The sequence below is a fragment of the Emys orbicularis genome, chromosome 20, assembly GCF_028017835.1.
Source record: "Emys orbicularis isolate rEmyOrb1 chromosome 20, rEmyOrb1.hap1, whole genome shotgun sequence".
Taxonomy (NCBI): Eukaryota; Metazoa; Chordata; order Testudines; family Emydidae; genus Emys; species Emys orbicularis.
Genome location: NC_088702.1, coordinates 9548705 through 9652236, shown reverse-complemented (window position 1 = coordinate 9652236; position 103532 = coordinate 9548705). Strand labels below are relative to the sequence as shown.

The window sequence follows — 103532 nt, the reverse complement described above, 5'->3', positions numbered from 1 at the left end:
CGTACCTGCCTGAGGAGATCCTGTGGGGCTATGAGTTCAGCCCGGTCATCTCCCTCTCGGCCAGCGGCAAGTACGTGGCCGACTTCAGCCTGTTTGACCAGGTGGTCAAGGTGTCGCCCCTGTGCTGCGTCCACGAGACGGTGCGGTTCGGGGACCCTGAGAAGCTGAAGCTGGAGGAGACCTTGCGAGAGAAATCAGAGCGGGAGGGCAGCCCCCTGAGCGTCCGCATCAGCAACGTCTGATCCTGCCTACCCAACACTGAGCTCCAAGGAGAATCACTTCAGCCTTTCTTTTTAGCTGGTTGTTTCCTCTGGTCTCTCTTTCTTTCTTTCTTTCTTCGCCTCTCCTTCCTTCTTTCATTCATTTCCCCCCCCCCCTTTCCTTTCCTTCCATGTCTCACGGGGCAACTCCAGTGCTCCACTCTTTTTAGGAATGCACCGGAGGATGGCAGCTTTAGTTCCCCCAAAAGTGCCACTCCTGCCCTCGCTAGGTCCGGGAGCCCCTGGGCCCAAGGGAGCAGCTGGGATGCAACTCTTCCTTCCCCCGTGCCAAAGCGTTTTCCAATCCCTCCTTTTCAGTAGCGTGGTGATGGCAACATGACTGTCTGGGAGCACCAGGGCCTCCTGGGGGACAGCTGGTCACCAGCCAGGAGGACTGCATCCTCCCACCACAGAACACAGATTCTGTCGGGTGTGGGGGGGTAACTCTGCCTTCGAACTGACCCCATCCTCGCCACGCAGACTCAAGCCTAATGCCCAGCTAACCTACCAGAAAAAGACAGAGACAGTGCCAGGTGGCCCCAAAAGAAGCTGGCACCTCCCTCCCCTGCCCAGGACCTAGGAACATAGCAATGGCCACACTGGATCCAACCAAGGACCCATCTAGCCCAGGAGCCTGTCTCCGACAGTGGCCAGCACCAGCGTCCTCAGAGGCTGAAACTCTGTAACAATGGAATAAGCTGTCTGTGGGGAAGTTTCCTCCTGACCTCCACTGGCCCTGAAGTAGATGGGTGGATAGCCCCTTCCAAAGCTCTTGGTTGTTTTCTTAGCTCCGTACTCTTCCAACTCTGGATCTTCTTGTTACACAGGAAAAGGCCCAGTCCTTTTGCAAAAACTGCTAAGCTCCTGGCCTCTATGACCCTTGTGGCAGTGAGTTCCACCGGCTCCCTGTGGGGGAAAAATGTTTCTGTTTAAATTTGCTGTGGGGAGATTGGGGGTAGGATTTCTCAGCACCAGGGATAGCTGGACCCAGGGCTGGCAGAGCCACACACAGACCTCAGAGCCAGCAATTAGAGAGACTGCACACTAGGTCTGTGTCCCTGCTGTCAGGCAGCGCCAGCATCCAGTGCTCATCAGCCCGGGTTCCTCGCTCAGACCTCTCTGGGGATTTTCATCGCACCTGAGGGAAGCTGCACTTCAACCGGAACCAGGCGCAGTTTTTGCATCATCAGCTTGTCCACTCAATGGTTATAACACTGTCAGAAATCTGGCTTGGATTTCACTGCTGTTATCACCATGCTGCAGGCTTGGGAACGCCCGGCGGTAGTCGCTCCCGGCCACTGCTGCCTGCGCTCAAGGAGAATCCTCCTCAACTCTTAGCAATACAGGGCCTATGATGGGTGCTCAAGCAGTTCTGATTCCATCCAGAAGAGAGCAGCGGTGACAGACACACCAGCCAGTATGAATCCCCTGCATTGAAGCCGGAAACCAGCAATACCGCAGTGAAGTTAAAATGAAGGTGGACACTTACCTCTTCTTTGTACCCGAGCCCCAGGTACAGGCATGCAGCTTAGACCCAGCCTTACCTCCACTGTCCCAAACAGACCTGCTGTGTTCTCGTTCTTTATTACTGTAAATTACTGACATCGGAAATGCTGAATCCAGAAGCTGAGGCTATGGGAAACCTGATCGGTGTTAATGAAATGTTTGATCCCACTTCATCCCAGGCTCTCTGATCTGCCAGCTATCGCATCCGATCTTTGTCACACATTTCAAGGATCAGTGGTTCACAGCCGGGTCTTGGAAGTCTGGGAACTGAGCGGGGACATTATACACTGATCTGCAGTACTGTGTCTGTGTTTAGGGTGCCATTTGAAATTGATTTTGTTCCTGCCACATGGTCCCCGTAACAGTTTGCTCATGGGTCAGTTTCTTTCATGTAAGGGTTTTGGAGGGGTTTTTTATGATAGTTTTAAAAAGAAAAAAACTTCATCAAATATACACTGACAAACATACACAGTGGAGAAGCTCTAGATTGAACAGAATAGATCTTCTAACGTTTTAAAAGGCAGAGGACTATTCAGGGAACTACGTGTTGGCTGATTTGTTCTCTGCTATGTGAAAACGAAGTGAAACAATGTTTAATTCTCTGTCTCCCTAGAGTCATGGTATGGTGTAAAAATGCCGACAGACTAGTTTAGTTTATTAACTGGAGGGATGGTAATAGCTTCCACAGAGAGTTCTTTTGAATGAGTTAAGAGTTTGGTTTTTAAAAAAAAACAGAAAAACAAAGCTTAATATTTACACAGCAGCCAGTAACAGTTCAGCGCTATTTTGACATTGCTTTTAACATGGCACACATTGTGCATTACAAAATCCCTAGTGAATAACTGCTACAGAGGCACTTTCCAAAGCTGAATATCAGAGTTCTGCTATTTCCCTTTGCAAAATACCAGCAAAGATCTGATCACATGATGGAAATGTCCCACAGAAGACACCACAGTCTGATAGATTATCCCTGCTATGATCTCTGGGTTGGTTCAAAAAACCCACAGGCAGGCTCAGATTATTTTAGGGTGACCAGATGTCCCGATTTTATAGGGACAGTCCCAATTTTTAGGTCTTTTTCTTATATAGGCTCCTATTACCCCCCACCTCCTGTCCCGATTTTTCACATTTGCTGTCTGGTCACCCTAGATTATCTATTAAATTCTAAAGAACCCTATAATTTCTATCTCCCCCTGTTCTGTTTCTAGAGCTCAGTGTTGGTTTCATCCCTACAAAACCATACAGAATTTTTCCCATCAGGGATATTAAAGTACAATTATTATGCCCTGAATTAGCTGCCAGTCAGTTTCAGCGCTGATATTTCCTGAATGCAGAAAAAAATTGTTTGTTTGTTTATAACCATGTAACTTACGAATGTCAGTTTCACATCCATTCCTATCCCTTTAGACAATGAGGATAATTACAACACGCCTGAGATATTGCCAGGCTAGGAGACCAGAGAGAGCATCTCCTGATGGAGAAGGGAGGGGGCTGGACTGTGATTAAGGCTACGACTTTGCCGTGCAAATTTTTAGTTAATTCCATGGTGGAGATGTGGGGGGGGAAATCCATAGTCACGGAAGAGTCACGGCTTGGTTGCGGGGGCGTTGAGAACGAGTCTGGCCCGCATTCACTCCGGAACAGCAGCTCCTGTCCCTGGGGGCGGGGGCTGACTCCCCGTTCCGGGCGGTCGCAGCGCTACTCAGGTTTGGTGCATCCACCTCTCCACAGAGGCGGACACACCATACTTGAGTGGCGGAACGACCGTGTGGTCCACATCGCAATACCCAGAGCGGGGAGGCAGGCCTGCAGAAGCTGCCTCTGCAGGGGTCACGGACCTTATTCAAATTCACACCCACCAGGAACACCGTGATGAGTATAAAGGGAGATTCTTTTTGGAGGATGCAGGACACAGACAGACCCAGTGGTTCTCTCTGGCTCTTCAGCTCTCAGCCTATGTCAGGGTCTCTCTGAATTCTGGCCTGGGCTCTTCAGTCCTGGAAGGGAATGCTGGCTAGATACAGGCGTGCGCACCACGTGCATCCTCCTGCTGCAATACTAGCTCGCCCTGTAGCATCACAGCAGAGCTGTGATTACAGATGCTGCTAAATGATATGTCCAGCCTCAGTCCGGCACAAAGAGCTTTTATTATTAGCATTACGTTAGCATCTATAGGCCCCATCTGCTACGTGCTGTACGTACCCATAGTGAGAGACAGTCCCTGCCCCAAAAGCCAGCAATTTACATAGACAAAGAGAGGAAAAGTGACAGGGTCAAGGTCATACGTCACGCCAGTAGCAGAGCCAGGGATAGACGTCAGGTCTCCTGCAGCCTAGGCTGGTGCCTTTCCCACTTTAAATATCACTGGACACACTCCCCGTCCGCGGTGCTGCCTTCCAGCAGGCCTGTGCCTGCCCCTGCTTCGGGAGGCGGGAGCTTTGCCCTATGCCGCAGTGGGCAGCCCAGAGTTCAGGCACATTCCACACACAATGAACTGCTCTGAAGACAGCTCCATGGGCTCCTATGTAGTGGAGCCGGCGCCCCACCTGGGAGCAAAGGTTTCTATTGTAATCAGCAATACCGCCTTCATTGTGATTGGCAATCAGCTTCCTTTTCCAGCTTCATCCCACTACGCAGGGGGCCCCTCCAGGCTCGATTCCGCCTTCACCTGGGTTCTTTCCCAGCACTGTAGCCTTGATGTAAACCCAGCTGCTTCCCTTCATTTTCCCATCAGGACTGATGACAAAGGTCATTAATGGCCTGTCTCTCCCCTGCAATAGGGGACAGGGCACTGCCATCAGGCCAGCTGGCATCTGAGCGCTTTCTTTCATCCAACGGCCCAAAGAGCTCCGTCAGTTTTACAGAACAATTACAAACCGAGATCATTTTACTCACAGTGAAATGCAGCCACCTCTGGGCCAGCACTCGGCAGCTGTTTAACAGCTGCATGACCACGCTGCCCAGCAGTTTAAGGCAGGAAGTGAAGAAGGATTTTTTATCCAGTTATGGCGGGGGAATTTAGGTTGGCCAAATGTCATTACCCAAGGTGGGATCTGGCCAAAATTCTGAGGCTGATGCACCTATTAGTGCAACACGTGCCATGGGATTTTAAATTATTATTGTGTACTGTGGTAGTCATGGACCAGGACCCCATCGAGCTAAGCACTGTTCAAACACAGAACAAAGAGATGATCTCTGCCCCAAGGAGCTGACAGTCTAAGCAAATGACTACATGTGATTGGGACCTCGCTGTTATCTCTCGTCTGCCAAATCAACCACTGGGTCAGGCTCTCAGGTGGTGTAAAGCAGGTGTAGTGCCATCCAGGTAGAGCCAAGCCAGTCTGCACCAGCTGCGTGTCTGGCCCACTGTCTGTCGGGGGATGAAAATAGAATTGTTTGGAAAAGAAACAGAGAGCATCACAAATTCATCATTGTGTCTGAAGTTCGGCTGTGATTAAGCTCCAACCTCCTCTCCCCGCCTCCAACTTTTTCCTGAGTCAGAATCTGAAGTCTCTTTACTTTGTGGTGCTGAAACTTTGGTTGCTGGCTGGGAGGAGAATCTCTGGATCACTTCATTTAGAATGTTAGAGCTTCCTGGATTCTAGAATCTGGAGCCTTGTAGCACTTCCTGGGTTCTACAATTCCAAGTCTTGCAGAATTTTAAGGGTTACGTTCCATTTAGGAGAAAGAAAAAGAGAATTTTTGTAAAAGCTCTTTCATGCTTAAAGAATTTCCATGGGATTTTTTAACAGGTTGACAGTTACATTTAACAACTATAAAAAATTCCTGTGGAGAAATAGTCCCCTGGGTAAGAAAGAAGATGTCACGGGGTGGGGGAGAGAACAGGCAGAGACAGTGCAAAAGTAGAAGAGGGAAGAGGTGTTTGAGAAAGAACATTATAAAACCTTGATGATTTTTAGAAAAGTTCTAGACTTTTCCCATTGCCCCAAACGTGTCTGTATTCTCTCTCCTATCTCTGAGTCCTGGCTGCTGTGTATGTGTGCTCCTGCCCTCTACTTGAGAGAGTCAGAACAGGCCTTCTCTACTTCACAAACCAGGTCACATCGAGCGGCATAACATCGAGGCCTTGACTTAAAACAATGGCTTACCCTTCTCTAGCAGCTTTCTTCCAAGGATCTCAAACATTCTATAACGAAGTCTGACAACTGTCCTGCGAGGCAGGCAAGGGAAAATGTCACCAACCACTGAAATGCAGCCACCTCTGGAGTGGAACGCGGCAGCTAGTCAACAATGCACAACAGCACCGTATAACAGCTTCGCATATAAAGTAAAGAAGACTACTGTAACTTATGGACATGATACGGGGGTATGACCAGAGTTCAGGTTTGATCAGGATACCAGAGGTACTCTTAGGAAGAGCACCATGAGATTTCTCATGACAAGATGAGGTCAGGAGAACATCAGTTTCACCTGTACACTCCAACACCTCCAGCCACACAGTATCTCTAGCCCCACGCTGGGGCCTTCATTTCATTCCTATCCAAAGGGAAAAGCACATGCCACGTAACTGCAAATGCCATTCCAGTGAGCGATGTGCAGATCTCCCTCCTGAGTAGGATGTAGGATCGACCTGGCATCTTCAACACCAAAGGCACAGCCGCACCCTAGTCAGTTAAAGGCGTCACTGCCTTAAGTGCTAGTATGAGCAGGCTCAGTTTATATTTATATGGACCAGTCATGTGAGGGGAACATGACACACTTAGCCAGAGGGCTAGATCCAGGCCAAACCAGCTGTAGTCCTGGGCCTGATTTTCAGTCATGTTAAGTCCTCTTTACACTAAGGGGGGGAAGGGGGGCTGAAAGTGGGTGCAGCCGTAATCTGCAGCCCCTCTGGGCTGCCAGAGCTGTGCAAAGGTGCCAGATAGCATAACTGAGCGAATCCGGCCCAGATAAATTACACGAGGCTATAACAAACAGACAGGACCTGACTCCCCATTGCCCAGCCTCTCACACAGTCACTTACCCCTGGGCAAAGTGGGTGTGGCACCACCCAATCAGAAATAAGAGCATTTTATGCCCACTTTGGCACATTGGAGAATCTAGCCCATAGGTGCCATATGAAGATACATTTATGCCCCCTTCCCCCGGCCCATAACTCCCCAAAGTGCCTTTCTGGTATAAACGTTTGAGGAGTCCGATTACAAAAACTCCAGACTGGCCTTGTCAGAGGAACCTGGGTCTCACATGGTCAGATCCCACCGAATTTCTTATCTCCCATAACCCCCCTTTGAGAGACCCAATGGCCCTGCCCCTGGCATGGCCTTGGCATTCTAGGGCTTGTGCCAACAAGTGACGCCGACAGCTCCTTTAAAGGTGGAGCCATTGGGTTTAGGCTTCACATCTGGACGTTTGCAGCATTGATATTTTAAAGATGTATTAGAGGCTGAGATGAAGGACCCACTGTGGAGAGGTAGATAAGACAGCAAGAGTTCCCAACTCTGCCAGTGTTGCCAACGTGTGTGATTTTATGGTGATTCTCATGATAGCTGGTGCTTTTCTTAATGCCCCAGCTCCCGGAGTCCTGGGATAATATAGGCATCTCAGCTTTTGTTTTGTTTTGTTTTAGAGGAAATTTTCTAGCCCTTGTGGGTGGAGGGGATAGCAGGTCAAAGTAGCCCGAATGCATCCCTAGAGGCTCAGTGGCCAGAAGGACACAACTTTTATTGATTTCTTTAAAGTCAATGTCATGAGTTGTAAGCCAGCTTCATGATTTTAGGGACCTGCCCTCATGATTCCTGAATGCTCAGGGCTGGCAATGCTGTATCCCTCCTGGTTCTGAATGGGCAACACTGGCTCAGATGCACCCTTAGGGGCTGAGTCTCACTTACTCTGATGCCCCTTTGCACCCACTCTGGCTGCCGAAAAGAGTCTGAAAGTGGCTGTAACTGCAAGTTGCACTTTCCCCTGCCAGGGCAGGGTGAGGGAGAATCCAGGCCCCTGTGTCTGTGATGCTCATAGGCAGAGCCTTGCTGCATCCTGAGCTGAGCTCCTGTCTGGCTTTGTCACAGATGTTGAGTTGCTCCGACGGCTTCTTTTCTTCTTTTCAAACTCTCCTCACATGGAACAAAAGGGAAGGAAACAATCAAGCCCATGTTCTGCTCAAACCGAGGGTTTCTCTCTGTCTGGAATCGCAGCGTGAAGAGAGGCAGTTTGCTAAGCCTCGAATGGGACTGACCTTCCTGTTTCTTAGAACTGTTTGCAAAAAGCCACCCCACTCTGCATGCTTTGCTTCAGCGCTGTTTGCTTCTAAAAGAAAACCAAGGTTACCCGCCCAGCAGTGAAGAGCAACCCTACAATAAATAAATAAATGGAAATATACTTATCTCATAGAGCTGGAAGGGACCTTGAAAGGTCATCAAGTCCAGCCCCCTGCCTTCACTAGCAGGACCAAGTACCATCCCTGACAGATTTTTGCCCAGACCCCCTCAAGGATTGAACTCACAATCCTGGGCTTAGCAGGCAAATGTTTAAACCACTGAGCTATCCCTCCCAGCCCATTGTATGCACCCCGGCACTCACAAGCAAACCACAGCGAGCAGCCCCACATTCCCAAGCAACCCTATGAAAATAAGCCACCATGTGCAGCCCAACGCTCATCAGCATCCCTACAATAACAACAAGCCACTGCCTGCAACCCAGCACCAGCAAGAATCCAGAGGATGTTCCACCCCATAGGATGAGAACTGGCATGGGACAGTCCCTGGATTTTCAGAGGTGGATAGTGTCCTTTAACCTGCTCTGGTGTGCTTGGGTCCGCAGCTCCCATCCATCGATCAGGCACTCCTGTGGTTATGTCCTTTGGAAAGAGGGATGCAGGAGTATCCGATAGTCTCCTGATCCATGTCTCTCCTGGGGACACTACTCTCATTTCCACAGACTAAGGAAATGTCTCGGAGCCCCCCATGTCCTCAGGACCCCATGCTGGCCTGGATCTGCTGAAGGAGGGGGATGGAGCAGAACGGTGTCTCCATCACTTGGAATCGGAGCAGACTGAGGCCACTGCTGTTCTGCCAGGCAAGGGTCCAGCCCACGGGACAGGGGGCTGGGATAGCGTTCTGCTGCGTCTGCAATCATGGATGTCTCGCCACAAGTACTGTGTGTCTGCCATCGTCCTGCTAATCCTAACAGCCTCGCCACAGTGCAGGGAGAAAATCCGTGTGTAGGGACGTAACGTATGGGAACAAGCCTGGCACTCTGACCGACAGCACGCCATCTCCCAGTGTACTCACGTGTGCATGCACACGCCCACATGCAGTCACGGATGTTCAGATGCTTCCAAAAACAGGGGGCTTCTTAGCTTTGTTTAAACTGCTATCAAATAAACAAAAGGGAATTAAATAATCCCATCTGCTCCTACGCAAGATGGAGAGCATCGGCACATGCATCCACACTCACACACACCGACACATATACACGCATGCACACACCCATATACATGCATTCACATACATATATGCATGCAAATGCAAATGCATGCATATCCACACACAGAGAAACTACGCTGGTTTCTTACAGGAACAGGGATTGAGGAGACAATGTAAGGAGTGAAAAAGAGAGAGGTAATAAGATGCTTTACAATGACACAGAAACACCACACACACACACACGCACACACACTATATATATAGTGTTTCTGTGTTATGGTAAATCACCATCAAATGCAGGAATGGTGCTGTATCCATTATGATTAACAGCACGTATTAATCTAGCATACAATACTTCTATAGAGATATAGCACCTCTCTTTGTATATATACTAAGGTGTATCTAGGCAGATTTTATAACGTTACATATCTCTGTATAAATATTGTGTTCTTTATTAATATATACATTATATATAAGAGAGGGAGAGAGACTGTATATAGCTAGATCCATAGATAATGCTTCTGCCTCACTAGTGCATATTAGAGCTGTGTAAAAGTATTGCAATGAGGCTTTGGGTTTTGTTCAGACATCCCAGGACTCAGCCCTGGTTCACAAACCAGGGCCAAATTTCAAGCTAGCCTGGGGTTTGTGGTGGAAGCCACTTTGGTGTCGAGTTTGGGGGTTTCCAAGCACACGACGCCAGAGGAAGCATGTGGAGAAGATGTTCTTGAGAAGGCCAATGGTTTCTACCTTTCTGATGCCTTAGAAGCCAATTCCACTTGGAGATAGATGGGTGCAAGCTTGATGGAGCCCATGTGCTAAGTGGCCAATGATGCTGGTGACTGCTAAGGCAGACCGGGGGTCAGGAAGTAGTTTTCAGCTCCCTCTCGGAGCCACATTGTTGTAGAACTGGGCTGGTTTCTTGCAGAAACAGTGTCCAAAGTGATGTAATGTAAAGATAGAAAGATGGAGAACGTCTCTGCTCTCCATATAAAATATCTATTGAAATATATAAATCTCTATAAATGAAATATATATATATCTTTATTTTATTAGGGAGATCTAACAGAATTACTGAGCACTTTGTTGTCGGAGGGTTGAGAAGTGGGCACAAGACTCCATCAAGGTCAAGGGACAAATTCGGGCGAGCCAGGGCGAAAATTTTGAATTTTGAAATTTCAATGAGAAATGTTATCCAAATTTGAAACAGGCACAAAAAACCTGTTGAAATGTTGGCAAAAACATTCACTGAAATGCTGACAACATTTTGTTGAACTATGAACGCTTGATGAAAAACATTGTTGCAATGTAGATGGAAATGTTCATTGATAGCTGAAATGTTGACAAAAAATTCATTAAAATTTCAAAATGTTGATAAAAATGCTGACATTTCAATGGAGATTTTAATTGAAATCTGGAATTTTGACAGAAATAACTTGAAATTTTGATTAAAAAGTCATTGAAATTTTGATGGAGATTTTCATTGAAATATTGACAAAAATTGTCATCAGAAGTTGAAATGTTGACAAAAGTCTTTGTTGCAATTTGAAATGTTGACCAAAGAAAACAGGAAAAAATGCAACCCTTTCACAGCATTTTTCACTTGTTCTCAGACCAACTCGAGAGCTGGGAGGCAGCTCATAACAAAATGTGAGAGGGAAAAACTACTACTGTTACAAAGAGAGAACAGTAACCCCAGATCTGAGCAAAATGAGAGAGTGTAAGAAAGCTGCACCTAGTTGAGAATTTTACAATGAGAATGTATAATGGACATGCAATCCGGGGCCTGAGATACAGATCTGAGCATGGATTTATCTCACTTTACAAACATTTCCCCCACTTTTGAGCTGGCTTGAATTCTGGGTGAAGTGTCACTTGTCCCTTGATAAACCCATCTGCACAGCCGCTGATGGAAGCTGCGTTATGAATGGCACAGAGCACGTTCCTTTGAGGAGGTGAAAGAAAGAGGGGGACTTTGCCATTTAAGTTCTATATGATAATCAAACATAAAACCTTGAGACACTGCTAATCTTTTTCTATCACTATTCTCAGCTGTCGGTAGCCCCTCGGAGTCAGGGTGAGCTGTGATGTTTTAACAAGGAGTTTAATCCAAGATTACCAGCAGCAGCAACAAAGCTGACTTAGTGGCATGACAAACTGATATCTGTACTTTGTATATGGACCTGCCGACAAACAGGGATATACGTACACCCGCTTAATGTTAAAGCAAACCCACTACTGCTCATTTAGTTCATCTGGATATTAACATATTTGGTTTAAAAAGAAAAAAAATCGATGTTCGTTTTTGCCTGTTAATTGCGTACTGTACTGAAAAAAATTGATATAATATATATATAATTAGGGAAGATGTGTTCTTATCCATTGGAAAGATGTCACATGAAAAGTCTGATTTTATTGCGGGGGGGAGAATGTTCTTCTATTTTTTTCTCTGTTTGGAAAAAAAAAAGTTACTAAATAAAAATATTCAGATTTTAAAATCGCTTTTGACCGGGTCTTTCGTTTGCCCAGGAGCCAGATTCTCATTGACACTCAGGCCACTGGACCTCTCTAGCAGTTCATTGTTTGTAGTACGGCAGTGCTAGCGCTCCTGACTGAGAACACAGACGCACAGTCAGCTAGAGACAGTCCTGGCCTCAAAGAGCTCACGACCTAAATAGACAAGACAGAGGAAGGATGGGAGGGCACAAAGGGTAACATTTCCACAAGCGCCTGAGTGACTTATCCACCTATATGGGTTTAGCTAGGCTGGCAGAACAGCCTAGTGCAGACACAGCATGTGCAGACAGGCAATGTGCCACTACGGTAACACCTCCCCACCCCAAATGGCTATCATAGAATCACAGAATATCAGGGTTGGAAGAGACCTCAAGAGGTCATCTAGTCCAACCCCCTGCTCAAAGCAGGACCAACATCTGACAGACCAACACCTATCCTGACAGCCGTCCTTTTCTACATCTACACTGGGGGTTTTGCCAGCAAAGCGCAACAGTCAGGGGCTGCGGGTTTTTCACACCCCTGACAGACATAGCTATTCCAACACCACGTTGTAGAGCAGACCAGGCCCCAGAGATAGAAGTTGGTCAAATAAAAGATATTATCTCCCCCACCCTGTCTCTCTAATATCCTGGGAGCAACATGGCTACAACTAAATTGTAATTCATTAGATAGATAGATAGATAGATAGATAGATAGATAGATAGATAGATAGATAGATAGATAGATAGATAGATCATCATACTAGGTGATGATATCGATAGATTTCCCAAATAATTTTCGAACTATGAGGTGTTGGCAAAGTGTTTGTTTCAACTTTACGCTCGTTGCAGTTTGTGGTGTGTGGTTGGTGTCGTGTGTAAGAACATAAACACAAAGAGCCCTGCATTAAGCAGCAACTAGAGAACTCCCGAAGTTCCTACATTTATTAAGCTCCCCACTGCAAAAATCTTCTCTTGGATTGTTTCTGCTACTCTGGGTGACCTGCATGTTATTGCAAAACATCCCATTTTGCGGCATCTCCTGCATTCTGGCTCTTTAGCACAGTTGCTAGCTGTGGCTTGGTGTCTTGCCACAATTGGTCCCTGGAGTTACATAACATTGCTTCTGCTCCATGACACTTTTTAAAGGGAAAATAGTAAATACGCTTTCATGATAAATTTTCAGATAAAGAATCATCAATGCTAAAACTCATAGAACTTCCAGGATTCCTGGATATGCTTGTGAGCATCCAGCAGTGGTCCAGATAACTCTCCCAGCAAACAGAACTCAGCACTTTCATTTAAAAGGATCGTCACAACTCGTATTTCACCCCACCACCTGACCGACTCTGCTCAGGGCCGGTGCAAGGATGTTTCGCGCCCTAGGCGAAACTTCCACCTTGCGCCCTCCCCCTCCCTGAGCCCTGCGGCAGATCCCCGCCCCCCCCCCCCCGACCCTGAGGCGCCCCCCCCCCCGGGACAGCTCCCCACCTCCCCCTCCGCCCTGAGGTGCCCCCCCCGCAGCAGCTCCCCACCCCAGCTCACCTCTGCTCCGCCCCCTCCCCGAGCCCTGCGGCAGCTCCCGCCCTGAGGCACCCCCCCCCGTGGCAGCTCCCCACCCCCACCCCCCCCTGAGGCGCCCCCCGTGGCAGCTCCCCCCCACCCGGGGAGCTGTGCTGCAGCTCCCCGCCCCAGCTCACCTCTGCTCCACCCCCTCCCGGAGCATGCCATCGCTGCTCCACTTCTCCCGCCTCCCAGGCTTGCGGCGCCAATCAGCTGTTTGGCGCCGCAAGCCTGGGAGGGAGAGAAGCAAAGCAGGGCAGCGTGCTCCGGGGAGGAGGCGGAGCAGAGGTGAGCTGGGGGGGGAGCATCCCTGCGTGCCGCCCCCCCCCCCCTTACTTGCTGCAGGCAGCCCTCCCCGCACTCCCCTGCCCCAGCTCCCTCCGCCTAAATGCCGATGATGACCGGGGCGGCCGAAGATCCGGCCGCCGCGGTCGCCGCCGAAGAAAATGCCGCCCCCCAAATGCTAGTGCCCTAGGCGACCGCCTAGGTCGCCTAATAGGTTGCACCAGCCCTGACTCTGCTAGCTGTGTTACACACAGGCAACTTTTCATTGCAGCAATAAATCCCAATGAGAAAAATATTCTCCCAGAAGACACATTTCTTAGCCCCCCCCCCCTTTTTTTTTCATAATTAAATGTTAGATGTAAAAAATAACTGGGGTCAAATAAATTACTCTACTTGTCTATACATTTTTATTGGGGTTGGCCTTTGGGGCTGCTCCAGAAATGTCTTTATTCCCCAGGGTGCTGAAGCTCTGGGCAGTGGTGATGCCGTGCGTGTATAACCTGGAGCACCCCACGTGTTTTAAAGTGATATCACATTTTTAAGACTTTCATTTTTATTAGCACGGGCCAAAAATTTTCCATCTAGTTTTTTTTATTATTATTATTATTGACAAAAAATGGCCTCTTTTCTAAATGATTTTTTTTCATTAAAGTTTCTGGGTTTTTATACGAAAAAATGGGCAACAAAAAAATTTCACTTTGGAAAAATGAAATTTGCTACCAACCCCCAAAAAATTTTAGGAGGGGGGGCCTGCCTTTATACCCAATAGCCCCATGGTTAAGGCACTCCCCTAAAAGGTATGAAACCTAGGTTCAAATCCCCACAAGGGATCTTTTTCGCCAAAAAATTTTGCCCAGCTCTACTCATTGGACAACTGTGACCAATGGAGTTAGTGGACCCCCGCCTTCTGACCCATATAACCCTAAACTAGATCAGGTGAATGGGGATGGAGAATAAAATTTATACACTTTTCAGCACTCTTGTGTGTCACACCCTTATTAGATGGTGCCAAAAGTGGGATTCAAGCCTGAACCTCTCTCCAGGGACCACATATTGAAATGACCCCGAGGTGTCTGACTGATGGTTGATGAATCCCAAGAGTGTCACTAATTTTAGCAGGAACATTTTATCATCTGAATGTTCACCCTAGAGAGTGTGTTAGCCACACTTTGTTAATCTCTGGTCTTAACGTTTTCTGTCAACCAATAATGGGGAGGAAAATATACCATGTGACTTAGATGACTAATCACCATGAATAGGAGACAGAGAATAGCTGCATTGAATAGACATTTAAATCCACTCTCCCACAAGGCTGAAAATGATTTGTTCAAACTAGTCTGCAAATACTTAGAAAGAAGAAAGGCTTTAGAAGAAAATTGCGTGGAGCAGCTGCTGTTGTTACCTAAGGATGGTGGACATGGCTGAGGAGCTCATGGGCTCACCGTCCATACAGCCACGCTCAGTGACTGTTCTGCCGAGCAAGCATGGGCAGCAGCTGTTCCAGTATGTACCCAGGGTCCTGGGTGGGCAAGATTAGCCCATACCGTTGCCTGCGGTGCAATGGGTTTACTGCTGTTGTTACTTCAGCTACCTTTGCTCTAGCTCGATCAAAGCGAGCTTGGCCTGCAGCTCCAGGAGTGGGGGACATGGACAGGGGTAAGGGGGCTGAGGCTGGGGCCACAGCTGGGGCACCGGGCACGGAGCCCTGGGTGCAGTCTCAGATGATGACCCAGCACATTTGCGTTTTAAGAACACTTTCACAGCAGATTTGGAAAAACACAAAGAAGGTACCAATGTGAGATTTCTAAGGATAGATACAGCACTCGACCCAAGGTTTAAGAATCTGAAGTGCCTTCCAAAATCTGAGAGGGACGAGGTGTGGAGAATGCTTTCAGATGTCTTAAAAGAGCAACACTCCGATGCGGAAACTACAGAACTCGAACCATCAAAAAAGAAAATCAACCTTCTGCTGATGGCGTCTGACTCAGATGATGAAAATGAACATGCGTTGATCCGCTCCGCTTTGGATCGTTATCGAGCAGAACACATGTCCTCTGGAATGGTGGTTGAAGCATGAAGGGACACATGAATCTTTAGCACATTTGGCACATAAATATCTTGCAGTGTCGGCTACAACAGTGCCATGCGAATGCCTGTTCTCACTTTCAGGTGACATTGTAAACAAGACGTGGGCAGCATTATCTCTTGCAAATGGTAACCAGACTTGTTTGTCTGAGCGACTGGCTGAAGTAGGACTGAGTGGACTTGTAGGTTCTAAAGTTTTACATTGTTTTATTTTTGAATGCAGTTATTTTTGGACCAGCCACAAAGAAGCACAAACTCAGACATACACAAACACACAAATCCTCCTCCCTACACACAATCGCACAAAGACACACAAACACACATCCAGGGCCGCCCAGAGGGGGGGAAAGTGGGGCAATTTGCCCCAGGCACCGCGAGCCCTGGCACTACGGCGGTCTGGGTCTTCGGCGGCGGGGGGCCCTTCAGTGCTGCCGAAGACGCGGAGCGACTGAAGGGCCCCCCGCCGCCGAAATGCCGCCGAAGACCCGGACCGCCGCCGGGGGAGTACAAGCGCCGCAGCTCCCCCGCTTTGCCCCAGGCCCCCTGAATCCTCTGGGAGGCCCTGCACACATCTGTCTATATTTAAAGTAGAATTGATGCTTTTAATAGGAGGTAAGTCTAAGAACTATTTCGCATCCCTGAATCAGTAGCGGAAGATCTTTATAAGTTTGAGAATCGCAAATAGGAGCTAGGTTGTAGAAGTGACTGGAGTGGGAGCTGCGGGAGGTTCAGGGCTTTTGAAAGTCAGGTTTCTTATTGAAGAGTCTTTTGGGGTCAAGATTTTCACACTGATTTTGGGTGCTCAACTCAAGACATCTGAGGCCCCTTTAAGGTGTCTCAAGATTGGCACCCAAACTCACTCGTCACTTTTGAAACTCTTGGGCTTCAAGTCAAACTTTTTATATTTAGATCAGAAGTTCCTTGGGGCAAGGACCATCTTTCTCTTCTGAGTTTGTACAGCGCCTAGAATTATGGGGTCCCTGGTCCAGTCCTGTCCTGGGTCTCCTAGGCACAACCGTAATACACCTAATAGATAATGGACAGCGCCTACCCCCATGGGGTCCTGGTCCAGAACTGGGGCACTTAGGCACTACCGTAATACACCTAATAGATAATGGACAGTGCCTACCCCCATGGGGTCCTGGTCCAGAACTGGGGCACCTAGGCACTACCGTAATACACCTAATAGATAGTGGACAGAGCCTAGCACCATGGGGTCCTGGTCCAGGACTAGGGCACCTAGGTGCTATCACAATAATTAATAATACCCCTAGGCCCCCATCTTTGAAAACCTTGGCCCTGGAACATGGACAGAAGAAAATCGTTGCAGCTAATTCAGGGTGCGTTCTGATTGGCAGGAGGCTGCCTTAGGGTTTGGGAGAATTATTTCCGGGAAGAGGAGGATAAAAAGCCACTTACCGCAAGGGCGGCCCCGGTCACTTGGATGAGGAGCAGCAGGAGAGCGAGTTGTTTCATTGTTGACTTTGCAGCAGGGAAAACAGTAGATCAGCTGGTTAATAGCCAGGCTCCAGCGTGGGAGGCTCCTCCCCAAATCTTCCTGCTCCCAGGGCTGTGCTGACTCTCTGCATAACCTGCCCTTGGCACTAACAACCCAGAGGAAAGTTCGAGACCCTGCAGCCCTTGAGTTCAGTGGGGGTTTGCCGGAGTGGGGATGGCCTCGCAGTGACATCCTTAGAGCAGTTTTCATCTCCAGAGCACACTGAGGGCTCAGTGATGGGCTTATGCAGCAGGAAGCTCACGGGAACCAGGCTGGGAGGGGAGCGCCAGGGACTAGGAGGAAACCAAGTAGCATCATGTGCACAAAGCAAGCCCTCCCCCTGCACTCCCTCTGCTAACTGACCCTCGCATCACCCCTGTAGGGTCGACAGGTCTCATTATACCCATTTTGCAGGTGGGGAAACTGAGGCAGAGGGGGCCTGACCTAAAGCCCATTGAAGTCAGTGGAATGCCTCACACTGGCGCAGTCAGCGCTGGGATCAGGTCCAGGGAAGGGAAGTGAGGGGATCGGTACCCAAGTCCCATCTCAGATCTCTTTCTAGGAGTCTCTCTCCTTGCTTTGCAGCAGAACTGACACCAGCACATTTCACTCATGCCGTGAAACCTGCCTGCACACGGCACGGCCACAGCTTCACGAGCCCAGCCAAAGGGCCCTGCAGCACAACTACCCAGTGCTAGAGGCAGGCAGAGGGGGCTTGTTAAGGCTCAGATTCAGGAGAGCTGGGTTCAATTCCCCCTCTGACACTCACTCCTCGGGCAGGTGATGGGCTCTCTCTGGGCTCAGCTCCCCAGCTGTAATACAGGGGTGAGAACCGTCCCTACTTCACCAGGTGCTCTGAGGATAAGTGCACTGAGGCTTGTGTGTGCTGTGGTGCTGGGGAGCCAGACGGACCCAGGCTGATGCTGTGTAATAATAATGTCTAGTGCTGTTCATGAGTAGATCTCAAAGCACTTTACAGAGCAGCTCAGTAGCATTATCCTCATTTTACAGATGTAGAGAAACCAACAATGTCGTGGGCTTTTTAAAGTGTCTCTTTGCCAAGTTAACATATTACAACTTCCACGTTAAGTCACAATGTAACACACCGAAGAGAGGGTCAGGACCCACTTGGGCCATAGTTCCAATGTCTGAGGTTTCCAACTGCAGATTTGAGCATCAGAAACTTATTTCACATGGAGAGACAGAGCTATTCCTCTGATGTACCAACCCCCTCTGCCTTAAAGGCACCAATAGCGAAAGTGACCTTTTAAAAGCAAACACAACCAACAAACACCAGCATTATCCATACACATGGGGGCTGGGGAGAAGGTGTCAAGTGAACACCTAGACCAGGTCAAATCTAGTTCATCTTTCATCTTCATGCCCCAATGCTATGTCTGCCACTCCAGCCAGAGAACTCCATGCTTACACACGAGCACATGGCAGGCCTGGCCTTATCAACTTATCACTGATTACTTGCATGCTGCCGCTGAATGTTGGTTCGGGCAGTGGAGATGAATTGTCCCAATGAAGCCACAAAGGATGTCGGAGCTCTGTGGATCTTTCACTGCTAAGAAGCAGATTAAAGCAGGAACTTTGTTATTTAGGTTTCATTGAAACAGCACCTCTTGCCCTTGGGATTCAGAAATGACTCCGACCACTAAAAACAATCAAGGGATCAGAACAATTCATTTAATTTCTTTCTGTCTTTCAAGTACGGTTCGCTCTTGCACAGCATCTTTTATCCACGGATCTCTGTGCGCTTTCCAAAAGGGATCAACTTTGTTATCTCAATTTACAGAGAAAACCTGACACACTGAGAAGGGAAGAAACTTTCCTGAGGTCTCCAGGAATAACCCAGCTCTCCTGGTTCCTACTCCCCATTGGATCGCACAGCCTCCGCTTTGCAGCACAATACCCTTTCTGCTCTAGTCCTCCAGCTACTCACCAACACCCTTAGTCCCGCGATTCTCAATGTGTGGGGTGCGTCAGTGCCCCACTGTGACAGAATATGCCCTTGTGATCACACCCTACACGCTGTCGTAACCATTTTGTACATGGCATGTCTTGAACAATTTGAAAACTCATGATTTGCTAGTCAGCATCGTCCTGGTAAAATATGTGTGGCAACATTGTATATGAAATTATAAGATTCCCCTGTTGTGAGGTCTGTACCTTGGGGGAACACCCAGCACCCCCATGTTCATCCTTGTAAAATGATTGTGTGGTATCCAATGCAAAGTTTGTCATGTCGGGTGTCTTCAGAAGGCTCATGATGCACTGAGCATTGTTGTTACAGTAATGTTATAGGTTATAATTTCATGTATGTAGTTGTGAGGCTGAAAATGTATCCTCGTGGCTTAAAATAAGCCCAGGCAAAAACTCTCCAAGAGCAGAGGGGCAGTTCACACCTCATCAGGGCATGTATGAGACAAACCCAGCCCAGCCTCACAGGAACAAAAGACACTGGCCTAGGCAGCAACAAAAGAATCTGTTAGACTCTCGAGGGAGTCACCCCGCTTCCTTTGGTCAGTTTGGGACTGCGATGAGGTAATGCTCACCTGACTCTGAAGGGGGGGGGGGGACAAAACCGAAAGTGAAGAAAGAACACGATAAAAGGGAGAGACGTTTGCCATGCTCTCTCTCTCTTCCACCTACATCTACAGACACCACACCTCGCGACTGAAGCACTGATCAAAAGGGAGAGCCTGGCTGAAGAGCAACCAGCCAACCTGTGGTGAGAAGCATCTAAGTTTGTAAGGTTTCAGAGTAGCAGCCGTGTTAGTCTTTATCCGCAAAAAGAACAGGAGTACTTGTGGCACCTTAGAGACTAACAAATTTATTAGAGCATAAGCTTTCGTGGGATACAGCCCACTTCTTCGGATGCATAGAGTCTATGCATCCGAAGAAGTGGGCTGTAGCCCACGAAAGCTTATGCTCTAATAAATTTGTTAGTCTCTAAGGTGCCACAAGTACTCCTGTTCTTTTTAAAGTTTGTAAGGACACTGAAAGTGTTAAGAACAGCTTAGAATGTGTTTTGCTTTTATTTCATTTGACCAAATCTGACTTGTTATGTTTTGACTTATAAACACTTAATTTATCTTTGTAGTTAATAAATCTGTTTGTTTATTCTACCTAAAGCAGTGCATTTGGTTTGAAGCGTGTCAGAGGCTCCCCTTGGGATAAGAAGCCTGGTATATATCAATGTATTTGTTAAATTGGCGAACTCATATAAGTGGCATAACTGGACACTGCAAGACAGAGGTTCCTAGGGTTGTGTCTGGGACCAGAGATATTGGCTAGTGTCATTCGGTTGCACAATCTAAGGAGCAGCTGACATGCCAGAGGCTGAGCGTGAACAGCCCAGGAGTGGGGCTTCTCACAGCAGAGCAGGGTAAGGCTGGCTCCCAGAATCAACCATTGGAGTGACCTAGCAGATCACCGGTCCAGATAACACCCGAGGGGAACGTCACACCTGTATGATATTACTAACCCATTTTCAAAACCTCACAGCCCTGCTCAAGCAGAAGTTGGCAAAACAAAGGACTGTGTGTTCTGCTTAATTTGCATTTAAGCAGTAAACAGAGTCATCAAACAGGAAGGGAAAACAAAGGAAGATCAAACAAGTGAAGAAGGCAGCCAGGAACATCCTTCCGCTTAGACTCTGTCTCCTAGTTCTCAGCTGGGAAGGTTTTTCAAGACAGGGACTGAAACTATAGCAAGGATGGACAAACACCCCCAAGGGAAACCGCCCCCCCCCCCCCTCGGCTAATACATTCGCTGCACCTGAAGAGAAAAAGGAAGCAAATGTTGAACTCTAGGGGAGGATTCCTGACCTGAGAGTTTGGTCAGTAACACTGCTGAAAGCATTTGGTGAGACACTTTGCTCAAATCTGAAATAATTTGTTAAGTTAGGCCTTAGTCAGCAGTTTATCTTTATTTTTCGTGTAACCATTTCTGACTTTTATGCTTCATTACTAGTCACCTCACCTTTGTCCGGCTTGTCCTCGTCCGTCCCTCCACGAACGCAAGTCGACGCCTCACCATTCCATTTTGTTGCGAGCACATTCTTCCCATTTCTGGCCAATGAGTTTTGTCATGGGATCGCTCCCACATGTTTTCAGTCTTCCCAGCGGTCGCGTGTGGTCTCTGGGGATCCAGTCACTGATGTGGGTTGTCCACCTATTGTCTTGCCTGCAGACTACATGACCCACCCATCTCCACTTTGCGTCGTACATCGCCTGTACTACATCGGTCACCTCTGTACACCTTCTGAGCGCCTCATTCGGTATGTGATCATGGAGCAATATCTTACACATTTGCTGTGACGGGTTCGGGCCCTTTGGGGTGTCACCTGATGTGCCACTGAGTCAGCCTATTCTGCCAGCCTGGGTCCCCCTTGTTGGGTTAGGCTCACAAGCCTCTTCCTGCCAAGTACACAGGCAGGGCCACACCCAGCTGCACAGAGAGACAGATCCGCTCTGGAAAGATTCAGCCTTAGGGGCTTGCCCCAACACCCTGGTGCCCACTCCCTTTATGGGGTACAAACCCAAAGGTTTTATGAAATTTGCCCCCTCCCTCAATGTGGAGGGAGATATGCACAACTTCTTCCGCTCCCCTCCCCCATTTGAAATTACATAAACTGGGTTATATTATAAACAAGCAATAAGTTTATTAACTCCAAAAGATGAATTTTAAGTGAATATAAGAGATAACAGACAGAACAAAGCAGATTACTGACCAAATAAAGCATAATATGCAAGCTAAGCTCAATATACTTAAGAAACAGGTTATAAAATGTAAATTCTCATCCTAAATGTTATTTTAGGCAGGTTGCAAAGTTTCTGTGGTTCAGAGTTCCAGTTATATTCCTTTTCAGACTGGAACTTTGTCTCAGTCTGGACTCCCCCCATGTCTTCCCTTCAGGTGGCTTTTGCAGTCTTTGTTCTTGGGCAGACAGGCCATGGAGAGGAGGAGTCCTATTTGCCTTCCTCCCCACCCTTAAATAGGATTTACATAAGGTGGGAATCCTTTGTTTCCCAGACTTGACACACACACCCTTCCCTTTCAGTGGAAAGTTACAAGTCCCAGGTAATGTTTAGTATCAGGTGACAAGACCACCTGACTCTGTAGTATCACAGCATCCATGAGTCAGTGGCAGTATGGAGCATCCGCAGGAAGGCCAAGCCTTTTCACAGTCCATTGTCCTCAGTGATGGGCCATCCACCCTGTCTGGCTTTTCCATTGTTGTACCTGAAGTGTTAGCAGTGGGCATCACCCAAAGTAGCATAGTTGAAATACAGATACATAGTCAATATTCCTAACTTCAGATACAGAAATGACACAGGCATAAAATTGGATAATCACATTCAATAAATCATAACCATTTCTTCGTCTTCTGCTTTTTGCGTGGGAGCATACACCTGAATAATTTTAAACATTCTCCTTTGTTTTATCTGAAGCATGAGAACTGCTATCCGGGGTGATATGCTGTCACAGGTGACTATCTTTGTAACTGGTTTCAGAGTGGTAGCCGTGGTAGCAAAAACAACGAGGAGTCTCTAAGGTGCCACAAGGACTCCTCGTTGTTTATCCTTGTAACTGTTTCTTTCCTGACAATGAATCTAACACCTCCGGTCCTTGCTCTATTGTTGAATGATATTCCTAGGAATACTTGCTCTCTGCTTTTCCATTGTGCAATGAGATCTTTTGTTCTTAGAATCATAGAATGTTGGAAGAGACCTCAGGAGGTCATCTAGTCCAATTCCCTGATATGTTTCGCATATCCTGATGATGTTAGCTTTTATTGATTTTGTGACTTCAAAGTAAGTATTAATAATAATTAATAAAAACAGATCAGATGATAGTGTTCTTGTGTTGTGACTTGCAACACATAGTTGGACTATTCTTTTAGTCATTTTCCATTTTTCGTCCTGTGCTACCCCAGGTTGTGAGCGTTGGTCAGACCGACGCATGAGTCTGTGCTCAGTTTCCCAGTTTACTCTGCTTTGTGTGGCTTATTTGGCAGGAGAGTTTTGCAGCAGTGCATTCGGGGTGCCAGCCCTTGTGCCCTATAGCTGCGGTACCCCCTCCACTTTGGCCGGGTTGCCCTAGAGTAATAGAGGTACGGTCGGACTCCCTACTACTCTGGCCGCTAGCTCATTACTTCTACTCACTTAAAATCCACCTCTTTGTAGTTAATAAACTTGTTTGACTGTTTTATCTGATCGAATTGTGTTTACATTGACATGTCTGAATACCGATTTCAAAAGCTAAGCCGGCATATTATTCCCTTTAAGGAATAATGGACTTTATTTTGCACTGGTAGGAGAGGGCTGGGCAGTACAGGACGTACATTTCTGGGGAGAAATCTGGGCGTGTGTTGGGGTCGCTCTGCAGTATAACTAAGGAGAGCCAGAGCGTAACCCTTCTTGATGTGTCGGTTTTTCTCTGTAAATTGGGATGGCGACGCTGATCCCTTTTGGGAAGTGCGGGGAGATCTGCAGATAAGACGTGGTGTGCAAGAGCGAACCGGTTCTGACTGAAAGACAGAAAAAGTTGACACTCAGGGCATGGCTTGCAGGCTGGAAGGCTGTTTGTGAGCAGCCCAGGTAGGAGCTACTTCAGCCAGGCATTGGAAGGCACTGAAAGTTTCAGGGCAGGGGTGACCCAGCTGCTCATTAGTCTAGATTGTACCCTGGTATGTCACACCCACCTAGGGGTCTTAGAGACCGGGGACTGGGGGGGTGAAGAGAAGCCTCATAATTGTTCTGCAGAGTCTCAGTGTGTATTTGAAGAAACAGCCTCCTGCTGTTCCAGCTGTGCAGAAAACCTAGACAATGTGACCCAAGTTTACCCAGTGCAGGGACATCTGCCTGGGTCTGCAGAGAGCCTGAAACAGTAACTGAGGGGTGAACTGCCCGTGTATTTCAGTGGGTGCTAACTCAGAGCATACCAACCAATGTGCATTACTTGTAAAGTAATGCACATTGGAAAAAATAACCCCAACTATACATACAACATGATGGGGGCTAATTTAGCTACAACGAGTCAGGAAAAAGATCTTGGCGTCATCGTGGATAGTTCTCTAAAGATGTCCACGCAGTGTGCAGAGGCGGTCAAAAAAGCAAACAGGATGTTAGGAATCATTAAAAAGGGGATAGAGAATAAGACTGAGAATATATTATTGCCCTTATATAAATCCATGGTTCGCCCACATCTCGAATACTGTGTACTGATGTGGTCTCCTCACCTCAAAAAAGATATTCTAGCACTAGAAAAGGTTCAGAAAAGAGCAACTAAAATGATTAAGGGTTTAGAGAGGGTCCCATATGAGGAAAGATTAAAGAGGCTAGGACTCTTCAGTTTGGAAAAGAGAAGACTAAGGGGGGACATGATAGAGGTATATAAAATCATGAGTGATGTTGAGAAAGTGGATAAGGAAAAGTTATTTACTTATTCCCATAATACAAGAACTAGGGGTCACCAAAAGAAATTAATAGGCAGCAGGTTTAAAACAAATAAAAGGAAGTTCTTCTTCACGCAGCGCACAGTCAACTTGTGGAACTCCTTACCTGAGGAGGTTGTGAAGGCTAGGACTATAACAATGTTTAAAAGGGGACTGGATAAATTCATGGTGGCTAAGTCCATAAATGGCTATTAGCCAGGATGGGTAAGAATGGTGTCCCTAGCCTCTGTTCGTCAGAGGGTGGAGATGGATGGCAGGAGAGAGATCACTTGATCATTGCCTGTTAGGTTCACTCCCTCTGGGGCACCTGGCATTGGCCACTGTCGGTAGACAGATACTGGGCTAGATGGACCTTTGGTCTGACCCAGTACGGCCTTTCTTATGTTCTTATGTTCTTAACCTTTGTGACTCTTTCATCAAAGTGTGTGAGGAAGGGGGTGGCGGGGTCAGTGTATGAAGAATTACAGGATCATTTCCTAAAGTGAGGGGCATGTCCAAAGGGCTGGGGCGGAGGGGGTGAGGTTAATGTATGAATTCACAGCATATGGTGCAGGGGAGGGGAGAGGGGCATGAGTGTTCTCATTTTCCTGAATGGGAGCTCAGCTGTCAAACGTTTGCAGCTTCACCAACCCCAGTCACTAAAGACTCTCGCATCAGACCCTTAAAAAAATCACGAGATTGGCTTAAAAATCATGAGATTTTTTTAAATGAATGACATGGGATCTCTGCGTAGGCCTGCTGGTTTCTGAGCCTTTAGGGCGCACACACGTTAGAAGATTTTCTCTACAACCACGAAGGCTAGAGAGTGGAGCTGGTGGGGATTTTCCACTGGGGTGACATTCAGACAAAACAGTCTCTTCTGCAAAACCAACTTCTTCCATGAGAAATTTTCATCAGAAAATTGTTCCCAGCTTCGGACTCCCTGCTTCTCAGCAGCCTGCCTGGCTCCCCACTTCTGGGGCAGCCCACCTGGCCAGCTGCCCCATTGCCGGAGACCCCAGGCCTTCCGCACTCCCAGATCCTCAGTAGCGAGGAAGCCCTAGAAATTCCAGCTGCCAGGCTCCTGCCTTGCAGGCTGCTGGAGCACGCGGTGGCTGTGACCAGGCCCAGTGGTTAGAGCAGGAGACAGGCATTAGAAACTGGAGCCCAGGGTCAGAGGCAGAGGCCAAGCACCAGAGCAAGGGTCAGGACCAGGTTACCTGGAGCAAAGGAAGGCAGGATCAAGGCTAGGAACAAGCAGGGACAGGAGCTATCACAGCTGTGGGTGAGTGCATTGAGCAGCTGCTGAACAGCTGCTGCTGGGTTTACGAGCCAGGCTGCTGACTCTTCCCAGCACTCAGGCAGGGGAGTCAATCAGGCAGCCTACTACAGGCCAGCTGCACTCGTTAGGTTGCCCGGAGGCAGGCTCAGCCGCAGACCCTCATTCTTGATGCCAGGCTAGGGTGACCAGATCACAGGGATGAAATATCGGGACGTGGGGGGGCATTAGCAGGCCCCGGCCGCGCCGCCAGATCACACACAGCGCCCCGGCCGCACGCGCTGCCCTCCCCGCGGAGCCTCCCGCCCCCCGGCCCGCCCTGGGCACATGTGGAGCGTCCCGCCACCGGCGGGGAGCCCCGCGCCTCTCCCGCTCAGCTGCACTCCAGCGGCTCCTTCCTGGCGGGGCGAGCCGCTGGAGTACAGCCGAGCAGGAGAGGCGCGGGGCTCCCCGGCAGCGGCGGGGAAGTTTATCGGTTCGGGGGACCCTGGCCGGCTCCTCGCCCCTGTCCGCCGGCCGCCCCGCCTGGGACAAGTCTCGCCCCCACATCTCCTCTCCGCTGCGTGTCTCCAGCGGCCCACACCCCCAGGCTGCGCCGCCCACCTGGGCCGGAGCCAGCCCCAACTGCTGCCTGCGCGCAGCCCGGGCCATGCCCAGCTAGCCCCCAGCAGCCACGGCAACTTTCCCTTCCCCTCCCACGCTCTTGGAAGATGCCCAACCCTCCTCCCTCCACTCCATCCCCCCTCCATATCTCCTCCCTCCATCCCCCTTTCCTCCTCCCTCCATCCCCCTCACATCCCACGCACGCTGGTGTTTGGTGGCCTCCCTCCAGCGCTTGCGCTGCCGCCATACAGCTGATCAGCGGCGCGCAAGCCTGGGAGGGAGGAGGAATGCGGGCGGCTTGCTTGGGGAAGAGGCGGGGCCAGGGCAGGGATTTGGGGAGGGATCCAATGGGAGAAGGAGGGGCGGAGTCGGGGCGGGGGGGGCGCAAGCGCTGGAGAGGAGGGCAAAATTGCTTTTTTGTCCAGCGTCCCGACCGAACATCAGTCGGGACGCTGGACAAACAAGCAAATATCGGGACAGTCCCGATAAAATCGGGACGTCTGGTCACCCTATGCCTGGCAGTCTGGGGAGCTTCGGAAACTATACGAACAAATCAGAACAAAATGTCATTTTGACTTTTTCTGAACAAAATTTTGGAATTCCCGTTCCGCAGGAAATTTCACAGTTTCAATTGTTTTGGTTACATTTTGGAATTAATTTTTGTGGTGAGAATTTTCAGGATTTCCTACAGAATAGGGATTCCAGTTTCCAGCCAGCTCTATAAGAATATACTTAACGAGAGCTGAGAGTCACCCCTTCTTGTTAACTGTTTGAAATGAGCCACCCTGATTACCACTACAAAAGTGATTTTTCATCCTGTTGATAATAGCCCACTTTAACTGATTTGTCTCAACCCCGCACTGCTATATATATCTTCCTACTGTATTTTCCACTCCATGCAGCTGATGAAGTGGGTTTTAGCCCATGAAAGCTTATGCTCAAATAAAATTGTTAGTCTATAAGGTGCCACAAGGACTCCTTGTTATTTGCACCTAATGAGCTGACTCAGGGAGCTGGGGCTTTAAGAAAAATGACGAAAATGTCACGAGGCTCATAGAATGTCAGGGTTGGAAGGGACCTCAGTAGGTCATCTAGTCCAACCCTCTGCTCAAAGCAGCATCAATCCCCAGACAGATTTTTGCCCCAGATCCCTAAATGGCCTCCTCAAGGATTGAACTCACAACCCTGCATTTAGCAGGCCAATACTCAAACCACTGAGCTATCCCCCCCAGTATATGGCAACCTCGTGAGAACTGGCAACCCTGAATTTGGGAAACATTGGCTTAGCCTTTAGGATCTGCAGCAATAATCTGTCATGCATGGCGTCTGGGCTGTCTACAGGCCTAGTGCTCACCTGGGTTAAAGCAGCCTAGAGATGAAAATCCAGTGTTATTTCTGTAGGAATTCAAATAAGCCAATTTCGTCTGAAATTTGTCACCGGAATTTTCTATTTTTGATGGAAAAGACACTGAAACAAAAAATGTTGGTTTTGTTTTCTTTCTTTTTTCATACCTGCCACCCAAAAAAAAAAATTGGCATCAAAAATCAACTAAGGGACTTCTCTGTTCCTAATCTACTGCCCATGCAGGTGAATGGGGTCAAAATAAAATCCCTAAACTACAACTTCCACAATGTACCCTGGCACCATCGGCAACTGACGTTCAATATCGAACTGACGCCAGCTGAATCCCTGCGATTCAGTTCAACAAACAGAGATGAATCATTTTGTTCTGGGAACGTCACAACATTTATTTCTCCCAGAAAATGTCAATATTTTGATTTTTCAGGACAAACGGTTGAAAGATCGGAATTTCCCACGGGAGGTGAAATTGGGATTTTCACGAAGTTCTAGCTCTAACTGTGACAGATACGGCAATTTTCTGCACTATCTTTGGGAGATCTTACTTTGTGTATCATTGTAGGCCACAGACTGCATGTAATGCTGTGGGGGAGGGTGACCACAGCTCCCCCAGGAACTAAGGAAAGTAGCGGGGGGTGATGGGGTGCCTGCCCCACACTGAGCTCTAAGGGGTTAATAGAGCCCTAGAGAGGCTGTGCAGGAGGCAGCCAATAAGAGAAGGGCTGAAGGGACCAGCCAATCAGAGCTAAGCAGGCCCATATAAAAGGGGAGCTGCAGGGCAGAGGAAGGCTGTTTTCTGCTGGGAGCCCAGGGAGGAAGGACTGTGTCTCTGGAGGGCTGAAAGAACTGCCAGCACCCTGGACAGGGCAGTGCTGCTAGCAGGGACTGGGCGAGTGACAGACAGCTCCTGGCTGGCTGCTGGGGTTTGCAGGCTGAGGCCCTGAGGCAAGGGTAAAGAGGATACTGGGGCCACCAGGAAGTGGCCAGACAAGTTACTGCAGTCGCCACTAAGGGAAGCGGCTGAACAGCAGACTGCAGGTCCCCCAGAAGGGGGGAGCACAGTGTGGGGCACGGCTGGAGGGCTGTGTCGCTGAAGACGACACCGCGGTCCTTGGAGAGACATGGGTCCTAGAGCAGGAGTGAGGCAGCGAGGCACCACCTGAAGAGGGCACCCTAACATGCAGAGCTAATTCCCAAGACAACCATCAGGAGGCGCCAGAGTGGTGAGTGAACCCCCATTACAGGGGGTGATTAGGCAAATTCATTCAGATTGTAACACCTCCAGAGAGGTACCACCACCTGGAGAGGCTCCAGATACTAGTTCAAACTGGATTCTCCAGAGACCAACAGACAAAGAAAGGACTGGAGGATAAATAGTCTGAGTTTCAACTGGCTCAGGACCTTCTTTCTGATCCAGCAAACGGACGAGACCTTCTGTCCAAGAAGGGTTGGAAGGACTTTGGCCGACTGATGTCCCATAAGCCTGACAGGTGACTGGAAAGCTTTCTGCACGCTGTCCTAAGGTTTACAAACCCCGGGCAGGACACAGGCAGAAGAGAGGAGAGAGCCTTCCTTGCTCCCAGGCAACCAGGCTGAACCTCACCCCAGTACCGCTGCCAGAACTGCCACTCATGGAGACAAGAAACCCACAGCTGGGCCCCATAAGGAAAACAAGCCCAGCTATGAAAGAACAGAGAGGCCAAAAGGTCTGCAATGATGAAGAGGAAACAGCCCCAGGTCAAGCTGACTCCAGGGAACTGATAGGGGGATACAGGAAGGCTGCAGGCCCTGGAGCTTAAGGGCTGATTGGTTCATTTCATGTTAAAGTGATGGGCTGAGTCCATTCAAGTTGAATAGAAGAAAGTTGGGCCACAGAAAAGGGTTGTACACAGAACAGCTGACACATGCATATAGGAACTCGTGTTGGTTTGATGTGTCTCTCTCTATAATGCTTTCACCTTACCAATAAATGTACTTGCTTGTAAGGAGCTAGCTGGTAACGTGTGACTGCTGGCAATTACAGCTGTTCATAGCCCTCGGAGAGAAAACAAAGCACAGATGCTGGCCTGGTTAGATAGTCTGGCGTGCTGGGGATATCACAGTGTAGGCAGGGAACAGAGCAGCCTGGAAATACCCCGGTCAGGAGGGAGAGAGATGCGGATCTCTGCCCAAGAGAGGTGGTGGCTGAGGAACTGGGAGGCTAGAGCAGGTGCCCTTGAGGGACCATGGAGGGGGAATCTAGGTGCAGTTGCCCTGAAGTGTGACAATAACCTTCTCTGTAATTGTTGAGAAAGCAAATGAAGGGGAGTTGACAAACTGAGTCTGCAAAGAGTTTTCACAGGAGAAAATTCATGGCTAGCAGTTTTGTTGAGTACATGCTTTGGGAATGTGTGTAGACAGGACAACCCTGATTGACCTGGCCCAGCCTCTGGTAGGCTTACACAATGTAAGGCGTTTGCACTGCGTCCCATCACCATTATTAATGATTTGTATTATGCTAGTGCCTAGGAGCTTCAGTCATGGAGCAGGATCCCACTGTGCAAGGGGCTGTACAAACACAGAACAAAAACTAGTCCCTGCCCTGTAGCACCTTCCATGGCAAGCAGATGACTTATGAGGGAAGATTGAAAAAAATTGGGTTTGTTTAGTCTGGAGAAGAGAAGACTGAGGGGACATAACAGTTTTCAAGTACATAAAAGGCTGTTACGAGGAGGAGGGGGGAAAATTGTTTTTCTTACTTCTTGTCCTAGCCTCAGAGATTAACGGGCTTAAAATGCAGCAAGGGAGGTTTAGGTTGGACATTAGAAAAAATTTCCTGTCAGGGTGGCTAAGCACTGGAACGAATTGCCTAGGGAGAGTGTGGAATCTCTAGCATTGGAGATTTTTAAGAGCAGGTTAGACAAACACCTGTCAGGGATGGTGTAGATAATACTTAGTCCTGCCATGAGTGCAGGGGCTGGACTAGATGACCTCTCGAGGTCCCTTCCAGTTCTATGATTCTATGAGCCATAGTGAAGGATGTTTTTTTGGAAAATGCTGATTTGACGAAATCAAAACGTTTCACAGGGCCATAGTGATTTCATCCCCATTTTCTACAGGAAGTTATCAAAACGTTTCATTGTGATCAGGGCCAAACGTTTCATTTTGAATTTTGTTAGACTATACTATAGCTTCTAATTTAGTAATAAAAAGTTGACTTTTATAGTTATTATTATAGTCAGTGTGCCCTTGTTGCCAAGAAGGCTAACGGCATATTGGGCTGTATTAGTAGGAGCATTGCCAGCAGATCGAGGGAAGTGATTATTCCCCTCTATTCGGCACCGGTGAGGCCTCACCTGGAGTATTGTGTCCAGTTTTGGTCCCCCCACTACAGAAGAGATGTGGACAAATTGGAGAGAGTCCAGCGGAGGGCAACGGAAATTATTAGGGGGCTGGGGCACACGGCTTACGAGGAGAGGCTGAGGGAACTGGGGTTATTTAGTCTGCAGAAGAGAAGAGGGAGGGGGGATTTGATAGCAGCCTTCAACTACCTGAAGGGGGGTTCCAAAGAGGATGGAGCTCGGCTGTTCTCGGTGGTGGCAGATGACAGAACAAGGAGCAATGGTCTCAAGTTGCAGTGCGGGAGGTCTAGGTTGGATATTCGGAAACACTATTTCACTAGGAGGGTGGTGAAGCACTGGAATGGGTTCCCTAGGGAGGTGGTGGAATCTCCTTCCTTAGAGGTTTTTAAGGCCCGGCTTGACAAAGCCCTGGCTGGGATGATTTAGTTGGGGATTGGTCCTGCTTTGAGCAGGGGATTGAACTAGATGACCTCCTGAGGTCACTTCCAACCCTAATATTCTATGATTCTAACTTCTAACAAAAGTTGATATAATAAAATTTGTCAACCTCATACAAACAAAATGTTTCTACAAGGCTGAAACAAAACATTTTGGAATTTTCCTGTTCAAGAAAAAATCCCCAAGATTTTGGCTTTTCATTCTGCTTCAAGTTTCAAAATCTCAGAATTTCCCACAGGAGGGAAAGTCCATTTCTCGACCAACTCTGATCCCAAGTGAATGTCTGGGGTTAAACTCGTACAGATCCTCCGAGGGTGGCTAGCCCGAAGCCCTAGTCAGGAACTAACCAAGGGAACTTTCATCGCATGCTACATATTAACAAGACTGAAGGTCATTCCTCCGCTGATCTTAAAACACATTAGAGAGCTGGATAAATAAGAAAATTATCCCCATTTCTCCTAAAGGGTTAAACAGGGCACAAAGAGTTGGAGTGACTCTCCTACGTGAGGAAGTGGTAAAGTGGGGAAGGAAGCGAACCCAGGGGTCCTGAATCCCACTTTCCTGCACTAACCACCTACCCCCACTGCCTCTTAGGGCTGAGATTAGCACCCTAGAGTCCTGATTGTCAGTCTACCTACCCTAACCTCAGACCACACTCCTGCCTCTACACTGTAGCCTGGACTCGGCTTCCATACTGTTCATTACAGCGATATGAAAGCTAAGGACATATTTAAGTTTTGCTAAATTAATTGTGGGGTCACAGAACTTTACTTCATTTTCACCTCCCACCCACCCCCAATTAGAAATGACTGGCTTGATTCTGACATACTGTACTCTGGCTTTACTGCAATTTCAGAGAGGTTACTCCTGGTTTACAATGCCTGGCCAGATCCTCACTTCTTATTTTCTACACTAGTAATCACTAGCTCTTACATCAGTAGATCTCAAATTCTTTACAAAGGAGGTCAGCATCATTATTCCCATTCTACAGGTGGGGAAACTGAGGTACCTGGAGGGGAAGTGATTTGCCCATGGTCATGCAGCAGCAGAGCTGGGAATAAAACTCTAGTCTTCAGTCCACTAGGCCACACAGCCCAGTGACTTAAGTGGAGCTTTCCCCCAATTTCCCCCATTTAGTTATAATGGGGTTACCCCAGGTTATAACAATATATCTACGAGAGTTACTCCTGGTTCACACCAGCATTACTCCTGGTATAAAGTAGATTTACCCTTGGTTTACAACAGAGTATTGACACCTGTGTTACTCCTGGTTTACAGTGGTGTATTTACAACAGAGTTATGACCAGTTTACAATGAAGTATCTATTTATAATGGAATTACCCACAGTTTATGATGACATATTTAAGATGGACTTACTTTTGGTTTACAGTGAAATATTTACTGTAAACCGAAAGAGTTACTCCTGGTATACAACACACTCACCCTTGATTTGCACCAGCGTCAGTGACAACAGAACCAACTCTGATATTTGACATTTAAATAGCAAAGTAACAAATGCAGCAGAAACTTTAGAAATTCAATCATGGATTTTATATCCAGCTCCGGAATGAAATTCTGACATCAGGTAGGAAGCTCGAGGGATTTCCAGGGGATGCTGGAGTCCTGTCTGCACCTGGCACTGGATTTTGGTCCCTTGCCTCACAGAAGGTGTTTCAATCTTTCTCTCTCCTCCTTTCTGGCTCACTTCTTAGCATCCAAGTTGAAGGCTTTAATAAGCACCTTCTGGGCATCAGCAGCCACTGCATTCACAAAGCTCCTCAGCATCTTGTACGTGGTGGCAAAAGACAGTGCTCCAGATGCAAGCGAGCCCAGGAGCGGGACAGAGCTCAGCACCTCATTGGCTAGCTTAGGTGCCTCACTGCCTGCCTGTATCAACAGCTGCACCACCAGGATGTTGGAGATCTCCTTGGCCAACGGTGACTCGATCACGGCCTTCATCTGCTCCACTGGCTGTCCCATTTGTGCCGCCAGCTTCTCCAGAGAGTCGTCGTCCAGGCCGAAGCCCTTGCAGTAACCTTGCAGGGTCCTGGCCAGGACGTCCACATCACAGGAGATCAGGAGCCCTGGGATGGGCGCTGCGTGGACACCGCAGGCCACGATGGAGACCAACCACATGTGCTCCAACATTGCTGCCTTTTTCTTCTCCAGGATGTGCAGGGAGATGTTGGGCAGGGCCATCAGGAAGGCGTGCCGCTTGTGGTGGCTCAGCTCCCTCTCCAGCGTCTCCCCCAGGAGGTGGAAGTCGTACTTGCTGAGATCAAAGGCCGAGAGGAGGAAGACCTGGGGCGAGCGGATGCCTTGGGCCCGCAGACCCTCCAGGCAGTTCTGCCGGATCTCCTGCAGCACCCCCACCTCGCTGTAGCTGGATGGCCGGCGCCTGAGAGAGGAATCCAGGTCCACGTCCACCTTGGAGCGGACGAAGTAGAAGTTCTTGTCCATGGCCTGGATGTGGCGGGCCAGAGCGGCATGGTTGGCGGTGAAGCGCTGTGAGGCGATGATGAAGAAGATGTCGTAGCGCGAGAAGCCGACCTGCTCCAGGTAGGTGTCGGGGTGGAAATCGGGTGTGCCGATCCCCGGCAGGTCCCAGATGGTCACGTTGGGGTACCGGGGATGCTGGTATGGAGTCGGCTCCCTGGTGGTCTCCACCACACCAGTGCAGGCAGCACCTGCATCCTCATCGCCCAGGCCCCGGAGGGCATTGACGAAGGACGACTTCCCAGAGCCGGTCTCGCCCGTGATGCCGACATCCAGCTGGATGCTCTCCAGCGACTCCAGCATCTCCTGCAGCCTGGAGGCCACTCCGGCGAGGTTCCCCTCCTCAAAGGCAGCTTTCAGGGCCTCCAGCTCCTCCCTCGACAGCTTGATGATGTCCTCACTGCTCTGTGAGGCCATGTTGGCTCCGGCAAGCTGCTACAGCCCCTGCCTTACAGAGGGAAAGGCCAGTTCTTGTGTGAGTTCCTGGGAATGCTGAACCACTGAAACCCTCATCTAGGTGTTTGTCTCTGGGCAGCTCCTCCCGGAGACCCAGCCCCATCCCAGCCTTCATCTTCTCTGGCTTGGCCTATGGCAGCTCCCACCCCTCTGGCTTCCCAGAGCATCAGACACCAGTGTGGGCTGGCTGGGAGGGAGAACATGGGCTTGAACCAAGAGCAGAAGGGTGGGAGATAGTAGGAGTAGGGCCCTATCAAATTCATGGCCATGAAAAATGTGTCATTGACCATGACATCTGCTCTCCCTCCTTCTGAAATCTGGTCTTTTGTGTCCTTGTACCCTATACTATACAGATTTCACAGGGGAGACCAGTGTTTCTCCAACTGGAGGTTCCGACCCAAAAGGGCATGGTGGGGAGGGGGGTTGCAAGGCTATTGTAGAGGGGTCGCAGTATTGCCACCTTTACATCTACACTGCCTTCAGAGCTGGGTGGCTGGAGAGCAGTGACTGCTGACAAGGCACCCAACTCTGAAGACATTGCCCCACCAGCAGCAGCACAGAAGTAAGGGGGCAATACTGTACCAAGCCATCCTTCTGTGCTGCTGCTGGCAGCAGCACTGCCTTCAGAGATGGGTGCCCGGCCAGCAGCCACGGCTTTCCAGCTGCCCAGCTCTGAAGGCAGCGCTGCCATCAGCAGCAGAAGGGTGCAACCCACTCCTACAATAGCCTTGCAACCCCCCCACAACCTCCTTTTGGGGTCAGAACCCCCATGGTTACACCACCACGAAATTTCAGGTGTAAATATCTGAAACTGTGAAATTTGATTTTTAAAATCCCATGACTGTGAATTTGGCAGGGCCTCCTACGTGTGAGGTAATGAGCAACTAGGAACCTTTCACCAAGACCAGCTCCACAGAACCGGGCAGGGTCATCAAGGAAAAAGTTGGTGACTCCCAGGGGGGCTGAAATATGAAAGCCGAGAGTCGGACTGAGGGACGATTTCTTACTCTGACAGTTACAAGTGCTGAAGGCAAGAGTTCAGCCCCAGCATCCCAGAGCCCTGTGATCTAACCACTAGACCCCCCAGTCCCCTCCCAGAGCTGTATATAGAACCCAAGTGTCCTCACTCCCAGCCCCTCAGTTCCCTCACCCACCTGCCCTCCCCACGAAGCTCTGGGTGCAGAGACGGTTCTGGCTGGGGTTGTTTAATACACCAGGGAACCAGCTTCTGCCCACACCTCAGAGTGGGTTACTCCCATTCACGCCGGGCTGGCCTCTGTCCCCGGCTCTGCCCCAGGGTCTCCCAGCATCTTTTCCCCAGGTGTGTCTTCTGCACCATCCATGACTGCCATGGAAACGTGATCACATCTTGTAGCCACATGCTGATTGGCTGGCTGAGCATTCTTATGTGATGTCAGCGGCCATGTGGTGATCCACTGCGTTCATTGCTCATTTGCATCCAGGGGCTCAGTGACGGCTGTGGAAAAATGTCCCATGCAGGATGGGGCTAAACAGTTGCTCTGGGCTGGGGTGCCCATCCCCACTGGCTCTGCATGTCTGGGACTGTTCCTCAGAGCAGACCAGGAATGAGGCACCTTATTAGAGACTTTCCAAAGGGAAAATAAGAGTCTACAAGAGAAGATCCTGACTGCAATCCCCTCTAGGGGCCTGATGCTCTCCACCAGTCTGACCCTCGGTGCCCACTGGCAAAGGGCCCACGCTCCAGTAATTCACCCTAGGCCTGACAGTCACTATCCCCAATACACTGTTGTCCTAATAGGTATCTAAAAGGTGTCATGGAAAGTATCATCCATAAACAGGTGACAGGCTGGTCCTGAAAATCATGATGTGATGCATGCACAGTGTGGATATAAAGATTGACATATGAGTGCTGGCAATATGTTCTTACACTGTGGTTGGGAGGCAGTGCCTAGAGCAAGGCTGCCCCAGACCAAGGAATGGGGGTTCCCCTCTCTGAGCGGCTTGATGACAGGCAGAGCCCAATGAAAGGACATTTACATACAAGATAAACAAAGCCATCAAGCTGCAGAGAAAACTACTTAGTGAGCTCTCTACACATCCGAGTTTGTGCCCCCTCCCCCGAAGGCTTCCTGGCTCTTGAGACAAAGACAAGAGACTGGAAAATCTATAGGAGGCAGAAAGCCATCTTGGTTATCCATCACTCAGAGGACAGAGGGATGGCACTTCCGAGCCTGTGAACGGCAGATCCTTTTCCTCTTAGCCTGAAAGGCAGAAGCTAAGTGAGAAAACTGCTTAGGCAAAGATGAAAATTTGCTAAAATTAAGTTTTAAACAGTAGACAGCGCTTAAAGTTGTTTGTAACCAGCTGTCTCTTTCCCTCAAATCTCCGTTCTTCTGAGTTTTCCTATAACCATTTCTGAGCTGCTCTATTGAAGCATAAAGTGAGCTCTCAGCTGGCCTACCAGGCTCATGCCCCGTCTCTTTGGAGGCAGTGAACTTAGTTTCTGGGAGCATCCCGGGAGAGGGACCGGATGCAGAGACGTCTCTGGGGAACTGCAGGTCACTGAATGTCACCTGCAAGGCAAGGAAAAGGCTGGCAGAGTCTCGAGGCGTTTGCTGGTGAGCCGGACAGCCTGGCGGAGCAGGGAGCTGACACAGTCTAATCTCCAGCAAAGCTCACTCTTGCTAAGGCAGTAGGGTAACACCATGGCTTGCGGTTCTGGGCTGCCTGACCAGAATGGCACAATGGGGATGTGGGCCTTACCCTCTCAGCTCCTGCACAGGGATCCCCCAACCCCCCAGCTTCACTGCAGCCTCATTTGGATCGAAGTGGAGCCGACTTGCTCTGATTCAAGCGCCTACGGCAGTGGGAAGGCAACACAGCCCCAAGTCAAGCCAAGGTCTCCGGCACAGAGCTGTGTGTGAGGGTAGTGCCTAAGGGCCAGCAGAGAACAGGGCCCCATTGTGCACTCCAAACCCCTCATCCCCCCACATCCCAACCCTCTGCTCTAGCCCCGAGCCTCCTCCCACACCCCAAACTCCTCATCCCCGGCCCCACCCCAAAGCCCTCACCCCCAGACAGAGCCCACATCCCCTCCTGTGCTCCGAAGCCCTCACCCCCCCCAGAGCCCTTACCCCCCCACACTCTAATCCTCTGCCCCAGCCCTGAGCAGGGCCGCCCAGAGGATTCAGGGGGCCTGGGGCAAAGCAGGGGAGCTTGTACTCACCGGGCGGCGCGCCGAGTCTGCGGTGGCGGCGGCATTTCGGCGGCGGGGGGCCCTTCAGTCGCTCCGTGTCTTCGGCAGCACTGAAGGGCCCCCCACCGCCGAAATGCCACTGAAGACCCGGACCGCCACCGGGTGAGGAAAGGGATTCTTGACCAGCGCTTGCGGGGCCCGGGGCAAATTGCCTCACTTGCCTCCCCCACCTCTGGGCGGCCCTGGCCCTGAGCCCCCTCCCACACTCCAAACCCCTCGGCCCCACCCCCGCCACATATCCCCTCCATATTGGTGCACATACATTCATTCCGTACATGGATGTAAAAAATTTGAGGGAACATGCTGGAGCTCACCGGCTACTAAGGCCACGTCTACACTTACAAGCTCACAGCTGTAAGATCGCTCATGTAGCCCATTATGCTGACAGGAGAGAGCTCTCCTGTGGACATCATAAAACCAGCCCAACGAGCGGCGGTAGCTCTGTCAGCAGGAGAGCGCGACAGAGCGCTGGGCACACGAGTGCTTATGTCAGCAAAACTTCTGTCACTCGGGGGGGGGGTGTTTTTTCACATAAGTGCTAGTGTAGACATGGCCTGGAGTCTGCCAGAACAGTCCCAGCCAGAGACCTCAAATTCTCCTCAGCCAGGCTTCCATCGGCACCTGTGTGAACAGAGGGGTGGGGAGAGTGCTGCTAACCACAGTTCAGCAAATAATAGATGTTTTTATTTGGGGGCTGAACCAAATATTCTGGAGAAGAATCAGGTTGGAGTCAAACCAAATCCAATTCTTAAAAAAAAAAAAAAAAAATGTTGTCCAAGTGAAAAATTCTTGCTCTGGATTAACAAACATTTTGGTTGGCTCAAGTGAAATTTGAGTTTTCTTTTTCAACTCAGCCATGTTCTGGTGTTTTTTACATTTGTTTTCTAATTCAGCCATACACTCTTTCTAAATAAAAAACAAACATTGACGTAAAAAAAAAAAAACCCCCCAAAAAACCTTTTTCAGCCAAAACTATTTGTTGAATTCAACCTGAATCCGTCAAGAGTAACGGTGCCCCCCCCCACCCCCCAAAATTTGCTCCCAGTTTGGATGCCAACACAGCTGTTAGATCAGTGATACTCAGACTGAGGTTCACGAGTGGCTCTTTAATGTGTCTCCTGCGGCTCTTTGCAGCACATGAAATTAAAACGCCGTGTGATGAATTAACAACCAATCGGGATGCTTTTACTATGTTAACCACCATTTGTAGTTGATAAAAATAATAATACTTGGTCAGTCATTTTGCTGGGAGAATAATATATGAAAACTAAATATTTCCCCTGTCATACTGTTTAAATATGAAGAGTACTATTGTTGATTGCTAATTTGGCTCCTGAACCACTGAGGTCTGAGTATCACCACTCTATTAGATGCATAGAACTACTGTGCAGTCCCTCCAGTTCCACCACTGACCAGCAGGGGGCAGGAGAGCTGCAGTCCACTCCACATCCTAGCAAGCCAGCCCCACCTTCCTCCTTCCAAATGTTCGGGGAGACTGAACTCAAACCAAAGGGTTTATTTCCAGTTACAAATAGATAAAATTACAAAAGTATTTTAAAGCGATTTAAAAAGTGACTATTACATGTCTCAGGCTTTCAAGTTAAGGTCTGGTAAGGTTTCTCTTGCTGAACTGTAATAAAAAGCAGCCGCACAGTTAAATCTGTCCAGCTGTTGGAGAGGAGTCTGGCCTCCTGGAGAGCTCTTGCCATGGTGGTTACGCACTGTGACCCAACAAAGTGAAGGATTTGATTCCAGCCTCCATTATTCCTGGTAACCGATACAGTCTGCTTTGGAGCCCCGGGAGAGAACAATACAGATTCCACGGACGAGGCACCATCTACCGCAGCCTGGCAGCGGCCCCTTTCCTGCTCCCTCCAGACGGCAGCTCTGTGGCTGCAACAGGCTCGTTCCCTACACATATTTCTCAATGGATCCAGATGTGTGGCGGTTCGAAACTCCTGCCCTTCAGACTGAGGTTGGGGTGACGAGAGACTGGAAAAATTGGGACACTTTTTTCCCGGGGGAGGGAGGGGGGAGATTGACGGATGGCGGGGGATGTAGTTGTGTATATAAGACAAAGCCCCTAATACCGGGACAATCCCGATATTGTCAGGACGTCTGTTACCCTGACGTAGGATCTGTTGGTGTCTGCCTAGCTCAGTGCTCAGGAGGTACCTACAACAGGCATTTAAAGGCTGAGTGCTCAGGGATCTAGCCACTCACCTTCTTCCCATTCAGTCCTACAGGTCTGAGTCTCATTTGCACTAAGGCCCCTTCACACCACAGGGTCTTAAATGTAAGTGGGAATAACAAGGCACCTACACACCTTTAGCCGTCTCACCCAGTCACCAGTCGAACAGCTGTTTGCCCCATAGAGCATCTTCCATGCAAAGCGCTATCCAAGAACTAACAATGTGAAAGCTGATTGCCTCTTCCTTCCCAAGCACGAGCAGCCACTTGGCCACACCAGCCAGAGTTGGGTGCACCGGCGTCGCTGTGGGGAGTGCAGGGTGAAGCAGCACAAGGTGACTCAACGCCAAGCCTTTACGAGCGCCTGCCTTGAGGAAGGGCCCAGAACTTCTCCCTCGAGAAAGCCAAATCCACCCCGCAACTCTGAACAGCAAGAGCCTGCAGAGCATCGCTAGGTCTCACTGTGGCCCCCTGCACCTTTCGGATATGGCCCACGGCAGGGTGTGAACTCCATCTCCACACCGTGCCAGCCAACCTGGTTTCAATCAAGGTTTGGCCCAAAAACGCCAGACAGAACCAAGCTGTTCTGGAAGGCTCTCCTGGCCCTGCCAAACTGGGCTGAAACAGAGCTCAAGCAGGGCCGTAAATCAGTGGAAAGAAGTTCTTGATTTCTCCTGGACTGGATTTTCTCTCTGCTGCCTCACAACCAAATCACAGGCCAAGGGAGAGGTGAGCAAGTCCCCTTTGATCTCATTGCTATGCCCCTAATCCCTTCTCACCAATCACCTCCTGCTCCAGGGAGATGTAGTATTCAACCTGTTCAGACACCACAAAGATGACATCCTGACACACTCGTACAGCAGTGACGGTGGGGGCAGGGATGGGGACACCACGCAACAATCTTCTACAGTCACAAAAATATACTTGTGTTCCCTACATTCAGTGCTCTAGCATAACCAGGGCTCCCCAGCCTGCCACTTCTGGCAGCATCAAACCCTCCGATAGGCTTAAGTGGCACTACAGTGCTGCAAGGCCTCACGCTGGCCTGTCGCACGGGCTGAATTTCACCCTCCTTGGGGAAGCCCGGTGCTAGCGGACATCCCCAAAGCAGGGTGAGCAATCTGCAACGCCAGCAAGTGGCAGGGGGGCCCCTCCGCTGGGTGTTTTCAGCAGCTGGGTTTGTCGCCTGTCGCTCTTAGGAAAATAAGATTGGTTTATGCAAAGTCACCTGTAGCGCAGCGGGCAAGACTCCAGCCCCACGACTCTAGGGGACAAAGAGAGTCTAGAACAGGACTAAAAAGGCACTAGGTGAAACTTTAAAAAAAAAAATAGTTAAAATCGCAGTGAGTTACAGTAATTCACACGGAACATTTACAGCAGTTCATGGGGCAAGGGGCAGGACGTCGGCAGGAGAGGGGGAGCCAATCCAGGGCCAATGTCACACCAGGAAGGACGAGGTCTGTTTGAATTCTCCCTGGGGGAGTGAAAGAAAGACACAATGAATTCCCATGGACACGAATTACAGCGAATCCTTCAAAACAAACCTGCTCCCTTTGCACCCGTCCCCGAGCCCCTCGGAGAGAAAAGCTCATGGTGCTGCGCGGCCAAGGAGAAACAGCGAGTTCCAGCCATGAGGGCTGGGAATCGGGAGACCTCCCACCTTGAGCAAGTCACCTCTGCTTGTTTCCCCTCCCATCCTGTTTGTCTAGCCTGTCTACCTAGACTGAGCTCTTGGGGGCAAATCTAACGCCAAGTGACTCAGCAGGAGAGCACTGGGTTTTCTGGGTAGAAGCACAGACTAGGTTGCAGGTGATGTTATGTTTATGGGCTCAACCTCTCTCATCGCAAAGCCACCATGTGTCAGGGAAGAGCTGGCTGTTCACTTCGGAGAAACTTGGCCTGGCAACACCCTCTGTTATTCCAGCCCTGTGTGAGAATCAACTTCGTAACTCCTCCCCCAGCGTGTCCCTAGCACGCAGGGTTTGGGTCTTGTCAAGTACACGTCCCTCTGTGCCTTGTGTGGAGCCCATGGGAGATCTACCTGTGTTCTGGGGAAGCGGCCCGAGTGGCTTCACCACTTTACAGAGCAGAACGCACCAGTTGCACGTATGTAATACCTGAGCCAAGGATCCCAAGCTGTTAAACAAATGAATCATCACCACGACATATTATACCCATTTAACAAATTCGTAAGTGGAGGCACAGTAGGTGTAAGGGACCGAGTTGGGAACAGAACCCTTGAACTCCCAGATCCTGACTCTGGCTTTTACCATTAGCAATAACTCCTGTTTTCCCTACCCCAGACCAGCAAATGGTGCTGGACTCTCAGCAAAGACAGAATTTTCCTGACATTTTTGTGCAAAAGGTCCTGGCTAAGTGGCTCTGAAGTCCCATTTTCAAGAGTGGTGGAGGTGCATGGGGCCAGGTTTTTAATGGCGTTTAGGTGCCTGAACATGCGGATAGGCAACCGAGGGAGATTTCCAAAAGCACCCAGGCACACATCTGCATCTTTAGGCACCTACATCCTTTAGAAATCTGGCCTGTAGGCTCTTAAGTACCTACGTCACTTTTGAAAATAGAACTTTGGTGCTTTTGAAAGTGTTACCCTCCGTCTGAGGACAGAAAAGACTCCGCGTGCAGACACCACTTCCCGCGTCCCAGTCTCCATCTGACTCTCAGAATGGCCTCTGGCTGATTGTTTAATTACATTCCAGACACTAAAAATTAGTCTTTTATTTCTCACTGCACTGATTAGTCATTCAATTTACACTCTTGCATTGGAGTTTCACTTTGAGGGCCTTTGCCTATTTACCACATGAATAAGGTTAGTTGGGATCGTAGCATAGCATTACTGAAAGGTCCTTGATTTAATGGCTTGCATGGCCAAGCAATGTGCTGGAGCTCCCTTTCCCCACGTTGCGTCTGTGGGAATGGTTTTCGTTTTAAAAATCGGGAGCTGTAGCTCTGTCATTCCATGCAACATTGGTAAGCTGCACCACAGCTGCCAGACTGACCGGTTCTCTAACTGGGGGGAAGAAAACGAACCGCAGCCCTTCACCATTCCTCCTCAGCTAGCGGCATCAAGGAGGCCCCGGCATGATGCTTTCGCTGAGCCAGAAGTTATGGACTTGACGCAGGGTTCACTGGGTGAATTCCATGGCCTGCGTTATGCAGATGGTCAGAATGGTCTCTTCCGGCCTCAATCTCTGACTCTAGAATCACCTAACACAGCCGGGAACGATGCCCCGTTGGAGACCTTCGTGCACATTTGGCTCGGTATCTAAGGGTGACTCAAGGTTGCGGAAGGAGTGAAAGTTACATAGCCAGCACAGCGGGTTTTCACTGGGTGGGGCACTAAAAGGAGATGCGTTTACACATCTCTTGCCAGGGCTCATCATGACTGACTAGCACCTCAAAACGTAAACGCCGGGTGGGGATGGTGGCGCTGCAGTGTTAGACTGAGCCGGGCGACTCGTGGCACGAGAGAAATCTTCCCCGCTGGAGATAATGTGTCAGGACAGTCTCTGTATCGAGGGGCCAGCCGCACCGGCAGTGCTGGGGAGGCACTTGGAACTCCTTGCTGAGTGGCAGGTTCTACCCTTCTGAACTCTCAAACCATAAGATAAATTTCTCTAGTTTAGAGATGCCCCATTTTTAGCTCAAGCCTTAGAGGAAAGGCATTGGTGAGAATCAAATGAACACCGAACAGAAGGTCTTAAAGGCCTGACAGTGACTGATGGGCTCTGATACACAGGATCCTCCAGCAAATCAGGCTAATTCTGAAGAGTGGAACACCAACTCCCACCACACCCAGAAGGATTACTGTCTGGGACGCTGGGGAATCTACCTACCTAACTTATACGGTGGTTACAGTAATTATCTACGTAACTGATCTGGCGCAAGTCATCCCAGTATCTGAGCACCTCAGGGTTTTTCATGCATTTATCCTCACAGCCCCCAGGGGCAGGGCAGGGCAGGGCTATTATCCCCATTACACAGGGAATTGGGTACCTGAGGCACAGATCCACAGAAGTATTTAGGCTCCATTTCAGTGGAAGTTATGAGCCTCAATACCTTGATGGGTCTAGGCCGGAGAGACTAAGGCCAAGTCTACACCAAAACGTTAAGTCGACCCAGCCATGTTGCTCGGAGGTGTGGAAAATCCACACCCGGAGCCATGCAGTTCAGCTGACCTAACCCCCGGTGTAGACAGCGCTAGATCGAGGGAAGAACAGCAGCTAGCTGTTTAAGTGGAGACACAGCCTCAGGGTACGTCTACACTTACCGGAGGGTCCGGCGGCAGGCAATCGATGTTCTGGGATCGATTTATCGCGTCTGGTTTAGACGCGATAAATCGATCCCGGATCGATCCCGGAAGTGCTTGCCGTCGACGCCGGTACTCCAGCTCGGCGAGAGGAGTACGCGGCATCGACGGGGGAGCCTCCCTGCCGCGTCTGGACCCGCGGTAAGTTCGGACTAAGGTACTTCGAATTCAGCTACGTTATTAACGTAGCTGAATTTGCGTACCTTAGTCCGAAGTGGGGGGTTAGTGGGGACCAGGCCTCAGAGACGTTCCCGCGGTCGTACATCGGAGTGTGAGAGAGCGAGGAATTGAATCCAGGTCCGCCAAGTGCCTGGTTAGTGCTCGAACCACTGGGCCATCCTTCCTCTCAAGGTCAGAAAGTCTCGGTGCAAGTCATTAGCCAGGAACTGACACTGGGCTGGCAACACATGGACAAGCTTCGAACCATCAGCTATGTCCAGCAAATGAACTGAGCTTGTCAGGTGAAGTGTGTATCCACCAGTTTGTCCTTCCCTCCATGGACGTGGCTGGCTTTGGGTGAGGTGCATCTCGGACGCTCCATAAAACCCACAAGACGTGGGCAGATCACTGCTGTAAGCAGGCTCTGTGGCTGGGTTACACCCTGCCTCCCTCAGGGGTTGCCAAAGCACCAGTCCCAGCCTGCAGGTGATTTGATCGCAGCCCTGACACTCAAGAAGCCAGGAACAAAGTTATTTCTTTGGGGACAAAAGACTTTCCGGGCTGCCAGAGCAAAGCTGCCTGGCTGGCAGTTCTACTTACGTCACTCCGGTTGGACGGCTGGCTGTAGATAACTTGCTTATTGGTGCTGCTAAAATGAGAAAGAATTAAACTAAGACACTTCACAAGGGCTGATCGCTCCTCGGACCACACCCCAAGCACCAGCTGTGCCACTGTACCCCACCAGTGTCGGCCAGACAGCCAGCAATGTTGGGGAAGCAAGTTAGCAGACAGCTGAGGTTAACCACCAGGCTACATCCAACTTCACACCAAAAGATAGATGGGAGGTGCCTGATTTGCCCCTTCTCTCCCAACCCCCACCAGGCAAGGCACAGCCTCCCCCAGCTCTGGTAGGAGAGATGCTTTACAGACTGGCCTCTTCCTTCCATCCCTATTTCCCCATCCAATACCCAGCACACCGCAAGGACGGGATTGGGAGGAGGGCAGCTAAGAGGCCTAGTCCTGATACCCAGCCTGCTTTGGGTGCCAAGTAGATTTTGGGATCTCTTCAGTCCCCATGTTAGAAACAGCTTGTAACTTGGTATAATCAGGCCAGGAGCAGAACTGGCACAGAAGTGAGGGCTGAGGAGGGTCAGGACAGAGGGGTATTGGCAGAGCTGGAAGAGGAGTCCAGGGCCAAATAAGTGGGGGGCTGTGGATCAGGTCCACGAGCAGAGCTGTGGAGGGGGGAATTTGCAAGCTCATGCAGGTGCTATTCGCTCCTGTGATGTTGACTTCTTTCGGGTAAGGGGAAGGAGACTATGCCTGGCCTGGCCTAGAGGCAGCATACTGCCCTGCTCTACTCTTCTGCAGCCTTTTGCTCACCAGGCCAGCGAGAGGTGGGGACACAAGACAACACTGCCATCTGGGGAACAGGGGGAGACAGTGCTCCACCCAGATGCCACCTGCTGACCCTTTCGGGTGGGGAAAACTGCGTTGATGGAGGCTTAGTCCTTGTCTTCAGCTGGAAGATGCTGCTGGAATAGAGCTAGGACAGTGCGGTCCTTAGAGGGTAGGAGTGACCCATGATGGGGACAGCAGAAACATGTGCCCTAGCCCAAGAGGAAAGGTCAAAGTCTCCCCACTGTTCCTGACCCAGAGATCCCACCTGGCAGTATGACTGCAGTGTCATACAGCAGCTACGCTGGGGCACAGTGGGGTGAGGGAGGAGCTTGGCGTACGCGCTGGCACCTTGCACTCTACCCGCTGCAAGGAAGAGATTCCAGGCTGCATTTAAACTGCCATGGAGGAGGTGGCGGAGTCTGGCTAGTCCTGGTGCCCCCCAGGGGAATACTCTACCCACTCCACAGCGCTAGAAGGATCTCCGCAGGCCAGGAGCACAAGAGGGATGGAAGAGGCTTGGAGGACGGACAGAAAACAAGGCACACACTTGAACAGAGTACAAGGTTCCACTTACCCTGTTCTCTCTGGAAGGGAAAAAGAAGAAACAGGATGGTTAAACGTTGGAGATGGGACGTGTCGCTCGGCTGCCAAGGGATGGCTCCCTGGCACTGCTACAGTGGGCAGCAACACAGGCTTCCGCGGGGCCACACTGCTTTCAGAGTGCACTCAATTGGCTGGGCCAAGCGCAGACAGGTCACACGCGCACGGGGATGCGAGATAGATTCACGGAAGGGGGGAGCACAGGCCTGACCACGACGCAGCCAAGCAAGCTCTGCACCACAGCCTGGGGGCCCCCCATTTAATCCAGAGAGGCAGCCGGCAGGAACTGCAGTTCCCAGCATGCAATGCTCCATCTTGAGTCAAAGGCGGCTTGATGGAGAGCTGCCCAATAGGGTCAAGAACTCCGCAGGCAGCACCTCATCATTGAAAGGGGTAAGGCAGCCAAAGTTTGCTGCAACACAGGTAGCCTGCGAGCTTCTGGCAAGCAGGAGACTGAGCCCACTGCGTAGATGCCGCCAGCGAAATATTGATCGGGAGCAATGGCTCCTCCCAATAGCTTCTTCAGCAGCAGCAGCCAGAGCTCATTAGCCTGCAGCACGCTGCCTGGCACCCTGCCCAGCGGTGTGTGCCTTAGCTTCTGCAGGGGAATTGACAGGGGCTCTGAGGAACTGCCTAGGGTCACGGGAGTGGCTGAGCGCAAGTGGAAGGGGGCGGGGAGAGGTATGTTCGCAGCCCAAGTGGGTAGCTTAATACTTACTGCTGAAAAAGCCACGACTGTAGGCGAACCAGATGCCGAAGGCAACCAGTGCCAGCACGATTAGCAGCACGACCACAGCTGCCACAATACCGCCCACGTTGACTTCAGCTGGGTGAGAGAATGATGTCAGCGCGGCATGCGGAGATCTTACGCGGACAGATCCCCCTGCATGCCACAGGATCCCAAACGCATTCACATCTGCAACTGCCCCGGTGGGAGAGTGAAACCAGCAAAGGATTTAGCCTGTCTAGTTGCAGTCACCGGGGGAGACTGGACCCCACCTTCCTTCAAGGGCCAATCACCCTGTCTCAGTTGCCTTTAATGGATTTAAGCAGCTAGGGGTGAGGAGCCTGCACCAGGGTACCCAGCCGGAGGGGGGGAGGGAGGGGAGACACACGGACGGGGTTCTGGAATTATAACCCTGCTGCTGTCCCATTCACGGCTCCCTTCACGCTAAGACAGCTCCCAGCCTGCTCCACCCACCTCCATTTCTTCCTGCCTCACAGTCACCAGCCCCTTGCCACACAGCTGGGATCAACGCTTGGTGCTAGCTGCTTCCACCTAGCGGGAAGTGGCAGCAGGAAGGGCAGCGGCTGAGAATGGCAACATTCCACAGCCAGCCTAGCCTGGGACGAGCCTGCGAGCCACGCCAAGGGCTGCCAGGCCTCACCCCTCCCCGTCCTGCTGCTTTGCTATTTGGTTCCGGTGAGCTCAGCCCTGCCCTGATACAAAGTCGACAGGCATTCAGAGGGGAACTGGCGTGGCTTGGGAAGGGAGCACCGGCATGGACCTGGCACCTGAAGATCTGCAGTCTGAGCTCCACTGTATGGGTCTAATGTTGCGAAGGGCTAAAACCAGACCAAGGGTGGAAAACAGGATGGCTTGGGCAACTCCAGGGAATGGGGGCTAACGGCACGGTAGCTTTTCAGAGGAGGGGATGGTTGGAATGCTTGTCACCGGAGCTGGGCCCAGCAAACACACCTATCCCCAACCTCTGGCACTCCCAATCCCAGAGTGCACTAGGCTAGGGCGGGAGCCTCCTCTGGGACTGTCTGTACCGAGGCCCAGCTCCAAAGGTCATGTAGGAGGCGGGACATGCCAAGAACCACTTGTCGGCTCTCAGGAGACTCCGTTCTCTGCGAAGGTTGCTCTTTTAGCAGGGCAGCCCAATGGGCTTCTGGTTCCAGGCTCTCCCCGCCCCTTGCAGCAAAGCACATGCCTGTTTTCCCATCAAGACCCTTGGGCACTGTCCAACCTTTAATCTATCGCAGCCAGTACAGGGAGTAGCTGCAGGAGGCCGGGGAAGGGGCAGTGACAGCACTAGCTATTGTAAGCTTGCAAGTGACTTCCAAAGAGCCCAGTGCAGACGTGCGCACACAACCACCCACACGCAGGGTCTGCAAGCCCCCATTTCCTTACTGGCTTCCAAGTGGATGGCTTCCGATTTCTGAGCAGTCCCGACGTTGTTCTGAGCCTCGCAAAAATAATCCCCTGTGTCGAAGCTGGTTACGGGCTCAATCGTCTGGAGTGGGAAAGAAGGCGTGAGAGAGGCATGGACAGAGGTGTGAACTCCCCACGAGTCAGGCAGCCCCCTCCCCAGCGCGTACCAGCACTCCTGTCTTGGGGTCGATCGTGTAGGAGGAGTTCCTGAATTTCTCACTGATCTTGGGGTTGGAGGGCATCAGGATGTTGTCCCTGTACCATTGGAAGGTAGGGGGTGGAGAGCCATCTGTTTCTGTGCACGTCAGCACAGCTTTGTTGCCGATTGTCACCGAGGTGGGCACCTTGGCAACGGGCTTGGAGGGAGGCACTGCCAGTGGAGAAGGCAAAGAGGCACATGTTACAGATGACCTTACAGAGCTTTGAACTCATCGCTGTGACCCCCTGCCCTAAACACACCCAAGACACGGTCATTTGCATTTGTTAAATTGTGCTTATTAACCCATGACTGGCTGGATTAGACTAGAGGTCCTGCTCAATGACACGAAGGCAAACAAATGGCCAGATCATTTTAAGTGAAGTAAGTGGTAAGCAGCATCCATGTCTAGCTTGACAGTTCATGAGAGAACGGACTAAGTCAGTGGCTGGGCCCTCTTCCATTGGCAGGGCTTTCTTGGCACTGCTCCAGGGCTGATCAGTGACGTTCCAGAGCTCAGGCCAGTGTAACTGTCATTCCCCGACAACGCACCTTTAATTGCGATGGGGAAGGAGTGAAAAGCGGTTCCTTCCTGACCCATGCAGAGATCCTGTGCTGCCCTGAAGCTTGATTATACTCATGTCAGCACAACTACAAATAGGAGTGGACTTTTCTTTAAAATCCAGCCACACTATTGTCTTGATCTCCTGGGACACATTCCACAGAGAGCAGCAGTTCCTTGCGTGGGTTCTGCACCAGCTGCCCTTTAATTCAAGAGAGGATTAATGGCACTCACTGGGCTGGATCTTCCATTGCCCTGCTCCCTGGGCAGTCATTTACACCACAATAAAATGGGTGTGGAATGCAACTAAATCAGAGCAGCTCTCGGTGTTCTGGTGCAAACGACTGTACGAAGAGCAGGGAGACAGAATCAGGTGCCCGGCGTTCAACATAAATGGCAAGTGCACGTGGGGAGAAGTGTCACTGACCAGAAATTAACGCTTTGACTACGAGCCCTGCTGCTGGCAGTAGCCACCCTGCTGACAGGTGAAAGGTGCGATGCTGGCCGTGTGGGTGAAACCAGTGTCCCTCCCACTTTGATGGAGCAACTTGTCGAAACAAAATGTTTGACCAAAACTGCTGCAATCCTGAAGGAAGGAAACAGAGTTTGGTCCAACACTGGGCTCCCATTCGGTGACTGATTTCGCAGCGCTGGTGAAAGGTGCTAGACTGACAGCATTTGTGAGTGAGGCTCTGGGTACGGCCACAGAACAGGCACTGTAAAAGTAGTGCAATCTTCCCCCCCCCTAATCTTTTGCCAGGGACCTCAGCCCAGCCATGAAGGGACCATTTCTGGGGTGAGGACTGGTCAGTCTCCATTGGTCTCTGCAGACAATACACCCAAGGTTCAGATTGGTGCTGACAGTGAGTCTTCAAGGTGTGAAGAAGTGGACTGACAGCACATCTGTATGAAGGGGATCTCTGCTTAAATGCCATTCGCATGTAATGCAAGATAAGCATGGACTTGCCCACGTCAGCAGGGGGAACAGTTACAGTATCAGACTTCCTGAGTGCGTGTTACAGAAATAATGGTGCCCCCGTGTAGCTAGGATTGTTTCTTCATTGCCACATAATGGGCTATGCATTGACCCGTGCGAGGCAGTCCTCGAGAACCAGTTGTGTTTAACGGTTCTGAAGATGCGGAGCCAACAGAACTGGAGGCTTTTGAAACCATTGGATAATCTGGGCATTAGGCTTTCCCCAGGGCCCCCCTTCGAACCTGGCTAGCCTGACTGGATTACAGGATACTTGCCACTGCCCAAAGCAGCCTTATTCCATGGCTCTATTCCAGCAGGACTGACGCTGCTCTCAGGAAGGCCCTAAAGCTCCATTCATGCACCGCTCTGGCCCTGCAGGTCCGTGGTCAGGGGACATGGGTGAGAATTTCAGAGAACCAGGTTTAGACGATTGAGGCTTCCCTAGACTCTAAGTCCAATGTGGAAAGAGTCTTGTTTCAGTGACCTCAGGCTAGTTTGCTATCCACTGATGATGCCGTGGTGTGCGGAGAGCAACATTGTTCAAAGAAGCCATTGGACTCTTAGTAGGGAAAAATAATACCCTCCTTGCGGCAGGAGTCAGTGGGGAGGTTCCCCGGTCTGTGCCACGCAGGTTAGAAGTTCATAGTGCTCCCTTCGAATCTTAAACTCTAGGAAAACACACTCCTTGCCCACAGTTGGCAACATGCCCCCAGGGGCCCCCTCTCTCTGAGACTAGAAGCCCTGGAACTTTAGCCATGGCAACCGGTCCCAAGTTGTAATTACAGAAAGGCAATAGTACCTTGGACGATGAGATCAACTTCTGACTTTGTTAGTTGGCCACTGGCCCCGCTCCCGGTCCAGAGGACCTCGCAGATGTACTTCCCCGTGTCCTTCCGAGTCACCGAAGTGAAACGAATCCCTGTGGGTGTGAACTGAGCACGGTCTTTGTAGGGGTCTGCAGAGAAAGGGGAGACAGTGAGACGCTGAGAGCACTTGGAGGTGGAGGAATACAAGTGAGAGCCAGAACAGGCTGCTGGTGTGGAGAAGGGGGGGAAGGGCAGCCCCAAGAACCAGCCTCAGAGCAGAGAGCACGGTAAGGAGAAGAGCTGATTAAATGGGATTCAGTTCAAATACAACAAGAGGTCTCCCCATTGCAAAAGGAAGCTACATGCCCCTATGTCCAATAGCCAAGCCAGCCCAATCACAGCTGGCCGGGGGATGGAGGGGTTTGTTGCAGGGTTTAAGGAATGGGTTCTGTTATGCTGTGCTGCTGGCAGATATGAACTAGTTAGTGAGGAGGTTATTCCACCCCATTTCTTTCCTCGTAGCTTTTCCCACGAGTGCTCAGTGCTTTTAAGAAATTAGTTAGCAGTGGTAAAGCTGATTCCAGGCAAAGCAATCTAGAACGCTGTGTGTGGTTACACCAGTCACATTAAAAGACTGTTCTCAAACTGTTCAGCTGATATGGCTGAGCGACAAAGGGATCTGCAGAAGGCGAGGAACCCATCTGCTAGGACAGAGGACACAAAATGGCTGGTTGGTTCTCGCCTGTCTTCGTAACACCTCAGCACATCTGTACACCACAGCTCAGCCATGGTAGCATCAGTGCATGCTGGGATTCTTGAAACACCTACCCCAGAGGGTCCAGCTCTGTTACTAGGAGAAGGCGCTTCTGGCTAATTTTCAGATGTGAAGCACTGCATTGTGGGAAAGTAGCTGAATCGGGGTAACTGCTGCCAATGCCTGTGGCTTCCTGCCCGTATTGGGAAGTTACAGACTGAACTGGTTCAGAAGGACCCAAGCTAAAGACCTCACTTCGGATCAGGGTGGATAAAATCAATGATTTAAAAAAGAGTTTTTAATTTAAATTGGATACAGAATTATTTTAAAAAATAAACCTATTTAAAAATAAATTTGAAATTATTACAACCTGTATTAAGGCCAAATTTACTATCGTCTATTAAAATCATTTAAATTAAACTTTTAAAAAATGAACAGTATGTTCACTGCTGAAGTTTTAAAGAAAGTCAGATCACTGAACTGGTGGAAGTCAGTGAAGTCTTGAAGCCAGAGTTTATTGACATGCTGAACCAGCTTTGGACAGCAGTAGCTTCTTCTGCACATGCAGAGAGAATTTTTTTTCCCCATTTCAGTTTATTAACTAATTCATCTGAATAACTCATTCATTCATTAAACCAGTTGAGAGCTGAAAAAGTAGAAAAGCTTGTTTTCTTCTTGCAGTCTATGAATAAAAAGTAGCTGTAAGAGAATGAGATCTACTAGCTTTAAAACCTTGCCATGGTGACCAGAAACAATCAGTTCAATTCACTAAACTACAGATAATACTTTCTTTGTTTAATATATCAGTTTTAAATGCTAAACATACTGTCAAACTTTTCTTATTTATCCAGTGCATGGAAGGCAGTTTTATTTAACTGCTTAAAAAAATGTTTAAATGCTGATTTTGTGCCTTTTTATTTGAATTCCAATCTCCATCCGAACAGAGCTTGACACAAATCAATCACAAAAAATGTTAATCAAGTAAATAAGAAATGCATAATTCCCCATTTTCAAACAATAAAAAATGTAAGCTTTAAGAATTTGAAGAACTGTATGTTAAGCTATATAATTGCTTAACTAAATGTGGATCCACCTGCTTAGCAAAGAGCACCAGCAAACTTGGGGTAAAGCTATATTTAGTTGCAAATTAACATATTTTAATGACTACCAATTACTAAAAATCAATGCTTCTTTAGAAAAATAACCATGGGGTGGAGGCAGCCTCCCAATTCAATGGGTGAACTATACTAAGCTACTGAGGGGGCACCAACCACCTGCAGCAGCACCCTTTGCCCCAGCACTGAAACCTTAATCCCGGCCCTGGTGTGGTGGAGTGGGCTGGAGAGTGAGTCTGCCCCACACTCATCCCCACAGCTAGGGTTGTCAACTTTCTAATAGCAGAAAACCGAACACCCCTGCCCCACCCCTTCTCCAAGGCCCTGCCCCTGCCCACTCCATCCCCCCTCTCTCCCTCCCTCACTCTCCCCGACCCTTGCTCATTTTCACCAGGCTGGGGCAGGGGGTTGGAGTGCAGAATGGGGTGCTTGCTCTGGGGTGGGGATGGGGATGAGGGCTTTGGGGCGCTGGAGAGGGCTCTGGGCTGGGGTTGAGGGGTTTGGAGTGTGGGAGGGGGCTCCGGGCTGGGTCATGGGGGTGGGGTGCGGAAAGGGCAGGGGGTGAGGGTTCTGGCTGGGGGTGAAGGCTCTGGGGTGGGGCCGGGGATGAGGGATTTGGGGTGCTGGAGGGAGCTCTGGGCTGGGGCAGGGGATTGGGGCATGGGAGGGGTACGGGCTCCGGGAGGAGGTTCAGGGTGCGGGTTCCGGATGGCGCTTACCTCAGGTGGCTCCCGGGAAGTGGCAGCATGTCCCTCCAGCTTGGGGGTAGCCAGGTGGCTCTGTGTGCTGCCCCCACAGCTCCCATTGGCCGCAGTTCCTGGCCAATGGGAGCTGCGGAACCGGCGCTTGTGGAGAGGACAGTGCGCGGAGTCCCTGTGGCCGTCCCCAAGCTAGAGGGACATGCCAGCCGCTTCCTGGGAGCTGCGCTGTGGAGCCTGCTAGCCCCGCTGCACTGCCAACAGGACTTTTAACGGCCCGATCAGTGGTGCTGACCGGAGCCGCCAGGGTCTCTTTTCGACTGGATGTTCCAGTCGAAAACCGGACACCTGGCAACCCTACCTACAGCGGTGGCTCATGTCTTGCAAGGTTGGGCCCGGCTTCCTACTCCAGGCATTGTGACCTGGTGCATGGGGTTGTAGCATCACTCAGGTTTGGCCCCTTGATTAGACAAGACAAAACCTGAGTAGTGCCCCTACCCCATGCACCAGGTCACAACACCCGGGGCAGGAAGGCAGAAGCTGATGTTGCAGGATGGGTGGAGGGCAGGCTCACTCTGCAACATATTTTCCCCCATTCCCCCTCCCCTTACGCGCCCACTGGGGCCTCCCATTCACATCGGGCTGGGAAACAATGTATTTCTGTATTTGTACCCTTGGTTTCATGCTATCTGTGGGTGCAAGTGAACCCATCAACCCATGCTAAAGCCACCACAAATGCAAAACAAGATAAAAATCAATAATTTAAAGCACTCTGATTTAAAGCAATCCACCCTGCCTCAGATGCTGCAACCAGCTGGTATAACCTGTGCTTATCCAACACCTGGCCCAGAGACCGTAAAGGGGCCCTCAGACATTCCGTACAATGGACTCACGTACCTGTGAATTTCGAATCATAGTAGAATAGCACTATTGAAGAGCCCTTTTCAAACTTCCACTCGACCCTGGGTGTTCCGCTTTGCGATACGTACGCAGTACAGGGTATATCAATTGCTGGAAAGAAACAGCAATAAGACAGCATTTGCACTGCACCCCAAAGGTAATGTCATGTAATAAGATCCTATTTGTAAACACTTGGCAGAGCTAAGCCACGAACATATTTGTTTTAAAATGGACTGGGAGCCAGATTTTCATTTATACCCAGGACCAATTACAACGTAGTGTGAAGGGATCATCCTTCCTGAATCCCAAGGATGCCTAACAGTGAGAGGCTTAGAGAGCTGTTTAGTTCATTGAAAAGAAGATTGCCAGCTAACATGATTATGGCATATAAGTACGTTCTCAGGGGGGAAAAATACACTAAAGGGCTCTTGGGTACAGAAAGGCAGAAGAATCACCAATGGCTGGAAAAAGCCAGACCTGTTCACAATATTGTATTGTTTTTAAAAGAGTGATTAACCATTGGAACCATCCAGGGAAGCGATGGATTCCTCAACTCTTGATGCCTTCAAATCCGGCCTGGCTGCCTTGCTGGAAGAAATGCTTTAGCCAAACAAGTGATTGGGCTCAATATAAGGGTAAGTGGGTGAAATTCTCTGGTCTGTGTGATGCAGGAGGTCAGAATAGATGATCTAATGGTCCCTTCTGGTCTTAAAAGTCTACCATTTCTTGAGGGCCACCATCTTAAAGTCACATGGGTCTGAAAATGCAGCCTACTGCTGACATGCAATACTAAAATCACTGGAACAAAAACATTAATGAGCTTTTTTGTTCACTTTGTGCATTTGGCAGCACTTTGGGTATAGTCCGTTTCAATGCTGCCTTGTCTGGTCAGTTTATGTGGGTCTTTCAATCAGGAAAAGGGCAGAAATTCACTTATGAAAACTTAAAATAGGAAATTGATTGTGAAGCTGCAGAAACTAGCAGGGACAAGAATTGTATCTGAAACTACTGGGAACTCATTGAGATTTACTAGATTACAAATCAGTGTTCCTGTAAGTGTCAATCCAAAATTAACAATAAATTAGAAAACGGACATCATATTGACAGTCTGAAGAAGAGTGGAGCTACATTTCGCTCCTTCTTGAATGCCTGGGAGACTAGAGATGGAGTTATCACTGGCAACTGACATTTTTAAAAAAACAAAATAGGGGTAAACATTTCAAAACATGCCTAAATGACTTAGGAGCTTTTAAATCACTTAGGGCCAGATTTTCAAAGGTATTTAGGTACCTAAAGATGCAGGGAGGCACCTATTTGGATTTGTAAAAGTGAAACCAATGGGAGTTATATTTCTAGCCCACCTAGGTGCTTTTGAACACCCACTAGGCACCAATCTGCATCAATAAGCACCTAAATACATTTGACAATCTGGCCGTTTACGCACTTTTTGAAAGTTTTACCCTAGATTTAGTAGTTCAACTTGCCAGAGGCCATTCCCGATTCTGTACTAATTCAGTCATCTTGTTAGGGCTCAGTCATTATCTCCACCCTGAACCTCATCATTATGCTCCGATACAACAGCTATTAAGCCCCAAACTTTCATCTACAGTTCATCTGAGACATGGACACTGAAATCTCTAGAACAAGAAGTACTTGAATTTCAAAGATTCAATACTCACCAAAACTACTATAGTATTGCTTTGAGTGCAGAAAGACTCCAGAGGCCGTGAGCCAAAGTCAGGCCGTGTATTAAAGCAGATGCTTGTAAGTTCACTATTCAGTACACGAACTTGTCAAAGTTGTTGCTAGTGTACTAGGCACTAGATATTTATGTAAATATATTCCAGCTAGTACAGATACACCCCAATCTAGTACAAGACCATATGGTTTGACAGAAAAATGAATAGGGATGTTTTGTCCAAGATATCAGGAACAAGGGGAGGTAAACAGATGTCATGGAGCACATAAGGTGGTACGTAAGTTATTTATCTCAGCCTACAAATGTCGGGGTACCTCACCTTAACCCTTTGTGTGGCCTCGGGGATAGCAGAGACTCCTGCTGCTGACTGGGCACTCGTGTTAGTGTACCTGTAACCACAGAGCTAGGGCACTAGGACTGTGCCCTGAGGGCAATAAACCTGGCCGAGTGCCCCTTTGTCACCATACCGTGCCGGTGGTCATTCTTTATGAATAACATTGAGGTCCGCTGGATGAGCAGGCTGCATTATCTGCTGTTAGTACTGATAACACTGAAGCTCCAAGGACAGAAGCACTGAGCTGCCTGAACAACGTTACCAAGGCAACGACATTTCAGCCTTCAACATCATTTAACAAGGGCCACACATGTCCTTCAGCTCCCTCACAACCCGCATTAGCTGATGACTCCGAAACTGGTGATGGAAGGTGGCTCATGGGATCTGCCCTGACTGCAACGTCTCGAAGAACCACAGTTACTGCAGGGTAAGGAACCAGTCTGTTTTCTGAAAGTATCTGTCGGTGTCATTTCCACTATAGGTGACTGGCCATCAGTGTCCCCTCTGGATAGTGGGAACGAAGAGAGCCAACTGCATCAGTCGAATAGGGATTGTAATACTACTCTCCCAAACTTTACATCTGCCCTGGCAGCTAAGTCCAATGCGTAATTCTTGACAAAAGCCAGTGTTCTGAATAAGGATCTCCTAGACTTGTCTAAGGCAGTCCATCTGTGTCATTCACCCATCCAACATCTGGGCAGTCAGATGCAGGGACTTCAGATCTGGATAGAGTATCTGGCCAGGATGCTGGGAGATCAGGTCTGGACAGGATTGGTGGTTGAATGGACACTGGCAGAAGGTCTCGACACTGGACATTGGCCAAAACTGCCTGGACCAGTTGGGAGCTACACGAATGATTGTGGCTTTGTCTCTTGATTTTGGAAATCATGCTGGGAACCAGGGGAATCGGAGGAAAGGCAAACAGGATACCTGGACTCCATTGCAGAAGGACAGTGTTGGGCAATAATGCCAGGCTCCTGTCCCCTTTGGAACAGAAATTCTGACATTTGGTGTTGTCCTGGGTGGCAAACAGGTCTACCACTGGAGCTCCCCAATGGTGGAATCTTGGCTCTATCATAGATCTCTGCAGGGACCACTCCAGACTAGCCATGGATTTTCTGCTCAGCAAGTCCACCAGATCGTTGCCGACACCTGGGAGATGGAGAGCCATTGGGGTTATCCTGTGTCAGTGGCACCGTGTCCAGAGCTTCAAGGCATCCCAATAGGGGAGACACGTGTGCATCTCTTTGCTTGTTGATGTAGCGTGTCACAGGTGTTGACAGTCAGGATGTGCACTGTGGAGTTCGGGAGAGCAGGTAGGAAGGTTGTGCAGGGTAGCCTGATGGCCCTGAGCTCCATGGCACTGATGTGGAGCCCCAAGTTTCCTGGGTACCAGGTTTCTTGCATCTGTAGATGGTCTAGGTGGGCTCCCCAACATGTTCCTGATACATCTGTGATTAAAGTCCTTACCAGAGAGGGGGAGGAGAAGAGCACTTGGGTTCCTACCGTCGTCTCAGTTCTGTTATGTCTTGTGGTGGAACCACAACCTTCTTGTTTATCAGGTGTTTTACTGGGGAAAAAGACCAACTTGAGCCTGAGCTCGAGCAGCCGCAGGTGAAACCTGGCAAGCGATGTCATGTATGTGTACGTTAACATATGTCCCCACAGCTCCAGACACCTCCGCATTGTCACAGTCTGGTTTGATTCTATCCCAAGTACTAAAGACTACACCTGTCTCCAGGAAGGCTCACTCTGACCTATCCAGAGTCAGTCAAGGCTCCTGGGAACTCTATTGCCTGTGGTGGGATAAGAGATTTTTTTCCCTAGCTCACCATGGGGCCCAGCTGAGTGAATAGGGATAGTGTGTAGTCCAGGCTTTCCGCCATTTCCTCCTGGGATCTGCCCCCGATCATCCAGGCGTCGAGCTGAGGGTAGAGGTGAATGAGCTGTTGCTACCGCGAGGCACTTTGTGAAGACTCAGTGCCGCGGAGAGTCCAAAGGGCAGAACGTTGCACTGATAATGATGGGGCCCCCACTGTGAGCCCTAGGTGCTTCCTGTGAGCCGGATGGATAGCGACGTGGAAGTACATGTCATGTCAGCAGAGAGCCACCAACCAGCCTTGAGCCTCAAGAGATGGGATGATGGAGGCAAACGTCACCATCCTGAATTGGGCTTATGTATGTGTCCAATCTTCTCAGGTCTAGGATGAAGCTTGAATAGGACGAAAACTCCTTTCTTCTTCAGAATAAGGTATATAACAAGAGTATAATATTCTTCCCCAGTACTCCATAGGTACCTAGATGCCATAGAAGAGATGAAGCAACTAGTACACTTCTGTTTGTAACAGGTTCTCATGACAAGGATCCCTGAAGAAGGATAGGGCAGGGGGTAATGCGTGGAAATGGATAGGGGAGCCATGGGCAATTTCTAATGTCCATTTATTGGCTCGGATGGCTGCCCAGGCCCAGTGGAAAGGCAGTTCCTGAAGGTGGACGCAGGCTCCACACTGACTCCAATGCAACTCCCAATGCTCCTGTCAAATCTGCTGCCTCAGAGGGAGTCTGGTGCACTGAGGTGATGGGTGTCCCCAGGAGTATCTGAGATTCTCTTTGTGGGTAACTCTGGCTGTCGATCCCACTAGTAGGATGGTGTCCTCTGCCTCTGCTTGGGCTGCTACTTGTAAGGGTTCCTTTAGGTGTGTAAATCCCTAAGAATCACAGAGCTTTCCTTGACGGACTGGAATACTTCATTTGTTTTCTCGCTGAAGAGCTCCATCCCATTAAAGGGCAGGCCATCTATCGTGGCCTGTACCCACAAGGCCCGTCTCGTAGTGACGACCGTGGCCATATCAGATGCGTTCTTGGCCGCCTGTAGGGATGCTCTCATGACTATCTGGCCTTCCTTGATTATTTCTTTCAACTCGTCCTTGTTATCTTGAGGGATCTTGGATTGGGAGAGGGTCACTCACTTCCTAATGAGAAAGGTGTATTTGGTGAACAGGGTCTGGTAATTTGCCAGCTGGAGGGAGGCTGATGAGTATGCCTTGTGTCCATGGAGATCCAACTTTTGGGGTCTGTCATTAGGCATGCCTTTCGTGGACTGTGATTTCCCCTGTGCTGCCGCAACAGCCAGGAACTCTGCATTTGGATGGACATAAGTGTGTTCAAAGCCCTTTGGGGGCACTGGTATCTGTTCTCCACCCTTTTCAAAGTGGGAGGAAAAGTGCATTTGCCACAGTCCTTTAGCCGGTTCCAGGAGCCTCTTGTTAATAGGAAGGGTGATTCTGGCCAGCATCATGGTGCTCAAAATAAAGACTTCTCTTGTATAAATGTAGTCTCAGTATCCAAGGTATCTGCAATGCAGGAAAGAAGGTCTTGAAAAGCTTTAAAATCAATCGCTGGGGCCGGGGCTGGTGTCACTGCCTTGTCCTTGAGTGGAGATGGGGATCATTGCAATCCCTCCCTTGCTTCCTGCTCTTGTGGGCCCATGTGTGGTTCTGGTGTGGGTGGCCTGGTTAATGATGCCACCGGGGAACGGGATCGTCTCCTTTCTGGAAACATGGGAGAGGGATCTTGCTCCCAGACACAAGAGCTGATGGTTCCCAGTAAGGATAAGGTGACGTCATATGGGTACTAGGCTCCCCAGCAACCTCCTTGGGGTCTGTGATGTTATCTGATTAAAATCGGACCATGCAAACCATTGTTGCTACCACTCCTTTATAATTGCAGCAAATCTTATACAAAGTATGACACATGGCCCGAAAGGGTTAAGCAGCCTGCAGGCTATATAACCCAAAGCCAACCTTTAGAGAAATGTTAAAAGAGTATGTGAATGGTAATTAGGGCCATTCCATGGCAGATAGGCTAGAACTTTGAAATGCAAACCTATGTTGTTAGAAAGTAAAGGTGATACTAATTTTATGTTTACTTATATCTTGTTTAATGTTAGCCATGTAAACAGTCAGTTCCTGTCTGTCACTATAGCTGTTGATTCAGAGATCAAAAGGGAATATTAACATTTAGATGGGTCTTGGGTGAAATAATGTCACTGTCTATATGTCACTTTAAAGTTTGTGATAGACTGCCTAATGGATAAACTGCCTTATGTAAATCCATGTAGCTAATTAGAATAATAGAATATCAGGGTTGGAAGGGACCTCAGGAGGTCATCAAGTCCAACCCCCTACTCAAAGCAGGACCAACACCAACTAATTCAACATGTTACCGGTAATGCTTAGGAAAAGATGGAGATGGAGATCCTAGTCCTGACTGGACCACCCTGAATATAAACATTGGACTATAACCTATGCACAAATTCTGAAAACTCTTTGCAACTACAAAGCTCACCATCTCTGCTATGAATCTGAATCTCAAGAACTGTACTCATGACTGTATGTATACTGATCTTTTAACCAATACTCTCTCTCTCTTTTTTAATAAATGTTTGTTGGTTAATAAGAATTGGCTGTAAGCATGTATTTGGGTAAGATCTGAAATATTCATTAACCTGGGAGGTAATGTGTCCAATCCTTTGGGATTGGTAGAACTTATTTGTACGACAAATAAGATTTTCAGTAATCCTCATCATATCTGACTTGCGTGTCTGGGGGGAGGCCTAAGGCTGGGTTGATTTAAGGGACCTGTGTTGTTGGCTTCTGGGTGACCAGTGAGGTGTTATAGAAGCTGTTTTGTGCTGGTTTGGTAAATCTAGGTATTGGAATATCCACCAGCTTTGGGGGTTGTCTGCCCCATTCTCTGCAGTTCACAGTGACCTCAGTTGGCTCCCCTGAGACTCTGGTCACAGGGTCTCACTCCAAAGGAAGAAGGGGCTCTCTACTCAATTTGAGCAAGGAGGAGTACATGGGTTAGGTGAGGAGGAGTATCTCTTCGAACAGCAGTGTCATCAGGCGATGTGCCATTGGGGCCACACAGGGAACATGTCTGGAGGTGATCCAGCTTACTCCAGAACAGACACCTGTGCCAAGACTGGTGCTGGGTCCCTCATTCCCTGTGCCATTAACGGCCTATGTCGAGGACTCAGATGCTCGGTACTTTGAACAAATGTTTTGTTTCCTCCTTCTGGAACCTTCCTTCACGTTTGGTGCTACATATGGGCTCTGTCCAGTCCCATGAGTGCATCTCATCTTTATGTACAGGCACGGATGCCAGCTTTACTGCCTGGGGAGCCAGCGCCAGAGTGACCGATGCGGACACCAGGGTCGTCTGTGCCAAGAGCGTCAGTACCGCGGCTTTCGGTACAGAGGCCTTCGCCAATATTGAAGTGGTTGGCATCAAAGTCACTTGTGCCAGCTCTGCCGATATTCTCTTCGCCTTCTGTCCAGCGCTCAATCCTGGAGCATGACCTATGCTCAAGAGAGCGCTGGCCGATACCGGCTTAACTAGCCTGACACTGGTAATGGCCGTCACTTCTGTGTCTGAAGTGACCCATGTGGACTGCTCCAGCATATGCCGCCTGAGCAGAGCGTCCCTGGATTTGCGGGTCCTGGATGAAATGGACTTGCCCACAAAGCACCCCATCCGGGAGGTGGCTCTCCCATAGGCAGAAGCTGCCTTGGCTGTGTCCATCCTTGATAGGCATGAGTCCATCACAGGATAGGCAGATTTTGAAGTCCGCCTTGAGATGTGGCAACTTGCATGAGGTATGAGGGGGAGGGGGTCCTCACTAACTTTTTTTTTTTTTTTTTTTTTTTTTTTTAATGTCCACATGAAAGGAGTGTCAAGATGAAGATTTTTTTCACAAATCTGATTAAAAATAACGTGTTCAGTTAGGGGAACAGTGGGTCAGACATTCGTTCAGTCCCATTTTGCTGCCATGGGCATCAAAGGGAAGTGAGGGAGGATCGCGTCTGCTCTGCCTTTTATGCCCTCAAACAGGAACACGAAGGGGCCGGAAAGGAGGAGGAAGATGATAAGCAGCTCCAACAAGCTCAGCTATTCAAAAGAAACCGAACTCATGCCCACGAGACGCACGTGCAGCTGCAGTGGAATCCACACGGACACCAAGTCGAAGAAGAGCTGACCTTACATCATCTTAGGAACAAGCGGTCATGACTAGATCACATTCAATATGTGCAAAGAGAATCACATCTAAACCAGTAATATATATACACATAGCTGGTGCTGTACAAGGGCCCGTTTCACAAAGCTGAAAACAACTGAACCAACCCAGCTGGCAGGAACCAACCCAGGGATAATCTTTGCAGTTTGTGAGCTCCGAGCCATCAGTGCTCCTAAAGATCACTACACTGACTTCTGCTGGAAGGAAGCAGGGCCACAGTAGCAGTTTGTCAGGGTGAGCGCTTGAGCACAGACACTACAGCGAGGGAGGGATTCTCGTGTCACTGTAGTTAACCCACCTCCCCGAGAGGCAGTCACTAGCTCAACGGAATAATTCTTCATTCACCTAGTGCTCTCTACACCGGGGCTTAGGTTGGCATAGATGTCTCTCAGGGGGGTGGATTTTTCATACCCCTGAGAGCTGTTGCTATGCCAATGTAAGTTTTCAGTGTAGACCAGCCCTCAGCCAGAGATCATTCCCCAGCTGGGAAAGGCCAGTGGGTGGAACTACACCTTGACTGCACAGGCAGCAATCAACAACGTCTCCATCACTGGCAATTTTTAAATCAATCGTTTTTTCAGAAGCTCTGCTCTAGTTCAAACAGGAATGAATTCAAGGAAGACCTATGGCTTGTGTTATCAAGGAGGTCTGACTAGATCACAGTGGCCCTTCCGGCCTTTGAATCTATGAATCTATTAATTTAGCACTCCGCACTTACGCTTGTTCTCAGGCACTTGAATGGTTTGTGTGTTCATCACCTGGGCTGATATCAAGGACCCTATGGGAAGGAGAAAAAATACGATTAGGAGAGATGTTTGTTTACAAACCACAGAACCCAAGTGATCCCAGAGACAGCAGAACAGCTGCCAAGCTCAACCCCACAGAGATTCAGCTCTCCTATGAAGGATCAACACCTTAAGAACATTCTTTTCTACCTCGTTTTCTTGGAAAACTCTTAGCCTTACAGTAGTTGCCAAGGGTCTGCACCCCATTACAGGAAAGGGGTTTTAGTCAGACTGCTTCAAGCTTTGCTTTCTGGTTGGTTTTTGTTAAGACAAAGTTAAATGTTTGTATTCGTTAAGGCCTTACGACACTGAACAAGGATCCCTAGGACCACTAGGCTACACACTGCACGCGTACAGACCAGTCCCTGCCCCAAAGCGCTTACAATCTAAAGACAAGACAGATACAGATTTCTTCCCCGCTTCCTCTTTAAACAATTGCCCCCCAAATCGCCTCCCCAGTCTCAGCAGTACTCCTCCTCCCCACACAAAACCACTCAGCTTATCTCTGATCCACCGAGAAAGAGCCCAAATCGACTGAAGTGTGCACAGGCTGGTTCCTCTTCCCCACGGAGCAGGAGGCAAGTTCCCAAAGGGTTGGGGCAGGCAGACCACACAGCTCACAGCATCTATGACTAATATTTTGGACAAAGGAAGCCTCTGTTAAAGGTTCCACACCCTCACTCCTGCAGGTAACGCAAAACTCACAGCAAAAACACCTGACCTAGAACACAAAAACACCTATAAGTCCGGCACCAAACACAGGGGAGTCCCGACTTGACATCCCTGATATTAAGGTAAAAGCACAAAGCAATTTTTTTTGGAGGGAAAAGGTCTTTCCAGGCCTCCTTCATATGTCATAAAGAAAAGAAAATCACAAGCCCACATTTCTCAAATGCTTTGGAGGCATTTTTAAGCAGCAAGAAGCCTGACACTCATTTTTCCAGAGATCACTCTGAGGTGACACAATGTGTGGTGGGCTGAGAATTCCTGGTCGTGAAGACACGGGCAGGTCTGAGACAGCACTGACCACTCCCAATTATTTTTAGAATAGTTCAACTATGAGACGTCTCATTGAAGAATGAAACACTCAGCGTTTTCCGCTCTTGCTGCAGATAACATCCCCAGCATTCGACCTGGCTTCGGCTAAGTATCAGAGAGCCTGCTGCCATCTAGCTTCCCCCTGCACCCCCCTGCTCACTCCTCTTTGCCTCTGTGGAAGGGAACAGAGTCCTTTTCCGCCTAAACATCATCGCCTGTCAGCTAACAGGAAATCCATCTCTGGAAGTGGCCTATTCTGTAAGCAGGCAGACATAGGAAGCCTAACAGAGAAGGCAGGAGGTGGCCTATTTAAAATATCCTGAGGAACAGAAGGGTAGGACAGAGGTTTGTTCTGTGTCCCTAGCTCCACCCAGACAGCTTTGCACTTTGCCATCGTACCAGTCGTTTTTGCTTATGCAATCACAGTTTCTAGCACTGTTACAGAACTTTTAAAGCACCTATTGTCCTTGACATGAGTGCAATCTTAGATCTATAAATACAGCGTGATTGCCATTGGGGCTGGAAGCCACAATGCCCTAGTCTTGCCAGGAACACCACCAAACGCACAGACACTCTGAGAGTCCTGAAGTTCTGGCTCCGATGAACAGCAAGTTTCAAATCGGATGGGGACCTCCACTGGGAAAACTCCGTGCTGGTTCTAGGCCAGAACACAAAAGCGATCGCACATGGCTATGACGGGCTAGGCCAGGGGAATCTTTCCGGGAGCTGGGGCCCTGACAATTCAGAGGTTTAAAGATTCTCACCAATACCCTGAATTGCACCTGTGCCCCAAAAGGGAGCTGGTGCACTGCTCTGAACGTAGTTCTGGGCAGCAGCATGTTCCCCAGCTGGAGTTTCTGGGTGAAACCCAAGAGCAGTCCTACACTGAGCTCCTTCCAGCCCTCCAGCCTGGAGAGGCCAAGGGCACAGATGGTCACTGGCAGGCGAAGGTGCAATCTCCTCTTCCCTATAGATAGAGGCAGGGCCGGCTCCAGGCACCAGCCCACCAAGCTTGTGCTTGGGGCGGCACCTGGAGGGGGGCGGCGCTCCGGCCGCCGGGGAGAGTGGGGCCACAGCCGGGCTCGCCGCCCTGCCCCCTGCGCTCTGGCCGCCGGGGGGAGAGCCGAGCCCCAGCCGGGGCTCGCCGCCCTCTCGCCGCCCTGCCCCCTGCGCTCTGGCCGCCGGGGGGAGAGCGGAGCCCCGGCCGGGGCTCGCCGCCCTCTCGCCGCCCTGCCCCCTGTGCTCTGGCCGCCGGGGGGAGAGCAGAGCCCCGGCTGGGGCTCGCCGCCCTGCCCCCGGCGCTCTGGCCGCCGGGGGGAGAGCCGAGCCCCCGCCGGGGCTCACTGCCCTCCTCCCAGGGCTCCGGCCGCCCTCCCCCCCGGCGCCCTCCCCCCGCCGGCCCTGGATAGAGGTCGACATGGGCCACTGCCACTCCCTGAGAATCCAGAAAGACCTTGAGATTGCTGATGAGAGTCAGGCACACCTCCGCTATCAGACACCAGACAGTGCCTCAGCAGGTCTCCTTTTGCACACTTCCTTCTGCCAACACCCTCTATCCATTCTCCTACCCAGGCTGATTTGCAGCCACTCCACTTACCACAGACACAGGAGGGGAGTGAGACTGGGTAACCTGGTTTCAGAGTAGCAGCCGTGTTAGTCTGTATCCGCAAAAATAACAGGAGTACTTGTGGCACCTTAGAGACTAACAAATTTATTAGAGCATAAGCTTTCGTGGGCTACAACCCACTTCTTCGGATGCATCCGAAGAAGTGGGTTGTAGCCCACGAAAGCTTATGCTCTAATAAATTTGTTAGTCTCTAAGGTGCCACAAGTACTCCTGTTATTTTTACTGGGTAACCTGGCTCCCTGGGAGGAGCTGCAGAGCTCACACTGCAGCAGAGGACTCCTTTCCCCCAGTGGATTTACTGAACAGGCGGGGGAGCAGTGGCAGATTTGGGGCCCATGGAAAAATCTCCCCCCACTGCTGCTGCGGCCCTGGTAGGGCCACAGAACTTTTCTAGTCTCGGGGCCGCAGGGAAGAGGGAAGGAGCGAGCGGGGGGCAGGGCCTAAGGGAGAACAGGCAGAATGGGGCCGGGCCATGGGGGAAAAGGGTGGAATGGGGTGCAGCCGTGGGTGGAACGGGAGCGGGGGAAGGGGCGGAATGGGGTGGGCCCATGGAAGGGGCGGCACTGGGGAGAGGTTCTGGGTTCGGAGCTCGCAGGTCCCCCCCCCGAGCTCTCAGTCCCCCTCCCCCTACAGTGGCCCCAACCGAGCTCTCAGCCCCCCACTCTCCCTGGGCCACAGGGGGGCTGAGAGCAGCAAGCAGGGGCGTGGCCTCAGCTGGAAGAGGCGGAGCAGAGGGGCTAGCCTCCCGAAGGGGAAACTTCACCTGCTGCCATGGTCCCTACTGTGCAATTTCTAGTGCTTTGTCCGTGTCCCAAATGATGGGGCCTTCTCCAGGCTGCTAGAGCACAGGGCAGACACGGCTTTCCCAAGGCACGGTGGCTTTGTGGCCAAAGCCCAAGACTGGGAGTCAGATCCCCAGGTGAGATTTTCACATGGGATTTAGTCAAACTCCCGTTTGTTCTAATGGGAGTTGCCTCACTTAATCTCCTAGTCAGCCTGGAAATTCCCAAACTGTCCCTGGCTCAATGAGCTTGGTCACATCACTCCCCCTTCAAGTCTCAATAACCCCAGCTGTAAAAGGAGGAGACAGGAGCGATTTACAGTGCTTTACAAAATACAAATGGATTTGGGATCCTCTGATGGAAAGTGGCAGAGAAGGGAATCTACCACTTTTACTCAGCCTCCCCTCCCACAATATTCGACATTCCTGGTTTCATTCCCCCCCCAGGATTCTTCTCCTTCCGTGGTGCTTACACCATGTAAATATTGCCGATTTATTTGCTCCCCACCCTCCCCAGAACACCAGAGTTGCTTTTCGCCAAATGCTACATATTTAGACACCATACATCTATCTCTATGGCAAGGCGTCAACTAATAGCTCTTAATCTTTCCTCCGCTCATCCCTCTGGCTCGCTGATAATTTCTCACTCATCTCCGAGAACTCCAGTTGTTACACCTTCCAGGAAGTGAGATGCCAAAAGTGAAAACAATATTCCAGGTACGGTAGCACCAACTATTTAGATAGAGCAGAAAAGTGAGAGCTTCTAAGGCCTGGTCTATACCTAAAACCTCGGTTCGACCAAGTTATGCTGTGGAAAGACATAGGGCTTGTCTACATCATGCAGCTATTAACGACAAGGCTGTGTCAGCGTGTGTAAACGCTCTTTGTCCGCACTTTTGCCGACAAAATACTTCCAGCCCTTGTTGGCAGGAGAGCGTGCCTACCGACAAAGCTGCATTCACACTGCCACTTGCGTCCGCACAACTTTTGTCTTTTGCGGGACTGGGGGGAGGGGGGGGGAGGGGGCTTTTTAAAGTACCCGTGAAAGACAAAAGATTTGTCCACAACTTCGCAGTGTAGACATACCCATAGTTAAGCCAACCTAAACCCTGGTATAGCCACTGTAGACCCAGCTACTGCCTCATGAGAGCGTGGATTAACTACAGCAACAGAAAAACTTTGTCACTGTTGCAAGTGTCTACGCTACAACAGCATAGCTTCAGCACTGCAACTGTGCCGCTGAAGTGCCTGTAGTGGAGACATAGCCTGAGACTAGATGCTTCCACACATACAGCTTAAAACAACATCGGCCTTTTTAGCTGCATGTCTATTTCACGGTCTGCTAGGAACTTTGGGTCTCTCGGCATTACTGCTCTCTAGGTTTCTAGCTCCTAGTGAATATGTTTAACCCCAGATTAGATTGCAGTTATACAAGATTATTCTCCTTTTGTTTTTAAATCTCTTTAGGTCCCTCTATGCTATTTCTCTGCCCTCGCTGCTGTTTGCTCCTCCTCCTGATTTATCATCATATGAATGTCATTAACATACTTTTCCTCTCATAAAAGGAGACAATTGGAGAGCTTTAGTTTGTACGCTCTACAGCATTTTCTGCTTTACAAACATGAGAGTTTAGACTAACATGCCCAAAGCTGCCTAAGGGACTAATTGTAATGGGCACTGGGCAGCCAAAATCCCCTAGACACAGCTTGGCAAGTCTCTGCCTCCGAGTCTCTCCAAACCCCATGGGATGGGGTAAGCAAGTGGCCCTGTTTTACAAAGCGGCAATGGAAGCACAGAGATACTTCAACTGTCAGGTGTTTGGGGCAGGAATAGTCTTTGTTCCATGTCTGTAAGTGCTTAGCACCTTGGGGCTCCTAGATGCTACTGAAACACAAATCCCCAATTCCCCAGACCAATGCGTGATTTACCTAGGCTTACACAACAAGATTGTGACAAAGCCAGGGACACAACCCAAATCGTAGGCTACAAGTCCTGTGCTGAACTACACAATGCTCTAAAGAGAAGACCCAACCCTGTGGCACCCAACTAGACAGTTATCTAGATATCTATCTGGCCGTGTCACTATTACCCAGGAGTCGGCCCCACCACATTGTCATTTATTACCCTGCTAGTTTTCAATCCATAGCACAAGGAGCATAGACAAGCTAATCTGAATTAATTGCAGTAGAAGACTGAGACAGGCTAATCCAGTTTTAAAATCCAAGCGTGACATCTTCATTCCCCAACGGTTGCTGTCACAAAAAAACAATCAAGCAAAGCTGTTACCAAAATGGAGGAAGGGAGCAGGCCAATAAAGTGACACGAAAGACACTGTGTCCCCAACTAAGGGGCAAGAACGGTGTATCAGAACCAAAACCAGTTATCAGCAAGGAGACAGCTATACATTAAACAGGGAGGGGGTGGAGCGGAACAAGGGAGAGAGAAGCTCTCAGTTAGCTTCTATAGGCTGCCTGGTGGAATTTCCTGTTCCACCTGTTCTGTATCGTCTCCTCCCATGCAGCCCCCACTTTGTTCAGGAGTTTCACAGGAAACCTAGCCCATATTTGTCAAATGAAACTTTGCTTGGCGTTTTTCAAACACCTCCCCTCCCCCCCCCTCCCCCCCCCCCCCAGTCTTTAGTCATCAGGCTCTGCATTTCCTGCTCTGTTTGGAACAGATTACACAAGACAGGACTTTATACAGGGCCCCATATCTGGGAACTCAGTTTCTTTCCCATGCTGCTTTGCCAGGTGTCCTGGCTCCTCAGCAGTGTGGCAGGTTGCTGCCCCATTTGTTTTATATGTCATTGTGGGCAGGGCCGGCTCTAGGTTTTTTGCCGCCCCAAGCAAAAAAAAATGTTGGCTGCCCCCCATCCCAGCCCTGGGCTCCTCGCCGCACCCCCCGCCGCCCCAGCCCTGGGCTCTCCCCATCACCCGCACCCCCCTGCCGCCCCAGCCCTGGGCTCTCCCCCACCACCCGCACCCCCCTGCCGCCCCAGCTCTGGGCTCTCCCCTACCCCCCCACCCCACACACACTTCCTGCCACCCCAGCCCTGGGCTCTCCCCCCCCCCCCCCCCCGCACCCTCCTTCCGCCGCAGCCCTGGGTCACTGGTAACTCGCTCCCAGGGCGGGTCATTCAGCAGGAATTTTGGATGTGCACAGAACACAGACAGGATTGGTTCCCATATGGTTACAGAACTGCAGTAAAGTGGAACAATTTTCAGCTTGTGTGATTGGAGGATATCTGGATGCATATTATAAGACTGTCCTACATAAATGAGGAAAAGTTGAGGTGCCTTTATTATTCTTTTGTTCCACTCTTTCTTTAAATGGGGAATTTGCCAATGCAATATCACTGTCTTCCTTTTAAACAAACAAACAAACAAACAAGGCAAGGGCTGTTGAAAATAGCAATTCCAGTCCTAATAACTACTAGGAAGCATTTCTTGCTCAATTTTATCCTACTTTTTCTACAGCAAATTACAGTGGATCAGTATATTTGATTTGGGAGAAATGAAGTAACAGCCGCCCAAACTGAGCTTGAGCACTCCTGAATTTTGAGGTGTTCAAATCTCGAAGGCAGGTGCTGGGGGGAGGGGGCGGTGTCTCCGCAGGGGAGCACGGCAGCATGTATGCAGCAGCGTGTCTGGCGCTGCGCGGAGCCAGACACGCTGGTCTGAGTGGCACGGTAAGGGGGCTGGGGGGTTGGAGAAGGGGTAGGGAGTTCCGGGGGGACAGTCAAGGGAAAGGGAGCAGGGGGGGTTAGATGGGTCAGGGGTTCGGGGGTGGGGGCAGTCAGGGGACAGGCAGCAGTTGGATAGGCATAGGAGTCCCAGGGGTTTGTCAGGGGACAGGTGGGGGGGGTCCTAGGGGGGAAGTTGGGGGGGGTCTCAGGTGGGGGCAGTTGGGGACAAGGAGAAGGGAGGCTTAGATGGGGGTGGGGTCCCAGGAGGGGGCAATCAGGGGACAAGGACCAGTGGGGCTTAGATAGGGGGTGGGGTTCTGGGGGGCAGTTGGGGCAGGGGTCCCAGGAGGGGGTGATCAGGGGACAGGGCGCAGGGCGGGTTGGATGGGTTGGGGTTTCTGTGGGGGGCAGTCGGAGGGGGTGGATGGTGGCAGGGTGGGACTACCCACCCTCCCCGTGGAGTGTCCTATTTTTTTGAATGTTAAAATATGGTATCCCTGCCCTTCCCAGTGCAGCTCTCCATTCACTGCAGGCTGCAGCATGAGGTCTCAGCTTCCTCACTCCCTCCCCCTCTTTCCTGTTGGTAGTGGCCAAGGGAATGCTGGGAAATGTAGTTCTTTCCCTGCTCCAGGGCTGGCTCTATAGGCAGGGAGCTAACCAAGGAACTACAGCTCCCAGGGCCCCCTGTTGGTTCTCAGCTCCCAGGCTGGATCCCTGCCGCCCCTGCAAATGGGCTGCCCCAAGCACGTGCTTGCTTTGCTGGTGCCTAGAGCCGACCCTGCTTGTGGGGTTGTTTCCTCCTGAGTCCTACGACTGGCAGGCAAGTTACCACCCCCCACCAGCATGAGTATTCGAGACTTGCTAGTGATCTTGTGTGCTTCTGGAGCTTGACACATTTAGCGTATGCTTCAAATGGATGGGTTGCTTCTATAGTGGCAGTCATCTTGGATGCCTGATTGCTAAGAGCTTGTCTTGGCTCTGCCTTGGGCAACTCACACAAGTGCCTCAGTTTCCCCATCTGTAAGTATTCTTATACTTAATCCCTTCTCACAAGGGGAGGCTTTCTACAGTGTCATAAGCGTGGGGGAGGTTTACAAGATATGGTTCCTCCCCAAGAAGTTCACAATCTAGAGCCCCACTGATTCCACAACCACACCGGGGTGACAGCTAAATCATGGCTCCGCTTTGTAGTAGAGACAGGTCTTGGGAGGATTCAGCCCTGTCTGGGAATGCTCTTACACAGCCCATCCGGAACAGCCAAGATCTGGTCTACGCCACCAAATGTAAACCATGCTTTGATTATTCTGAGGGAAAGCTATGTTGTAACTGGGACCAGTGACAGGGCTGTTCTGTAGATGGGGCCTTATAACCAATTTAAATGGTCATAACATCTGGCCATGAGCCACCCATGCTTATGACATTTCCTTCTCTGTCACAGCCAGGCTAAGAAACTGTGACTTAGCCTAGTATCTACCAGGATTAAAACAGTTCCCTAACAGTTGTATCCTGTTATTTTTCCTGACCACAAAGACAAGCTATATATTTCAGAGCTGCCTCTAAATATGGTTCTTGCAGTGTTCAGGCCGGTAACACAATGGCGATTAGGGTAAGCAGAAGACAACGGTTAATACAGTTTAAGGTCCCATGATCAGGTTTCACTACATCTTGGTTCTTTGGTATACCTTAAGTTAAATCAGGGCTTCTCAAACTGGGGATCAGGACCCCTCAGGGGGTCACAAGGTTATTACATGGGGGGGTCGCGAGCTGTCAACCTCCACCCCAAACCCCGCTTTGCCTCCAGCATTTATAATGGTGTTAAATATATTTAAAAGTGTTTTTAATTTATAAGGGGGATCGCACTCAGACTTGCTATGTGAAAGGGGTCACCAGTAAAAAAGTTTGAGAGCCACTGAGTTAAATGATTTTAACTGTATCAGTATTGCAGGTCCACCAGGGACAAAGAGCAGGATGGAGAGAGAGAGAGAGAGAGGGGCTAAGCTAGGCTGGTACTTTGCAAGTCAGGAGAGAAATGACAGAAGTGTAAAATGAAGTGTTAATGGACATTATGGCTGTAAATTGAATCAAGCCGAAAAAGCCTAAGCAGCAGTCTGATAAAAATGGCTGCTAAATGACAGCAACAGGCTGGAAATGGGGCAAATCAATGACTGTAATTTGATTAAAGTCAGTTAAGTAACTAGAGAGTGAAAACCAGTAATATGCAGCACTAAGCACATGGAAAACTAAATCAGCTACATGACAATCAGCAGAATTAACACACAAAGTAGCGGTTCTTTGAGTCAGTGAGTTTCAGCCTGAGCAGTAGTCTGAAGTCTACACAACATCACCATTTCACAATTAAACAAATATAACACGTAAAGATGCGCCACCGTGGCTCGGTATACAGCACACCCTCCAAGGATGCTGTACCCAGTGGCCTTGCCCCACAGTTCCCTGAGAGAAACGTTCGTGGGAGTAAATCCATCGCTGGCTGGTCCTGCACCAATGTTTCAGAGCGTGAACCACAGACGTGGCATTTTTCAGTGTACACAAAAGCTGGTATCTTACTACATTAATAGCAACCCGTCTGGCAAAAGGGACTCTTTATTCTTTGGAAGACAAGACACAGGACCATAGATTTTTAAGTCCTGAAGGACCAGTGTGGCCATCTAGTCTGACCTCCTGCAGAGCAAAGGCCTTAGAATTTCACCCAGCAATTCCTGCCTCAAGTCTAATAACTTGTAACTGAGCTACAGCATATATGTTTTAAGACACCCAATCATGATTTAAAGATTTCAAGTGATGGAGAACCCGACAAACTTCTTGGTTCACTGTCCCAGTGGGCGATATGCCCCCTCACTGTTAAAAATGTGCCCCATGTTTCCGGTTTGAATTTTTCAAGTTTCACTTGCTAGTCCTCAGATCTGGCATTCTGCCTTTGCCTGCTACATAAAAGAGCATCTGCCTGTTACTCCTGAGGGTATTCAGTGCCAAAAAAAATAAAAATTCTGCACCAAAAAGTTAAAAATTCTGCACACGATATTTTTAAATTCTGCAAGCTTTATTGTCAATAAATAAATGCAGAGGCTCCAGCATGGCAGTGGGGAGCACAGAACACTGATTGTACGAAGGTGGGAGATCACCCTGCAGCCTCCCCACCGCCCACCCCCAGGACACGGACTCAGTAGTGAGGCTGCACCCGACCCTGACACAGCACAAGGCCTGGGTCTACCCCAGAAACACCCTGGGGCCCTGCCCCTCTGTGCCAGGTGCACCAGGTATGGGGCAGGCAGGCTCAACTAAGTGTGGAGGGGCTCAATATGGGATGAGAGGATTCTGTGTGGGACAATTTGGGAGCAGGCTGCTTAGTGGGGGGATCTAGGTGTGGGGGTATCTGCAGGAGGGTCTGGGTGCTGGGGGAGTGGGGCTTAGTGGGTGGGGGTCTGGGTGCAGCTAGTTGGGGGTCAGTGGCATGGGGGTCTGGATGTGGGGGCTCAGGGTGGTGCAGAGGGGTGAGGCTTGTCCGGGTGGGGGGTTGAGTGCAGGGAGCCCAATGGGGGGGGGGGGGGGGTCTGGGTACGGGGGGGTGTCCGGAGGCAGGGGGTCTGGGTGCAGGGTGGCTCCAGATGCAGGGGTTGAGGTTCAGTGGGGTGGGGTTCGGGTATGGAGGGCTAGGGGGGTTCTGGGTGAACGGGGTGAGGCTTGGCGGGGGTGTCTGGGTATGGGAGGTCCAGATGCACTGGAGTTGTGCAGCTCCCCGTACAGTGACCCCTCTCCCCACTGCTGAGGAGCGATGGGGGCAGGAAGCAGGGAAGGATGCTGAGCTTCCTGCAGCTGGGGGCAGTTTTGGGGGGTCCTGACACAGCCCCAGCTACTCCTTGCAGGGGAAGAGGAAATCCCTTCCTCCCCTGCTCCAGCCCAGCTAGGACTGGCAGCTGATCCCAGCTCAGGGTAGAAGCCACATTTATAAGAATAAGATGGCTGTACTGGGTCAGACCAAAGGTCCATCCAGCCCAGTATCCTGTCTACCGACAGTGGTCAATGCCAGGTGCCCCAGAGGGAGTGAACCTAACAGGCAATGATCAAGTGATCTCTCTCCTGCCATCCATCTCCACCCTCTGACAAACAGAGGCTAGGGACACCATTCCTTACCCATCCTGGCTAATAGCCATTAATGGACTTAACCTCCATGAATTTATCCAGTTCTCTTTTAAACCCTGTTATAGTCCTAGCCTTCACAACCTCCTCAGGCAAGGAGTTGCACAAGTTGACTGTGCGCTGTGTGAAGAAGAAATTTACCTCTCTGACGGCTGCTCTGGGTGCCTGAAACAATGTATCTGCTCAGCTAGGGAGTGGTGCGTAACTGCTGTTGCAGCTTCCCTTTGCTTCCCTGTCAGAAAGTCATTTTTCTGCAGGGAAGCAAAGAAATCTGCGGGGGACATGAATTCTGCGTACGCACAGTGGCACAGAATTCCCGCAGGAATAACCTGTGTAGTGTTGTGTTAACAGTAGGCACATATACACCATGATCCAACCACCGCTTAACCCTCTCTTTGACAAGCTAAATAGACAACCTATCTTAATTCTATTGCACCTAAGATTACAGGAGCTGCAGAAGCTCAAATCATGTGGAATCAGGAGTACAGGTGACAATGCACAGAGTGGTCACTGAAAGGGCATATAAGAGCATTGCATGAATGCGCTGGGGGGACCAACCGTAAGGACACAGCTGATCTGCCAGCATTTTCCATTTACACTAGCACTGCTGCCAGTGCAGAGTGGCCTAATGCAAAATACATATGGCAGCTACCCTTGCTCTAAGCCAGGGGTCTCAAACACGCAGCCCGTGGGCCGTGGTTATTTTCTGCGGCCGAGCTCCTCGCAGCCCCCAGCATTTACCTAGAGCGGCTCCGGCCCAACGTGCACCAGGGGCAGGGCAGGCTCCCTGCCTGCCTGCCCTGCCCCCACGCCGCTCTGGGAAGCGGCCGGAACGTGAGGAAGGAGGGGCACATGGGTATGTGTGTTGCTCTTGCTTCAGGCAGCGCCCCCAGCAGCTCCCATTGGCAGCGGTTCCCCTCCTCCCCCAGGTTCCGTCCCCTTCCCGGAGTGGCGGGGGGGCTGCCCTGCCCCCGGGGCGCGCCGGGTCAGAGCCCGCCCCCCGAACCCCTCCTGCAGCCGAACCCCCTGCCCTGAACCCCTTGCCGCACCCTGCACCCCTCTTGCACCCCAACCCCCTGCCCTGAGCCCCCTGCTGCACCCCACAACCCTGCCCTGAACCCCTTGCTGCACCCCTCTTGCACCCCAACCCCCTGCCCCTGTCCTGAGCCCCCACCGCACCCTGCACCCCGACCCCCTGCCCTGAGCCCCTGCCACACCCCACATCCCTCCTGTACCCCCTGGGGGCAGGGAGGGGGCAGAGTTGGGGTGGGGATTTTGGGGAAGGGGTTGGAATGGGGGCGGGTCCGAGGACGGCCGGGGGGAGGTGTCAGTAATGCGACAACTCATCTTTAAAGGTCAGCTGTGAAACTGCTTTTGCCCCTTGCCTCTCCTGTGTAAGAAGAGGTAACAGCTTTTCAGAATAGCAGTTTGGAGTTTTTTTATTATTGAAATACCAAAGACCTCAGGTCTTCCAGAGCCTTGATCTGTTAGATGGCTTTGCAAGACCTGAATAGTGATGGCACACCAGACCATAGCCTGGGCAGCATCTGTCCCTCCTCTTGCATTAAGAGGGAAGAAATACCAGGTCCAAGTGAAACTCTTAAGGATCTTGGAAGGACAAGGGGCTGCATTGACCCCCATGAAGATTTGAACCTGGGGTTCCAGGGAGTAGGTATTTTAAACCCCCAAGACTATGCCCACTAAGGCGGCCCCTCAAGCACAAGAGAACTAAGAGGCACCTAAAAAGTCACTCCAGAAAGAAAATGAAAGTCTGTCCCTGTGCTTTATAACCCTTCAGGTATTAAGATCTTGGGGGGCGAACTTTCAAAGGGGCCTCAACCCATCTGCCCTGTAAGAAACAGGATTGAGATGGTTAACGCTCTCAACATACAGGCACACACATTTCCACCCAGGCAGCTGTCATCTCAGCTGTGCCAGGAATCGATTGTGGATGTAAAACAAGAGGCCGTTAATTAAAAGTAAGAGGTTACCATGAACCTACTGTAATCAGTAAAGGGTGGAGGGAGAATCCTGCTGCAAGCTGAAGAGAGGGAGGACAAAGGAGTTGATTTTACTTGGTATTCTTCAGAGTTCCTGCATCCAGATTCCAGCTGAGACAAAGGTGGAGAGCAAAGCCCTGTTTTGCAATTAATCTGTCCCCCCTCAGGCACTTCCCAGGAAGATCCAAACCTCTCCATCACACAAATGATAGACATCTCTCAGCAATCAAGGGCAACCCAGTTTATTAGAAGCCTCCTGCTGAGACAGCACAATGCAAGAGGCCACTGTTTGGAAGTGTAAAGGAAGGAGCCCTGGAAGTCTGATTGTCTCTCAGCTCAGCAAACTGGGAGAGTCTTTGTTTTTTTCTTTTAAACACAAACAGGCTAGCTGAACCAGGAAACGCCAAACTAACCCTATGGTTTACAGATCATCAGCAGTGACATAAATAGGTTCGGGAAGGAGGGGGTTCAAGGTACCCAGTCTGTTTTGGTTTCCAGGGCCGCCCAGAGGATTCAGGGGGCCTGGGGCAAAGCAATTTCCGGGGCCCCTTTCATAAAAAAAAGTTGCAATACTCTAGTAACATGTATTTGGAAATGTAAAAAATTACCAGTGAAATACATTCAAAAATTAATTTTTAATAATTTGAAAATACACTAAATACTTTATTTAAATACATTAAATGCTTTAATGGTATGTATACATTTGCAATTACATAATGGGCTGTCGCTGGGTGATGGTGATGGTTGGTGCCAATGGGCTGTCGCTGCCTGGGGGTGGCGCTGCAGTTGCCCAGGGCTGGGTGGGGAGCTGGGCTCTGGGTCGGGGGGTGCCCGGCTCAGAGGTGGGGGTCAGGGCTGTGGGGGGATGGGGTCGGGAGGTGCCCAGCTCAGAGGGGCAGGGCTTGGAGCTGGGGGTCAGGGCCCTGCCCCCTTACCACGTGGCTCTGAGCGGGAGGAGCTCAGGCCTCGCCCGAGCCACGCCACTGCAGCACTGTCCAGGGCCGCTCCTGGACGCAGAGCGCCAAGGCGCCGGGGGATGGGGGAAGGCGGAGGCGAGCCTCCGACATTCTCGTGGGGGCCCCTGCGGGGCCCGGGGCAAATTGCCCCACTTGCGCCCCCCCCTCTGGGCGGCCCTGTTGGTTTCAGCATGTCTGCACAACAGCATAATCTGATGCACTAGTTCTGAGAGGCAGTGTGGTCTAGCAGACTGGGGCTAAACTGGAAATCAGAACTCCTGGGTTATACCAGGCTGTACTGCTGACCTGCTCTAACCTCAAGCAAATCACCTTCCTTCAATGTCTCTATTTCCCTTCCCGCCCCTCTGTCCTATCTAGATTTTAAGTTTTTCAGGGCAGAGACTGTGTGTACGTACACTGCCTAGCACAACAGGGCCCCAGTTTTGGTTGGGACCTCTAGGCATTTCAGCAGTACAAAAACAAAAAACAAAAAAGACAAGAAGTTACTGTTTTTCCATGCAGTTTCCTCACCGCATTCCAATGTTAGATCCATAGAGAGTTCAACTCTACAGGCAAGAAAATCAATATAACTGAACTTGAAAGGGCTCCTAGTGGCCAGCTCCCAGAGACCCCTCCCTTTGTATTGCATCATATACCACTACCCTGTTCCCAGTCCCACTTCTTGGAACTAGAAAGTCAGAGCTGCTCCTGAAGAGGGGAAATGCCCTCGAGCCGACTGACCTTTAAATACCAGGCAGTCACAGTCTAGTCTGTAAGAGCAGGTTATGTGCCAGCCCTGAGTTTCATTTGACCCAACAGGATAAGATGGTTTAGGGTTTCTGAAAGGCAAATATTGAGCCTACTCCCCAGGGTTTACACATAGCTGCTGGGAAATAACCTCTGAAGCCTTCTGGGCGTGTTTGTAATACAGCACAAAGGCGATGACATCATTTAATCTCTGTATGTTAAATGCCTGGCTGCTCCCAGACTTGCCTAACCCTGATCCAGTACATTTAAATCTGGCACCACCGTGCCATTAGGGATGCCATTCTTATGCTGTTTGTGCAGCACCCAGCACACTGAGGCGCCAATCCTGCTTAGAATCTGTGGGTGCTGCCACAGCACACTTAAAAATTAAGTTGCCACCTGCCCCTTCCCACACAGCCACCTATTATTATTTACTGTTTATATTATGGTAACATTTAAATGCCACAACTACGACAGGTTCCACTGTGATAGCGACTATACGAACACATAGTAAATGACCAGGGCCGGCTCTAAGTTTTTTGCCGCCCCAAGCAACAAAATTTTTGGCCGCCCCCCCACCTCCACCCCAGCCCTGGGCTCTCCCCCCCCCGACCCCACCCGCACCCCCTGCTGCCCCAGCACTGGGCTCTCTCCCCCACCCCACCCGCACCAGCCCTGGGCTCTCTCTTCTCCCCCCACCCCACCTGCACCCCCTGCCGCCCCAGCGATGGGCTCTCCCCCCCCCCACCCGCACCCCCTGCCGCCCCAGCCCTGGGCTCCCCCCTCCACCCCAGCCCTGGGCTCCCCCCCACCAGTGCTGACTCCGCCTGCTCCTCCCTCGCCTCCATCCGGTCCAGAGGTGGCAGGGTTGGGGTAAGCAGCAGGGCTCCCGGGCCGCGCCTCAGCTCAGGGTCCCTCCAGCTGGGGCTCCCGCCTCCAGGACCGGCCAGACCCGGGAGGGCAGAGGGCTGAGGAGCGGGGGGACCGCCCCGGCAGGGGGCTGAGGAGCCAGGGCAGGGTAGCCCCAGAGGGAGCGGAGCCCCAGAGAGCGGGACGTGGGCCCCGCACGGCAGCACTCCACCCTCTATGGCCCCGCTGCTGCTTCTGGCCGCCCTGCCGCAGCCCCTGGGTGGCTCGGGCTGCTTCGCCCAGCCCTGGCTGCGGCACTGGGGGGGCGGCCGCCCTGTGGCATCTGCAGGCGGCTCCGTGTGCCCCGAGGGGTGGCCCCCAGCCCGCGTGGCCCCCGCTAGGAGCCTGCCCGGCCCAGCCACAAGGTGCAGGGCCGGCTCTAGACTTTTGCCGCCCGAAGCAAAAAAAGGGGAGAAAAAAAAAAAAGACGTCCAGAATGCTGCCCTTGAAAATGTGCCGCCCCAAGCACGTGCTTGGTTTGCTGGTGCCTAGAGCCGGCCCTGTAATTGACAATCCTTACAAGCTGGTTCCTAGGAGTTGGAAGGTACTTACTAGTTCACAGACAGTGCCAATAGCTGATGTAGAATCCGGGTGGGGACTGACAGCCGCCACACATATTTATGCCAAGAAGGGTCAAATGAGTCATTCTGCTCTAAAACTACAAACAGCACATAATGGAACAGGCAAGCCGAAAAAACTGAAGTTGCCGTGGTTCAAGGTCACACAGTCATTTCACTTTTCACCCCGACCGGTTGCCAAGCAGAAACAAGGATAAAGACCTGCATAATGCAGCTTCACTTTCCCCACACGGCAGATCAATGACATTCCTGGGACCTTTGCAGATCCATGTCCAATCCATTACTAGGCAGGCAGAGAGGCGAGGATCCAGAGCATCAGATCCTTTGCCATTCTGCTTTATGAAATGCTGGAGAAAAACTGGGAAGGACTCCAAGCACAAAGGAATTCTGAGTGCAATTCCCCTTCAGAGGAAGTGCTGGATAACCACCAATACAGCACTTTGTACCTTAGGTACCTTCCATCCAAGGACTCCAAAGCTCTTTACATAAAATCTGATTCAATAGATGGCATGTTTATTCTACCCAAATACATTTACGCTCCTAATCTCCCTCAATATAACAGCACCTCAAACAGAGTATTAATTAGGCTGGTAAGAGGGGGGAGTATACCACTGCAGAGGTACAGCCAGCACGGGGAGTGCTACCTAAACAGCCGTTGTGTTTACCTGTATGTCATCACAGCACCACTCCTAGGCACTGACGTGCTATTTAGTGTACCGGGGATAGTAGATAACTCCCAGCTGAGTGTGCCAGCCTTCCCATCAATCACTGCAGCATAACAACCGCCAGCATCCCACATGTTTACACTCAAGCCACACCACTGCTGCTCTGGCACCACCCTAGAGAGACCCCTGCCTGGAAGGAAAGAGCAAACTGTGCATGGGGCCTTAAAGGCTGTAGGTACCTCTAGACATTTGAAAATGGGGCTCTGGCCAAACCCATACCTGGATTGCATGGCACAAGGAGTTCCTGTGAATGCTCTGAACCAGCCAGTGATATCCCAGCTCAGTTTGTTTCCCTGTACAAAGGGCAACAGTCTGAAACAGAATCGACTCCCCGCGGACTGAAGTGTGGGAGCTGCCCTTGGATTAAGGGGTCTGTATTTCTAACTCTTGCAATTTTACAAGTCTCATGATATTTGGTATTTTTCTTAAAGCCCCAACTCCTGCAGCCAGGTGGTTACAAGAGAAGCTCCACTTTCAGTTCTTAACAGTGGTCACTGAGGGTACGTCTACACTTACCTCCGGGTCCGACGGCAGGCAATCAATGTTCTGGGATCAATTTATCGCGTCTTGTCTAGACGCGATAAATCGATCCCGGAAGTGCTCGCCGTCGACGCCGGTACTCCAGCTCGGCGAGAGGAGTACGCGGCATCGACGGGGGAGCCTGCCTGCAGCGTCTGGACCCGCGGTAAGTTCGGTCTAAGGTACTTCAAATTCAGCTATGTTATTAACGTAGCTGAATTTGCGTACCTTAGTCCGAAGTGGGGGGGTAGTGTGGACCAGGCCTGAGAAGAGCTCAAGGCTCAAAAACCAGAAGGCCAATAAAGACCACTCAAATTATTTAAAATCTCACTAATTTTAAAACAATCTTGTGGTCTGGGGGGCCTGGTCCATGGCTTTTGAATGGTTGGGGCTGGCAATGCTGAGAACCCAAGTGCCAGATGAGGGTCTTTTAAAAATGCCATCGCTTGAAAGTTACCATTGCTTGAAAGTGTTTGGAGGATCATGATCCTCCAGTGGGTGCCTCTGAACAGCACAGCTGGAATAGTCCAATAGTGCATGACCACAGAGATAGTGACTGCACAGTCTCCACTCACCTTGGGCTGGATTAACAGCACCCCATGGAAAGACTCCCATGCCCTCCTGCATTTGTCACTCATTCTGTTCCCAGTACAGAGTCAAACTAGAAGCCCTCCCCACCAAAACCTGTCAGGCTGCACATTCCCAGGGCTTGAGCGTGTGGATTTGGCATATTAGATCATCAACATCTGTCGTTCAATAGCCATATTTCATTCAGGACACTAACCAAAGGATTCTGAAGAGAGTTGGTGCACTGGTGTACAATTCAGATCTGAATTAGGGCCGCCTCTTCCTTCACACAATCTCTGTGGGGACCAGCAATTTAGCACTTACACACCACTTTGTCTATAGACATTAAGACACTTTATAAAGATGGGGTGGAGAGGTCAGTATCATCCCCATTTACAGACACAGGAAAAGATTTACCCAAGGTTATACAGTGACCCAGTAGCAGAACCAGGATTAGAACCCAGGACTGTTGACTTCCAGTCCAGAAGATAATGGAGGCAGCTTTGTCCAGTGCCCTAAAAGTAGCTGAAGAGCTACAGCTCTTCACGCTCTCCTTTGCGGATCCACCGACAAGGGACCTCCTCATCTGTCCCACAACGATGGGGCTCTATTCACATGTGCAGAGTCTGAAGGAATATGCATGTGGTGAATTCAGAGAGGAGGCATTTCTGCTTACATGTCACAGAGGGGCCTGGTACCTGGGCTGTTTTGCTCTTCACTGGTAATAACTCATCCTGCCCTGACATGCTTCACCCAGTGTTTGATTGAATTTACCAATCAGGTGAGATGGGTGGGGCATGGCACAGATACAACTGGCTGATAACTCCTGGCTTGAAGCCATGGAGCCAGCAGAGAGTGAATGACTCACTACTCGATTTGCCTTGGTCAAATCACAACAGTAAGGAGACAAACCCCAAGGAGCTGAGCAACTCTGTTCAAATCACTCTGCTCTAAGGCTTGTGCTTAAGCATGATAAAGACGGGAACAAAGGGCAACAGATAATCGCTTCCCTGACAACAGGTTCCTCAGGAGAAATGCTTCCTTTTAGAAACGAGACACAAGGTGAGGGAGATAGATCGATCCAGCGGGTAGTCTGGACATCCCCGATAGTATCTTTGGGTATCGATATATCACGTCTCGTCTAGACGCGATATATCAATCACCAAACGCGCTCCCGTCAACTCCGGAACTCCACCAGGGCGAGCGGCGGTAGCGGAGTCGACGGGGGAGCCGCGGCCGTCGATCCGGCGCCGTGAGGACGGGAGGTAAGTCGAAATAAGATAAGTCGACTTCAGCTACGCTATTCCCATAGCTGAAGTTGCGTATCTTACATCGACCCCCGCCCGCCCCCCCCCCCGCCCCCCCCAGTGTAGACCAGCCCTTTTATTGGACCACTGTTGGTGAGAGAGACAAGCTTCCGAGGTTACACAGAGCTCTTCTTCAGGGCTGGACAAAGCTGCCTCCCTTCTTCCTACCTGTTTTCTAAAAGGGAAACAGTGGGTTTTTCTTTGAGAAAGCTCTCAGCAGGAAAAAGAGATGATCCGTTTCTACCAGGAAGAGAATTCTCTCTCACGCTCTCCACTGGAGAATTGTGGGAGGAGGAGGGAGAAGTTTCCAGATATACCCTTAGCTAAGCAAGGCCAGAACAACATCCCACTAGTGGAACAAGTCAGATCCTGTGATTTTAGGGTTTCTCTGCAATTAACTTCATGTGCATTCAAAAGGGAGTGTGAAGGTTGCATCTTAGCAACAGAAAAGCAGCACAATGCACACTGCTATCTAGCCCTGCCCTGCCTCCAGCCAAATAGCAGCCAAGGTGTGAACCCACCTTTCCCTCCCTCAGTAAGGTGTTCAATTGAATGGCCAGATGGCCCAGTTAAATGCTCATGTTAGCAAAGGAGTGTACAAAATAAATTGTCAGAGGCACAATCAAGCCCTGGGACCTCCTAGTTCACAAGTTGGAGAAGTGGTGGCAGCTCTAGTGTAGGTAATATACCTACACCAGGGGTAGGCAACCTATGGCACGTGTGCCGAAGGCGGCACACGAGCTGATTTTCAGTGGCACTCACACTGCCTGGGTCCTGGCCACCAGTCCGGGGGATACTGCATTTTAATTTAATTTTAAATGAAGCTTCATAAACATTTTAAAACCCTTATTTACTTTACATACAACAATAGTTTAGTTATATATTATAGACTTATAGAAAGAGATCTTCTAAAAACATTAAAATGTATTACTGGCACGCGAAACTTTAAATTAGAGTGAATAAATGAAGACTCGGCACACCACCTCTGAAAGGTTGCCAACCCCTGACCTACACTAAGGCCTTGGCTACACTCGGGACTTCATAGCGCTGCCGAGGGGAGTAGCTTGCAGCGCTGCGAGTGAGCGTGCAGCGCTGCAGGCTCTGATTACACTGGCGCTTTACAGCGCTCTACTCGCTGCGCTCGGGGGGGGGGGGGGGGGGCGTTTTCACACCCCTGAGCGCAGCAAGTTGCAGCGCTGTACAGCGCCAGTGTAGCCAAGGCCTATGATTCCTGCTACTGCTACCACCACTGGAGTGGCACCACTGGTGAATTACAAGGCTCGTTTTTGCCAACACAGTCACAGCCTATACCCCTCAGGTATAGGCTGTGACTGGGCTCAGGATTCTCTGGCACCACTAACCCTGATTAAATGTGTTTGTGGCCAGAGCATGTTGCACCATGGTTGTGTTGTGTCTTTGCAGACAGAAGCAGCACGTTCTGGGATTATGTTGGAGTCCTGGAAGACACCAATGCATTTCTTCTGCTCACACACATAATACTAAGCCATTTTCATTTCCCAGCTGCCTCCTCTAGAGCAGCAACAAGGATGAGCACCTGATTTTTCATAACTGATGCACATTATTGTTTAACATGCAAGGGTGGGGTGAGTTAGTCACAAGGACTGTACTTTACTCCCAGCGAGCAACTTCCTCTCAGCTGATCTCCTAATGATCTGTCTATATGCAACATGACTCAGTTTCCAGAGCAGGTTTAAGCCTTGTCCACAGTGTGAGATGTAATCATTTAAACCAAGCCATTTTCAACAGACCTGAACCCTGGTGACTGCCTCTCACGCTGCCCTGCCTGCAGACCATTCTAAGACATGGCTGCTGAACAGTAGAGGAGCAATGCTTTTAGCAGGCCTTGCTCTGGGTAGCCAGATTGTCAAAGAGAGGGAAACAAAACAAGGGAGGGGCCCCACAGGGAACATTTTGGTGGGGCCCAGAAGTACATGCCAGAGGAGAGGGGGAATAGAAAAGGGAACTCATACCCCTCTCGGGTGTGGATTGCAGTGGGGCTCAAAGGGAGGCCTCAGAGGGCAGGGGGAGGAGGTGAACAGTGCCAATATGCCACAGGCCTGATGGAAAATTCCCTGGGGCACATAGTGTACTCAGCCAGGCTGTCATCTGTCCAGTTCAGCTGGCCAGCCTGGGAGGGGCAGGATGTCAGGCAAACAACCATTAAAATCCAGTCCTAAATGTGAATGACGGAAACTGTCTCTTATTTCCCTTTTCTTCCCTTCTTTGAGACTCCAGACTGGCTTTTTAAACAGTCTCAGGCCTTGGCTACACTCGCGGATTCACAGCGCTGCCGCGGCAGCGCTGTGAAGCGCGAGTGTAGTCGCGCCGCCAGCGCTGCGAGAGCTCTCTCGCAGCGCTGCAAGTACTCCACCTCTCCGAGGGGAATAGCTTGCAGCACTGCGAGGGAGCGTGCAGCGCTGCAGGCACTGATTACACTGGCGCTTTACAGCGCTGCACTCGCTGCGCTCAGGGGGGGTGTTTTTTCACACCCCTGAGCGCAGCAAGTGCAGCGCTGTGAATTGCCAGTGTAGCCAAGGCCTCAGTCTTTTCAATCTCTCCTTATACAGATGTTCCATACCCCTACCCATTTGTGTACTTTTCTGTATTTTTCCCAATTTTTATTTATTTATTTTAAGATAGGCAACCAGAACTGCATTCAGTATTCAAGGTGAGGGTGTACCACAAATGTATATAGTGGCATTATATTTTCTGTATTACTATCCATCCCTTTCCTAATGGTTCCTAACATTACCACCTTTTTTGATGGCCACTGCACATTGAGCAGATGTTTTCAGAGAACTATCCACAATGACTTCAAGAGCTCTTTCTTGAGAGATAATAGCTAATTTAGACCCCATCATTTTGTGTTCATAAATAAGATTATGGTTTTCCAGCACACATTACTTTGCATTTATCAACACTGAATTTAATCTGCCATTTTTTTGCCCAGTCACCCAGTTTAGTGAGAGCCTTTTGTAACTCTTGGCAGTCAGCTTTGGACTTAACTATCTGGAGCAATTTAGTATTGTTTGCAAACTTTGCCACCTCACAGTTTACCTGTTTTCCCAGATACACTGAACTGGCAGGTTGAATAGAAGGGTGGGCAATCCAGATTTTGGCCATCCTAAAAGTTTCCTTGTAAGCTCATCAGGGGCAGAGAATCTCCTAGGCAGCCCCCAAGTGGCAAGCAGTTATCTGTGACCCCCTGAAGATCCTAGGATGGGAGGGAACTGGCTGTCTCTCAAGGAGGCACTCAAATAGAAGAGCAGCGGGAGGACAGGCCAAAGACACCAAAGGTAAGGGGTGTGAGGTGTTGTATGGGGGAAGGGGAGTTGCTATGGGGAATGACAAGGGAAGAAGTTGAAGGTGGACGACTTTACTGGTGAACCTAGGCCAACCTTCATGGTCTCATTGGGATTCATTTAGATGGTAGGTAAGCTCTTTGGGACACAGACCCTCTCGTTGTTTGTAGAGTGCTTAGTACAATGGCTCACTGGCCTCTAGGTGCTACCATAATATTATTAATAGAGATGAGTCAAAAAACGTCCCCTTATTTTGGCTTTTGATTTTCAAACCATTGACCACTTTTTCCTTCTCCATGTGAAGGAGAAGGAACCGTGAACCCCTGACCCAGTCAATAAGTCTCTTACTTTCTAGTTTTGTTACAAACATTGTGCATGGCCTGATTCTGAACAACAGAGGTACAGCATTTTAAAACATGACTTTTATGTCCCATTAACTAAAACTTGTGAATTATCTATTTTTAAAAAGGACTTGCATACAACAAACCAAATATGGCATGATCTCTGGAAAACAGGTATATACTGCACCCAGGCAACTTGGAAATGAAAAGGTCTCTCTCTCTTTAAATTGGGTCAAAATGATTTTCAGGCTTTTGGTACCTCAAACTGCTGGAGCAACAAGTGGCTTTGGCAAGAAAACAAAGCTTTGGTAAGTTGTTTACATGTTTGATCCACTCGGAAATGAGTAAAAAGTGAAAGCTTGACAATGAACTTCAGCTAAGGAGTAGAAATGTAACATGTAAATAGATCTAAAAGATGGCCGCTATACTGGGCTTTCATTCCCAGTGAGGAAGGGCAATCAACTCAGGCAGTGACAGTGCATGACCTATCCAACCAATAGGGCCTCACCCTCATCTGGAAGAATGAGAGGGAAAGATTTCCGGTTTCATGGCCAATTCTGTCTCTACTAGGTCTGCCCTTAAGGGTATCAAGCTCTGCCAGTAGTAACGCTGGATTTTCCTGAGGTGGATACTTGTCCTTCAGAAACGGGACTAGGGCACCAAAATCATTACACCATAAATCACCAAAGGGCATTGAGATGAGGATGATGATTTTCAGCTGATGAAGATCTGGGGCATGCGTGTGGTGTTCGTAACATGTTCATGGCATCCACTTTGGAAGTACCAGCTGGTTTTAGAAGTTGTCAGGTAACACTGTCTTGCCCTCAGGAAGCTTCACCCAATGAGAGCTTGTTCTGATGATGTCATGCTTAGGCCTTTAGCCCCCATTTCAGAGCTTTGTGGGGGATGGAGCTCCCATGCAACTAGAACTAGTGCTTTGTTCATGTGCTTGCAATAGAACCTAGCTGAACGGCCATGGTTACAGTCACTTCCAGGCTTTGAATTGCTTTTGTTCTAAACACATCAAAGTGAAAGGTTCCATATTATGTCAATTGCCTAACTCCCCCAGCTCCCACCCCCACCATGTTTATCCCACATTTCGTCCCAGCTACCACCCCAAAAATCCATCCAGTTTATCACATGTAAGTGAAGAGCAGATTTTTCCCCTTCTATTTTTGGTCTCCAGTGTGTTGCCTCCTTTCCCACACCCCTTGGGTTCTGTCCCCGTTCCTCTTCTCCCTCCCTGTGCCCCTGGGGGCACCTCCAAATACAGGGGAATGAGCATTCGGAAGCAAGTGTTGGGCAAATCTGCAAGTTACTTCCCCCACCCCAACTGCAGGCGAGTCAACTTCAATCAGGAAGCCGTGTGCCATTATGCAAGTGACTGATGTGTTGAAAAAGTCCCCACAGAGAAGGCTCTTTACAGAGCCTGCAGTCTCCCACTGGTACCAGGCTCTCCATCAGAACACAGCATGGATGACCACTGCAAGAAACACCTACTTTTTTGGGTAAAACCTCTTCTGTCCTGTTTTTCCCCTTTGTTCTCTGGTATCACAACCCCCCCACCCCACTGCCTATTGTTCTATGTGGGGATTGATTGATTTATTAAAATTGCAGCCAAATGGTTTCAAATTGTGTTTTATCTGAATCTCCCTTCTAGGCATTTGGACAATGAGCCTGCTGATTGGGGCCACAAACACTGCTCCCCCCCCCCCATCTAATTGAAAAGAAGTTTACCCTACTTAAGATCATTTAACTTTAAAAAAAAAATCCCTCCTCAAAATAAAGTCTCTTGTAATCTGGCCACCTGTTTGCTATCTTCTCCTCTTGTGCAATATATTCAGTATCTCACTGTAAATAAAACACTTATTCCTTAAAGCTACATCTCCTGGCAGTTTCTGAGTAGGGGAATTTAATCCTCACACAGCCAACCCCAGACAAACTATTAGGAGGTAATAAATATCCCAATGTTACAGATTAAGGAAATGGGGGAACAGGGTCAGCTCAAGGAGTCTGTCAGAGCCAGAACTGGAATTCAGGTGTCCAAGGCTCCTATGCTCACATAGCCTACTAGTGCGTGTTACAGGTCCCATCTGTGCCCAATCATCAGGTTATACGTCTGTTACAGCCTTGTGTCTTTAGCTCTGCAGGCCCCTGGTCCAATCCCTGAAAGCAGCAGTGACACCCACATCATTAATTCATGGACCTGATAACAGACCATGGCAGCCACACTCTGTTTATTGCTTATCCAGGTGGCTGGAGGTGGGTTACTACCCTGGCTAACATTGGCTGGTTTTTGTCCAACACACAAAACAACTGAAACTCAACAGAAGATCCCTTCCTTACTGAAGGTGAGTGAAAGGTGCCAAAGTGAGAGGTGCCCACCTGGAATGATTAACCCTTTCAAAGTCAGCCTTCAGTTTTCAACCAGAGCCTAGGACTTTCATGAGTTTAAGGGAATTTAGTAGCTCAAAAATACCTAATACCCAGAGGAAATTTACAAACCCTCCTCCCCTTTGGCAGGAAATCCCCCACCCCCCAGGACGTTTATGGGTAGCATCACTGCATTGGGGGAAGGGTCACTGATCAAACAACAGCTATCCATTCCCACTCTTACCTTCTGCCAACAACCAGGATTTCAAGATACAGCCAAACTACCTCTGCCCACTAGAGTCCTCAGTTTCGCTCCGCTCAGCAGCAGCTACTCTGCTTGCCCTAGGGTCCTGTCGACATTGGGGATTTTTTACCAGATTGCTTCTCATTGCTAACACTGAGAACAAATCCACTCAGAACAAGTCTAACCAACATGGTATTAAAAGCCTCAGCGACCTGTCTACACTAAAACTCCCAGTGCTTCTACCAGCAGTGGAAAATGTTTCAAAATGTTTTAAATTAATTAGTGTAGACAAGGCCCATCCGTCCTTTGCTCTAGCTCAGGGGTTCTCAACTTCACTGCACCACAATCCCTTCCTAACAACAAAAACACAGCACCCGTGCAAGGCTGAAGTAGTAGCCTGAGCCCCACTGCCCCGGAGGGGGGGGGGGGGGGGCGCTGAAGCCAAAGCCCGAGGGCTTCATTCCTGGGCAGCAGGGCTGTAGCCTAAGCCCCGCCACCCAAGGCTGAAGCCCTTGGGTTTTGGCTTCAGCCCGGGTGGCAGGGCTCAGGTTTCGGCATCTAACGTGGGCCCTGGTGACCCCATTAAAACTGGGTTGTCAAACTCTGGGTCACAACATCAGCTCTAGCTCATTCTCCGGAGCCTGATGATGAAGCACGTTTAAAGGCCTCAGAGGGACAATTTAACTTTGGCCTATTGAGGTAAGGGGCAGCTACATATTAACCCGAGATGCTGGCATAAGCAGCTTACTAAATGTGTCTGCTCCCTGCAACTCTAGGATAGTCCCACTAAGGACAGTTTGTGGGCGGGGAAGGGACATCTAGACCAGTGGTTTTCAAACTTTGGTACTGGTGACCCCCCCCCCCCCTATGAATTAAAAAACATATTTAGCACCATTATAAATGCTGGGGCAAAGTGGGGTTTAGGGTGGAGGCTGACAGCTCGTGACCCCCCCCCCATGTAATAACCTAGCAACCCCTTGAGGGGTCCCAACCCCCAATTTGAGAACCCCTGAACTAGACAGTCTTTTTGCCTTTTAGGTGTTCACCATTCAACACACTGTCCTTATGAGTAAGTGCAGAGCCCTCAGTCTGTAAAAATAGCAGCATCTTGCCCAGCTTTTCTTTCCTAGAGTTACTGCTGTGACATTGAGTATAAAATAATATTTCATTGAAAGATGACAGGACCAGAAAGAGTTAATTAACTCAGACTGACCTGACCCATGAGTGAATTGTAGGAACTGGTTAGGAAGATATGTAAATGAATAGAGCTTTGAAATGCAAGTCTGCATTGTTAGAGATCTCAAGGGTAGATGTTTGCTCAGGGCTTGTGATGTAAGCAAACAAAGTCTTGTCTATTGCTGTAACTTTAATTCGAAGATCAAAAAGGAATATTAACATTTATGATGATACTTGAGTGAAATAATATTATTGTCTACATGTCTCTTTGAAGGTTGTGGTAACCTGTATCTGAACTGTTTAATGGATAAATTACCCTGTGCTAATTGCCAGGATGTTTGGAAGGAGAATTAATTCTATTATTTTCTCAGGCCAAAAGGCTGCTGGAAATGTATAAGAACCCTGGGACATGATCCTGCTGCATCTCAGATCTGGTTTGGGTTTCAAGAGGGGGAAACCTTAAGCCACAAGGATTGAGATCCCCAGTCACTGACTGGAGTCACCCTGAACATGGACATTGGACTATAACCTATGGACTGTTTCTAAAAGGACTTTTGGCAACTACAAGATCACCTCTGCTATGTATCTGAACCTCAAGAATTGAATTCAAGTCTGTATGTATATTGATCTTTTAACCAACACACTTTTATTTTTTAATAAATTTTAGCTTAGTTAATAAGAATTGGCTATTAGCGTGTATTTTGGGTAAGACCTAAGTTATAATTGAACCTGGGTATGTGGCTGATCCTTTGGGATTGGAAGAACCTTTTATTTTATATGATGAAGTAAGATTTTCAGTAATCATCATATCTGACGTGTGTGTCTGGATGGAGGCCTGAGGCTGGGTACTTTAAGGGAACTGCGTTGTTTGGACTTCTGAGTAACCAGTGAGGTACTATAGAAGCTGTTTTGTGCTGGCTTGGTAAATCTAAGTATTGGAATAACCACCAGCTTTTGGGGTTTGTCTGCCCTGTTTTGTTTGCAGTTCACCCTGATTGAGTGACCTCAGCTGGGTCCCACGGGCAGCACCGTCACAGCTGCTGATGCAGATTTGAAAGCCAGGAAGTTCTGTTTTTAAACAGTGCTTAATTTCTGTGTTGCAAAACATTAAGGTACCCCCAACAGCCCTTACTCCATGCTCACCCTGCCCATGTGAAATAGATGTCAGGTATGTATTAGCAAAAAGGCATTTTAAATCCCATATCATTGTTGCTTCAGCTATGGGTCTTCAGCTCAGCTCCAGACTAAGGGCTTGCCTGTATGAGATAGCCGCACTGGTTTACAAACAGATGTAATTAAACCAGTGCAAAACCCCATGTAGACACACATTCTGATTTAAGAATTGCTTTGACTCAGTTTAGCTGAAGTTAGGAAGGAATCAACTTCAGCTAAATTGATATAAGCCACTCAAACTAAAATTAGAGCATCTACCCTGGGGTTTGCACTGGTTCAATCGGATGAGTTAAGTAGTCCCACCAGGGTTAAGTAGAAGGGTATAAGTAACTGAGCCAACTCCTGCCCAGCATGGCAGGGATGTTTCAGTGCATATGGGACTGAATAGCCACCAGCTTCACAATACCTTTCCAGAAGTGCAATCACAGGCTAGTCATCAACACCTGTCCCATGGCTGTGAGCATGTAACTTCTCTGTTCAAATCTCTGCATCAGCTTCTTGTTCATTTCCAAGATGATGGTCACACTCCACGACCTTACTGTGGAACCTATTGGGACTCAGATCATGCGCCTTCCTCAGCACTTTTGCTGTCAGTTTCTGGGACTGTTCTTCCCAGAAGAGGAGGCAGATCTTTCCAAACACAGGGCCCATGGCAACTGGCCAGAGCATGGCATCCTTCAGGGCCCAAGTAAAGATGCATTGATTTGGTTTGGCATTTGGGCCACTCATTCCTAGGAAGGAAGCTGCCAATACACTTGATAGATTGGCTTAATTTATGCTTTTGTAAATAGTACCTAGTTGCTACACCAACAGGGGTTTTGTAAGTCATTAATACCAGTGGTATAGAAATAGAACAGAGGCTGGGAGCAATATGGAAGTATTTGGCTCAATGAAGCATTTTCTAGTAGCCAGTGAAGAGCTCTCCACCCTAAACAGTAAGTAGCATGATGCTGAAAATAAACCCATAAAAGCAGAACATGAATGTGAACAGAACTGAGATTGATTCAGAGCCACTCAAACCCTGGAATTGTCCTGGGAGCTACCAGGTCTTTTGCTAGGTGACTCATCAAGGACTTCTCAACTGTTCAAGCAGACTGAAGTTGCTCCCCTGAAGCTTAAGGAAGCAAACTCTTCTGTTCTCCCCTCCCATGTAGCTGAACAGCATTGCGCAACTAGTGAGATGCATTAAGAAGTTTTTTCCTCCCTTTTCAGGGTCATGTCCTGGCCACGGCCTGGAGCCATGTACCAGACCCAGGCCAGATCTACACAACAAGCTGTCGGGCAGGGGTGTGAATAGGTGTGATTTGTGACCAACAGAGGTGGGCCAGCCCAGCAAAAGCAGCTATACCGGTAAAAGTGCCCTTTACTGGTACAGTTTATTTCACTCAGGGAGGCTGGAAGCAGCTATGCCAGCAAAAGCACACTTGTGCCAGTATAAGCTGTATGAACACAAGGTGCACTTTGCCAGCGGAGTACACCGACATAGCTACACTGGCAAAGCCCTCTATCTGTAGACCTGGCCAAAGCGGAGCAGATTATAGCCTCTCTTATGTGTCCCGAGCTAACAGAACGGGTCCTTCCCCATGTGCCAACGTGTCCATTTTAGAAAAATGCTCTCACCACAATGAGTAGGAAGCATCCCTACTATGGGAAGGGCCAGTCCAGTCATGTCTGCCGAAGCTACTCGTTAGAATTAGGTTTCTATCCCTCACAGCTGCAAACTAAACTTTCCAAAAGGGTCCTGACACTGGGCCGCCTTCCTCCTACAGCTAACAGAGCCTGGAATAAGAGGAGCTCAGCTCCTCTCCCAACCATAGCAATGGAGCAGTAACTCTGACACTCTTCGAAACGGACACAGGTCAGGCACTTCCAAGAAGTTTAGAGCCTCCTGCCGCACCCACCCAAAACCCATCCACCCGCACGGCAAGCACCAGCAGCGAGCAGGACACCTTATCTGGCTATGGCTGGCTGATTCAGGGGTCGCCTCTACCCCATCTCTGCCCTCAGAGCAGTGCCATGTTTGCTGAATCTGTCAGCCCACAATGTGCTCCACTTGCAAGACACTTCCTGTGGTTTCTATTCATGAGAGAAAGAGAGAAGGAATTGAGGCACAGACCCCCAGTTACATGCCATGGGCTCTGGCAGCCAGTCATGTGACGCAATTAGTATCTCAGCTTCTATTTAATGGTGCTAGCCCTTGAGAAGAGCCAGAAAATATGACCCGAGCGTAAGCAATGCCGCAACTTCTGCTTGAGTCTGCAGACATCCTTCAGCAGGAGCAGCAGCTATTAGAGCTGGGGGGTAAGTCATTGGCCCCACACTCACCACTAGTGCAACCCAGACACCCACTGCTCTGGGGGAAGCCCTGCTACAGTCTATGCTGGCATGGGTCACACATATGGAGAACTCCTAAGCAAGGGTGGGGTATAGCCACAGCATAGGGTCAGAGCATGGGGGGAGGGGAGTGGCCAGAGCACAAATCAAGCAGGGCCATAGAGTGCCTGACTCTGTTGGATTCCAATGATCATTACAATATCCAGACCCGGCTGGAAAGTAGCACGGGGTGATACCTCTTCTGGACAGCAATAGGCAGAGCTCAGAATAGCTCAGGAGTCGCAAAGCAGCTTGAATGGTTTCTGAATTTGTTTAGCAGACGAGAGTGAGTCATTTGGGAACTTGAGTAAACAAGCCAGGCTGTTCTTTGCTCTGCTGGGGCAAGAAGCCCTTCACACAGGAGGCCTCTCCATAGTAACTTACATTTTCAAATTGCAGGGTGCTCAGAGAAGAGCCACAGATGAGGGGTCTAGAAGGACCAGCTTACAGGATTGAGCGCTAAGCCATTTTTTTTTAAATGAAGACAAGGTAGGTGATAATGCAAAGTTCCGTCCTCCGGAGTGCAGGAAGGAAAATACTGGTAAGAGGAGACAAATACAGCCAGGGCTTCCTGGACAGTGCAACAAATATCACAGCATCCTGCTGCTGCTGGTAGTGACCATTTGGTTGGTGTGGGACAGGTGGGGAAATATCTGCCCCATTGTCATAGCTTCAACAGATTTCCCCCCCCCCTCCCCCCATACACACACACACACACACACACACACCTACCACTGGCTGCAAAACCATCTTCAGAAAATTTAAGTTCTGATAGACCAGCTGAGACCCTTGTTTGCTGAACTGATGCCATTAGAAACATCAGAGCAGCATCAGCATAGATAGGTCACTGGTGCTTTTAAACACAGTTAGTTGTCTAACCCTGCTCAGTACAGGTCTAGTTCAGGGGTTCTCAACCTTTTTCTTTCTGAGCCCCCCCCCCAAATGCTATAAAAACTCCACGGCCCACTTGTACTACAACAATTGTTTTTCTTCATATAAAAGCCAGGGCCAGCACTAAGGGGTAGGAAGCAGGGCAATTGCCCAGGACTCCACACCACAAGGGGCATTGCGAAGCTAAGTTGCTCCGGCTTTGGCTTCAGCCACAGATGCTGGAGCTCAGGACTCCGGGCTGCAGTCCTGCATGGCGCAGGCCTAGTGAGTCTAATGCCAGCCATGCTTGGCAGACCCCCTGAAACCTGCTCACAGCACCGGGTTTACAATGGCGCCAGTGGTGCCATGGAGCCAGGCCCATACTCAGAAGGGGCCCTGGCCTACTCAGCTTGCACTGCGCCCCGAGACCTTGCCAGCCTGCTGGCTCCCCCCTGCCCACCACTTGCTCCTCTCCGCCCCCTGACCAGCCCCCAGTGCACCTCCAGCTCCAGGCAGTCTCTGCTTCTCACCACCTGTGGGGCCCTGCCTGTCTCCCCAGAGCTGAGCCACCTGGGACTGGTGCAGAAGGCTGGCCAGTTTTGGCCAGTTGGGGGGGGGGGGGGGGGGAAGAAGAGAAAAGAGGACAGTGTGTAGGGCTTGGTTGGGCCCCTCCAGGCAAGTGGGTCCTGAGGGAGCCTGGCTGGGGCAAGCCCTGGCCAGGCTGACTGCATCACTCCCAAAGGGCTGGGCCAGAGCAAAGCAATTCCCTGCCCCAGGACCAGCCCTGGCTGCACTGCCGGCTCATAGTTTCCTCCCAGCAGGGCGTGAGAGTGCAGCTGGGAGGCAGAACATGGGGGAGTGGGTCTCGGGGGGAGGGGAGCTAGGCTGTGAGGGGGCAGGGAAGGTGTGTGTGTGTGTGTGTTGGGGCACTAGGCAGTGGGGGTTCTGTGTGGGGTGCTGGGCAGTTGTGGTGGGGCTGTGGGTGGGGGGGTGCTGGGTGGGGTGGTTTTGTGCAGTATGCTGTGCATTTGTGGTGGAGGTCGGGGAGGCGATGGGCATGGCGGAGGTCTGGGGGGGCGCTGGGCAAAGGGAGTTATGGGGGTGTTGTTGGGCAGGGGAGCTGTGTGGCACAGCATGGACCTGCCCCCGACAGGAAGGGGCATGCTGGCAGCACAGGGCCAGCAGGCCACAGTGCATCTGGCAACTGCTGGTTTGTAAATAGTGCCCTCACATTGGGCTGGATGGAGCGGGGCTGCCCCCACCATGGCACGCCCCATTGCCCCTGGCTGGCCCCTCGCTCTGGGGACTGACCTCCCTGGCCCATGCCATGCTCAATTGCCTCCATGGGGGGCCCCACAAAAGGTTAATCTGGCCCTGCCCCCACGTAGAATTCGCAAAGAAGGCTAGTGTAGACAAGGCCACTCACTGTTCAACTCCCTGCCAAACTCTTATTTGGGTGACCAGATTGTCAACTCAAAGCCCTTGAACACCTGTCCCCCAAACATATCATTATGCCCTCACCAGCCTACAAACTGAGCTCCAAGTATCCCCCTGGACTGGGTATTGGCCACAGGACTAGAGTGAACAATGGTCTAATCCAGGGGTAGGCAACCGATGGCACACGTGCCGAAGGCGGCACACGAGCTGATTTTCAGTGGCACTCCCACTGCCTGGATCCTGGCCACCATTCCAGAGGGCTCTGCATTTTAATTTAATTGTAAATAAGGTTTTTAAAATGTTTAAGAAGCTTCATTTAATTTACATACAACAATAGTTTAGTTATATATTATAGGTTTGTATAAAGAGACCTTCTAAAAACGATAAACTGTATTACTGGCAAGCAAAACCTCAAATTAGAGTGAATAAATGAAGATCCAGCACTCCACTTCTGAAAGGTTGCCGACCCCAGTCTAATCATTAATGGTATCTTCTAGTTCCTAGAGCTTTGAAAGGAGATCCTGTCAACAAGCTAATTGTCAAGATCTCGCTTACAAAAAGGAACATTCCTGCTCTGCCATGCGGGTCCCAAATTGCTTGACATCTCCATGCTAGAATTCCACACTGGCCAGCTGTTCCAGCATCCAGTGTGGAATGCTGAATCCAAAATTAACATCTCAACAGTTCAACATTAAGAACATTCAGCTGAAATGGACCTACTGATGGAACTCAAGGGGGCTCATGTCATCTTGAACGATGAAACCTAAGAGCCCTCAGCACTGCAACAGGGGACTCGATTTGCTTTGCCATATCAGCATACCTCACTCCCCTTACACTGAAAAAGGAAAATCCCACAGGAATTGCCCCTGGGACTGATCACCTCTTTTCCAACACCAGAGGTGTGGTGCAGACACAGGTTGGCCACCTTCAGCAGCAGGTTAAAATCCATTATTAGATTATTACCAGCACGGTTGCGCCAGGGTGTAAGTGAGAACTGAGTTTACAGTTTCCAAAGGCAAACTGGGATTTAGGATTGCCTCTCAGCCACAGCCACATCGGCAGTGTGGTGCTCATTTCTCCAATCTGAGCTACAGAGGTTTGTTTTTATGTATGATGAACCCAGATTCACTACAAAAAGATTTTCTCACTAATCCACACCCCGGAACACCAACATCCCATAGAGCAAAAGCAGATCTAGGTAGTTATATCTGAGCTCCTCACAACCACCAATGGATTTTAACCTCACACTGCTATGAAGGCAGATAAATATTATCCTCATTTTACAGATGGTGAACTGAGGCACAGGGTAGATTAAGTGATTTGCCAAGGTCACACCAGAAGCCTGTGGCAGAGTAAGTTTATGAAAGAGGCACGCTCCCGCTGGGGATTTTAAAGGCTCAGGGAGCGAAAGGTAAGATCTCTGTCCTAACAGGATCCCATCAAGACTTGTTTAGTCTAGACCACTAGTTTCTCCAGAGGTTCTTACATCCTTTTGAAACTCCTGCCCTCTGTCTTCACTATTGAGACAACCCCTTTTGATACCTCTACCATTAACAGTCAAGCATATTGCCCTTATTAGTAATGTTTTAAAGAGATTAAATCTGCAAATACATTTCATAGGAAAACAGGAAAAATTACTTTAAGTGCTTTTTAACCCACTTAAAGAAACATCTTAATTTTGAAACAACTTTACATTAGTATTGATTCTTTGTGTGGACAGACTGGAGCCTTCTGAAGTCCCCATTTGTTATAAGCACCTCTATCAGGAATTAGGGCCCCATTGTCCTAGGCAAGGTACAAACAAATCTGTTAGTCTTTAAGGTGCCACCGGACTCCTTGTTGTTTAAACAAATCTGACAGTCCCTTACCCAGAAGGCTCACAGTCTAAGACAAAAGATTTGACTTGGGAACAGACAGGAGGGAGGAAGAAGGGATGTTAGGTTAGTTGTAACAGTGATCTTAGTAGTCACGAGTGATCACTAGTCTAGCCATTGTCACATGGTAGTGATAAATAGGTTTCACAAAGACAGACTAAGGATGGATTTAAAAATTTTGATGAGGATTTCTTCTCATGAGTAAAGGGCAAACATGGGAGAAAGCTTGATGGGAAAAGCAGACACGCAGGTTTATTACTAACCCATTATCACTAGCATGTAATTAATGCAGAAGAGGAGACAGTGCTCATACATCATAAGAATGTCATTAAAACAGCATCATGTGCAAAGGAGACAGCAAACCCCCATGATTTAATCAAGATGGATGGTTAAAAGGAACTGGGAGGTTTTGGAACACAGAAGTGGTCAATTTGTCTGACTTCATCAAGAATACACCTGGAAGTTAAAAAGGGTTTGGCTTTTGCCGCCCCCCCCGATTGCAGGAGCTACACATACATTCAAAGTTAAATTTACACACATGTAACATGCATTACATAAGACTGAAAAGCAAGATTTTTTTTTTAAATGGAAATAGAGCCTACCTTAAAAAGGATGCTGGCAGGTCAGCTTTGACCCAGAAATTAAACAAGCACAAATGGTTTGTTTGTTTTTCTTTAAAAAGTTTTAAAAACTAAAAATCACAAATGTCCATTGATTTTTAGAAATTCAATGGAAACGGACAGGGTTTATGTTTAAGTGACCTGCAAAAGGGGAAAAATATATGTTTGATTGTAAAGAAGAAACAATGCACAAAAAAGGCCTGAATTGATTTGTGTTTTAATAATGGGTTTTGTATTTTTGCTTTTTTTTTTTTTTTTTATAAACATGAGAGATTAGAGCTTTTGCTGAACAAACTCACTGACTCACTAGAGAATTAACCGGATTTTGACATCAACCAGAGCTATTGAAAGGAAGCTGATTGTTTTCCATGACTTCCATCCAGTTCATTAACTTGGTGATGTCTCATCCCTCTCCTCTGGAATGGTTAATTCCCTCCATTCTTCACTTATCCACCCTTGACTTTTTTCACCCCCTCCCATCTGAAGGTCCGCCCTGCCATCTTCCCCCTCCCCCCAAACACACACACACACACAGCCCGCCCTTGCTCACCCCCCAACATCTGCTTCCTCCACTCCTGTTCTTGCTTTGTGGTGTGTTCCTGGCAAAACCGCTATGACCAGGCTAATTGCATGCACTACAAATTCATTCTCTCCTGTTCTACCATCTTCCTACATGAACCACTCTGCTACTCCATCTTAAATGAATCCCATGCCTCCAATCCCAGCTGCCTTTTCACCACTTTTGGGTATGTCTACACTGCAAACTAGAGGTGTATTCTTAACTCAGGTTAGCTAATTTAGGATAAAATAGCAGTGAAAACACAGCTACATGGCATCGTGTTAGCATCTGGAGTTAAAGTCTATAGGGCAGCCTCAGATGAACTTGCACTGCTAACCCAAGCTAAAAGACAGGTTACTGTGTCTTCATTGTTATTTAAACCCAAATTAGTGAACCTGAATTAAGAATACACCTTTTTCCCCCAGCAGTGTAGCCCTACCCTTTGACTTGCTCCTTAAACCTTCCTCTCCTCCTGCATCTCGGCTTCTCTCTTGACACGGGATCTTATCAATTTCTTCCCAGGAAAAAACCTGACAGGACCTTCCCTCTCCCATCTGCTTGCCCTTTCTTTACCTTCCCCTCCCACCTCACAACTCTCTCCTCCTTCTCCCTGATCACAGACAGAAGTTTCTTATCTTCTTTCCTTCTCCAGCCCTTCCACTTGCCTAACTGACTCCATCCCACATGCCTCACACCCACTCTCATCCCCTCCCTTACTCTTCTCCCACTCTTTCCTCTCACAATACAAACATGCCTTAGTGAGGCTCTCCCATCTTAAAAATACCCACCCTTCTCCCTCCATTACCATACCATCACCTTTCCCCCTTTAATCTCATTGAACACATGATCTACAATCCCTGGCTGGAATTCCTTTCTGCCAACTCCATCCTAGACCAGGAGCAGCACTTCAGGGGAGGGGGAGGCGCCTTGCAGGGCCTATAGACACCCCAAAATTTGCCTTAGCCCTCTCCCCCACCCCACCCCCAGCAGCTGCCGTTCTCCGGCCACCCAGCTCTGAAGGCAGAGCAGAGGCTGCTGGCCGGGCATCCAGCGGCATTGGAGAATTAAGGCCAAGTGCAGGGCCTGAGAGTAGCCCCTGGCCTGTGTCCCCACTAGCTGGGACATGATACCCAGGGTAGCTGAAGAGCTGGAGCTCTCCACAGCGGCCTGGACTGACCCACTCTGGCCTGGGCTCCTGGAACTGCCCCCAGAGGGCTCTGTTGGCCCCGGAGCCAGGTCCCCACCCCCAGGCAGCTCCTGCCAGCTGCAAGCAGCCAATGCCCCACACTACCCAGCTCCAGTTTCAGACCTGGCTGGAGGTCGGGCCTCACAGCGAGGGGGGGCACAGCTCCCCAATTTTCTGTCTGGCCCACCTCTAATAGCTTGAGAGCTTTCAAAATTAGTTAACACCTATTTAAAGCAAATCCTGATAGATTTGGGTGAATAGCTCTTTCTAGAAGATTCATACACCCTTTTGGGTTGAGAAGACTCCAGTTCTCTCATCCTCCAGCAAGGACAGGGACCACAAGACTTGATATTCCTAATTGTAAAGTTACAGAAAGCAAATGAAACTTTACAACATTCGGGCTGCTCTTATACATCATAAAAGCAGCACAAAGGGAACAGCTTTAAATAAACAAAGCTTTCCCAGCAATATTTGCAATCCAAACATTCAAAGTGCCTGAAAACACTGGTACAATGACAAACAGGCTACCCAAAAAATACAACTAATTTTCATTGTTTAAGTGCAAGAAGTGAATAACCTCAATGGTGAAAACCAAACTGGATTTCTAGAGTGATTGCATTTTCCTGAGTTTGAGACGTTCCTGTTAATACAGGAAACGAGATTTGTTTAGCAGCATCTATGATTTGTAACTTAAATGGGTCTCCAGCTGTGAGCACTGTGAAAACAGAGCCTCCTGCAATCAGGTGCTTGGGGCGGCCAAGGGAGAGGGGCGGCACCTGCGGCAATTCGGGGGGCGGCAGGTCCCTCACTCCCTCTAGGAGCGAAGGACCTGCCGCCGCCGGTCGCGGTTCCTCCCCCCCCCCCCCCCAATTGCCGCCACCGGTCGCGATTGCGGCTCCCCCCCCCCCCTTGGGGCGGCAGAAATGCTGGAGCCGGCCCTGTCTGCATTCGTCTGATAAGGAATCATCAGCATTTTACAAACGGTGTTTAACTCACAAGGAAAGAAACTTCTTCCCCCATTTCAGACCAAGCAAAAATTCAGAATGAAGCATCGCTAAAATCCACCTCCACCCTCCCAGGCCTTTAATCTGCCCAGAAGGGCCCTGGCGAGGGCTTCACAGAGATTCAAACTCAAAGCACCAAATGTTTAGCACAATCCTCAAACCCCAAAGGCAATAGGGGCCAATGCAGGGTGGGGACTCAGCTGAGAAAAGGAGACTCAGCAACAAAACGAACCATCTGCGAAGCAAGGAGCGAGACCCGGGAGCAAAGGAGCCATGGGCAGCCCCAGGGTACTGGGGTCCCAACACCTCAGAGAGAGACAGACACAGCTTCATGTACCATCACCACCAGGATCATGCCAGGCAGACACACCCAGCGGGATGAAAAGTGAAGCTCCTGAACTGCCTCCTGCCCCGGCCTCACTGCCCCTAGCCCCTTCCTCTACCCTCCCCCCGCCCGCCGCACTGCTCCTCCCCCCCCTCCTCTACCCTCCCCCCGCGCGCCTCACTGCCCCTACCCCCCCTCCTCTACGCTCCCCCCTGCCCGCCACACTGCCCGTACCCCCCCTTCCTGTACCCTCCCCCCACCCGCCTCACTGCCCCTATCCCCCTTCCTGTACCCTCCCCCCGCCCGCCGCACTGCCCCTACCCAACTCACTGCCCTCCCCCCGCTCGCCTCACTGCCCCTGCCCCCCCTCCTCTACCCTCCCCCGCCCGCCGCACTGCCCCACCCCCCTCCTCTATCCTCCCCCGCCCGCCGCACTGCCCCACCCCCCTCCTCTATCCTCCCCCGCCCGCCGCACTGCCCCTACCCCCCCTCTCTACCCTCCCCCCGCACTGCCCCTACCCCCCCTTCCTCTACCCTCCCCCCGCCCGCCGCACTGCCCCTACCCCCCTTCCTCTACCCTCCCCCCGCCCGCCGCACAGCCCCTACCCCCTTCCTCTACCCTCCCCCCGCCCGCCGCACTGCCCCTGCCCCCCTTCCTCTACCCTCCCCCCGCCCGCCGCACTGCCCCACCCCCTTCCTGTACCCTCCCCCCCGCCCGCCTCACTACCCCTACCCCCCGCCCGCCTCACTGCCCCTACCCCCCTTCCTCTACCCTCCCCCCGCCCGCCGCACTGCCCCTACCCCCTTCCTCTACCCTCCCCCCGCCTCACTGCCCCTACCCCCTCCTCTACCCTCCCCCCACCCGCCTCACTGCCCCTACCCCCCCTTCCTATACCCTCCCCCCGCCCGCCTCACTGCCCCACCCCTCCTCCTCTACCGTCCCCCCACCCGCCTCACTGCCTCTACCCGCCTCACCGCTCCTCTACCCTCCCCCCGGCCGCCTAACTGCCCCTACCCACCTCCCTGCCCCACCCCTTTCACTACCCTCCCCTCGCCTGCCCCTCACTGCCCCGCGCCCGCTCGGTCTGACCGCCCAGCCCGCCTCCTACCCTTGCCCCCATTCCCCGGCGCGGCGCGGCACTCACAGGAGCTGACGCTGAGGAGCAGTAAGTGGAGCCGGCCCCACACCCCGGGCCCAGCCATCGCCGCGCACCCAGCTACCCACGAAGCTCTGCCAGATGCCGCCCGCCACTGCCTGACTGAGCCCCACCCGGCCCCGCTCACCGCCCGCAGGTGAGGCCCCACCCTTTCCCCAGGTGAGGCCCCGCCCTCTGTGCCCCCATTGGCTCCCGGCCCACGCTAACCGCCCCGTGCACCCCGCCCCCAAGTGCTGATTGGATGCCGGTACGGTGTCGTCAACCAATAATATAGTCAACCCTGTGCCCTGACTGTCTCACACCTACAGCTCCGCCCTAATTGGCTACCAGTAGGGGCCCTTAACCTCGCCCCCGTGAACTTAGTCCCCGCCCCAAGGCCCTCCCCTCCCCCCCGCCAGGACTCTCCGGTTGCCATGGTGACGGAGGCCACAC

General features: G+C 50.1%; 2 protein-coding genes and 1 pseudogene across 2 annotated transcripts in view; 1 reads left to right on the top strand and 2 right to left on the bottom strand.

Annotated features, from left to right (window-relative positions):
• KCNJ10 (potassium inwardly rectifying channel subfamily J member 10) overlaps positions 1-242 on the top strand; it is a 1427-nt gene extending 1185 nt beyond the window's left edge. Inside the window, exon 2 of the mRNA XM_065420328.1 lies at positions 1-242. This exon is cut by the window's left edge and continues 895 nt beyond it. Within this exon, the coding sequence (XP_065276400.1) occupies positions 1-242 (242 nt within the window).
• Positions 243-33246: 33004 nt separating this feature from the next.
• On the bottom strand, positions 33247-34554 carry LOC135892677 (interferon-inducible GTPase 5-like; annotated as a pseudogene).
• Positions 34555-40386: 5832 nt separating this feature from the next.
• LOC135892306 (junctional adhesion molecule A-like) lies at positions 40387-103194 on the bottom strand. The gene is made up of 10 exons (XM_065420023.1): positions 103089-103194; positions 63405-63464; positions 54572-54685; positions 51101-51256; positions 48735-48937; positions 48547-48649; positions 47128-47235; positions 46384-46393; positions 45009-45057; positions 40387-41399 (listed from the first exon to the last, which is right to left on the bottom strand). The coding sequence occupies exons 1-10, from the start codon at positions 103144-103146 to the stop codon at positions 41364-41366; spliced, it is 897 nt and encodes a 298-aa protein (XP_065276095.1). The 5' UTR covers positions 103147-103194; the 3' UTR covers positions 40387-41363.
• Positions 103195-103532: the final 338 nt, after the last annotated feature.

What these genes read in the sequence shown, in the direction of transcription:
- LOC135892306 (XM_065420023.1), bottom strand. Translation starts at nt 103,146, where the DNA reads ATGGCTGGGCCCGGGGTGTGGGGCCGGCTCCACTTACTGCTCCTCAGC. An exon ending in TCAAGTGCCTGAGAACAAGC is followed by an intron (nt 54,686 to 63,404) that starts GTAAGTGCGGAG and finishes GTTTCTTTCCAG; the next exon opens with CAATTGATATACCCTGTACT. An exon ending in ACCCCAAGACAGGAGTGCTG is followed by an intron (nt 48,650 to 48,734) that starts GTACGCGCTGGG and finishes TTCCCACTCCAG; the next exon opens with ACGATTGAGCCCGTAACCAG.